General features: G+C 36.3%; 1 protein-coding gene and 1 long non-coding RNA gene across 2 annotated transcripts; both read right to left on the bottom strand.

Annotated features, from left to right (window-relative positions):
* Positions 1-26644: 26644 nt before the first annotated feature.
* LOC117317015 (MAM and LDL-receptor class A domain-containing protein 2-like) lies at positions 26645-67003 on the bottom strand. The gene is made up of 26 exons (XM_033871793.1): positions 66922-67003; positions 66125-66187; positions 62966-63071; positions 60859-60985; positions 58925-59003; positions 58422-58613; positions 55111-55246; positions 54324-54441; positions 53633-53676; positions 51767-51867; positions 50053-50156; positions 46170-46315; positions 44460-44579; positions 43911-44008; positions 43456-43546; positions 43046-43221; positions 41243-41321; positions 39574-39696; positions 36279-36367; positions 33814-33934; positions 30684-30844; positions 30191-30269; positions 29622-29698; positions 29392-29497; positions 28087-28259; positions 26645-27424 (listed from the first exon to the last, which is right to left on the bottom strand). Exons 1-26 carry the CDS (start codon positions 66922-66924, stop codon positions 27341-27343), a joined length of 2796 nt encoding a protein of 931 aa, XP_033727684.1. The 5' UTR covers positions 66925-67003; the 3' UTR covers positions 26645-27340.
* A 1322-nt stretch (positions 67004-68325) lies between these two features.
* Positions 68326-87490, bottom strand: LOC117316868. Its single transcript, XR_004530018.1, has 3 exons — positions 87389-87490; positions 68673-68752; positions 68326-68394 (listed from the first exon to the last, which is right to left on the bottom strand). It is a non-coding gene; the product is annotated as an uncharacterized LOC117316868 (long non-coding RNA).
* Between the last annotated feature and the right edge of the window lie 47235 nt (positions 87491-134725).

The raw sequence follows: 134725 nt of genomic DNA, 5'->3' as shown, positions 1-134725 counted from the left end.
GTGTCATGATATCCTCTGTGTACGGTATAATACCGCCGGGTATATAACCTATGTGTCATGGTATCCTCAGTATTCGGTATAATACCGCCGAGTATATAACTTATGTGTCATGATATCCTCTGTGTACGGTATAATACCGCCGGGTATATAACTTATGTGTCATGGTATCCTCAGTGTACGGTATAATACCGCCCAGTATATAACTTATGTGTCATGATATCCTCAGCGTACGGTATAATATCGCCGGGTATATAACTTATGTGTCATGGTATCCTCTGTGTACGGTATAATATCGCCGGGTATATAACTTATGTGTCATGATATCCTCAGCGTACGGTATAATATCGCCCGGTATATAACTTATGTGTCATGATATCCACTGTGTACGGTATAATACCGCCCGGTATATAACTTACAGTACGCGTCAGGTGTTATGGTTCTCTTTCACCCTCAGGGTTACGAGTGTCACTCGAGTGTAGGGGATTAAGTACGCCCCGTGTTTCAACTCGGGTGTTTCCACCGGCCACCACCGGCCGGGACCTGGCGAGTGTAGGGGATTAAGATCGTAGGAAAAGGTGTGAAGACTCACAGCTGGAGACGTGGTCGTGGTCAGAGTTTTGCGACCTTTCACCTTTACCTGTACTGATTGTTTTACCATGTAACAATTCATTTACATGCTCCTTCGGATTTTGAGAAAACGTAAAATACAGTATAGCCGTAGATTGGCTGAATGATCATGAATAGTCATACGTAATTTTTATTAATTGGCAACGAACTCGTGTCCTAGCTGCTATTACTCTCACGGACGTCAATTATCACAAGTATACCTAGTAAGGCATCAGTACGTGGGATGATTATCAATTTAGACAAAATATTTCTGGTGTTTTTAAAACAAGCACTAACCAGAGACCTATATACTAGTATATAGGTCTCTGCACTAACTCATAGAGTTTTCGTACCCGTCTCCATCGCATCACGCCACACAAAACGCCCGAACCTCGTCTTGCAGTACAAACTCTAATGCTTTATACACATGTACATGTAAATGTAATAAAGAATTTGTATATCGATTCAAGGGTGAGCAAATGGTATTGATTTGAATTGTGTAACCATAATTATGTTTTAAACATTGCCAACGCTACGAACCAATCACAATCCATGATTCTAAAACCACGCCCACAAATGGTGCAGTGAGTGTCAATCAACGCATCAGAGCGAAACGTGTCACATATCTTCACATTGTATTACATCCGCAAACATAATTCAAAAATAAATAAAATACTCTTTTTACTTATATCTTATAGAAACATCAGCACCCGTAACCAGAAAATTATTATCAGCTAAGCCATTTTTTTTTATTTACATTTACTTTCATCGCACGTTCATTTTAATACTTGTTTAGGTTCATAGTCTCGTGAACCGAATCAGACTTTAGTTGGTTCATATAGCGACAATGCAGCGCAAATGTAAATATTTAAATTCGTATTCCGTATTGTATCAAAACGATATTCAACTAGTTATTGATGCATGCCGCGCTAACAAAAATGTATCGTTTGTGTTAATTATTTTTAATTGCACACATTTCCCTTAACTTGTGAACAAATCAAAAATTTTAATGAAAAGGTGCTACAATTTGTAATACCAGAAACATATATAACAGAGATAAGTAGCTCTCTATTTGCCCCGAAGTGATACCCTCATGAGCAAAGACCGATTTACCTGTGCTCGCTTGTGTGATGGGGGACAAGGCCTTCTCGATAAGGGATATGTTTGACTGGTCACGAATAAAAGGAGCCATGCACCAGTTGTACGGGTAAATAGCGATTTTATTTATCCCTAATACGCGTTTCTGGTAATACGTCCAAATATTTTTTTTTAGTTTACCAGAAATTAATATGAATCTATGTAAATATACAATATACGTACATTGTATCTGCCTGTACATTGAACTAACCGAGGCGTGTGATAGAGCCGCGGTCGTGTCTGGATTCATGGGTTAATATATACTAATTATATAATTAGCGTCCGGTAGTAAAAAGGCGGTCATGAGCATATATGGCTTCATCAAGTTTTCATAATGATACCATGACAACTCTTTGTTTATTTAACATTCGGAAAAAAAATTACTTTAAAACTCTACTCATACTCAAACTGTCAAATTGTAATAATTATATCGTGGCTCTTATACATATTATAAGTGTACATGTACGTTAAGTCAGCACACTCGATACACTAGTACCGATAACATATTTTCTGTTCAATATGCCACCTCGGAATATTACGAAAGGATGTTCAAACTGTTTAGTTAATTTCATCAGAGACTTGTGTATATCAGGATATATACGTATCAGATTTCATGATACTAGTTTAGTTGTTCTGAGATCCAGGATTCTTTGTGATGGTAGTGTTACGATAGACCAGATGTATAGTGTTCAATGGGGACATAAACAGACAGAAGTGTCATATGCTTTTGTTTTTGTTTTAGTTAAGTTATTATTATATTAATCATTCAAGACTTACTTCAAAGTCAATCGAAAGCCGAGCGGGATTTACTCGCTCGCGCTCCAATCACAATATTGCTATAAATAACACAAACACCAAGGCGGCAAAATATCCTTAAATGTTACAGTGTTTTGTTTTCTCGATTTCCCGGTAAACATTTGTGGTACTCATCTAGCTAGGATTTAAAAACTAAAAACGTACATAATTTGGAGTGTATATGTACCGTACATTTACAACACAATACATCTGTAGTATCGCTAGTATAGATCGTGATTTCATTACATAAAAAAATATCTCCGTTTTCTCAACACCGGGCTGGGATACTGCAGAGACTTGTATATCAGATATATCACGTTTCTGGATACTGTAAGTACAAAATGTAAGTCCAGCTACAGAGTACCTGTACTGTACGACAAGGTATGTTCCAACAAACACATCACGGTATCAGGCAGTGTACCTGTCAATCATGAATCAGGACCTTTGTTTCACTAATCCCCAACACTCTTCCACACCGTGTCGCGCGGTGTCAGTAAACAGGTGACCACTCGGGTTTTGAGCCGGTGTCAGCCGGTGTTTCAACCGACATGCAACCGACTGAATGAGTGGAAGGGATTAGACCTCGCCACTGTGGCGGTGATTGGGGACCATACCACCTGACGCGTACTGTATGTGTCATGATATCCTCAGCGTACGGTATAATATCGCCGGGTATATAACTTATGTGTCATGATATCCTCTGTGTACGGTATAATACCGCCGGGTATATAACTTATGTGTCATGGTATCCTCTGTGTACGGTATAATACCGCCGAGTATATAACTTATGTGTCATGATATCCTCTGTGTACGGTATAATACCGCCGGGTATATAACTTATGTGTCATGGTATCCTCAGTGTACGGTATAATACCGCCGAGTATATAACTTATGTGTCATGATATCCTCTGTGTACGGTATAATACCGCCGGGTATATAACTTATGTGTCATGATATCCTCTGTGTACGGTATAATACCGCCGGGTATATAACTTATGTGTCATGATATCCTCTGTGTACGGTATGATACCGCTCGGTATATATCTTATGTGTCATGATATCCTCAGTGTACGGTATAATACCGCCGAGTATATAACTTATGTGTCATGGTATCCTCTGTGTACGGTATAATACCGCCGGGTATATAACTTATGTGTCATGATATCCTCTGTGTACGGTATAATACCGCCGGGTATATAACTTATGTGTCATGATATCCTCTGTGTACGGTATAATACCGCCGGGTATATAACTTATGTGTCATGATATCCTCTGTGTACGGTATAATACCGCCGGGTATATAACTTATGTGTCATGGTATCCTCTGTATACGGTATAATACCGCCGGGTATATAACTTATGTGTCATGATATCCTCTGTGTACGGTATAATACCGCCGGGTATATAACTTATGTGTCATGGTATCCTCTGTGTACCGTATAATACCGCCCGGTATATAACTTATGTGTCATGGTATCCTCTGTGTACCGTATAATACCGCCGGGTATATAACTTATGTGGCATGGTATCCTCAGTGTACGGTATAATACCGCCGAGTATATAACTTATGTGTCATGATATCCTCTGTGTACGGTATAATACCACCGGGTATATAACTTATATGTCATGGTATCATCAGTGTACGGTATAATACCGCCGGGTATATAACTTATGTGTCATGATATCCTCTGTGTACGGTATAATACCGCCGGGTATATAACTTATGTGTCATGATAGCCTCTGTGTACGGTATTACTTTGTAGATCTACTGTGTTTGTTACTTACCGTTAGTCATGTATGCCGTCGTATAAGGAATCTCTTTTTCTGGCCAGATATCCCAGTTTCCCTCTGCAAAAGCTGCGCGCTTTTTTCTGCTGTATGTAGTCTGGAAATTAAATGGAACTGAGTCATGACAAAAAATCGATGGGGAAAAACAATCGGGTATTTGTTCTAATGTAAAATTAACTAAACCTGATTGAAAAATCCTACGAAGAAGTCAAATTAAGGTGTACAAATGACCAATAAGATAGATCGACACAAAAGAAACACTATACATGTATAGTATTGGTAGACAAATGGCTTTTCGGTAATTTCAGGTAATAAGATCAATAATTAAAAAAACCATTTATTTCGCCATATTCGCGATGATTGCATACAGTGCAAAGATAAACATTTGAACTTTAAAATTAAATACGCTGATGTTCACCTTTGCTTTAACGTTCTGTATGTATGAGTAAATTGATGTTCATCTTTGCTTTGACGTTCTGTATGTATGAGTAAACTGATGTTATAAGTAAATAGCATATGTAACGATCAACCTACCATTGGCTCGCCATTTTCAGGAATGAAAGCAGGAAGTTCCTGTAGGAAATACAAACGATGTTGTAATGGCAGAGGATGAGGATTACATTAACTAAAATATCAGCACGATTAAATACTGAAATTAAATCATACATTAATTTTCATAATTCGAGGGCTTATCGATTTACCTGATGATTAGATAAACAGACATGATCAATCTGTTTATTGTAATAACGATTGGGAAAAAATACTGATGGCAAACACAGGTAAAATTCTTTATTGTTACCCAAAGGAAGGATTGATACAGTAACAATGAAATTAAAAATAGGAATCGGTATAGTGAAAATGAAATCGATGGAAAGGATTGGTACAGTGACAATGAAATCTATTTTAAAAAGTGAAAATGAAATCCATAGTAAGGATTGGTAAAGTGAAAATGAAATCCATAGTAAGGATTGGTAAAGTGAAAATGAAATCCATAGTAAGGATCGGTTTAGTGAAAATGAAATCCTTAGTAAGGATCGATATAGTGAAAATGAAATCCATAGTAAGGATCGGTATAGTGAAAATGAAATCCATATCAAGGATCGGTTTAGTGAAAATGAAATCCTTAGTAGGATCGATATAGTGAAAATGAAATCCATAGTAAGGATCGGTATAGTGAAAATGAAATCCATATCAAGGATTGGTAAAGTGAAAATGAAATCCATATCAAGGATTGGTAAAGTGAAAATGAAATCCATAGTAAGGTTCGGTATAGTGAAATGAAATCCATATTAAGGATCGGTATAGTGAAATGAAATCCATAGTAAGGATTGGTAAAGTGAAAATGAAATCCTTAGTAAGGATCGATATAGTGAAAATGAAATCCTTAGTAAGGTTCGGTATAGTGAAAATGAAATCCTTAGTAAGGATCGATATAGTGAAAATGAAATCCATAGTAAGGATCGGTATAGTGAAAATGAAATCCATATCAAGGATTGGTAAAGTGAAAATGAAATCCATAGTAAGGTTCGGTATAGTGAAATGAAATCCATATTAAGGATCGGTATAGTGAAATGAAATCCATAGTAAGGATTGGTAAAGTGAAAATGAAATCCTTAGTAAGGATCGATATAGTGAAAATGAAATCCTTAGTAAGGATCGATATAGTGAAAATGAAATCGATAGCAAGGATTGGTAAAGTGAAAATGAAATCATTAGTAAGGTTCGGTTTAGTGAAATGAAATCCATATTAAGGTTCGGTATAGTGAAATGAAATCCATATTAAGGATCGATATAGTGAAAATGAAATCCTTAGTAAGGATCGATATAGTGAAAATGAAATCAATAGTAAGGATCGGTATAGTGAAAACGAAATCCATATCAAGGATTGGTAAAGTGAAAATGAAATCCATAGTAAGGATCGGTTTAGTGAAAATGAAATCAATAGTAAGGATTGGTAAAGTGAAAATGAAATCCTTAGTAAGGATCGATATAGTGAAAATGAAATCGATAGTAAGGATTGGTAAAGTGAAAATGAAATCCTTAGTAAGGTTCGGTATAGTTACATTGAAACAATAACATAATTACCAGGCATTTGATATATCAATCATATCACTGTCTTTTTCCTATGGGTTAAAAAGTCACAACATTACATTGATATGCATATGATTCAAATTGTATTTGACTTGTTGTCAGTGGGTGTAATATACTTACTGGCAATGTGCCTAAAATGGCATCTGTACCCAAATGTTTGTCATTTAAAAGTTGGCTGTCTAACATGAAGTTTGGATCAACTTTAAACTACAAAGAAAATACAAATCACATTATAAATTACACGTATCAAGAATTTGCATACCTATGTAATTGTAACCAAATTATATACTGTTTCCTTGCAGTTGCAGCAGTGTTTGAGGAGCATAGATATGCTCGTCGTTTTGCTCGTTCCGTAGGGCGCGTCGTCATTTCTTCCTCGGCTAAGAATCATTTCTTTATCAATTAACTATAGTTACATTGCCCTTATGCTGATGTATCCATATAAATTAAAAACACGACCAAAAAAAAATGTCGGCCAATATTGAAAAAGTCACTAATTATTGAAAAAGTCGGCATATATTGAAAAATTCAATAAATATTTGAAAAGTCACCAGATATTGGAAAAGTCACTCAATATTGGAAAAGTCACTCAATATTGGAAAAAGTCATCCAATATTGGAAAACTCACTCAATATTGAAAACGTTGGCCAATATTGAAAAAAGTCACCAAATATTGAAAAAAATCATTGAATATTAAAAAGGTCGGCCAATATTGAAAACAGTCACCTAATATTGAAAAAGTCAATCAATATTAAAAGAGTCCGACAATATTGAATAACGTGACATATTTAGAATTTGAAGCGAGGAAAACAAGTTGCCGGATCCCCAAAGGAACACGTTTAATAATGTTCACTATACTGCTTACGATTTTTGATGTTTCCATTGTACAGTTCTTTGAAACTGACTATAACAGTGGATACTATAAGAATCGCAAGTTAGATTTGTGTATGCGACGACCTGCATCGCTAGACGGCATAGCTCGATAAGTGGACATTGACGAACGCAAAAGGTTGTCGGTTAAAACATGTTGAATCGGATACAGAAATGTTATAAGTACTGATGTAAAGATATAGATTGTTGTCACAAATTTTCGATGACGTATTAAAGCCAATCGTAGGGAATGTGGCACAAGACGTCAGACGGTACTAGCAGCTACTGGGTAAAGGTCAAACGACGGTCGCCGACCATATCAACAGGAACAAACTAACATCACGAACAATCTTAGCTTAGTAACTAAATGTGATATTTTAATGATTCAAAATAAAGAAATGGAATTTTATTACATTTTTACGAGTGTAATATCAAAAATTATTCATTCTATGAAAGTGATATTTTCCCGTGAAAAATATCACTTTTGCTGATTTGACCAATGAAATTAATGATTAGAAAATACCAAAATAATTGACCAATCAGAAAGCCCGACATATATGTCAGCACCTGGACAGGGGGGACTACTTTTTTGTATGCAAACTTTCGTTGTAGGCCTAGTTAGCATACGGGGTAGGTTTTTCGTTGATAAAAAATGTAATAAACAAAATATCTAACAGTGTCTGCAGTAATATCAAATATATTTCACTCGTGTGGCTAATATTTTGATATTTTTCACTCGTGCTGCGCACTCGTGAAAAATATCAAAATATTAGCCCCACTCGTGAAATATATTTGGTATTACTGAAGACACTGTTAGATATCCTCTATATATTTTTTTCAATATGTGACTGAACATTACAGCCTATATGAGCGAATGAATGATTAACAATCCTAGTCTGTTGACATGATTATATTTACCATTGTATGGCACTGCCACTATATAACACTACCAATTCAGTTGCGAGTTCACCAGCCTATGAACTGCCAACAGGAAGTGATCTCTGCTACTGGTAAGCGCGGGAAATTTGAATTTGAAAATTTTAAAACAAAAATCGCATGACAAATAAAAAATCGCAGATGGTAAATATAAGAATTGAACGGCTTTTAGTTGGCATTCATAGTCAATATGAATTCCAACTGGACAGAGGCAAATTCAACATGAAGCGCTAGCGCGCTTCATGGAATTTGCCTCTGTCCAGTTGGAATTCATATTGACTATGAATGCCAACTGAAAGCCGTTCAATGCTTAAATATACCACTGTTTTCATTATGTCTTAGTATATATGCCAATGGTCGCTGTAATGACACCAATAAAACTTGGAGCGACTTATTTTCACATAAATGGTTAGTTAATTGATAATATGGTTATTATCTAGTGTTTTCAATATTTGCCAAATAATTACGCATCGGCCAGTTGCATTGACCTTCAGCTAAATACCGCATACATCAGCTTGTAGGTTTTTCAATTCGATGATTATAATCTGACATCTTACTTATATTCATAATACAAGTGTATATTTCAAGTTTAATCTAAACATACACCTCTCGATATGTACAACAATCTCATTTGCATACGAACCATGTGGGAACCGTCCTTATCTTCGATAATCTGGGCGATTAAATCATCGTATGTACCAGGACTCATATTCTGTAATGTGAGAATCATTTATGTTATTGAAGCAACGAAAAGAATATCATGCAAACTATCATCAGTATGAACATAAAAATTTATGTATATTATCTGTTTATGTTCTTTAATTGTGTCTTCACCGCCGCTAAGGCAATAAGAACACTATAAAACTAAAGAAAGATGAAATTATAATTAGCAAAAAATTGTTGTTTATACATATACTGAATTCTTCTTGTTTGTTAAAGTCAACTACAGATGGAACTACCTTACATTATGGTGGTCACCTCTTAAGATCAGGAAAACTAAAATTTTCAAACATACATAGCTTAAAGGACTCGCACAACTAAATTATTTACTATATGTTATTACTAGTGACCCCATCCTTTCATTCGCTCGTTTGAAGTTCAAATGATGTAAAATTTATATCAAATGAAAGTTTGAAGTTTTTTCTATCGGATGAATGTTGTTATTGTATAGGTTTAATGGCATATAGGAGCACATGGATACTCGAAAGACAGTAACCCTGACATTTACAGTACACTGGGGAACCCCCACCTGGGGAAATCCCCGCCTTTTTACACCTCGAATCCTACGTCATTCTATTTTATATATTTTTGATTTTCAAAACCTCAAGACTCTACTCTTTATTCTTGTATATAGAAATGACCCATTTCACATGTTTTTTACTCAGGAAAACAGCTGCAAACCTAAGAAACACATTTTTCTCAGGGACTTGGTTCAGGTGAAACACCAGCTGATTGACTGATTTAGTTGTGCAAGTCCTTAAGGTCAAAATGTTCATTTCTCCATCCACTGATTTAACTAGACAGTATATTGTCGTGTCGGAAGTGAAAATTTAGATTTTTATCGACGAATCAAAATGCTTCTTATTTAACACTTCTTCGCCTCGAACGTAGAAACGGCCTATATGGGCTCGCACATGTGTCGGCATTGTCTGCCTTTCTGTTAACTAGCTAAACAAACCACAGAATACATTGATTGTAAGATTTTAAGCGAAAGCAATCAGATTAATGGATTTGGTTCATTTGAAAGGCAGACAGACTTTGCGTGTACCAACGAAGAAAATATCACGATCTGCAAGTATTAGAATTGACATGTATATCGCTATCGAAGTTTGGCTTGGATTAATTTGTTTAACGTCCTATCAACAGCTAAGGCAAGCAAGTTGACAACACGAAATCGTAGAGTGCCGGCAAGTTCGAGATCATCAACAACTGTCCCGGCTCTTCTTCTTTGAGTCGTTTCTATCTTCTGATGTTGTCTATTCCATCAATGTCGTCCTTTTTCATATTATTATTCTATTTTTTGCTTGGCCTGAATGACCAATAGCTACCGTGTTTCGTCATACGCCGTCAATAAAGGTTTCACATTTCAAACTGAGATGACCGCCATCTTTAAAAAAAACAATTAAAACTTCGACCTGTTTACGCACTGACTGTAACATGGGAGCTAAATATAATGGCAGCCTCATTTGCATATTAAGTCGCCAGCCTGACGAGTTCGGTCGAAGTACTTCCCTAAATATTTGTGTAATCACACATTTATTCAAAACGTGGCATCTGGTTAGGAAAAGAGACAATCTAACAGTTGTTCTTTGTTTATTCCTCTCAGAAAAAAATGCCATTAGCTTCAGCGGTGACCACCTTTAATGACTTTTATGAACAGAATCTAACATCGTGTCTAATCCCATAAAGTCTCTAATTTTTCCATTGATATATCAAAATATTGCTAACAAAATGTTCACAATTTCACTAAATTACCCACTTTTATCGCCTCTGCACTTAAGATTCTTTTCTTTTGATCAACAAAATCGTTCGCATTAAGTAGGCCATTATCACGTGTAGTGGTGCGATCGGTCGTTAACGGACCTGAAATAAAGACATCATTTGATGCAATTCTATATTAGTAACAGTCAAGTGCATTAGGTTTGTAATTCAATATATGACTGAAAAAACTTTATATCATTTATACTTTAACATTAAGTTCATAACAACATATTGTTGTGCCAGGATGGTGCGTTAAGTGTTATTAAATAACAACACAAGTCGCAGAGCTTGGCTCACGTTTAATCGCGGCAAACTCTACAACAACAACGGAAGTAACATATCACACGGCAAATACAAGACACGGAGAGCCGGGTCAAAATATCCGGAATGTCACTAACATTAGACCGAGTAGAAAATATCCGGAAATGTCTGTACAACAATATAGTACATACTGTAAACGTCGAAATTTACGCGAGGGGGGAATTTACGCTAATTACACGGAGTCCTTTTGATCGCGTATTATTTTGATATCAATTTGCGAAATCTCGAACTACAAACGAATGTGAATCGATCGCGAAAATTACCCCAACGCGTATAGTTTACGTATCGAAAATGCAAAAATTACCCCCTGCGAAAATAACCACGTTTACAGTAGTACAGGATGCGGCAACAAGTTGTGGTAACTTATATAAATGAATATATGAATTAATGCGAGCCTTCATGGTATAGTTAACACACATGGAAGATAAAAAATATATGATTTCCATAAAACATAAATTCATGTAAAACTGCAATATGACTGCAATACGTAATTCCACAAGGGAACAACCTCATGCCATATCTTAAGCACATACAAGAAAAAAAAAAAAAAAAAAAAAAATAATAATAATAAAAAAAAAACCCAAGCCAACTCGCATTAAACAGTTCCTATTCACAGCAGCAGAACTGAATTATGTGGCTTGATTAACATTTTAGATTATTGACGTGTTTTTTTCTAATCACACATTAAGATCTAGGGGAGTTGTGAAAATATCGGAGATTAAATAACTTACCGAGCCCGCCCAAACCATCTAACAATTCACCTCCCTCGAATTGTCCAGCTGAACCGATGAACTGTATCCACAGTAAGAACACCTCGAACAGATATGTTGGAATCGCCATCACTACGTTTCCTCTGTAGAGAGAAAAGTAAAGAACATGTGTTCATTATTCTCCCTTCCACCGTAGTTTAATGTAGGTGTTGTGTGGTATTTTTACCCCTTTGGTAAAGTGAGCCCGGGATCAGAATAATATGTAAAAGGTTTCTTCTTTATATTTGACGATTTGAGAATAAACAGAGTATATAGGGGGGGGGGGGGGGGGTATACCATGATCATAATGTAATTACACCCCCCCCCCTCCCCCCTCCCAAAAAGAAACTCTTGTCTTTAAACATTAAGTTACCATTTTTTTTTTATACTTGAAGATGACTGAAGAAACATATTTTGAGTATGGGTCAATAAAAGAGAGAATAGCAGAATGGTGGTTGAAGGAGGGTGTCAATATACCATGACCATGGTCAAATTACTCCCTGCCAACACAAAAAGAAAAACAATTTTAAAAATTCTAGCCCGAGTTTCCTCTGGTCCTTACACCGTGAATATACTTACTGATAGGTAGATGTCTGGTGTAGGACCACAGCGCACTACTATATCAAAGCGTGGAATTCTCCGACAACGTTTGGTGTCGCAAAATTTTATCTTCCTAACATTTTTGGATGAATGAGATATTAATTATCCAAAAGCACTTATTAAAAATCAAAATTTCAAACGTGTCTCACCTTTTTGTAGGCCACAGTACAACCGACCACCTGAATTGGGACACAATGGACCGAAAAGACCCACTTTCATTTTTTGTAATTTTCTTCTTACAAATCAACAAAAAAAACCGAAAGGTCAGGATGACCTATAGTCATCATGTTTCGTCCGTCGTCGTGCGCCGTCCGCCGTGCGTAAACTTTTCACATTTCAAACTTCTTCTCAAGTTCCACCAGTGGGATTGAGCTGAAACTTGCCTGAAATGATGCTGGGATGGTCCTGACTAAGTGTTGTTATTTTTCGGGTATGTCTGAAATCCAAGATGGCCACCACAGCCGCCATTTTGAAAACACATTTGAAACTTCTTCTCAAGTTTTACTTGTGAGATTGAGCTGAAACTTGCCTGAAATGATCCTGGAATGGTCCTGAGGAAGTGTTGTTATTTTTCAGGTCGGTCAGAAATCCAAGATGGCCGCCATGGCAACCATCTTGAAAAACACATTTTAAACTTCTTTTCCAGTTCCACTCATGCCATTGAGCTGGAAATTGGTGAGGATGTTAAGAAAGAAGAGCCAACAAAGTGTTGTTATTTTTCGGCTTCGTAAAAACTTTGACATGGCAGCCATGGCGGCCTTTTTGTAACATAATTGCGCAATCATGGTTTTGCTGAACAACATCTATTTCAAACTTCTTCTCAAATTCCACGAGTGGGATTCAGCTGTAACTTACCAGAAATGATCCTGAGATGGTCCTGGCCAAGTGTTGTTATTTATTGGGTCGGTCAGAAATCAAAGATGGTCGCCATGGCAGCCATCTTGAAAACACATTTAAAACTTCTCCAGTTCCACTGGTGCCATTGAGCTGGAAATTGGTGAGGATGTTAAGAAAGAAGAGCCAACAAAGTGTTGTTATTTTTCGGCTTCTTAAAATCTTTGACATGGCAGCCATGGCGGCCATTTTGTAACATGATTGCGCAATCATGGTTTTCCTGAACAACACCTATTTCAAACTTCTTCTCAAATTCCACGAGTGGGATTCAGTTGTAACTTACCAGAAATGATTCTGAGATGGTCCTGGCCAAGTGTTGTTATTTATTGGGTCGGTCAGAAATCCAAGATGGTCGCCATGGCAGCCATCTTGAAAACACATTTTAAACTTCTTTTCCAGTTCCACTGGTACCATTGAGCTGGATATTGGTGAGGATGTTAAGAAAGAAGAGCCAACAAAGTGTTGTTATTTTTCGGCTTCGTAAAAACTTTGACATGGCAGCCATGGCGGCCATTTTGTAACATGATTGCGCAATCATGGTTTTCCTGCACAACACCTATTTCAAACTTCTTCTCAAGTGGGATTCAGCTGTAACTTACCAGAAATGATCCTGAGATGGTCCTGGCCAAGTGTTGTTGTTTATCGGGTCAATCAGAAATCCAAGATGGCCACCATGGCAGCCATCTTGAAAAACAAATTTTTAAATTCTCCAGTTCCACTAGTGCCAATGAGCTGGAAATTGGTTAGGATGTTTTGGAAAGAGTCAACAAAATGTTGTTTTTTTCCGGCTTCTTAAAAACTTTGACATGGCAGCCATGGCGGCCATTTTATAACATGATTGCGCAATCATGGTTTTCAAACTTCTTCTCAAATTCCACCAGTGGGATTGAGCTGAAACTTGCCTGAAATGATGCTGGGATGGTCCTGACCAAGTGTTGTTATTTTTCGGGTCTGTCTGAAATCCAAGATGGCCGCTATGACTGCCATCTTGAAAAACATATTTCAAACTTCTTCCCCAGTTCCGCTCGTTTCATTGAACAGGAAATTGGTGAGGATGTTAAGGAAGGGGAACCAACAAAGTGTTGTTACTTTTCAGCCTCGTAAAAACTTTGACATAGCAGCCACGCGGCCATTTTGTAATATGATTGTGCAATCATGGTTTTCCTAAACAACACCTATTTCAAACTTCTCAAGTTCCAGCTCTAACTTACCTGAAATGATCCTGAGATGATCCTTACCATGGGTCACGGAAGTGATCTTCTAGGTCTCGAGGTATTCCCCTCATGGACTCGAATCTTGGGTCAGCTGTTTCTCTGATAATGTCATACATGTCCAAGGGTTGCGATCTCTTGAAGAGCTGTAGTATACGTATACGTGTACGCTTCCCCAGTAATATTTATTCAACAAGATCTTGCCATGTGGGTCCAGAATTCGCCACAATGAACGAGTATTGAAACGCATGTTCTGTGGCGAAAAACGCGCCGTTCGTCGGTTGATACTGGCGTTCCGAATGTTCAGTTGTACGTGGCTTTGAAGTACATCTTTTATCGAAAACAAAATCAGTTTGCATTGTCTTATCTCTGACATATTTCTGCGTCCTTTCAGTCCAGAAGCTTGGACGCTAATGACCCTTTTCAGTTTTTTTCGGAGTTTAACATCGTCGTAGATCCGAAATGGGTGTTTTTGATGGTGTTTATGGATTGTGGTGGTTGTGGATAGTGGGAGTTAGGCGGTCATGGTGGATTGTGGTTGTGGTTGTATTGGTTACAGTGTATATGGATTGTGATAGTGGTTGGTAGCGGGGATTAAATGAGGTTATGGTGGATTGTGGGGATAATGTTGGCGGTGGTGGTGGTGACGGTGATTTACTTGCATTAGGATATGTACTAATGTTGACAGGTTCTTTTCTATTCGATCGATTTCAATGTGCTTTCTGATGATCTCCTCTTCCTGTTTGCCGTGCCACCAGTACCGGTTTGAAAATTGTCATTTTTCTTCCGTTTTGAGCTCCTTTCGTGCCCCATTTTCTTGTTGTTCACCTTTCCTTGATTTCCCGACAGGTATAGATACATAGTGGTATGATAAACGGATTACTCCTCCTGTCAGTAGTGTCTCCAACCTTTTAGTTCATCTTATAAAGGTACGGATCGAATTGGCCTTCCATCATGTTCTTGTACAATCCTCTCCACCTTTCAAGGTCCAACACGAATGGAGAACTTATCATAATTGCAACAGAAGTCTTTTCTATCGTAGCTTCACCGTATCTTCTTCTGCAAAGAATTACGCGGGTTCGTTGTTAACGCCATTGATATACATCTGAAGGAGCGTACAAAAGCAGTTGGATAGATGATGTTTGTTGACGATGCGATGTGAATGGCGTGGGGGTATGACGTTCTGGATGTGACGTAGGGGACTCGACGCAATTACCGTAGATGACGTTACGGGACAGGAAATTATATATTAAGAATAACGTTTGGCAACCAATTGTTACCATTGTGAAATATTTTTATTTGCTCCGCATTTTCCTACTGACACAATGCTAAGCCACCATACGCCTATACCTAACATACCGCAGCCTCCCAAAACACACATATCCACTCACCACACGCATGCATGTCGCACGCACGGGAGGCCGTCCTTAAATGACCTTAGCTGTTAATAGGACGTTAAACAAAATAAACCAAACCAAACCATACGCCTATAACACCCAGTGTCTCAGGCTATAACACCCAGTAGGTGAAGGAATACAGACAGCTGCTACAATATGAGCCCTAGCAGCGAGGCTTTGCTTGATGGAGATTAACACAAGCACTAATCTGTATGTGTTGAAAATTGCCATTAAATATGTTTATTGTCTCATAGTTGAATTTCATTATACTGCAAATGTACTTTCATGCCGTATGAATAAGTAAGTCGTCAACAAATGCATTCTGTTGTCTGTTAGACTGGACTCGGTCTCCGAGTATGAAAGTGAAAAATGTTTAAAACGGCTTGTTTCTCGCGTTCCACAGATTGTCTAGTCAACTAAAGCCATTTCTTAGGTGAAAGAAATCGCCAAATAGCAATGCCGAGCAGTGCATCCACTTCCAATCAAGTGACACTTCAAAATGCCCCATGTTTCTTCGCGAGTTCCACTTTCGATTCGTGCGTATACAATTTCCACAGCTAAACATGGCGGCTGACCGCATCACTTATGCTTTCCGCGAATATGGCGTTATGCGATTTCGCTGTTCACAGGAAAATAATTTTGCTACGGTTTATCAATTTAAAAATGTATTTTATATAAGTCAAATATACGATATCAAACGTTGAAAGAAACAAAAAGTGTTGGTTATCTTTTTCATACTCAGCGCACTATTTTTTCAGCTGTTTTTTTGTCATGTGACATTAAAAAACAGGCGATAATTTGCTTGTTGGTTCATTTTTCAAAATGGCGAGTACATCTCGTGGAATGAAGGAAATGACAGATATTGACGAACGGAACGTGACGTGACCTTACATTTTTCAAGCTTTGTGAGAAATATTAAAGCCCCCCCCCCAACATAAGTATATTTACTGTAAATATCAATTAATTTCGATGACAAATAATTCGAGGCCAATACACGTTCTCCCTTTTTTTTTTTTATTATATCTTTAACGCACAGTTTATCGGTCTCTTATCAGGAGGTAGCGTCCGGTACCCGAACGTATGTATACTTATTCGTCTCCACGTACATTTTCGAACTCTCTCCTGTTAGGGTATCATCGCCGTCAATCTTGACCAAATCTTTATGCCTGTCTGCTTCGCAGGAACGGATACCTCTGCTCCTCTGGTGCACATCTTGTATTTCGGATGTACCACCATCTTGAACAGGATGTGACGAAACCGGATGTACCGCCATCTTGAACCGGATGCACCGCATCTTGAACAGGATGTGACGAAACCGGATGTACCAGCATCTTGAACCCGATGTGTTGTCACCGGATGAACCTTTATCTTGAACATGATATTACGTAAGCAGATGCACCGCCATTTTGAATGTATAATGAGGGCACTGGGGCACAGGCACATGGTTCCCGTGTCGAAACACACATACTATACTACTTAGGTCTATCGCGACCTAAATATTTTGTAATATAGCGTCGATTAATGTCGGAAATTTTCAACATGGAACTAAATGAGAGCTTTCGGATAAATATCTCATTTATCCGTAATACAAGGTAGATGTTCTGTCGAGCCTGATTTATTTGGTCACCAACCAAAATCTTAGCGACACTAAACACTACATCGGAGAATTCCACGTTTTCATATAGTATTGTCCTCTGACCCTCTATCTGACATCTGTTTTAGGCTGGTGTGATAGCCAAAGGACATTCGGGCTAAACTGGCCCTAGTTTCATCAACGTTCGATTAAAGCTTAATGAAGGCAATTCTTTAAAATTGAATATTCTATAAGGACTCATTACACAATACAAAAACACCTCAACTAAAAAAAAAAAAAAAAAAAAAAAAAAGATTCCCCAAAACCCAATAATGTTTTTCTACGGAAAGCTATAAGTTCAGGAATAATCTCCAATGACTGACATAAGTTAAGTGTGTTGATAAAACTAGTAGAACAATTAAAGCCAGAAAAATCCTTGAATGTAGCGACACATTAGCACATTGTTCAAGGACAATCAGAAGTAATTAGTGAAGTTACTCAATAAAAAAACTTCACAAAAGGAAACTCATTTGTGTATATTGTGTTAGTATAATAAAAAAAATAAACAAATAGAAAAGAAGGATATATTAACACATCATAGAAAAAAAAACTTACGTGATAACTGTGTAGGTTTTTCTGTGTGCATACCACGCCTATCGCCAGCTGGGGAGTTGTGAGTCGCCGGGCCTTACAGAGTATATATATACACATACAAAAAAAGATGTGACATCATGGTCCTATTTCTTTACTTAATGCATAATGTTCTGCATTTACAGAAACATCTGACACTGGTGTATCACGTTTTGATAACTATTTGCAAAACTTGATATACTGGTAAGCTTTAAGTCCGCTCTTCATTCCTAAATGAACAAAAAATAGATAAAAAAAAACAAGAAAATAAATGACTTATATATTTTGTGCAACTGAATTGAATAATCTATTGCTTAAATCCGAGAGAACGTTATTTACTTTGTTTTCCTTTCTACATAAACTATCTATAATGAAATACATTCAACCTTTTTACTTACGTGTAGACAATGATGAATTTTGTTAATAGTCCGTGTCCCAATTGGTCACAAGGTTATTAGCTTAATCACTTAATAAGCGAGTCTCATTTCTTCTTCACTTTTACACCTGTGTATGTAAGAATAGGCATGTAGGAAGAGACGGACGACTGCTATACAGTTTTGTAAAGAAAGAAAAATGCCAAGTTCGTTTTACCAGAAAGTATTTTATCAGGATTTTGAATTGTTTTGAAACTGCGATTTCCCTTATCGCCTTTGGAACAACTGGGCCCTGATTATGTCAAATTAGGGGCCGCGGTGGCCGAGTGATTAAAGTGTCCTGATCCACCTCTGGGTCGCGAATTCGAAACCCACTTGGGGCAGTTGCCAGGGTACTGACCGAAGGCCGATGGGTTTTCCCTGGGTACTCCGGCTTTCCTCCACCTCCAAAGCCAGGTACGTCCTTAAAGTGACACTGGCTTTTAATAGGGCGTTTAACAAAAATAAACCAATTATATTAAATTGATTTTTAAATGTCTCTATTTTAGATATTAGTTTTAAATGAATAACTATATTATCGAGGTACATTTTATAGAGCATATGCAGCTGCAGTTATAATTTTAAAAAATATCTGTCCTCTTTTTTTTAGATTTCAGAGTAAGACATTATAATTTACACTCATTTTTTAGGTTCTTAATGCTACCTTCAAGTTAGAAAATCGGTATAAAGTTTTAAAGTCCGCCTTAGAATTGCGATGGTAGAGGGATCAGTTTACATTGTTTGCCGCAACTTTTTTTTCTATATTTAGATATCACAAAATCCTATTAACCTAAAAGAACATCTCCATCGAGTTTCGATAATGCAGACAAGAGACTAAGGACTACCGATCTGTTTCATCATTCAATGTCATCTTTGCTTTAGCATGGTATCCCTTTTAATCTTTTTTATTGTGACTTTCTCGGAGGACAAAGCGAGTGTCTTAACTAAACATCTGTCACAATGCTGCTTTATTATTAAAAAATCTTGCAGCAAGGAATGCTTTTTCAATTATGTCTGCTCAAGAGGTTGACGTGTACGCGGAATTTATTTCATCTGACTTTGTGTTACATTACTTTTGTTACTGATAAAGTGTCAATGTCTTTGTTAAAGGTTTTTATCGAAGGTTATAGTTCAGTAATATCAATACAGCATTTAAGCAACCTTACATGTAGGTTACACGTGTATTCGTTGACGTTATCTGGAACGGCGAAAAAAGACGTTATCACATATACTTGTCTGAACTGATATGTCTTAAAGTCTAATTTGAACACTCGATTTCTCGATGTTTTGTAACTTAAGCGAGAAAGACAGAAGTTTGTCAGAAAAACATATGCTCAAAAAACAATATTCAAACAAAAACAAAAAAAAACAAAAAAAATCATTCCGAAAATCCGTGATTCAAGCACAATTGTCTACATATTTGGACTTACTTGTAATCGCCGGGCTACAAAAGGTTGCTACGTGTAGCAGATGCAAAAGCACATAAATCGATGATGTCAGCACAGATAATTCTGAGGAATCCCTTCTACACGTTCATAAGGTTGCTTAACCTCTCTAATAATAAAAGTCTTACATGAAATATTTATCGATTTGAAAAAAAAGTTTTGTTTAATTTTCATGTATACCATCAACACTTTTGTTACGTTTGCTCTTTAGTTTGACCGAATTAACAAAATGTAATAATCAATTGATAAGAATCGTTAGTATCTGTAGCCGCTACATCGTGTCATAAATGTTCGTGAGTTAATAATTAAACAAAAGACATCCTACTGAAATGTTATATTTTCATTTTGATTACGGAAGAATATTAACTGAAATCCAAAAGAGGATATCCATATACCAGTAATGAAGGTATACCTTGCATATTTATCAAAATACCCCAGCAATATCCGTAAATCTTTGTTTTGGTTTAGAAAACATGTAATGAATTACCATTGCTGGAAAATGTCATTCATTGTAGGGACCAAAAGATTGGGAGGTACTAAAAATAATCCACAATGAGCTGCAAAAAAACATACAGGAGAGAAGATGTTTTGATACCAAAGCCCAGCAGGTACTCGTAAGGCCTAAGAGTTATACCTGCTGCACCAAATTACATGATCGTAATAGGCGTCTCTTTTTGGGATCTTATCTTTTCTCCTCTTTTCTAAACAACTTTCTTCTTCCTGTGTTTCCTTTGACACTGCCTTATTTTGCCCTTGAAGGAATCTTCGGATTTTATTCCCTGGCCGATTTTGGTTTGGTTTGGTTTGGTTTTATTTGTTTAACGCCCTATTAACAGCCAAGGTCATTCAATGACGGCCTCCCGTGCGTGCGATATGCATGCGTGTGGTGAGTGCGTATGCGTCGCCTCCTACGCCAATGCAATTAGGGAAGCCATCAATACAGGAAATCGAGTCCAAAAAAGTAATGGATAAAGAATATTGGATCTAGCCTAACCCACAGGGGGAAGGTGCGGACCTACGTCACAAACAATGATTGTCTGATAAACAAAAATTAGTCTCTCCCGAGTATGATCCGGCCAACGACTACAAATCCTTGACAAGGAAATGAACTCGACGGAACTTGAAAACCGACCTATTTTCTGTCTGAGTTAATTTTCTTCACTAAATACCATATTATGTCTTGTTTCAAAGATGAAACATTTATCTATCCGTAGATACCAAATACATGGTACCGAAAGTCTACAATTTTGTATTAGAATGCCTAGAATGTCAAATTTTGCCTGAAAAATGCTAAGTAGACATTTACTGGTCCATACGGTTATCTGCCACTGCTCTACTGGACACACCTTTATTCGGATGGCTATTAGTAAAAACGGCCTCACAGATACGTCACAAATAGAAAAACCTGTTATCCTACCTGAAAGTGAGACGTTCACAGTTATTGTCATGCAAATAATCTGAGGTTAAAGTCGGTTCACAGGAAATGGTCTTCTCGGCGCCATTTTTTTTTCATAATCTACTAATCTAATAACGCAGAATTTCGAAAATTTGTAAAAACAATTTCAAAAAGACTGATGTACATGTATATTGGATAACAAAAATATCAAACTAACTTTTCCATCATAATCGTACGTGTTAATTCTTTATGAATAATCTGCTTTAAAAAATGATTTTTTTTCTTTTCTAAATTAATTTACAAGGGAGCTTCAATAGATATTTTGTTTAGTTTGAATATATTTTGTGCATTAACCATGGAGATTGAATTTTTGTTATGTTTAACGTATCCGAACGTGCGTGTAAATATATTTATTTTAAGGAACTTATTAAGCAGATAGATGTAATTATAATAAAGCGACTTTAGCATTGTTGTCTGTTATCAGATACTATGCATAGATAAAATGACGAACATTTTTTTATTTTCTTGCCTTTGTCATCAGTCACGTCTACGTGTATATTGTAAGCATAACAATGTGTAACAGATAGGACAAGTTGAACTAGGTTGAAAAGGAGTTCATTGCCCTGAGATTCGCTTAAATCTGTATCTTGGAAATCTATATCTACATAAAAACATCTCTATGCATCATTGAAAAAATATGTTCGATTTGTTTTGCCTCCCTCCAATGTACGTTTTCTCATTTTCTCGTTATCTCACTAGATTTCAATTCAGAAACGAATGTCACTTTAAATCGTTTTGTTATCTGTTAAGGATTAAATGCCAGCGAAAAAAGGAATACATTACAAACTAATTGAATGTGTGTTTACATCAGGAACATATTTATCCTTTCAATATCACGTGGCGTACCATCGATATGGAAAGCTCGTGAACAGATAAAGCCCAAGCGTCAGAGCGTTAACGAACAATAGAATGTCAGCGAAGATCTGCAACACACACGTCTTTCTAATAATTAATATCGACGGGGAGGATAACTTCACTTTCAACATATGAATCCAGTCGGTATTTTACTTAGCTTACACACCAGCTTTATAGCGTAAATGGTGGCTAAAAAGATCCCGAAATTTCTTATTTCTAAGACATATCCCTGCAATTGGTATTACCATGCAAATCAGCAGCTAAAGATACTTGGTATTTCATTCTGTGTAGTACTCAGTAATGGCATTAAGCTCACCATCCTACAAAATTGCTCTTAAAATGTTTGTCAACAGCTGTGTAGCTTTGATGAGGCCGGGTTACTGTGTCACCACGCATGTCAGTACATTCACACTAGTCATCCGAGATAGGAGACAAACAGACTGGAGCAATGCTTTCTTTTGTTCGTGTCACCTTGGAAATCCGTTTACGTATGCTCCTTCTTACCTTTATATAAAACTACGTTTTAAGCATAAATTGTTTTATTTCTATTCAAAACGTAGAATAGCATGGCAGTAAGTGATACGTATATTTGACATTTGAACTACGTGTACGAAGTAGTTGATTTATATTATTATAGATGAGTGTTATGATATATGTGACAAAACAACGACAGCATTTTTATTTACTTTGTATATGATTCAAGTGACTTTAACGGCAATTTTGCCTCTTGTTATTTATATAACTCGTGTGACTGTCAAGTTAATTCGGCCTCTTGTTATTTATAAAACTCATGTGACTATTAAGACTCTTTAGTCGCTTGTTATTTATAAAACTCATGTGACTTTTAAAGCCCTCTGGCCTCTTGTTATTTATTTAACTCGTGTGACTTTTAAAGCCCTCTGGCCTCTTGTTATTTATTTAACTCGTCTGACTTTTAAAGCCCTCTGGCCTCTTGTTATTTATTTAACTCGTGTGACTTTTAAAGCCCTCTAGCCTCTTGTTATTTATATAACTCATGTGACTGTTAAAGCCCTTTATGCCTTTTGTTATTTATATAACCCTTGTGACTGTTGAAGCCCTCAGACCTCTTGTTATTTATATAACTCATGTGACTGTTAAAGCCCTTTATGCCTTTTGTTATTTATATAACCCTTGTGACAGTTGAAGCCCTCAGACCTCTTGTTATTTATATAACTCATGTGACTGTTAAAGCCCTTTATGCCTTTTGTTATTTATATAACCCTTGTGACTGTTGAAGCCCTCAGACCTCTTGTTATTTATATAACTCATGTGACTGTTAAAGCCCTTTATGCCTTTTGTTATTTATATAACCCTTGTGACTGTTGAAGCTCTCAGACCTCTTGTTATTTATATAACTCATGTGACTGTTAAAGCCCTTTATGCCTTTTGTTATTTATATAACCCTTGTGACTGTTGAAGCCCTCAGACCTCTTGTTATTTATATAACTCATGTGACTGTTAAAGCCCTTTATGCCTTTTGTTATTTATATAACCCTTGTGACTGTTGAAGCCCTCAGACCTCTTGTTATTTATATAACTCATGTGACTGTTAAAGTCCTTTATGCCTTTTGTTATTTATATAACATGTGACTTTTAAAGCCCTTTATGCCTCTTGTTATTTATATTACTCATGTGATTGTCAAGGCAATTCAGCTTCTTGTTACTAGTATTTATGTAACTCGTGTAATTATCAAGTTAATTCGGCCGCTTGTTATTAATTTGTCAGGGCAATTCAGCCTCTTATTAATTATATAACTGATGTAACTGTAAAGGCAATTCAGCCTCCTGTTATTTATATAACTCGTGTAATTGTCAAGTTAATTCGGCCACTTGTTATTTATAATACTCATGTAACTGTTAAGACAATTCAGCCTCTTGTTATTTATATATCTCATGTTATTCTCAGTCTCTTGTTAATTTTATCACAATCTGAAAAGTAGCTGTATACAATTTATGAATAATTTACGCAGGAACACTGAGAAGTGTTACCGATTTTACTGCAGTCACTATGAGAGTATGCATAACTGTCCAGTTGCAACATATATACCTAGAAGTTCGCGTTACAGATCTCTAAGACCAAGGTCATAGCCACTGTTTATAAAGAAAAAAATGTCAAAGGTTGCAGAGGTCAAGGAGGTTTACTTCGCCATCTATATCTGATTTACCTAGCTTCCAATGGAAATATTTAAAAATAAATTTGACGTCGCTGTAACCTTCCTGTAACAAAGACCTCGTCGTCTTTATCTGTTTCCAGTATTTACGGTCAAGATAAACGATTAAGTAGACATAGCTGTAAACCTTCCTGTAACAAAGACCGCGTCATCTTTGTCTTTCCTGTATAAACGGTAAAAGTAAATGATAAGTAGACATAGCTGTAACCTTCCTGTAACAAAGACCGCGTCATCTTTGTCTGTTTTCTGTGTTTACGGTCAAGGTAAATGTTAAAGTATACGTCGTTGTAACCTCACTGTAACAAAGACCGCGTCATCTTTGTCTACTTTTTAAGCAGTTTCCTGTTTCCTGTATTTACGGTCAAGGTAAATGTTAAAGTATACGTCGTTGTAACCTCACTGTAACAAAGACCGCGTCATCTTTGTCTACTTTTTAAGCAGTTTCCTGTTTCCTGTATTTACGGTCAAGGTAAATGTTAAAGTAGACGTCGTTGTAACCTTACTATAACAAGGGCTACGTCATCTTAGTCTGTTTCCTGTAGTTTGATGTTCTTAAACAATAGTGATCGGGACATGCTCCGAAAATGTCACACACTCCAGACGGAAAAACAGCCAAAGTCAACTTGTTGAGTGACGACTCACGGAGTGCAAGTCGATCCGAACTTCAACATCTGTTTTTTTTTTAATTTTCGTTCAATCCGTCGCTAAAACTCACATGCGCAGTTAGATTTATTGCTGAATTATGTGTTGGTATGTACACGGTATATCATATATAACATGCGTTGGTGTGTACAAGGTATATTAGATATAACATGTGTTTATATGTACAAGGTATATCATATATAACATGTGTTTATATGTACACGGTATATCATATATAACATGTGTTTGTATGTACACGGTATATCATATATAACATAGGTTTGTATGTACACGGTATATCATATATAACATGTGTTTATATGTACACGGTATATTATATATAACATGTGTTTATATGTACAAGGTATATCATATATAACATGCGTTGGTGTGTACAAGGTATATTATATATAACATGTGTTTATATGTACAAGGTATATCATATATAACATGTGTTTTTATGTACACGGTATATCATATATAACATGCGTTTGTATATATAAAACATATTGGATATAACATGTGTTTATATGTACAAGGTATATCATATATAACATGTGTTTATATGTACACGGTATATTATATATAACATGTGTTTATATGTACAAGGTATATCATATATAACATGTGTTTGTATGTACACGGTATATCATATATAACGTGTTTATATGTACAAGGTATATCATAATTATATAACATGTGTTTATATGTACAAGGTCTATCATATATAACATGTGTTTGTATGTACACGGTATATCATATTAAACATGTGTTTATATGTACACGGTATATCATATATAACATGCGTTGGTGTGTACAAGGTATATTATATATAACATGTGTTTATATGTACAAGGTATATTATATATAACATGTGTTTATATGTACAAGGTATATCATATATAACATGTGTTTGTATGTACAAGGTATATCATATATAACGTGTTTATATGTACACGGTATATTATATATAACATGTGTTTGTATGTACAAGGTATATCATATATAACATGTGTTTATATGTACACGGTATATTGGATATAACATGTGTTTATATGTACAAGGTATATCATATATAACATGTGTTTATATGTACAAGGTATATTATATATAACGTGTTTGTATGTACACGGTATATCATATTAAACATGTGTTTATATGTACACGGTATATTGGATATAACATGTGTTTATATGTACACGGTATATCATATATAACATGTGTTTGTATGTACAAGGTATATCATATATAACATGTGTTTATATGTACAAGGTATATCATATATAACATGTGTTTGTATGTACACGGTATATCATATATAACATGTGTTTATATGTACAAGGTATATCATAATTTATATAACATATATTTGTATGTACACGGTATATTGGATAAAGCATTTGCTTCCATGTACAAGGTATAAAATGGTTGTACATGTTAATTTTGTAATTGAAAGAGTATGCATCCGTTTTCCTTTGGAAACTAACTCTTCAAATGTAAATGCTCTGTATACCTGCCAAAATATATGGTATAAACCCAAACAGTCTACCACTCTAACAGCATTTCATTACATAAGTATTTATTGTTTGGAGTGATACAGTCAACTACATGTAATACAAAGCAAAATAAGTAATTCAATGTAAAGTCTCTAAAACGTATATAAATGATTGATGTATTCCTAATTAGCAAATTTGGGTATTCCGGTTACACACGATATAGGTTCGTTATAATTTTGGGTATGTAATGTTCTCGGTTATTGGGGCCACCCACGGGTGGAGACAGGGATGCTGCCGTGGAACGACTGAAGATGACCAGAACTTCTTCCAGCTTGTTCAGATGCAGACGTCAACTTAGGGTCAGGCGGTCAGCTATTTAACTCATCACTGTTGACCTTTAGGACGTTCCAAATAAGGAGTTGAAACACTTCTTGAGAGAGAATCTGACTGATGACGTCCATGAAGCAGCTGGTCAGAGATGTATTTTGGAAACTATGTAAAATTGGGCCGAACTCTTACAAAGTATTAACACTTTGAATATAATTTACAATGTATAACATTGTATAAATCTTAATCAAACATAGTAAAATATATGTTTTTGTTATTTTCAGAAATCATGACTTGGTTGGAAATGAAAAACGAAGGTTGTTTGATGAACGGAAGAATACATATAGTTCAGGTACTTGCTAAACTATCTATATAGATCTGAGTAAAATATTAAAAACGATACGTTTTTTAATAAAACCACGTGTTTCTCTAGGACTAAGGACAAGCAGAATTCACCATGGTAACAGTATCGATACCAATGTGTCCAAGACCATCTGACGCTACGGCTTTAATGGACACCTGTGAAAAAAACAACATATTTTAACGTCAAACTAGCCACATGGTAGCGTAATGCACCAATCCCAGAAAAATGTGACACATAAAATCACCAAAGGGAAGTCATCAAAAATGAAAACTGATTATCTAGCGAATAACCATGTTATGTACTGTACATTGGTAACAAATCTTAATCTTAATCTTAAAACAATAATAAATGAAAGAAAACAAGTATACTTCCAACGGACGTAGGGGCTGGCGCATTCAGTTTGTTATATAATCCAAAAGTCCAAGACCCTCCTTTAGAATTTTGGGAGTGGGGTGACTGGTTTGCCCGTTGTCAGTATAATGTAACCGGGGAGTGTGTCCTGCTGGGTGTCTTCGACAGTATGCTTCAGTGAGGTAGCACTATAGATTGACAAAAGCTCCCGACTATCACAAGGAGGCTTTACACGAACATATCGCAGCCTCCCAAAACACATACGTACTCACCACACTCAGGTACATGTTGCACGTATTGGAGGCCGTCCTTGAATGACCTTGGCTATTGATAGAACGTTAAACAAATAAAACCAAACCAACCCTCTTTAGTGAAGATGACTTGATGTCTGGTTTACTGGAAATGTTTCACTCATCAAAATGCAGGCGATATACAAATAATCATAAAACATAATCATAATACTTACTTCAAGACCAGGAGTAATATTTGAGATGTTTATTGACGTAAACAGCCACTGGTCTCCATTCTGTCCTGACCGATTCCATATTCTTTGTTTCTTTTCTCCTGGTAATCGAGTCTGCACAATCAGTTTCCCGAAAGTCTCTCCAAACATGTAGTAGAAGGAGAAGCAGGCATCATCTAGAACATTATTATGAATATTTTCAAAAAGATAAAAAGTAATATGTGTACTGTGTAGGGGATGATCCGGGTATTCGGTGTAGAAGTTGATGCGACTAGGTATCTATTCGCTTACTCTGTGTAGAAGTTAATCAGCTATCTGTAGAAGCAGTCGGATGAACTCCTTCAGAGAAGCCAGATGAACTTCTTCACAGAGCAGCTGAATAAACTTCTACAGAGTACGCTAGATTAACTTCCACATAGAGTGACCGGATGAATATCTAAACAGAGAAGCCAGATGAACTTCTAAACAGAGAAGCCGGATGAACTTCTATACAGAAGAAAAGCCGGATGAACTTCTAAACAGAGAAGCCGAATGAACTTCTACTCAGAGTAGTTGCATTGATTTCTACACAAATTAGTGGAATCAACTTCTACAGAGTATACGGATGAACCTCTACACAGAGAGGCCGGATGAACTTCTACACAGAGTAGCTGGATGAACTTCTACACAGAGTAGCCGCATTAATTTCTACACAACTAAGCGGAATCAACTGCTACAGAGTATCCGGATGAACTTCTACACAGAGTAGCCGCAACTACTTCTACACAGACTTTTTTCACAGAGCAGTCGGATCATCATTAATAACAAAATCAACAACAGTTGTCCATCCGCTTTAGAACTTATTGCTATCTTTGGTAGAAGTAGATTAAATGACCTGATAGACACACCGCATGAATAGTAAGAGTACGGTTATTGAGTGTTTCTTAGGTCAAGCATGCGCCGGGCGCTTACTGGCGTTGCCTGGCGTAATGATGACTGGCATCTGCGGGCGTTACGACGGCATTATTTAAGGTTTTATGGACAGTAATTCATGGAATATGTCCAGACGCCAATGTTCCTGTGAACTCACGAATGTCGAAAAAATAAATTGATATTTAAAAACGAGAAATGTAAAGATAATGGACATAATACAAATAAGTAGATTAATCACAGAATATATATCACAAAACATTACAGTTTATTACCTGATAAAAGATGAAAGAGTCTATAATGTTCCAAAAAAAGTGTAGTCACCGAAACGTCACTTGTTGTCTATTCACTTTGACAATTTCCAGCGTGTTTCATCCTAATGGATAGTTTATGACTTACCTGAGGGGAATCTGTTCGGTACTTTTAAACTCATAACTGATCCGGCTTGACGACGAGATCGGAGGTAGTAGTATCCATCATGGCCACCTTTTGGTCCTGTCCCAGACTGGTTCGGAAGCAATTGAATATAAATTTACATTAGTATTAAAATCCATCTAAATATAAAATGTCTAGATTGTGTGTTATGGCAGTAGTTAGGAAGATATAAATAATGATTTTAGAAAACTTACCTGCACTCTTTTCCAATGCCTTCTCCCCATTTTGCAAGGATTCACTTTTATTTCAAACGTGCATATGACTATCTTCCCTGCAAATAGTGCAAACTGTATTTACTTAACTGAATATATATTTAACCTCTTAGATATTTACAACTGGCTTTCAAAAATATATTTTATAAAATGTATATATTGAGTTATTATGAAATAATATAATAATGATACTAGCTAAGGTATAGGGAGTTATATGTATATGCCTTTTGACATCTTACGCTTTTTAAACATTTATAATTCTTAAAACGTGTACGTAGGTTAACATCAATTTCATGTGTTTTTTTGTAATATAGATGTATTATAAGTAGCATAGAAGGTGTGCTAGGAGTGGGAAGACCGAGTGAAATACTATTCAAGTATATCATGGTTGTCTGTGCACAGACACCCATGATGTACTTTGTTTTTGTTTTTGTTTTTTTTGAGTGACTTGGACGTTTGAAAGGGTAGGACTAAAGTACTCTCTCTCTCTCTCTCTCTCTCTCTCTCTCTCTCTCTCTCTCTCTCCTACAAATGTCATGTTTAATACTCACTGCACGGAAATGGTAACATTTCTATGTCGTCTATGGCAATATCACCCTTTTCCCCCGAGGAACTTCCCTCAATGCTTAGCTGTTGGCAAATAAGAACGACAACTGATGGTGGCATTATTTCTAGAACATTCAATACAATTATAAAACATGCGGTATTATTGAAGTTTTAGATGCATAGCAAAATAATGAGTTAAAAGTGGAACGTAAGGGTTGAATGCGTTCGTAAAATTGGCTGAAATACGGTTCGCAAAATCAGATCGTGTGTAGAATAGGTCATGAAATCAGAGAAAATGACATGAAATTGGAAAAATTACTTAGTCCGAATTTTTTTTTTACCGATGTGGACCTTTTTGGTCCTGAACTTCACGGTGCTAGGGAAGGGATAATATGATTCACAATTGTAGTGCATTTTCTTCTGAAATCAGAATTCTGTAACCAATTGGAGATGAAGGGAGTTTGCGTAACGTTTCTAAAGTAAAACAGGTTCGTTTACCTCAGAGTCTGGTCCGGTTGTTACATCAATCATTTGAGTATACCAATTGTCTTGTGTATTCCCTGTTACACTGAACAAGACAGAATCGTCCTGTCGTACGATGAGGGATTCAATATGCCGCCCATTCATGTTGTAATTAAGAACAAGGCAACGGTTCTGAACTGGAAAATAAAATAAAATAAACATTAAAACAAACAAACAGTTGCTTCAAATAGTATATAGACAATGCAATGAAATTATAATCATGAAGTTTATTCACAATTAAGGAGAATGTCATTAATTTAGTTAATGACACATCTATTACAAAATGCATCAATCTAATTATTTACATATCTACAACAAAATAAAATAATGTAAACAGTAACATATCTATAACAAAACAATTGTATTGTCTGTTGATCAATAGTTTTTACATTCGTCTGAAATGTATTCAATACCACACAGAGAAACTAATGTCACATTGAATAATCAAAGACTTAAAGGAATTAGTAGGGACACGGCTAATGTCAGTTTGACGTATAGTAAAAGCAATGTTATTAGGGGTACCACTTTTAACTATCTAATTAAAATCTAGATGGTCATTCTCACGACGTTACATGTGACGTAGTGAGAATGACCATCTAGATTTTGATTAGATTGCACTTTGTATAACTTCGTAATAACGTGATGGACAGTAACTGACATCGACAAAGTACCCAGATGTCGAATAACCATTCAACGTTAAATCTAACTTATTGTGAAAACTTAACCGTTATGGATTTTCTAATTCGGCCACAAATCTGCTGTCAAAATAAATAGTGTTCCATACATATGTCTCTAACATCATTAAAAGGACCAATCAAAACATCTTAACACACTTAAACGTATAGGGGAACACTTAAACAGATTAGGCAAATGCGCACATCTGTCATTATATTAATTTCTCTCAGACCTCTAATATGCAATTCGGTATTAAAAACAAACTGAAAATATTCAGGAAAGGGAACTTAAATTCATTTACGACAAATACGATGACACGTGGAAATTTATTAGCTCGTTCAAAAGACCATCACTCAGAATTAGGAGATTTAGAAATATCGCATTAGAGCTATTTAAAATCACCAATAAACATGCATAGTCATACCTTCATGACCTGATCAACATTGCAGTAAAAATCAGACATTTTCAGATACCACAACACAACAGATACCACAACACAACAGATACACCACATGTTATGACCTCTGTGTACAGCAAACACACATTTCAATCTGTAAGACCGAAATCCGAAGGCTGTGTGAAGTTAGCTCAACATACGACATACGACATTCAAAACTTCATATCTTGTGTTTTTACCAGCCAACGAGGGAACTTTTGAATGTTCAGCGGCTGGACATACGACATACGACATTCAGATTTTGAATGTTCAGCCGCTCAACATACGACATACAACATTCAGATTTTGAATGTTCAGCCACTCAACATACGACATACGACATTCATATTTTGAATGTTCAGCCGCTCAACATACGACATACGACATTCAGATTTTGATTTTGAATGTTCAGCGGCTCGACATACGACATACGACATACGACATTCAAATTTTGAATGTTCAGCGGCTCAACATACGAAGAACAACATTCAGATTTTGAATGTTCAGCCGCTCAACATACGACATACGACATTCAAAACTTCATATCTTGTGTTTTTACCAGCCAACGAAGGAACTTTTGAATGTTCAGCGGCTGGACATACGACATACGACATTCAGATTTTGAATGTTCAGCCGCTCAACATACGACATACAACATTCAGATTTTGAATGTTCAGCCACTCAACATACGACATACGACATTCATATTTTGAATGTTCAGCCGCTCAACATACGACATACGACATTAAGATTTTGATTTTGAATGTTCAGCGGCTCGACATACGACATACGACATTCAAATTTTGAATGTTCAGCGGCTCAACATACGAAGAACAACATTCAGATTTTGAATGTTCAGCCGCTCAACATACGACATACGACATTCAAAAATTCATATCTTGTGTTTTTACCAGCCAACGAAGGAACTTTTGAATGTTCAGCGGCTGGACATACGACATACGACATTCAGATTTTGAATGTTCAGCCGCTCAACATACGACATACAACATTCAGATTTTGAATGTTCAGCCACTCAACATACGACATACGACATTCATATTTTGAATGTTCAGCCGCTCAACATACGACATACGACATTCAGATTTTGATTTTGAATGTTCAGCGGCTCGACATACGACATACGACATTCAAATTTTGAATGTTCAGCGGCTCAACATACGAAGAACAACATTCAGATTTTGAATGTTCAGCCGCTCAACATACGACATACGACATTCAAAACTTCATATCTTGTGTTTTTACCAGCCAACGAAGGAACTTTTGAATGTTCGGCGGCTGGACATACGACATACGACATTCAGATTTTGAATGTTCAGCGGCTGAACATTCAAAATCAAAAACTGAATGTCTTATGTCGTATGTTCAGCGACTGAACATTCAAAATCTGAATGTCGTATGTCGTATGTCTAGCCGCTGAACATTCAAAAGTTCCCTCGTTGGCTAAACGATAAATCTCCTTGTGATAGACCGGAATTTTTGCTGATTTATAGTGCTACCTCACTGAGGCATACTACCGTAGACATCTAGCAGGACACCCCATCCGGTCACATTATACAGACAATGGGCGAACCAGTCGTCCCACTCCGTGTATGCTGAGCGCTAAGCAGGAGCAGCAACTACTATTTTTTAAGACTCTGGTATTTCTCGGCAAAGGGACAGAACCCAAAGCCTTATTCACAGTGGCGAACGCTCAACTCAAGGCCAAAAGTGAGAAGAAAATTGTTCATAAAGAAGAGAAAATATAAGATCCCAAATTAGTCGCCTCTTACGATCATGCAATTTGGGCAGCAGGCCCTATTTGCTGATAAGGACATCGCTAATGTATGAGTCGTTAAAGACAAAGCTAATGTAATGACGAACAGGGACATGAATAATAAAGGACAAGTATGTTTTCTTATTTTCGAGGAAATTTAAACACAATAAATACAAATGTGAATAGACATCTAATTTACATCATTTCAAATTTGAACTCACCACTCAGATCTTCTTGTAACGTAAACGCAGATATGATATTTGAAGACTTTCCGTCCGTGGCGTAATACATATCTCCCGAGTAAGCTCTGGTCGGCCCAGATCCCGATTGTTTTGTCGGACCCTGTATCAAAGCAATATAACTTTTAAAATATCAACCGGCAATTTGTAACCTGTACCTTTTCTAACATTCTGAATAGTTTATGAGCTTATGTCCTCTTAACAGTCGGCGTAATATGCGGACGGACGCCAAGGCGACCCCCAAAAACGTAAGGATAAAATATGGAAAGGTGTTTAATTAAGGGTTGTACCTCATTTTGACTGCGTATACGGTAGTATGCCCGCAGTTGCCAAACGAACATTTCTGATGGTTAGCGCGTTAGCGCTCCATATGATATTTTCGTTGCCAACTGCAGGTATACTACCGTATACGCAGTCAAAATGAGGTAAAATCCTTATGTTTACACCAAACAAATAGTTTGAATACAGTAAGAAGAAAATAGAATGCAGGATGTGTTCTGACGTTGGTAACTACGGCGGCCATGGCTGCTTTGATAATATAGTTCCATTTAATCTACGTAGACACCAGTATTGTTAACAAAATAAAAAGGAAAAAACTCAACTTTTTTTTTCATACCTTTTACGTATTTGATTAATTGATATACTCACAATCAACGATTTCCGTCTCATATTAACTAAAGTTGTCAAGCACAGCGTGTATTGATTTAGCACTAACGTGGTCGAATGTTGATACAAACTGTACGCTTCAGCCATTTGTTGTTAGCTTATCTCGTTGAGAAGTTACGTATGCACCCATTTCCGCAATATTCAGTTTAGTTTTTGACAAAATACCCACTTGACGTTAACTTTTTCTGCAGAGATCATCGGGTAACATGTGAAAACGCTGAAATTGCGTTGATCAGTCCAATCAAAAACGTGACGTCTAGTTGACGTTCCGGTAACGTCACAAATAGACGACGTCATGATTATGTTACCAATTCCCGCGCTTATTAATCCGCTGAGACGTTTTCGACTGCATGTACGCGAATGTATTCGCAGTCAGAGTTTACTAAGCCGACGAAGGGATTAATGTAAATATGAGGACATGAAAAGTCAGGGTCATATCAGAGTGATTTCAAAGACATGCCAATGTCCAGGGACATATAACGACGGATGAGGAGGACAAACAATCAGTCAGGGTCATATTAGGACGGAGGTCAAGGTCACATCAACAGTAGGGTATTATAACGACAGATATCAAGGACTCAAAATAGCCAGGGTCATGTCATGACGATGTAAGGGAAACACAAACAGCCAGGGTCATATCATGACGATGTCAGGGACACACAAACAGCCAGGGTCATATCATGACGAAGTCAGGGACACACAAACAGCCAGGGTCATATCATGACGATGTAAGGGAAACATCAACAGCCAGCCAGGGTCATATCATGACGATGTTAAGGACACACAAACAGCCAGGGTCATATCAAGACAATGTCAGGAACACACAAACAGGAAGTGTCATATCATGACAATGTCAGGAACACACAACCAGCCAGGGTCATAGCATGACGATGTCAGGGACACGGGACACACAAACAGCCAGGGTCATATCATGACAATGTCAGGGACACACAAACAGCCAGGGTCATATCATGACAATGTCAGGGACACACAAACAGCCAGGGTCATATCATGACAATGTCAGGGAAACACAAACAGCCAGGGTCATAGCATGACGATGTCAGGGATACACAAACAGCCAAGGTCATATCATAACAATGTCAGGGACACAAAAACAGCCAGGGTCATATCAAGACGATGTCAGGGACATTCAAACAGCCAGAGTCATATCATGGCGATGTCAGGAACACAACAACAGGAAGTGTCATATCATGACAATGTCAGGGACACAAAAACAGGAAGTGTCATATCATAACAATGTCAGGGACACACAAACAGCCAGGGTCATATCATGACGATGTCAAGGACATTCAAACAGCCAGGGTCATATCATGGCGATGTCAGGAACACAAAAACAGGAAGTGTCATATCATGACGATGTCAGGGACACACAAACAGCCAGGGTCATATCATGACAATGTCAAGGATACGCCATAATTCAGGGTTAAATCAGTTTCAGCTTGTATGACACAATATTTCGATATTTTTTTACTCATGAAAATATAGATATTCTGTTATATCGTCCATAAATATATATACTGTACAAGTTAATCACTAAATTTATATTAGTAGTCGATAAATTAAGGGTACTGGTTTTACTTACAACGACCAATTATATTATGAACTGGATTATGATATAATCCTCGTATATGACGGACGAACGGACAGGCCCTTTCTATAGGGTCTCTTTTTAAAGGTTACAAATTATATACCGCCGACAAAAGAGTAATTACGATCGACTTTCGGCGATGTTGTATCTTTAATACTTCTCAAATAAATACCTCTTGCGGTTTCCATGGGTTGACTGATCCAGGTACATTGACAAATGGACATGGGTTTCCTCCGGTTTCGAACGTGCACTTGAATGATTCTGTTGTTAAAGGAAATTATAGCTTTTAGTGAATACAGATTTTAACAAGCATATTTTTGTGGTTCTAATCTTAAAATAAGTTTGTTTTAAAACGTGTTTTCTCCCTAATAATGGTACTATTATTAATCCGTTTAATACAAAGTATATTAGGCGTAATGTTGAAAGTAATTCGCTAAATTGCAAACAATCATTATAAGGGTACCACGGAGGAACTCATTAAATTTACATCTCAATACTATCTCATCTGGATAAAAGGTGACAACAATATGTGAAATGTGAATTGTAGCGAGAGTATGTACAATAGTCAATCATGTCTATCAACTTTTCAATAGATCCAACAAATTATTAAAATAATTTGATTTTATGAAAGAGAACCAATTGAAAATTCGCTAACTCTGAAATCATAATAAAAGAGGTGTATTGGAAATTATTCCGGAATCGGAATTTTCATATCTATATCTCAACCATTTTGTACGGCGGAAAGAAATATAAACATGTATAATTTGAATACAATTTTGAATCGTTGCATCCAAAATACCTTCGTAGAAAAGATGCATAGAAACCGCAATTAGTGCAATTGTTCAAATGAATACTTTCAACGCGAAGACCGCTTTAATAAGCATAACATTAACTACAATATATGTAATAATTTTCATTATTTGTTTTCCTATCGCTGCTGAAAGGCAAGGTTTAATGTACATATGTTGATCTGCTAGGGAGCAAATTATCGTGTATCTTATATAAAAGATATTAACTCTAGTGATTAAACATTGAACAAATATTCAGACTAAATATTTTTCTTAGCATAAATAGTACATTTCAATGTCTGCATCACTAACATATTCAGTACTGCGGCCTTTTATGCTAAGGGTTATAGAATATGTAAAAACAAATATATAATTCTTCTGCTTAACTCACTACATATATTTGTCCTATGGCGAGAATGCTATTAAATTATTGTAAATGTACATATTTTGTGGTAATCCTACTTTAGCGTTTTCCGTGCAGGGACCATTCCGCTAAATCATGATTGCAATATGAAATCAGATGTGTTTGCTGTTTATGGTCTCGTACACAGACTTTGAACTTTATTTTGTTCTATCAAAACAATCGTATTATTGAAAGAGGATCAAATTTTCTATAAAATTCCAATTTCATATTGTTTATCATGCGGTAAAACAAACAGTAACAACGCATTTTGCACAGATTTTCCTCAATGCCCATATATGTACATATTGTTCTTAAAGTAGACTAACTGTTGGCACAGTCTGCGAAAGTATTCGTACAATTAGTTCCATGACAATGCGTATTTTGCCGGCATCGCACCTCGACATTCAAAACCCGTTTTCCACCACGAAACAATCGCTCACAAGGCATACTAGTTCTCTTATGATAATTTGTAAATGAGTACGACATCATTTACTGTTCAAAAGGGCATGCTTGCGCACGATTTTAAATTCTTTTCGTAAGTTACGACAGGGTGGATATGGCGTAAAGTTACGTAAGGTTTTCTCGTAAGTTACGAACGTTCGTAAGTTACGAAGTTTTTGTGAAACGCTTAGTAATTCGTAAATGTGACTTACGCAAATTTCGTAAGGTACGAAGCTTTGTGAAACGATACCATGGCCAGAACAGATCAAAGTATTTAAATTTGGTACTTTTTACTTTTTTTGTTGACCTCAGTTTTGAAATTGACGATTATGACTGGTTCGATCATTGTCAGTTTAATGTAATCTGCTGGGTGTCATCATAACGTATCAAGATATAACATTTTAGTGATGAATCCATATACACTGTCACCAAATCAAGCCACATTCATAAACAAATAAAAGGGATAGAATAATCGCAATTTCACTTTCGCAATTAAAATGTCAATAAGAATCGGTCGCATAATTCTTTGGTAGGAGTTGCACGATTATTACTAAATTGCCTTACGACGTCATTCACTTTGTTATAGAAGAATATTAGGTGGATTTTGAGAGGTTTTTAAAATTACGGTTGACGTTAAGATTTGAGTAAACAATTCGTTATTATGTTTGGAACCGGTTCAAGCAATCTATGTGTGACATTTGACCAGAGATCTATATTAACAAATAAAGCCATGTCGTTGGTATACATTAGCAAGAAAAGATCAAGCATCTGTAATTCAATACTTGGACAGTTGTCATTAATAAAGTGTATTTAGATACAAAGAAAATAACACAGGTGATTATATTTCCCCTTGTAAGAGTCCGGTATAATTAGGGAAGCACTGACTGAAGTCAGTATCACTATCGAAAATATAAGAATCGTCGTCAGTATATTTCTCTATACATACAGATTTAGATCATCGTCTAATGGCAGAAAATCGGACGACATTTTCCATATGTTTCTATATGAATCTTTAACGGAAAAATGGTGCTTTTTTCGGTTAGACACTACTTAAATATCGTTGCTCACATTTGCCGATATACATTACAGTGCATAGGTATAACTATCGCCAGTGTGAAGTTATCTCGGCCAAACGCGGTGACACATGTGCACAGACAGTCGTCGCCATCTCTTGGCACGGCACATGTCACTAATATAAACAACTCCGATATCCACCTATTGCGCAGCCGCAGCGCTTGGTCTCGCTAGATCTCGTGCTAAATATATCTCCGGTTATGAGAACAATAGGTGAGGTCGTGACTCTGCGAGAAAAGCGGTTGTTGCGAATCCCTAGTATATAGGTCTCTGATTTGACATAAGGTTCCGGTAGGCAACAAATTACATACTTTGTATTGGACAGAAAAATCCGATGTACAAACATATACCTAGGCGTTATAAAATATGAATGCATCTTATTTTCTGCTAACAAACAGTTTCTGATACTTAATTGGGCGAATTTATTCCACTGCCGAATTTATTTCTTTTTCTGGTTGAAACCGGAAAGAGATTACAGGCAAGGGATACCAATCGGAACTCCTCGGCTGTGCTGCACAGTAGTTATCCGAGGAGTTCCGAGTGAAGGGATACAGACAAGGGAGATAACTCAGTAATGTTTCCTGTGTTTTATATTAAAGCGTCATGCTCCAAACTTTTTACGTTAATACATGTACGTATCAGATTTTTATCTAAACAGAAAAAAAAACCAGTATCTGCACCCAATTTTATAACGTGAATTGCGAGTTATTCCGGAATACGTAGTATTTAACATTCGTTTTGATATACAAACATTTACTTACCTGGTATATGACAGTATTCGCCAATAAAACTGGTGTTAGTGCAGTCACATGTTGGAGTATTAGGCGAGTCAACACACGTTCCACCGTTGGCACAGAATGGGAATTGCAAAGATGCACAAGTTGCTTAAAGTAGAACGGAATAAAATTGTAACTTAAGAAACCGACACAGAAAGGGAGAGGACATACGAGGCACTATATCAAAACCACATATCGAACCAAGTCTTACATTGTACATCTTAATGTCTGTCATACGTATGTGATACATATGTCTTGATGACACTGACTCATTTAAGTGTTTTCTTGAATGGGAGAAGTAAGTATTTTAAAGATAAGAGAAAAAGACAATACCCAAACATCTCGAAAATATAAGCAAATACATTGTTTTTTAGGAAATGCTTATTTTCAAATAAGGCTAACTTTTGATACAGTTTATGTGGTAAATAATCTCCCATCGCTTATTTTGTACAATATCATGAAATATGACAAATCCAGAGTTCATACGGCCGATTATAATATAACATAATTTCGTTAGAACGGGGTACAGAAAAATGTCTGGATAGAAAAATGGACACACGTTCTCTTTTCAAACCAGACCTTCTTCACACTACCGAACATTATATATTCTATTCATTTTTAAGAAAGATTTATTTTTCAAACAAAGCGTATTTTTTAAATAAGTTTTTCTCGCATGAAACTTTAGTCTTATTTTTTAGGATAGGGTTATTTTTGAGGTCAGTTTATTTTCGAGGTTTTAAATTACATTTTGTTGCCAGTTAGGATCACACTCAGGAAGACTCCTTTAAAATTCGTATACCCTAAGTGTAGGGCAGGAAATGGCGTACATTGGCAACTAGCGCGACCCTTTAAACGGCCCTATTGAATTATATGACCTCCTTCTCACCAACTATTCTACATGCATATCGAAAAGTCCCTACCTTTTAAGTTACATTCATCTATCCCATAGTAGGTAAGGACATTTTTGTGAGCCTACAAAGTTCTCTGTCAAATATAAGTATTTAGGTCGAACGTGACGTCATTCGAATGTGATTCTTCTGAATCAGGCGGACGAACAATAGACAAAGAATCCCGTGTGAATCACTGACGTAAGCTTTATCCTGTTACATGACTTACATGTACATAGTACACATACAACAGGTGCAATGGGCCTGTGTAAGTCTGTCAGGTCTCAGTTACATAGTACACATACAACAGGTGTAATGGGCCTGTATAAGTCTGTGAGGCCTCAGCTACATAGTACACATACAACAGGTGTAATGGGCCTATATAAGTCTGCCAGGACCCAGTTACATAGGACTCGGTTACAAAGTACACATACAACAGGTGTAATGGGCCTGTGTAAGTCTGTCAGGAACTCAGTTACATAGTACACATGCAACAGGTAACTGTGTAAGTCTGCCATCAGCCCTTCTTCTCAAATAAGGCACTCGATATGACCAAAATGTACATAGCTACTACGTACATATAGCTAATGAAGTTGATGAAGCAGAAAACGGTCTATCTTCCATGACACAAGGTCGCATATTAATTGTAATTTTAATGAAAGTGAAATATAGATATCATTCATAATTTAATTTCATTGATCGATTTTAGTATGAATTACGGTTTTGTTTGATATCGGTAATTCTGATGACGTAGTAAATCTACTTACTTCCGGCGCAAACTCCTGGAATGATTATTATATTGGATATTCCAGCTGCTCCTCCATAATAAGTCGATGCAATCTTTATCTACAATATATAGTTAATATAAGCCAACAGATGAAAATACAACATGGTACGTAGGCAGCTGTTACGCAGAATTAAATACTAAAGATGGCTTTGAAATTACCTAAAGTTTCTGATGTTTAATTGACCTTTAAAAATCTGACGAGGGCCGACTAAAACATTACTTACTTACTTAAGGGCCGACTAAGACATTACTTACTTACTTAAGGGCCGACTGAAGAAATAGAAAAAAATAGGTAAAAAAATAACAGTTTCCAAATTTTAAAGAGGAGATACAATATCCCTTTGATTTCAACGAATTTCATCATTTTTGTTGTAAACGCCATTTCCCGTTGACCAAAGATTACTCCGAGCGCGTGAAATGCTGTGTTTTAAACTATTTTTACATAGTTCTCTAACAAACTCGACAAAGTTCTATCAACAACATTTTGAAAACTCAATTAGGGACTGAGCTTTGCAATCTATTATATAATCTAAATCTTAATTCCACATATTTGATCAGTTTAGAGAATACACCGACATTTTTTTATTGTTCAATCGCTTTTTATAAAATGCTACGTCACTAAATGACGTCACGATTATCATTGCAATTCTATTTATAGTTCAAGGATACTGAAACTGAAGCATTTGTGGTAATTTTGTCAGTTATTTTGGCAAATTTATGCATGAAACAGCAACCAGGGAATCGATACCAGTCTTTCTGATCTGTTTGAGACATGGGGTTATACTTGTAGAGTTAAAATACAACCACAGCTTTGAAAATACTAATAATAGTCACCCAGTCATTATCGATAAAAATGATTTCTTCATTCTGACTGAAAACCCGTTAGGCTTTGAAGAAAACAAACTATTCTCAAACATTATATAGGATATATATATATATATAGTCGTCGAGTTTTTTTTATTATTATATCCTTATTCTTACTTTCACATGGAAACAAACTATTTTTTCACTTTATATATATAGAGAGAGAGAGAGAGAGAGAGAGAGAGAGAGAGAGAGAGAGAGAGAGGGGGGGAGGGGAGGGGAGAAGGGAATAGGAGGGGAAGAAGAGAATAGGAGGGGGGAGCGGATAGAAAGAAATCTTATAAGATGATACAATTTGAGATGGGCGTCATTATTTACCAAATGTTTGTTTATCTAACACACTAGAACGTCTAAAAATATGCTTAAGGTACACACTAACATAGGTAAAATTACACCTAAAGATCTCTGTCACAAATTCTCAGGTTCTAACGCTGACGGAACCATTAATAGGTGTTTGGTGTTTGACATCATGTTACAAAACATTTGTTTATGTCGTTTATTCAATGATTTATCTTTTAAAGAAAAATATTGTTTCCTGCCGCTTACTGTGTGTAAACTGCATTTTTAAAAAAAGGAAAAAGAAATAAAGTTAGACACATCAGCCTATTATAAGTACGGTATTTCCCCCGAAGACCTATTTTATTTGTTGTCCATTTTTTTTTTTACATCTCACACCGACAATTATAGCTGATAGATGTGACCACTTGCCGACAATATTTTAATAATTGTCCCCCTTGAAGACATTTTACTCTACGCGCATGAAATGCTGTGTGAGATAGAATTTTTCTACCTAGATGTCTTACATAGTCAATCTCTACCAGACATGGTCACCTTCGCAAAATGTGGCTATCAGATTTTGTGACTCTCGGGAATATCCCTATCCTAAGCATGTACATGACACATATAACCGTTTTATTACCTTATCTAGATTCCATGGTAGAGTTGCTTGCCTCGAAACGAAATATCCATTGGTATCCTCTGTTTCATACAACAGCTGCTCATTCCCGTTTCTGTCGAGGTACGAACTTGTTACTGTAGCGTTCGAGTCTGCACCACGGTAAACAGCATCATCAAACGATAGACAGCGCACTCCATCTACAAGGTATGATTATGTAAGGCTAGTGCCCACAATCGTGACATTTTCTTTTGCGATGAAAAGCAAGCCATTTCGGGGCATAAGGAAATAACGGTATTAAGTTGAAATGTTATTTCAAAATCTAAATTGCCGTTATGAATTAGTGTTCGCTAACAGTTATAACTAATGTCTGCTTGTGAACCTATGTTTTCTATAACTTACTTGAAGAAAAAAAAGGCAAAAAACACATGTACCTTCAAATTCCACATTGCTTTCGAGCCTCGCCTCGTCTGTCATGTCTATTCCTACAGTGAAGGCCAGCAGATAAGGGCTAGTTATGTCTTCCTAGAGGGGAATAGAGAACGCGACGCATGAACGAGGAAAATAATGATAAAACAAACAGATACAGCCGTGGGGAGTAACTGGCATCACGGGTTACGTGATATTGTAAGCTTGAAAACAAGACATTTGAAATAGATCACCCAGAATAATTCAAGCCTGCTATTACCTGGTATGCTATAATGTCAGAAAGTTTAACAAAATATCGACCTATTCCCATTTCGTCAATGCGATATTACCAATACATGGTCAATACAGAGTGTAATATATTCTATTCGCCATATACGATTCTTCGTCGTAAAGTCATGACGTATTTTTGTGATAATTTCTCAAAACATTTAAAAATGTAACAGTTTGAGTACAAGCAAACCTGTGGTCGGACTTCGAAGTATTCGACGGTGCCATTGGACACTTCAGTGAAGCAACACACTCCCTCGACATCCGTTTGTAGGTCACATCCAACGGTAGCTAAAATTATGGAATCCCACATAATTTTTCTTTTTAATTTAAGTGCTTTTAAATGTATTGTTTTTTTATTGTACAGATATAGTTTTGTAAACCAGAGTATACACATTTTTATAACTAGTAGTGTGGTTGTCAGCAATCACAGCAATATAAGATTTTGTTCTTAAGATTCTACTGTATTGAGCAAAAGTCGGAGACATCAAAATAGGATACCAATGATATTTCAACCAATCAGAAGCCACAGTTTGATTGCAGTCTTAGATGACGTCATAATATTAAACATATCTTATTTCCTTTATCAACTCCTTATATATTGATCCTTATGTGGTATATCGATCGAATGATAAGTTTGAAAAAGACAAATTAATCAGTAACATCCATTGATCTTTCGATTTTGAAGATGAAAGTCTAGCACACATTTTAACATTATTTAATAAGAGTGAAGAGGTTTTACCTGCAGCAGAAACTATATTACATGTGTCCCCGCTGTAGTTTGGTGGGCAATTACAGAAAAAATATCCGGTTGCGTCATCTTCACAAATACCACCATTACGGCAGGGGTTATCCAAACAGTCTGCAATGGTAATACAAAATAAGAACACAATGTCCAATCACGTACTTGTATTTAGATGTATAAGGAGGATCTAACAAACGATAGACATCACATTTAAAAATGCCAAAAAAACTATCTCTATCTCACTGTATCATACAAAACATGTCCAATGGCCTGTCAGTTACCTAAGGGGCATGTAAAACGTGTCCTAAGACCTGTCTGTCACCAAAGGGTTAAATAAATTGACCAATGAGCAGTCATATACATATGAGGCAAGTAAAACAACTCACAGGCCCGTCATTTACCCAAGGGGAAGTAAAACATGTCCTAGGACTGTCAGTTACCCAAGGGGGGGAGTAAAACATGTCCTAGGACTGTCAGTTACCCAAGGGGGAAGTAAAACATGGCCTAGGACTGTCAGTTACCTAAGGGGGAAGTGAAACATGTCCTAGGACTGTCAGTTACCCAAGGGGGAAGTGAAACATGTCCTAGGACTGTCAGTTACCTAAGGGAGGAGTGAAACATGGCCTAGGACTGTCAGTTACCCAAGGGGGCAGTAAAACATGGCCTTGGACTGTCAGTTACCCAAGGAAGAAGTAAAACATGACCTAGGACTGTCAGTTACCTAAGGGGGAAGTAAAACATGCCCTAGGACTGTCAGTTACCTAAGGGGGAAGTAAAACATGACCTAGGACTGTCAGTTACCCAAGGGGAAGTAAAACATGTCCTAGGACTGTCAGTTACCCAAGGGGGAAGTAAGACATGGCCTTGGACTGTCAGTTACCAAAGGGGAAGTAAAACATGTCCTTGGACTGTCATTTACCCAAGGGGGGAGTAAAACATGGCCTTGGACTGTCAGTTACCCAAGGGAGAGGTAAAACATGTCCTAGGACTGTCAGTTACCAAAGGCGGAAGTAAAACATGACCTAGAACTGTCAGTTTCGCAAGGAATATGTAAAACATGAACAGATCAGAGATAGAAAAACGTCTATGTAAGCATAAATAATCTACTGACATTGTTTGAAATTGGTACACCAAAGCAACAAGATTGACAACAAATAAAACTTTAGTCATGTTGATCATTAATATAACAGTAAATTAGAGAATTGAGTTAGAAGTCTGTCTGTAGCCTCTCTATACGAAAATGAAAATGGCGGCTAGTCAGTTTACTCTTCTTAGTAACCAATATTTGGGTAACGTCATACTCATTTCAGAAACTTCCGTGGAAAGGCAACCTAAAAATTACAATAAGCATGAATATAGCAGTACATTAAATAATAAGTTTAGTAGTCTGATTGTCATGCTGTCTGCATCACTTCTGCTCGGCAGCCTCTCAGAGCAAGACTGAAAACGATGGATAGTCTGTTACCTGTGCTAAGCCATGCGTATTTCAGAAACTGCAATGGACAGGCAAAATTAAAACTACCCCAAATATGATTACAATTATTATATTAAACAGCAAGTGTGTTATGATCTAATATGGGGAATGACCTTGAAAGTCGTGAAGAGCATTACATGGTTACCTTTGTTACACTATTGTATTATACGAACATACGAGTTATGATGAAGTTTTCTTGTATGAAGGAATAATTTGAATGGTATAGTTCTTACATGACATGAAGGACTCAAATTCTAGGCTAACACCACTTCCAGGGGTAATAGTATTATCTTGAGCATGGAGAATCACCATTGCTGTATTTGATTCGCTGTTTGGTAATGTTACAAAAGTCCTCTCAGATGTCGATGAACCACATTCCCTAAACAAAAATAGTAATAATAACTAAAAATAGACAAATATGAGCTTATATGACTTTTTTTGCATTAATATATTTCCAAACATGTAAACATTTAACATGTAAATATATATGTGCATGTACATGGTGGTCCTTTGAACCAAACATACATGTACCTTAATATATGCATTGGAAACGAGTCCATAAGAACAAGGTGATTCTTAAACCCTGATCAAGCTTGCTGTAAATTAATCCTATGATCGCCTAATTTAGCCCACCATTATCAGATTGCTACTTTCAGAATGGCGTGCCGTGGTGGCCGAGTGGTTAAGGTGTCCCGACACTTTATTACTAGCCTTGCACCTCTGGGTTGCGAATTCGGAGCAGTTGCCTGGCACTGACTGTAGACCACTAGTTTTTTCTCCGGGTACTCCGGCTTTCCTCCACCTCAAAAACCTGGCTCGTCCTTAAATGACCCTGGCTGTTAATAGGATGTTAAACAAAACAAACAAAACAAACCAAATATTAGAAAGGTCCTCGTCGATCTTTCTAAACTGTCATTTGTATGTATGTTTCCCTTGGCCTGTAATTGTGCATTTTGCTCGGAAAACAATATGGTTTACAGGTGGCAAGTTTGAAATTTGTCACTGTGATTGTTATCCTTATATCTAAATTCAGGTCACAGCGATAATAAGTTCATGTGGGACAATAACTTGTTCATCCAGATATGAAAATCATTTATCAATTTTCCTTCCGTTAAAATGGAAGAGAGATTTATGCAACGCACAGCCTGAATTGCATATGCTCAAAGTGTGTGCATGCTTCGTCGTTATTGGAAATGAAATGTCTCACATTTTAGCCCCCTTTTAACCAGAACAGACACTCAGTCACCACGTCTATCGTGCCTAACATTGTGGAGAATGTAATAGCCTGTTGGTAAAAGTTCAGCTAGTATTTCGTCATCGATGTATGACCCCAGCCAAATCTCCGTTATTGCTAGAATATCAATGTTCCAAGATGTTATGAAATCGTTGGCAGATAATTAATTGTTCCTTAACGAGCGGCAATTCAAAAATACTAATTTCAAGCGTTCCGGTGACTGATACCTCTGTTGTTGCAGCATGACCATACAAAGATGGCTGATGATAAAAAACCAATTGTGGTGATTATTTGGACAAGATTGCCATAATTCATACTACTAAGGCTTTGTGGGTGGTACACATTATGCCGATCACACTACGAATTCGTCTGACAGCACCCCTGCATGTACGTATCGTCCGAACGGGAATGGCGCTGTTCGGCGTTTGTTTTACCACTCAGATATCCCTTGGTGGATCTTTCAGCTTGATTAAGAGCACAGACAGGAAAGCAGAGAAAAGATAAGTTTGACATAGATCGAAAGAAAGTTATCCGATGATGGGCACCAAGATCCCTCTGATGTGTATTTATGGAACATTCTATTATAACCATGTATTCTATTCATGGACATTTATTCCTATCATCACGTGGTTTTTTTTATCAGTCATGTAATCAAACACTTCACTAAAAATTCTAAAAAAATCATATTTTAATGTTGGTGGGTGGAGATAGGGTTGCTCTCATGACGTTGTCGTAAGTTTCTTTCTTTTGCTATACCCCTTTAAAAACGTTGCTATGTTATGAACCCATACACCATTTGGTGCATCAACAACTTCAAACCATAACCTAAGCAACATATAAACGGGCAAAGTGTGGTTAGCAACCAATAGTAATTCTGCTCAAATCAAGTATTATGAAAGTATTGAAACAAATTGTTCTTCAGTGGAAATAAATTGGAAATGTTATTTTACCAATTGTATGACACGGATGCATTATCTTGCATATATTATTATTCCAAATACAAGCAATTCCTTATCAAATTTTCAAATATCTGATGAAAAAAATATCACCTATCTTAAATGATGTATCCCAAATTACAACAGTTTATATCACTTATTAGCATATGCATCGCTGAAATTAAAGCAATCTTCAATCTTATATGTGGATTAATCATTCCTCAATCTCACATGTGGATTAATCATTCCTTTATCTCACATGTGGATTAATCATTCCTCAATCTTACATGTGGATTAATCATTCCTCAATCTTACATGTGGATTAATAATTCCTCTATCTTACATGTGGATTAATCGATCCTCTATCTTACATGTGGATTAATCATTCCTCTATCTTACATGTGGATTAATCATTCCTCAATCTTACATGTGGATTAATCATTCCTCTATCTTACATGTGGATTAATCATTCCTCAATCTTACATGTGGATTAATCATTCCTATATCTTACATGTAGATTAATCATCCCTCCATCTTACATGTGGATTAATCATTCCTCTATCTTACATGTGGATGAATCATTCCTCAATCTTACATGTGGATTAATCATTCCTCAATCTTACATGTGGATTAATCATTCCTCTATCTTACATGTGGATTAATCATTCCTCTATCTTACATGTGGATTAATCATTCCTCTATCACACATGTGGATTAATCATTCCTCTATCTTACATGTGGATTAATCATTCCTCAATCTTACATGTGGATTAATCATTCCTCTATCTCACATGTGGATGAATCATTCCTCAATCTTACATGTGGATTAATCATTCCTCTATCTTACATGTGGATTAATCATTCCTCTATCTTACATGTGGATTAATCATTACTCTATCTCACATGTGGATGAATCATTCCTCAATCTTACATGTGGATTAATCATTCCTCTATCTCACATGTGGATTAATCATTCCTCAATCTTACATGTGGATTAATCATTCCTCTATCTTACATGTGGATTAATCATTCCTCAATCTTATATGTGGATTAATCATTACTCTATCTCACATGTGGATGAATCATTCCTCAATCTTACATGTGGATGAATCATTCCTCAATCTTACATGTGGATTAATCATTCCTCTATCTTACATGTGGATTAATCATTCCTCAATCTTACATGTGGATTAATCATTCCTCAATCTTACATGTGGATTAATCAGTCCTCAATCTTACATGTGGATTAATCATCCCTCCATCTTACATGTGGATTAATCATTCCTCTATCTTACATGTGGATTAATCATTCCTCAATCTTATATGTGGATTAATCATTCCTCTATCTTACATGTGGATTAATCATTCCTCAATCTTACATATGGATTAATCATTCCTCAATCTTACATGTGGATTAATCATTCCTCTATCTTACATGTGGATTAATCATTCCTCTATCTTACATGTGGATTAATCATTCCTCTATCTCACATGTAAATGTTGAAATGCCAACCGTTGTAAAATGTTCCCATATAAAAACGGTAATGCACCTAATTGTCATTTTATTGCTTCTTACGAAAATGAATTGAGGTAGCATTTAGAATGGCTAAACAATAATAGCACCAATCTGTGCAGTAAATAACTTACATCAGTCACAACTGTCAAACTTGTCAAAGACTTACACAAGTCCTAACTGGCCAATAAGATTAACACTTAGTAAACGACTTACACTTTTCCCGTGTGGCCAATGAGATTAACTTGTAATAAACGACATTTACTTTTCCAAACTGACCAATAAGATTAACTCTTTGTAAACGACCTGGCCAATGAAATCATTTTCCTGTAGACGACTTACATTATTCCTAAATGGCTAATAAGATTAACACTTAGTAAACGACTTTCTCTAATCTCTAAAGTGGAAACATCAACTTTTAGTACGCGACTTACAGCAGTCCCAACTGGTCAATGAGATTCACTCTGTATTCCACAAAATGGGTGCATGGGACATCTATACTTTTCCTAGTGATGGTTATTCTGTTGTTGACAGGAGCCTGGAAAAGAAATGGATTACAATGTGAGATAAACTCTGCCATGCAGTCTGTGTAATATGCACTCGTGTGGTTGTTTAGTGTGACGATGTCTTAGAGAACCACGTATCTAATATTTTGAAGAGGAAATTCAATGTCAAAAATGACCAACAGGTGCGCGCGCGATATCGATAGGGAATATGTGTAATGACATGTTTGCACTAAATGCTTGTATTGAGATAATGTAATTTTATCATTCGACGATTGTTATGCTTAGGATATACTTTTATGGGGTTTATTATCCTCATGCCAAAATCTACGCCCGTGTCCACTTATAATGGACATGTAGAACTACACAGCCGACATTACTCTCAAACGATCATCTGTAAATGTCTGTTTAGGGCTTTCATAGCTCGCAAATTGCTCATAGTACTATGAGCAATTTGCGAGCTATGAAAGCCCTAAATGGTACTATGATCAATTTGCGAGCTATGAAAGCCCTAAACAGACATATACAGATGATCGTTTGAGAGTAATGTCGGCTGTGTAGTTCTGAAGTCTTTGCGGAAGAACTGTACACTATACATGTACATTGTGAACACTATGGAGGCCCAGGTGTGTGTTGCGGCGGTGCTATGTAGTGCTTGGTTACTCAGTCATTGGTACGGCTTGACACGACCATATACTTGAGAGAGCTGTCAGAAACTATTATAATTATATACATACTGTTGTCCATTCGCATGACAATTTTTTTGTTGCTGTACAGCGCCTGAATATCAGACAGGTACAACTGGTTACGTCATCGCATACGTATGGAACGGCAGCGGGAACACTGGGGGACCCAGCATTATACTGGCATTTATATGTGGGCTTGTTAGTGACAGTCACCAATGAGGAGCTCTTTGTGTTTTATGTGTAGGATAGTAGGATTAAGTAGACATTGTACAATAAATATTGTGAAGTAATATTGTGATTCTAGTTTGACACATAGTTATTAAGGAGTAATGGATTTCAGAGATTAGCGTGTCTATGTGGGTGTGCGTGTGTGAATGTGTTTCATATGGTATATTTTGTATAGTTGTAAACTGTAATAATTGTAATTATTATACCTTATGTAAGATTCTCGCCTTATTATTGGTCAATTCCTAATCACATGACCTGAAACAATATGCAGTGTCAGAAACAGCGGTCAACATTGCCGAGGGATATTGCAATGTTCCCCGCTACGCCCGAAAACGCACGATTGTTTCTTACGGAAAATCCCGAACATTGAGAAGGGAGACAATTCTTACAAACGCAACAGTGACACAGACAACTTGTAAACATGGAGCAGACGTCTAAGAGGTTTGCCTCAATATTTGAGGAGGATATCGATAAATTGATATCTATTCGGTATAATGAAATAAATAGTGCCTTTGTCTGAGGGGAATATGGAGGATTGTTTCCCCTCGAGAACATTATCTTCCCTCGCCTATCGGCTCGGGAAGATAATGTTCCCTCGGGGAAACAATCCTCCATATTCCTCTCAGACAAGGGCACTATTTATATAATATTGTATTCTGTTGTTGATTTAATTTGTTAGATATGTGACAAACTGTCTCGGTTATGTTACGAGAGGGAAATTCTTATCCTACCTTGATTAGATATACACATGTTCCCCCGACAGGATGAGGATCACTTGTTGAAACTTGTTTTTTCTCTCCCTCTGCGAGCTCAATGATCTCGCCACAGGGACCTGTAGCAAACAGAATGTAAACATATGTATAGCCCATCAATGATGCATTTCCATGTTCTAAACGATTGCTTTTCAAACTGTTCGTGGTCAGGGTGCATTGACAAAGAAATGTATTTATATATAATAGCATTATTTATATTTCTCTCGGTACAACTACGACAGGAAATTCAAATCTATATCTTCGGATCACCAACACATTGTGTATATGATACATTGTGCTAATAAATAGATATATAACTAAGCAACACAAATGACGAAGGAAGACAACTTTTTGACTCGTGCCCTGACCGGGCCTCGAACTCACGATCTACGGCACCAAATCGCCTAGCCAGAAATACCCGCAGCTTATACCGCTGCGCCACATCGGCGTTCTTAAAAAATAACGTTTCAATGGCGCAGTGATGGTCGGCCCGATACCCTGACATGATCATTGTGGAAGTCGTCTATAAGATGATATGAATACCTGGATCGCAATGTTTTTACATAATAGCATTATTTATATATAATAGCATTACGTATATGAAATAACACTTAGTGGAGTTTTGCTTGGTAGTAGTAGCCCATTGTTTTAATTGTGACATCGACAAAGAAAAAAGATTACAGTGATGATAACGAGAAAAACGCAATAGTTTTAGGTTAGAAAACAATCTGTATATCAAGGCTAACGTATGTTTCGAAATAAAATTTATTGGAAGCTCTTAAGATGCTCAGTTAAATGAACAAATAAATGGGCTGGATGGAGATCAATTGAAGATCTTTTTGATACAAAATTCATATTTTTTAAGTAATTAACAAGCAGACCTGCAAAGGTATGACTCTTATTTGATGACCCGGTGAAATAGTGTAAAGTCATTAAATTTTCATGGAGCAAATATTTTCGGTTGTCCAAATCGGACCTACTTTGCTGGTATTAGATTTTGCGCAATTACTTCCTGTAAACATTCTGTAGTCAAACATTTAAAATAAACATTGGTTTGTAGACGTATTTATTTTCATGTTATATTCAATGACCATAAGTACAACGAAAGTTAAATCTCCCACAAATATTTTCTTACTATACAGTGGGAAATGCACGAATTCCGCTGAAGAATACTGTCATATTTGTTCTTCCTGCAGACTTCTACTAATGTACTCTCTCTTTTTATTTTACAATAATTGCCAAACGTTTGTTTGTTTCTTTGGATCATTAACAGCCAGGATCATTTAAGGACGTGCCAGGTTTTGGAGGTGGAGGAAAGCCGGATAACCCGGAGAAAAACCACCGGCCTACGTTCAGTACCAGGCAACTGCCCTACGTAGGTTTCGAACTCGCAACCCAGAGGTGGAGGGCTAGTGATAAAGTGTCGGGACACCTTAATCACTCGGCCACCGAGGCCCCCTCAATTGCTAAACAATTATGCTAAATTAGATTGAAATGATTGTAGATTTATGATTTATGGGAAGAAATTAAAACTGTAGATTTTTTATACTTGGATTATTGTTCCACTATACTTGAAATTTGGAAAGGTGAACAAAATATTATTGAACCAATTGTGGGGATTCGTCTGCATACCTTTTCGTCAGCGCTCTAGCAGCTTCATACCTGGATGAATTTTGATCAAACTTCACACACAATCGCAAATACCATACTATCTCGAATAAGTATAAGTTTTTCGAAAGTTGTGTCAAGGTCAAGGTGACCTTTACTTTTTTTTTTAGAAAATCATTATTAACGCTGTATAAGCATAATTCCTTTGAGAGATTTAAATAAAATTATCACAATTACAGATAACCATATTATCTCCGACAATTTCCCAGTCAATAAGAAGACTGAAAAGTGACATTACAATGTTTTGTATTATTACATAAAAATCAGTCCACTGTATTCTTTTTATTTTGCGAAAAAAACCCACCAAAGAGCATCATTTTTTTAAGATCAGTACCGTGTTATAGCTGGCAGGGACCAGTAGGGCATGTCTATTGCCTTATCTATACTCAAAATGATTTTTGAATTTAAATGGCTTTGAGAACTACTTAACTAAATTGAATTGCATAATGTCTTGTAAATTTTGTAAGTCAAACTTCCCTCTAACTTTGAAAACTGGACTGGATAAAAAAATAAATTAAAAAAAACAAGTTCCTTGTGCAATGAAGGTGAAATATGACTTGACTATAAAAAATACAGCAAAAAACAAAACTTCAATAGGTCAGATTAGGGGAAAATATGTGCCATGATTGCATTACAGTCCACTTAATTTCTCCATGTGTCCATCTACTCTCTTTGTCATGTTATTCAATTGTTATGTTTTCTTCGAGGTCTTGTTACACAGGACACCAGTTACCTCATACATCTTTAGGGCCGATCGGGTATTCGAACTCGGAAAGAAAAGTTCGTTATCACGTTGCCACCCGACAACCCGTACAGGTTTTATCGACACATCAATTAATTCATTATAATTAAGTAAGAAATATTAGACTTACTATTGATATCAGCGCAGGTAGGGCCAGTCAGGTATTCCGGACAACGACAATGGCACTGATTGTTGTTAACTGTCCTACGGATAAATCCACCGTTTGTACAAGTATTTGTACAACCTAAAACACACAATAACGGGATTATTCCATTTTCATTGTTAAGCTGGGTAATATTTTCAAGACAAGACAATTGCACGGGCAAGAATCGGTGATGCTGGACTGATTAGTGCACAGGCGAGAACCAATATCATTGGACTGATTGGTGGACGGACGAGAATCATTGATACTAACCTGATTGGTGCACGGGCGAGAATCATTGATACTAGACTGATTGGTGCACAGGCGAGAATCATTTGATATTTGACTGATTGGTGCACGGGCGAGAATCATTGATACTAGACTGATTGGTGCACGGGCGAGAATCATTGATATTGGACTGATTGGTGGACGGGCGAGAATCATTGATACTAGTATAGACTGATTGTTGGACGGGCGAGAATCATTGATACTAGACTGATTGGTGCACGGGCGAGAATCATTGATACTAGGCTGATTGGTGCACGGGCGAGAATCATTGATACTAGACTGATTGGCGAACGAGAGAGAATCATTGATACTAGACTGATTGGTGCACGAGCGAGAATCACTGATACTAGACTGATTGGTGCACGGGCGAGAATCATTGATGCTAGACTGATTGGTGCACGGGCGAGAATCATTGATACTAGACTGATTGGTGCACGGGCGAGAATCACTGATACTAGACTGACTCTTCAGCATTGTACCTACCTTCGTTACATCTATACGCCTCGACTAGAGCTCGGCTGTCATAGTGGGTTAAATAGTTCAGGTTTATGTACAAGAGTCGATCAAACGCGGGATAGCTCGTCTGCATAGTTCCTTTATTGTTACAGTTATTAAATATCTGTTAACAGAAGAACTTATTCATGATACAAGTTTTGTCAAATATATAGAGGATATCGAATGGTTTCCCGTTTAATGTAACATACATTTCACGAGTATGACAGATTATCGATATTTTCACGAGGGCGAAGCACTCGTGAACAATATCGAAATATTCTTTCATACGAGTGAAATATACAGTTATGTGATCGCACAACGTTCCACGCTGTGCGCACGCACGATGTGCGATGTGCGCACGATGTGCGATCTGTGCGATACGGATCGTGTCGGAAAATGTGCGCACGATGGGCGATTGGAACGGTACATGTGCGATATGTATCGTGGTCGATATAAAATGAGGAACGCGGTATCTAATTATTCAAACGTGTGGAACGATTGTAAAAGATATACAACGATTAACATTTTACGAGGCAGCTAATTACCATATTTTTGGTGAAATATATGCAATAATTATTAGAAATGAAACTAAACACCGATGTATAGTTAAATAGGTTATCTAAATGATTATTAAGAAGATTATATAATTTGCTCGGACGTCGTCGAGGACACCACTAGGCCTTGGCGAGGCGAAGAAATGTGTATTCAGCGAGATTATATACAGGCTATGTAATACATGTAGAACTAATCAACAGATAAAACAACTTGTTATGAATAGAAACATATCTGTTGTGTTTAAAAATACATAATATATATTTAATTTATGTATTAAGTAAGATAAATATTCGTAGTGATGTCCGTCTACAATTCTGGTTCATGTACATGTAGATGTATCACCAGGCCGTCGAAAACATCACGAATACTTGCGAGACAAAATGACGGTACTTAAATGGCAAACATTAACAGGTTATACATGTTCCATGAATGAAAACAATTGTTATGCAGCACGTATATATAAAAGCGACCATCTTATATCATAATTTTATTTTTTTCGTATATCTTTTCGTATAACCAGTTATTCCGTTATATTTATAACCCTATCGTTAGCTGTGCGGTTTGTATCGCACATCGCACATTTGTGCGCACGATGTTTTTGGAACGTTGTGCGATCACACAACTGTATGCTATTTTTAACGGGATACCATTCAATTTTCTTTTTACTGCATTTCATAAACTTAAAAACAAAATCAAAAACATCAAAAATTAATTGTGTCAAAAAGTGCGGGAATCAGTAATGACGTCATCTCTTTGTGACGTTACTCCACGTCAGCTTGAGGGCGCCATCTTGAAAGGACTGATCAACGCATAATTAAGCGTTTTCTGCTGTTATCGGAGAATCTGTGTACGAATAGCTAACGTCTAGAGAGTATTTTGTCAAAACCTAGTCTGAAAATTTCAGAAATACAACAGAATAACCAATTTATCTATCTCCGCTTCGATTAAAAAAAATCGGCAAGTTTCAACGAGGTGAATACAAAGGTCCGCTCTGATTTGTCAAAAACGAAAAACTTATATTTTCACTGCAAAATGCATACATATATAGCGTTAAATTCACCATTCTATACAATACGTGCGTATGGTTTATTTTAGTAAACCAGCACAATCATCAGATAAAGTCACAATTTATTAACAGAACACTATTTTTTTTATTCTAACTAGATAAATCGGAAGCAGGTATGAATAAATATACATTCACAATGAGATTTATGAACCTGTACTCGAAAAGCAAGACAGGGTGATCCGATGTGGTAAATGCGTGTTTTGTTTCAACGACTACACCCGTCATGTATATCTATATATAAGCCAGGTAATTGCGCGCTCTCAAACACTCATGCCCATATGTCATAGAAGATATACAAAATGTCAGTGAATCAGTATTAAAACTATCCCATTGTATCTGTTTCTAACGAACTAGAATAATATATTTGTTTACATTCTGGTACATTATTTTTCAGATACACTTACATCATGATAATACAGATCAAATCAAATATTTACCATATAATTATTGTAAACCAAGTAATGTAAGTCACTTAAAAAGTATAAACAAATTATCAAATAAAAATCTATGTGAATGCGAATCAGATGTACACTTAATTACGATATCAGATCAGCATGCAATGGTAGAGCATATGCTATTTGGACCAATCTCCATAAACATGATATATCCTAATATTTTGAAGCTCATAAAGTGCTAATTCAAAGATATATTAATTAGACCACAATTAGTTATACTTAGAGTTAATGCTAAACACCAATTCGTATGTTTTAGTACATTTTGAAGCAGTAACTCTACTCATGATAATAACCATGAAGGTTAAGCTAGGCAACTCAACCATCCATCAGCAAGATTAACATGTGACATGCAGGTAAACTTATGTAACTTAAACTATCTACCTGATGATAAAGATGTGACATGCAGGTAAACGTAGGCAACTTAAAACATCAGTAACCAGGATTAACATGTGAAATGCACGTAAACTTAGACAACTAAAACCATTCATCAGCAAGATAAACATGTGACATGCATGTAACCCTTGGCAACTTCAACCATTCATCGGCAAAATTAAGATGTGACATGTACATTGTAGGTACAACCTGGGCAACCAAAACCATCCACCTTCAGGATTAACATGTGACATGCAGGTAAACCTAGGCAATTACATGTATAATCATTCATCAGCAGAATTAAGATGTGATATGTAGGTAAACCTAGGCAACTATAATCATCAGCAGGATTTAGATGTCACATGTAGGTAAATCTTGGTAACTTAAAAATCAGTAACCAGGATTTAGATGTGACATGCAGGTAAAACTAGGTAGCTTATAATCATCTACCAGCAGGATTAAAACATAATATGCAGGTAAGCCTTGACAACTAAAACCATCCACAAAATGATTAAGATAGGATATGCAAGTAAATCTAGGCAAATAAAATCATCCACAAGAGGATAAATATGCGACATGCTGGTAATCCTTGCAAAATTCAGATATATCATGAGGGTTTTTACAAAGACAAAAACCAAATTATATACAGTTATAGAACTAGGAAGCTGTACGACCCCTATATAGAATTGTATTATTAAAACTACGATCGGCAACCAATCATATTCCTCATACAATTCAAAACGAGGTAACGTTAAAAATGAAATAAACCTAGCGTTAGAAAAAAACGAACGATCTAAAACTAAGTTTACTCATAAACACTACGACCAAACACTTATAAAAAGTATTCTTACTCCTGGATTGTACTGCATAATAGATGTCCAATCCAATTCAACGCTTGTAGATAATGGTCCCTTTACGTAGTTATTGATGGCAAAGGACATAATGCACTCCCAATTCATTATCAGCCAGTTAAACCTATCTGGGCGTCCTTGTTCATGATCGAAACCAATCGCGTGCATCATCTCGTGAATAACGACGTAAAGCTAAGAACAAGCAAAGGCATGAATTATTGAAATAAATATAATTTAACGATATATTTAAACAAACATTATATCTATATATATATTATTATATGTCATAATATCGAAGTTATCTATTTATTTATTTATTTATTTATTTATTTATTTATTCATTTTTTGTATTTTTGAAATAAATATATATTTCCGAATAGACTACTTATTAAAAAACGAAATTATAAATATATATATTGGCTTCAAGAATGTAACGTAACTTACTTATAACACAAGGTTATCAATGCGTATTTAATGACGTAATTGTCTGTGAAATCACTTACCGCCTTGCAGTTATTGGTCAATTGGTCAAGAAAAATTGGCGAAGACTGGTTATGCAATCGGCCGATATATGCTGCACAGCTATTGAGGAAAGGTAAATTAAATTAAATATAGATATACACAAATACATTTTTAGTAAGATTCTATAATAACAGGCTCAACATTCAGTGGGTATGTTGTTCAAAGACGCCGAAATCATTCGAGAAATGTATTTTGCGTCTTATATCAAGATGATTCTTATTTAGTACATAACATTTAAAGACAGGGAGATGTATGCATAAAAGTCCCGGCCAAACCAATTTTTATCTTCTGATTTATCAATACGACCCTTATCGAAATTCGCATATGCCTATAACGTATAGTTATATATCGCATTCGATAATAGAATATTAAACGTCTTGTTGAATCCTACCGTTTTAAAGATTTTGAATAAGTAAGATAAACATTTCTCCAAATACGTCAGCGATGACCATCTGTTTTCGGTATTGAACAGAGCTATTTCTCATATCCTTCACAGGGCTATCCTGCGGTTGCTACGGAAAAATTAAATCGATCTCGCATAGAGGGGAAAGACAGCTAGCACGTTTTTTATGATGCTGTTCATATCAACGTTACGTCATCATTTGACGTCGAGTAACCATGTCATAAATGATGACGCAATTATGACGCAATCAATTTTGATGCACATTCCAAAGAGCTTTGTAGGCGCGATGAAGATGGCGCGATGAATTTTCATAAAGACTTTCATTTGCTGGCAAGTATGTGAAAAAAAGAATCAAAGGATGTCTGTTCGACAAACACGGATATCTAAACCATCGTGTAATTGCTTGGCTTGCCAGCACTCGGCAAACCTCATGCTGACTGGTCAAACTCTAACACATTGGTTGAGATATCCCTGTCCACGGAACAGACCCATGTTAGATTCTTTTAGTCTTTTACTGGGGTAAGAGAAAGACAACTCAATATGACGCAACTCACAAAAGCGTAACATCAACATTTTATGAAGCGTAACAAGGTTGCAGTTTGATCAAGTCATCAATTTTGATGCATATATCAAGGACATTGATGATAGTGCCCTGAATAGGTTTCACAACACTTTCCGATTTGTTATTTTTGTTTTAAATGTATGTGAGAAAAATGATCACTCTTACACTCGGGTTGAGATATCCCTGTCCACGAACAGGCACATGCAAGATTCTATTAGTCCAGTGCGAAATCGATTGATGACAACTTCCTCTCTGCGACTATTTCTATTTGAAGGGCATGCAATAATGTTGAGCTTGATTAGGAATAGATTATTGTTCGTTTTAATAGACCACCGCTGCTGCAGAAGACTGTGTATGGTAGATTGAAATGGCGGATAAATGTCTGTATGTGGCAGTGTCATTGTTGTGGGATGCTTGGCTAGAGCACTCTTGGCTGTCATGTCGGCTCGTTCATTTCCTAAGATACCGACATGTCCCGGGATCCAGATTAGAGTTGATATTTCTCTAAGATTTCTTGAAACTGGTAGATAATGATTCTGGTAAGCCAATGTTTTAGTACACATGATTTGAAACTTTTTCAAGAACAGATAGTGAATTTGAGGATATGCTGTTCTTTAACTTGAGAATTCTATTTTCCTCTTCCAGTAACTGAAAGGGTGATAAAAACGTGAGGATGAATGCATTCCTGTTATCATAATAGCGCCGCGAGTTCGGGAAAGGCTACGTGCGATTGGTCCGAGATGTTACGATCATGGTAAATTACTTTTGTTCATAGGCCTAATATCCTCTCACTTTATAGATTTGGAGTAAGAATTACGGCTTTTTTTGCGTGTCGTTTTAATCTGTTTTATATATAATGCTCTTATTTCCGCGGCTTTTAAATATGACGTGTACTCATGCATATGTTGTTTGATTTTCCTTAAGTTATTATTATTTGCATTAATACTTACAAACCATTCTGATCGCCGCCCAAAAAATCAACATATTCTGTTTCTTCTGCTCTTTCCTTCCATTGTAAGCATGCCTCATCATGGAAATGAGAAATACTTTCATCTATCCAGGGGAGGAATTCGTCACCTTAAAGCAAAGTATATAAATAAAATAATAAAACAGACATGATTGATTAAAATGTGGATTGAAATTAAAGCACCTAAGTTCATACTCTAAATGTCCTGGCTCATGATTAGATAAATGAATTACAATACAATTATATAACTGCACAAATCCAAATGAATTACATATGGGTATCGTTACACAAAGCTTCGTAACCCACGAAATTTGCGTAAATCACATTCACGAATTACTAAGCCTTCACAAAAACTTCGTAACTTAAGTTTTGCGTTACTTTTTCGTAAATATTACGAACGTTTGTAAGTTACGAAGCTTTGTGAAACGATACCATGGTGTTCGACTGAAAAGGACAGCCTGCAAGCGACCAAGCCCGCCTTAGATGTCGCGACAATGTCCGTTCCAGCGAGCTACCCAGCCTAGAGAATATACCTATCTGGCAGGGTACGAGAGTGGTCTGACGGGGATACAAGTACCGGTGGCCTCGGCTGTCGGCCTCCTCATGTCGCCTGAACACAGCTACCGAAATAGCAGACGACAAAACCCCATGACTAAACTAACGAAATATTAATGGAAACACACATTTTAATTGATTGTGACTATTACTTTGATCTAAGGTAAAACCATAGTAACTGTTTGGAGACCAGTGCTTTACTAGCAAAAATTAATCAATTTTTATATAATAAACAAGTTTTTTTGGCTTTTTGATATGTTCAAGCTTAATGAAATATGCACTCATGGTATTTGTTTTCTATTACAAAGAACTGTCTTCTAGGATTTTAACAACAATTACAGGTTAATCTTAATTGACGAGTACACTCATTAAGCATTTACTTTTAAAATCGTTTAAAGTTTACGTTGCTTTCGATATGGTTCTTTATATTACAATACGTGATAGTAGACGTGTCTCGCAGTTCATGTATGGCCAGACGATTTTTACATTTTCACTGGCTTTTCTTAATTTTGAGTAAAGCGACACATTAATGGCAAGAACAATCGAAGTGGGCCTATTCCAAATAAAACACATGACATCAATAGACCATATATATGTTATGTCGCTTAAAATCGGTTCACAAGATGGCGGACTCCAGGTTATTGTGTTCCATGTCAACATTGAAGTCTTTAATGTCAACTTGTCCGTAAAATTCCACACTATTTCTATCATACTTAACGACAATTGGATTTATTTCATTTTCCTACTTTAAAAGAGTTAAGTTTCCCCCGAATTATATATTTTTAAACTTGCTTTAAAGGGCCACTGTTTGAAAAAGAAAGCAACCATTAATTTAATTGGTTATTATAAATATAGTACATAATATGTATAGATATTTGCTATTTTTGCCGTGCCGATCAATAATGATGTTCCTATTATTAAACGAGTTTAGATAATGCAGATATCGATATTGGCTGCCATTCTAGCCAGTTTATCGTGAGAGATAATAATGTGTTACGTTTTTACTAGTGAAATGTATTCATTCTATAAAAGTGATATTTGTCACTAGTGAAAAATATCCTTTTCTCTGAAAAGATTTTGCTATCGCATGAAATAAGCAGAATATGTAACAGTATCTTCAGTATGACTTGATATATTTCAATTGAAATATATTTAGTATGACTGAAGACATTGTTAGGTATCCTTTATATAAAACCGCCATTTCGAAAGTGATTTCAACATCCTATAATAAACTATTATGTCATACGCTCTACACCAAAAGTCCCAAGGGGCCTCCGCGCCATTTGTCCAACCCTTTCTACTCTGTGCTGATCCTCAAGTATATTCCAGCTAATTAAGTCCTTTTCTAATGCAGATGAGAACATTTACAGTGCATTTTTTATTAATCTCAATATCGACATAACGTAAGCCAAATATGAACAAAATATGAATAAATGGAAATTAATGGAAAATTAAGTGTTGTGAAAGGATAAGCGACTTGTGACGTCATATGACGCCATTATGATAGTTGTGTGATATTGTTAATACATCCAAACCTGGCCACATGTTTGTCGTGATGTAAGGAACCGATCCGTTTTCCCAGGACACATAATCACGATATTTTTCTTTCATAAAAGCACGTTTCCGTCTAGTTAGCGCCATCTGGAATGAACAACACGATGACATTTAATTTATGACAATCAAAACAACAATTTTTGTATGTTTTATCCCTATTTTTAACCCGCACAGCAATGTTCAGGAGCACATAGTTTTATTTTGTCTGAAAACTATACTGCTAGCTATTTATGTTTCCTTTGTAATAAGGACAAGGCGATGTTTTCCTGTGTAATAAGGACAAAGCTATGTTTCCCTGTGTAATAAGGACAAGGCTATGTTTCCCTGTGTAATAAGGACCAGGCTATGTTTCCCTGTGTAATAAGGACAAGGCTATGTTTCCCTGTGTAATAAGGACCAGGCTATGTTTCCGTGTGTAATAAGGACCAGGCTATGTTTCCATGTGTAATAAGGACCAGGCTATGTTTCCCTGTGTAATTAGGACCAGGCTATGTTTCCCTGTGTAATAAGGACCAGGCTATGTTTCCATGTGTAATAAGGACTAAGCTATGTTTCCCTGTGTAATTAAGACAAGGCTATGTTTCCATGTGTAATAAGGACAAAGCTATGTTTCCCTGTGTAATAAAGACTAAGCTATGTTTCCCTGTGTAATAAGGACCAGGCTATGTTTCCATGTGTAATAAGGACCAGGCTATGTTTCCCTGTGTAATAAGGACAAGGCTATGTTTTCCTGTGTAATAAGGACTAAGCTAGCTAGGCGATGTTTCCCTGTGTAATAAGGACCAGGCTATGTTTCCGTGTGTAATAAGGACAAAGCTATGTTTCCCTGTGTAATTAGGACATGGCTATGTTTCCCTGTGTAATTAGGACTAAGCTATGTTTCCCTGTGTAATTAAGACAAGGCTATGTTTCCATGTGTAATAAGGACAAAGCTATGTTTCCCTGTGTAATTAGGACATGGCTATGTTTCCCTGTGTAATTAGGACTAAGCTATGTTTCCCTGTGTAATTAAGACAAGGCTATGTTTCCGTGTGTAATAAAGACAAGGCTATGTTTCCCTGTGTAATAAGGACTAAGCTATGTTTCCCTGTGTAATTAAGACAAGGCTATGTTTCCATGTGTAATAAGGACAAAGCTATGTTTCCCTGTGTAATAAAGACTAAGCTATGTTTCCCTGTGTAATAAGGACCAGGCTATGTTTCCATGTGTAATAAGGACCAGGCTATGTTTCCCTGTGTAATAAAGACAAGGCTATGTTTCCCTGTGTAATAAGGACCAGGCTATGTTTCCCTGTGTAATTAGGATCAGGCTATGTTCCCTGTGTAATAAGGACTAAGCTATGTTTCCCTGTGTAATTAGGACAAGGCTATGTTTCCCTGTGTAATAAGGACAAGGCTATGTTTCCCTGTGTAATTAGGACCAGGCTATGTTCCCTGTGTAATAAGGACTAAGCTATATTTCCCTGTGTAATTAGGACCAGGCTATGTTTCCCTGTGTAATAAGGACAAGGCTATGTTTTCCTGTGTAATAAGGACTAAGCTAGCTAGGCGATGTTTCCCTGTGTAATAAGGACCAGGCTATGTTTCCCTGTGTAATAAGGACCAGGCTATGTTTCCCTGTGTAATTAAGACAAGGCTACGTTTCCCTGTGTAATAAGGACCAGGCTATGTTTCCCTGTGTAATAAGGACCAGGCTATGTTTCCATGTGTGATAAGGACTAAGTTATGTTTGCCTGTGTAATTAAGATAAGGCTATGTTTCCCTGTGTAATAAGGACTAGGCTAGATAAGCTAGACTAGAAACCCTATCCATACATTTCCATCATACTTATCACACAACCACACATATTTTGGATTGATGCTGTTAAATTTCGAAACTTCATGGGAATCCTTATAAAAACTGCTTTCGATGGCGCCCGAGTTGTTGCTCAACTACTCACTTGTTATTTTATCTTTTTATCTGTATTAATGTCTAAATTAGATTTGAAGTCGTATGGTGACGAGATTCGTCAGTTAGGTATATCGACTCTTTTGGACTCTTTGATTGACAAAGGAAACAAACATTTTTAAATGCTCGTAAGGACGATTTCAAATAGTTTTTTGGTTTAAGATAAACATAACTTTAGATATTGACAGTATATACGTAAGATTTTGGATTTTAAATTATCAAATGTCGGTTCAATTTCGATCATCCATTTTCCAGAAATTACTTTTTCTAATACATGTAGGCAGTTGTTTATCGCCAACACAAATAGATTTTTCTTGTTTGACTGTCCTGCTACATATTTAAACACTCTGTTATTCTCATCAAACTTGTGATAATGTTTGTCAAAATATAATACATCTACATGTTGTGTTAGTTGATTTAAATATATTCAGAATCATAACATAAAAAATATTAAAAATTCATTTCCATTGATCAATTTGTTCAACAATAGATTAGACATATTCAACGCGATGTGTTTTACTTTACATAAGCCTACCTTAACAAACATTTGAGTGGAAAAGTTCTCGATTGTTGTCTCCCCTCTACCACTTTTATGTTTCTATATTGTCTTTGGATATGTTTTACTTTCTAAAAATAGTTTCTTCCATCTATTGCCGTCAATCAATTGACATATAGTGTCTTTTCTAAACCAACTGAAAAAATACGTAAGAAAACAAGTGGGAGAAAGAAAGCAAATACGATTGGTTTGTTTTGTTTTACGTCAACAGCTGTGGTCATGTAAGGAGGACAGGGGTTAGAAAACTGAACTAAAGGGATCACAGAACCAAATCAAAAATAGATTGTGGGTTTTCCCATGTAGATGTAAAATATATAGAACAAAATTTAGCCTGTTTTTGTCAGTGAGAGTTCATTAAGTGTGGAATTTGTTGTTAATTTAGGTGAATTTTTGGTGCTGATTTCAATACAAGATGGTGGCCTCCAAATTTTTTAAAAAAAGTCAAATTGGTAGGATGTTTAGATAATCAATTCAAATGTTTTCGAAATGACATTTCTCAAAATTAGGGTTAGTGGACCAATGTTGAAGACTCCATTTAAACAGGGCCAATGGTAAACGTTAACATTATCGTCTATGGGAAATCATTTGGTTCCGCGGTTCCTATAAAGTATACAGTGTTCCATATGATGATTACTTACCGGCTTCATGGAAGTGTTCTTGTCAGGTACGGTTAGCTTTTCTTTCTTTCGCTTTAACGTCGGCTTTAATAATAAGACACAAACAAAATTAGATTGATACTATGACTAACTTTTCAATTCACATCTTGGAAAACGAATATTTGTCCTGTTCCGTAGATAATTAAAATTTAGATATTTTCCCTACATATCCACGAAATATGGAATTTGCATTGTGACCTTTTTGATGTTTAAGCTTGTTTTCACCTTTGTTTTAACTTATTGATATTTCTGCGCAACCTAATCGACCCCCAATCGTTTTTGTGAAGGATTGTATGTTGCATTAATGATGCAATAATCTTTTTTTTTCTAAATAATTCTGCGTCCATAAGGCAGAACGTCCCGTTTTTATGAGGATTGTGTTGTGTCTATGATGCAGGGATCTTTGTTTGGTGAATGATTGTGTGCCCATGAGGCAGCGTGTTACATTAACTGTTGGATTGCAGGAGAAAAGTTACGTGAATTGTTGTACTGTAGAATAGTTACGTAAATTGTAGAACTGCATGATAATAATTACGTGTAATGTTGGACTGCATTAGAATAATTATGTGAATTGTTGGACTGCAGGAGAAGGAATACATAAATTGTTGGACTACAGGAATATAATTTCATGAATTGTTGGACTACAGAAGAATAATAACATGAATGGTTGGCCTGCAGGAGAATAATTATGTGAATTGTTGGACTGCAGGAGAATAATTACGTGAATTGTTGGACTACAGGAGAATAATAGGAGAGAAGAGACATGAAAGCCACTTTACCATGTTATTGACCTCGCCATTTTTTCCTATGCGGTAATGTCGGTCTGAAGACAGCTTCTTCTTGAAAGGTTCAAGATCTTCTAAGTCAATCTTAACACACAAAAAATATATATTATTTTATCTTATATAAAGAAATCTGATATAACATTCTTTAGACCATAGGTCAGTTACATCAAAGGTCACAAGTTGGATTTGGTTTGTTGGATTGGTGAAATAGAAGCATTATGTATTAATGAATTATCATGAAAATGAAAAGAATATCTGAAGACTCGGGGAGAAGTCTTAGACAGAAAGCAAATAATCTCCCAAGTGAATGAGAATAAAGGACTTTATCTGTTATTCTTTTTTCCCCTCAAAATATTACTTTAATTAACCGTGAGGGTTGAATAAAATAACTCAATAAAGTGAAAGCATGCAACCACTTGTTTAATGATCAATAATCTATTCCTGCAGCATGCATTTTTATTTGTTTAAGATTAGTGTTATCATTCTACCACGAAAAAATTAAGTCGGCGCTTGGAACAAAGAAAGATTGAACAGCAAATTGAGCAAAACGATTAAGTTCCAAATTGTTTAAGGGGAAAGGGCGCACAATTTGTCATTCCGTTACAGTATGAAGCGAGATACAACAAGCATATGTTTTGGTTAAAATAGATATAACGACACAAAACATTATTTAAAGTAAAATTCCCGATGCGTTAAACTAGTCATGGTAAAATGCTAAGAATAGTTTAAATTTGGCTATTAAGGTTTTCTCTCTGTATGGGCGTTAAATATGCGATTTTCTGATTGAATAAAACGTGAGAAACGGCCAAGAAAACGATTAGTCTCTATCGTAGCCCAGGGACAGTTAACAATTAATTAAAAAAAATGCATGTTTATATTCTCAAGAATTTTGTAATTCTGATGCAGTCTCCTTCTGGCGCTCGGTTTAAACGCCTGTTTTGTGTTAATCGACGTAAATTAGCGACGTATGTTTAAAAATTTAAAAACAAATTAAGATGATATTAAGCTTAAGTTATTACAGTGCTAAATCTCTTCACGACGTGACTTTAAAAAATGTTTGGGTATCGTTATGTGCCACTGTCGATAAAGCTTAGATCTATAAAATATCTTTTGCAGGTATAACGTGACCGCGTGACGCGTATTTTTCTTTCTAAAGGTATGGCATTATATAAAAACGGCTGTCAGCGGGCACCGTCTTCATTTCACATTAGGTGTCGAATTTAAATCCACATAAAAAACAAACCAAATCAAAATTCACGATATTTTTAATTGATATGATAACAACAAAACGTCAGTGCATTTGTGTAGGTATATTTATCACGTTAATACTCAAGAATGTTTCATGATACTGATCACCGCGGTTAACGCGACAGTGTCAACGACATAATCTGTACTTACCAAATGAGATCCGTTAGAATCCTCAACTATCTCTCTCACCAATATGTTGTAATCTGCCAACGTCATGCTCTACAAACATAAAACGGGCATTAGTGTAGACTGGCTTAGACATTTTAGGTACAAAATAAAAACAATAAGAATATATTGCTCAATTCTGAAATGGAAGGGAAAAAAGAAACAAATCTTTAGTGTGATAATCTGAGTCTGAATATTTCAAGGTATTTAGTGATTAAACCGTTTGCAAGTTTGTTATTATTACATGATAACGTTAACACGTGGAGATACCAATTTGGCATCATTTGATCTTTTAGAGATTTTAGAGATAGGGATTAAGAGAAATATTTTACCTTCTTTTGTTCTTCCGTGAGTTTGATTGGTGCTCCCATTTTCCATTGTTTAGCTATACGATTTTGGAGAGTTTCTCTTGCTGAAATCAATAGGATATCGTACTTTATTATTAAATTGAATGGATATTATCAAAATACATTTGTAAACTTAAAAGAAATTGACTAAAATAGACTAGAAAGACATCGACTTTAATAGGCTATAAAGAAATTGACTAAAATAAGATTTAAGGGTATTACAAATATCTGAAATAGACAATATATAAATTTTCTTATATAGACTATAACGAAATTTACTACCTTAGGCTTCAAACAAAACTAAACAGGTGATGATGAAATTGAAAAAAAAATCGCCTACTAGTATTAAGACACCTTTTCAAAGGTAGGAACAACTGATTCAGGCAAAGATAATCAACAAGCTTCGAATCTATTGTTTGTCATAGATACATGCTAATTTTTCCAACATGCTTTCCTTGGCAACATGTGATGCATAACTAAAGAAGATATGTATTTTATAACAATTGCGACCTCGTGATCTCAAAGTCGGGCCAAGAAAAACCTTCGAAATATCCTTATTCGAGGTACTGTTTTCAACGGAACTTTTATGTCGAGTAAGGCAGGGTCTTTGAATTTTTTAGGCCTGGATGAAAGTGTGCAAGTGTCAGGAAAAAACACATGGAGGTGCGCGAGTATCCGGAGGAATAGTTAAAAGATGTGCCAGTGTCCAGAGAAAATGTATGGAGGTGCGCGGGTGTCAAGAGAAAATGTATGGAGGTGCGTTGATATCTAGAGAACACGTATGGAGGTCTGCGAGTGTCCAGTAAAAAGGATGGAGGTGCGACAGTGCACAGAGAAAAAGTAAAGAGGTGCGCGAGTGACCAGAGAAAAAAAGTATGGAGGTCCGTCAGTAGGCATGGAGGTGGGCAAATGTTCGAAGAAAACGTATGGTCCACGAGTGTCAGGAGATAATATATGGAGGTTCGAGTGTGTCTGGAGTAAATATACGTTGATTACCCCTGATGCGTCCAATATTTTTATTGGTAACCTAGGTGAATGGTGCGTATTGGGAGAAATGACCGACGCTCTAATTAATTGTCTTTTAATATACGATTTCACAACGGCAATATATATGTATTATTCTTAAACCGACGTCAAGTATCTATTATAGCCTATATCATCCGTACACAAACTAAGTATAACATTGATGTTACACACTTTCCGTTCTCTGTTTACTAATGCTAGGGTCAACTATCTCTATTTGACCCTTGATATTAAAGCAGTAATGTAATAACGTTAAACATATTTAACTAAAACAATTTTATTGGTTTTTCAGGTATACTTCAAATGTTCTTCACGTGTCTTTAAGATTAGATGTAACATTTCATCTTAATGGAATGTAACCAGAAAGGTTGCTGTGCTTCAGATTTTTTTAATTAACATATGAATATGTTGTGCTTTTAGAGTATGATTATCAACTGACGAGTAAATGCATGTATTTTATTTCATTTAGATAATTTTGTCGTGAAGGACTGAGTCATTAGACACTGAAGATATTTTGTTGATAGTCTATAGGTCGGTTAAAGTCAAAAGTATCAGAGTTAATTCCATCATATTAATTACCAATTCATGACAGTCTTGTATTCCGCTTTAAAATAGTTTCGTGAACTGTCTAGATTGTTTAAGCTAACTGCTGTAAAAGAGGATCTACAGGCCTTTTCATAAAATCCACTATAAACGATGATAAGCATATGTCGTATATTCGACTATTATTTCGCCCAATATTGGCACACCTGAAATTGTATGCAAGCCATTTCAGGACAACAAACCGGTCGGAAATACTAAGCGAGAGACACCCTTCCCTTCCACACTACTGATAAGACAAATACTTTCGATATGCATATGATATATCACATAAAATGAATATACCACTACCTCAGGATGGTTGGGTGGCGGGGTAGTGACACAATTGCCTTTCACCTAGGCGGCCAGGGTCGATTCCCCGATCGTACGTGAAAAGGTTAGGGGTCACCTGCCCGTCTGTGTGAGTTTCATCCGGGTACACCGGTTTCTCTCACGGTAAAATCCCTCGCGCTCTTCTATCCGGCCAATAAGTGTGATTATTATAAGTTGACTTTTCACAATTGTTGTAAAATATACGATATTCATTTTTTCCCTTTTTACATCAGACAGTCGTTTTGTCCTGTTGAACGCAATAATAAGGTTTGGTGTCAGTTTGAAAGTCTAGAAGGGAAGTCAGACCAAACAATGGTCCATAACAAATGCTGGAATAGATTATTTAACTTTTTTTTGTAATTCATTACCGATCGAAGGGATCATAACACAACCATAACGATAATGTTTGTTGTTCATCTTATATCTAACTGTCCCAGGTTCTTTGTCTGAATGTGATCGTTTGTCACTTGTGTCATGTTAAAGAGACAGATTTCCTCGAAAATTCGACAAAATACTTGTGTGTACTTTGTTATTGATACATGGCCATTTTTGTATGAATATATTAATAAACTGATTGATACTCTACTTGAGCTAAATAGGAATAACCTAAGCTGACAGAGAGTGGTTTTGATAGGCTTTACAGAGTTTAAAGTTTCACAGCAACCAGCGTGATATAAGGACGAGAGACTTATGCCTATCATCCATACTTTAACCAAGTATAACATTGATGTTTCACAAATTCCTTCTTCTGTTTAAAGATATTGGTGTCAACTATCTCCATATGACCCCTGTCATTAACACAGTAATATAATAGGAATAAACATCTGACGTCATCACATGAGGAGACATCACAATACATATATTAAAAGGTAATTAAGAAGAAATATGAAAAAAAAATGTTTTAATGTAAATTGAACCCACCCCTTTGTTGGTTTTTTAATTTCATGTTAATGGAATAGATTATCCAATCTTAACTTGTACTTCAAATGTTTTTACGTGTCTTCAAAATTAGATATAATATCTTATCTTAATGGAATTGTTCTGCTTCAGAGTTTTTTAATTAGTTTTATGAATACGTTTTGCTTTTAAAGCATAATTATTAACCGACGGATAAGTACATGTATTTTAATTGATGTAGGTCATCTCATCGGGATGGGCTGAATGATCAGACACTAAAGGTGTTTTCGTTTTAGTCTATAGTTCGGTTAAAGTCAAAAGTAACGGAGTTAACTCAAATGTATCAATTATCAGTTCAGGACAGGCTTGTAGTCAGATTTATTTTTTAAACCTTAAGATAAATTTGTGAATTCTCCGGAATGTTTAAGCGTATTATATATATAGCGGTTACACAACGAGTGATTGCTGGATATGAAATGTATATCACACGAGTAAGTTATTTTTTTAAAGCTCGTATCTTTTATAACTTTTAGAAAAATAACTAACGAGTGTGAAGTAAATTCAATATCCAAAAATAACAAGTCGTGTGAACTGTTTTACCACAATGATATTGGCTTGAATCAAAAGGAAACATGGCCAAGTCTAAGTTCGCGTATGCAAATAAGGTATACAGGTGGCGGCCGGGACCCGGTGATGTGACGTCATTCGATTATTGATGACGTCAATAACTATTGCAGATCGGGTCAAAGTTCGAAATCTTGACCAATCAAAAGACCAGAAGGTCATATTCCACTAGTGGAATAGAGGAATATAACATATGTATATATCCAACATTCGGCACATTTATATAATGGCTTGAGAGTGGAATAACACAGCGTATTTTGGTAGAAATATTTGAAGATTTGAAGATTTGAAGATTTTTTTAGAGAACATTATACATTTACAAAATTCAATTTTCCCATATATACACAGAATCATTCCGTTCCTTATCATTAGTTAAACATTATATAAAAGATAATTGTATATTAATAATCTATAGTAAAACTGCTAATTAACTGTGATATGTATTGCTTTTAAGAAAGAAGAAATGAGAGAGTAAAAGAAATTAAAGGAAATTGAATAGGATCAGCGCAGAGAATTAGTAGTTGAATAAGGAGGAGGAGATTTTAAGAGGATATGACAAGAGATTATGAGTTTATGGGAAATATCCCTCATTAATCGTTTGTAATTGTGTTGTGATAAAAGGCGATTTGCCTTGAAAATTCGACATTTTACTTGTCTGCACTGTCATCATAACTACGTGACCATTTATATATTTATTTGATGTGTTGATTTATACTATACTGGATTAAAAAAAGGAGATATTCAGCTGGCAGAGTGTGGTTTTAACAGCATTTGCCTATTTTAATGTCTGTGCAGCAAGCAGCGTGATATGAGGACGAAGATCACGTAGATGAGAAGAAAAAACCCACAGAATTGAAGAGCTGATGGTAATGAAATAAACAGGAAAAAATGCAACTCGGGTAACAGATATCTCTATGATATTCTAGGAACGACATTGAGGTAATTTATCAAACAACTAGATGGAGTTGGTCAAATAATTAAATGTTCGCAAGGGAAACCCACATGTAACTTGTGGTCAATTTACATTTTGCAGACCAATGCACTTCCTTGGTCATTGGAAGATCTTTTGAAACCTTGCCTTCGATCCGAAAAATTCTGAAATTGATGCCACTATTCAGAATGATTTTTAATTGAGGAATCGTTTACATCACATGAGTAGGTGTAGTGAAATATTGGCCAACAATTATGAAGTATCCACATCAGATAGGTTTACAGTGTTGTATGGGCCAATAATATGGTAGTTTTTCCAACAGATATCTTTTATGTTCGCCCAACAGATATTTTACAGTGTAATATTGGCTCACAATGTAGACTCTCCCGAACCGATGTTTTACAGGGTAATATCGAACCACAATATAGATGTCTACACAACATATATTTTAGTGTAATATTGGCTTACAATGTCGAAATCTCCAGAACAGATGTTATACAGTGTAATATTGGCTTACATTGTCGAAATCTCCCGAACAGATGTTATACAGTGTAATATTGCCTCATTATGGAGATGTCACCCAAAAAGGTATTTTAAAGTGAAATATATGCTCACAATATATATGTCTCTACAAAAGATATTTTATAGTGTAATATCGGCTCACAATTTACTGTGTAATATTGGCGCACAACTGTAGTAATCTAGCCCCGATAACCACCACCACCTCCTCCCTTCCCGCTCCCCCTCCCCTACCCCGATCGGATATTTTGCAGTGAGGTTTTTTGTTCACACAGAAGTTTTCTCTGAACACTGTTTATCTTAGACCATAAAAACACATTAAATGTAATTATAAGTAATACTTTAGGCAATATACATATTTATGGTATCTTTTTATGTATTTATCCGATGGTTGTGTTGCACAGGTTTCTTGAGTAGTGCCGCAATGTTGAAGTTGATGGGATTTATAAAAGAAATTGTTGAGATGTACTTCACCTAAATGTATTTTTGCCCAGCGTCTCAAAAAAAGGTAGGCGATTATGTCTGTTTAAAAATATCGAGCTTTATAAGGGTCTTTCCGAGATCGCAGATATTGATTCTTCGTAATCATTTAAAAACACTATTTCTACACATAGGAAGAAGGGCAAGCGTGATTGAAGTATAATGATTACGGACTTCACAAGTTGTAAAGTAAGTGCAAAAAGGCTTAATTCATCTAGAATACTATGTGGTAGTGTTTGCGTAAATATCTTTTTTTTCTAATTTAATCTTGCTGGCAAAATCGCTTTTGATTGGCTCATACAGCTAAAACTGCGTAATAATTTCTAAAGAAAAATATTTGTAGATTCCCACAGAAATCGTGTTAAGTCAATTATAAAATTTTGGTTATTCAGATAACACCCTGGTTTTCTGTGATATCCCAATAACATAAAAAAAAACTGTTCAAGTTAAATAAATATAAGAAATAATGTAACCAGATGAACTTTAAGTCAGATTCCAGAGAGTGGAATAGAAACTATATCTAAGCTCTCGTTAACGAATTCGACCTTCATAACTGACCGATCCGCAGGACGCCCGTGACTACTGGGGTAAATAATCACAATAATTATCAGTGTAACATGTAGATCCAATGATATATATGTAAGCATTGACGTTCTATGGCGTTCTGGGGACATCCGCCCCATAAAAAAAGATTTTTGAACTTCAAATGGCGCTGTTTGGTATCCAAATACCAAATACTACAGAATTATCCGGATAATTCAATGTTAATGCATATATGTAAATGTGGAAACTGACCGAGCGGTAAAGTAGACAACTCAAAAAAAGTTAAACTTCAGAACAAATGTCGAATGTTAACATGTCTTTACTTAAATGGGGGCACAGATTTATGTGCTCAAAGGGCAGCTACTTTTGAAAAAGTTTAACGAGAATAAAATAAGAAACCAATCAGGGCCAATATACAATATACAATGTGATATATGTAAGCATTGACGTTCTATGGCGTTCTGGGGACATCCCATAAAAAAAGATTTTTGAACTATCACATGGCGCTGTTTGGCTGTATCGATTAATCTTAAGGTAATGTTTTAAACTTGTAAAAACAAGATGATGGTATCTCAATGGCCTGAATCGCAAGGTGAGTAATTAGAGCTAGTACACATAATGTATCCATTACTCTGAACACATAAATATAGCGGCGATATCTCGATGTGACCAGTTCTCTATGGTGACAGGCGACCATCAACAATTTAAATGGTTTCATCAGGCGGTTTTTATTTAATGTTTTATGCGGTTAATGATCTTAGTCCCTCATTCGTATAATGTTTTAAATGATTGACGTGTGGGTTGTAACATAAGTAATAAAAATTATATTACACTTATCGCTGAGTCATTCAGCAGTGTTTAATTTATGGAGGTTAATACGGTTTGTACGATATTGAATACACACTTTTATTGCATTTTTGCCAGTGAAATATAGAAAATTATCAAACTAATAAAACTTATATTTTCACTGCAGCAATGAGCAGTGAAAATATAAGATTTTGCAGTGAAAATATAAGTTTTGCAGTGAAATATAAGGTTTTCCGTTTTTGACCAATCAGAGCGGACCTTTGTATTCACCTCGTTGAAACTTGCCGATTAATGGGTTATTTTGCTGTATTTCCGAAATATTCTGACTAGTTTTTGACAAAATACTCACTTAACGTTAGCTATTCATGCACAGATTCGCCGATAACAGCAGAAAACGCTTAAATTGCGCTGATCAGTCCTTTCCAAAACTTTTTGACAATATAAATTTTCGATGTTTTCATTTTGTTTTTAAGTATATGAAATGCAATAAAAACAAAATTGAATGGTTCCCCGTTAAATTTAACATATATTTATATATATATATAGCGATATTCTGTCATACTCGTGAAATATGTGTTATATTAAACGGGAAACCATTCAATATCCTCTATATTTTGATATCTTTATTTTAAACATTTTAACATGTACATGTAGTTATACAGGGTAACCACTATGTCTATGCCTATATGGTACCATCTTCGCTAGCCAAGGCTTCTGGTGGAGTGTAACGTAATCAGAAGCCTTGGCTAGCGAAGATGATATGGTACTGGCCAACTTCAACAATTAAAAAAATCTATGTATATTCAGATAAAAGCTTGAAAAATCATTTGGCTATGCTTTGTGGTGGTATATTGACGGTAGATGACTTATTTAAATGAGTCGGCGGTGGGACAGGAGACGATTTCTGGTGGTAATGTTTTCCACTCACATATAGTTTTTTTGAAAATGGGAATTTATAGCAAGGGATTTGGAATTGTGTAATTGAAATGAGAGCTGATGGCTATGCCTGTAATACCTAGTAAGGGGAGTAAGCCTATCAGATTTCATTAAAGCAACTTTGTTCTTGATAATGTTATATCACATGGTCTGATGAGCATCTCTTCGTCTGCCTGCTAGGGGACACAATTCCAGGTGGTCTAGCATTTCAGGCACGCTGGATGTTCGGTGATCGTGCAGATGTTTGTTTAGAATATTCAATTCTTGTATTACCTTAGGCCTTTCGGCACATCGGTTTTTAACAAACATATATACATATACATGATACATTTACACAAAATCTCACACTCTACAGTGTACATGTTACATAATACTAAGGCGGTACACATTTCCACCTAGAGTAATGATATGAAATTTCATACATATAATCATTAGATAATACTTTGAATTAATATGTAGTTATATGTACTAAGGTATATCGAAATTGAACGGTTAATCCTTACACCTGTACAGGTATCAAAATAATGGAACAGGCGGACGAACGGACAGATTGAAGAACATACAAATATCGGACAGAGAGCAGCACTTTGAAAAATACATTGCAATAATAATATAGTTACACAATTCTACGTTTTAGGCTTCTGAAATAAATCTTCCTAACAAATTCAATTCTTTCTGACTTCTTGAGTTTAATAATTCGATAACTTTGAGAACTGATGGCTTGTGCCAAAAATATTTCTTTACATATTTCTTCCTAATATCAGTATAACAATGACAGACAAGTAGAAAATGATATTCATCTTCAACATCTAATGAATTACAATATGGACAATATCTGTAACACCTTTCTATATTCCTGTATCTTCCGGATTCTACAGCTAAATTATGGGCAGATAGACGAAATTTAGTAATCATGATTCTTCGTTGTTTTGGTAATGATTTAGTCAGATAGAATTGTAAGGCCATCTTATCAACTATATGCCTATAGAGTTCACATTTACTCGAGGTTTGTATTGAATTAAATACATTTTGATTGGCCTGATCTTCAATTCTCTGTTTAATTAGAGGCAAAAGATAAATGTCGGTGGGTGTCTGTCTTGCCCAGACATAACCAAAACCTAGCTCAAATAATTTTCGTTTTAGAAAAACTATCCAATTTTGCTTAGGACGTTCCTTCTCCGTTTCCCTGTAAAGAAAGTCATACGCCTCAGTTAAGATACAATTATCCGAATTTAATAATTCAAACCAATATTTTAACATCCTAAACATTGTGTATTAGCTAGCGGTTGGCGACCAAGTTCAATGTATACCATAGCGTTACATGTAGATTTCTTTACACCAAGTAAATTTGTTGCAAAATTCCAAATGAATTTTTTCTACTTCAAGCGCTTTATTAATTCCCCATATTTCACAGGCATAAAAAAGAATACTTCCGACATATGTATCAAAAAGGTGCAACATAGTTTTGATATTCAAACTCATATTATTACATTTGGTGCGAAGAGCAAAAAGAGCTTTTCGTCCTTGTTCAGCCACATGTTTAGACATAAAACTAAATTTATTGTTGAATCGGAAGAGGGCGCCTAAATAACAAAACTGATCAACTACTGAAAGCAATTCCCCATTGAAAGTCCAAGTTTCGTTTACTTAAACTATGCCGCCATTACGAAAAATAACAATCTTAGATTTTCTGTATTTACTGTTAACTTCCATTTATCTGTATAGGTATTTAAACTGTTTAAAAGCCCTTACAACCCTTCAACTGATTCAGAAAACAACACCAGATCATCAGCGTACAGAAGAAGGAATAGACTCAATTCTCCAAAATCATAACTAGGAGCACCATTTTCAATAAAACTATTCTCAAAATCGTTTATAAACAAAGAAAAAAAGTAAAGGAGACAAAATTTCCACTTGCATCAATCCGACGTTATTAGAGAAAAAAATTGAACAATTTCCATTTATTAAAACACAAGATTTAACTGAAGTATAAAGAGATTTGACCGTTGCCAGAAATTTTCCCCGAATACCTATTTTGGACAGCTTGTACCAGAGACTTACTCTATCTACATAGTCAAACGCTTTACGAAAATCTACGAAACAACAATAAAGACGTTTTTTCTTAGACAAAGTTTTCGAAATTATAGTTTGCAAAGCGAATATAGCATCAATTGTACTAACACCAGGTCTGAATCCGAATTGAGCGTCCGTTAAAATGTCATGTCTGGTACAGACATCTAATAATCTTTTGTTGAGAATTGAGGTAAACAATTTACATAAACAGCTAATTAGGCTAATGCCCCGATAATTGTTAGGATCAGTTCGATTCCCTTTCTTGTGAACAGGTACAATAACAGCAGTAGACCATTCAGACGGAAAACATCCAGAGTTTAAAATATTATTAAATAATGTATGCAACATGGGCAATAAGAACGCTTTACCTTCAATAAAACATTCATTTAACAAACAGTCCAAACCGTGTGATTTACCACGTTTAAGGTTTGTTTGTTTATGTTTTACGGCCCATCGACAACTAGGGTCATTTAGGGCCAAACAATATACTAACATGTTTTATTTTGTAAGTTAAAATCAGATAAAATTTGTCATTTTTAAAAGCATCCGTATTGTATATTTAGATCATTATGATAAAAAAGTTGGTTAAAAATGGTAAAATATGTATATGTACGAATAGATTATGTGAACTTTGTTATATAAATAGAACGTCAAAGACAGTAACGTAAAAGACATCAAAGTCTATAAAATAGATTGATTTCTTTCAAGTAGCTAAATATTGTTTTCGAATCCACGGAACTGAAAAGGGTTTTCATATCCGGGACTCGAAAGTATTTATCACGAATGTGCTTGAAATCGGAACATTCTATTAAAAAATGCTCCACTGTGAATTGAGCATCACATGCATAACACACCGGTGGATCCTCTCGTTTGAAAAGGAACGAATGAGTAGGATATGTGTGCCCGGTACGGAGCCGAGAGAGGACTATTTCCTCTCTACGATCCTTCCGACTTGGTTTTGATGTTTTAAGTTTTGGTTGTACTTTAAAAAGTTTGTTGCTCGTCTCGAGAGACCAGCGTTGCTGCCATTTACTCTGAATGGCAGAACTAATTACAGGTTTGAAATCTGTATATGGTATTTTAATATTTGTTTGTTGCAGATTTAGAGCAAGTTTTGCTTGGCGGTCAACAAGTTCGTTGCCTTTAATTCCGACATGGCTCGGAATCCAAAGTAGTGTTATTTTGCATTTTTTAAGATACGAGATATTCGTAAAACAAGGTTTTGTATGAGTTTATTCTTTGGATCTCGTGATTGTAAATTCTGAAGGACAGATAGAGAGTCGGAACAAATGATTGCCTTTCTAATGCGTTTTTCTTCGATATGGTCGAGGACCAAATCGATGGCATATGCTTCCGCAGAGAAGATAGAGGCACCATCTGGTAAGCGGATTGAAGAGCAATGGTGATCGGAATAGCATGCTGCGGAGACCTTTACTCCATCTTTTGAGCCATCAGTGTAGATCTGAACGTGATCGGGAAAATCTTTAATGCATTCCCGAAAGGAGGATTTGTGTTCTTCGGGTAATGCACTCGATTTTGCCCTCACGTGTAGAATAGGTTAATATCAGGTGTTTCGACAAGCCATGGCGGTACATCCGATACGGTGTATTCGCCTATGTTGTCTAAGCTTATGTTAAGTTCATGAAGAAAATTCGAAATTCTAATGCCAAATGTTGGTAAGAGTTTTTGGTTTTGAGTAAATATGTTTTGGTATTGCGGATTGACGACAAGGTCAAAAGCCGGATTTTTCGGGTTGGATTTCAATTGGGCAGCATATTGAAGAGAAAGTTTTTTCCTTCTGTCATTTAAAGATGGTTCATTTGCCTCTACATAAAGGCTCTGCACTGGTGTTGTTCGGAAAGCACCAAGTGCTAGACGTAATCCTTGATTATGGATAGGATCCAACATTTGCAGGTAAGAATTCCGTGCCGATCCATAAACGATGGACCCATAGTCGAGTTTTGATCGAATAAGTGCCTTATAAAGGCGCAGAAGCATTTCACGGTCTGCGCCCCAGTCAGTATGGGATAGTACTCGTAAAATATTCATTGCCTTTGAGCACTTATCCTTCAAGTATTTTATATGTGGAACAAAGGAAAGTTTCGAATCGAACAATAGTCCGAGGAATTTAGTCTGCTCGACAACTGGAATTTTGATGCCATTTAATGTTAGATCTGGATCATTATGTGGTTTTCGTTTTTGGCAGAAGTGCATGCAGACAGTTTTTGATTTGGAGAATTTGAAGCCGTTTTCATCTGCCCATGTTTGTAGTTTGCCTAAACATTGTTGAAGTTGTCGTTCTATCGTGTGCATGTTCTTTGACCTATAGTAGATCAAGAAGTCATCAACGAAGAGAGACCCTTCAGTTGACTTACCGAGACATTTAGTTATACTGTTGATTTTCAGACCGAAAAGTGTTACGGAAAGGATCCCACCCTGAGGGACTCCCATTTCCTGTTTGGCTGTTTCAGAATAAGTTGAACCTACGCGAACTTTAAAATGTCTGTCAGATATGTAGTTTGCGATGAATTTTGGGAGATTCCCACGTACACCAATTTCATGCAGGTCTTTCACAATACCATATTGCCATGTAGTATCGTATGCCTTTTCCAGATCAAAGAACACAGCGACAAGATGCTCCGTCTTCGCGAAAGCTTCTCGAATGAAAGTTTCTAATCTTACCAGATGGTCTACCGTTCCTCTGCGGTTTCTGAATCCACTTTGGAGTGGACTCAAAATATCATTAGATTCAAGGAACCAAACTAGTCTAGTGTTTATCATCCGTTCAAGTGTTTTACATATGCAGCTCGTTAGAGAGATTGGACGATAATTATTTGGTTCAGTGGTGTCCTTACCAGGTTTTGGAATTGGAATAATTGTAGATTTCTTCCAAGAATCTGGGATCTTTCCAGATTCGTAGACTTGATTAAAAATATAAAGGAGACAACGTAAGGATGATTCCGGTAGATGTTTCGGAATTGGTACGGAATTTCATCTGGCCCAGCTGCTGAATCTTGTGATTTGTTTAAGGATTCAAGCAACTCTGGGAGATCGAATGGTTTATTGTAACTTTCTGTGTTGGAGGATTTAAAATTAAGGCGTTTCTTTTCTTTCTCTTTTTTAAATCTTTGAAATTTTTGGGGGTGGTTTTTGGCTGATGAGTTTTGGGCTATATATTTTTGGCGAATGCATTTGCAATTTCTGATTTAGAAGAGAAAATTTGTTTTTTATTGATAAGATGGGATGATGGTGCCGTTTTTCTTTTTCCACTTATTTTTCGTATCTGATCCCATACCTTTTTAGATGATGTGTTTGAAGATATTTTAGAAATGTATTCCTTCCAGCTATTCTTTTTGTCGGATTTAATAGATCGCCGAGCCTCCGCCCTCCAAATTTTAAAATTATTGTAATTTTCAGTTGTAGGGGAAGTCAGGAATCGTTTTAGAGCTGCCTTTCGGCCGGATCTATTGATAAAAGATTCTTCAGATAAAAGGAACTTTGTAGGTTTTGGGACGGACTTTGGTATCGTTTTTGTGGCAATAGAAGTAATCGTTTCAGTGAATGTTTTAATTGGGTCATCGAGGTTAGTGAATTTTTCTACAGTAAGCTCCTCGTTGCACAGGTGTTGGAATTGGCCCCAATCTGCTTTGTGCACATTCCATCGAGGAAGTGGTTTATCAAGAGGGTTCCCAATATTCTTAAGAAAAATAGGGAAGTGGTCACTCCCACATAGATCATCATTTACCCTCCAGTCATAATCGAGTAAAATGGATGGATGACATAATGATAGGTCTATGTGGGTACGGGAGCCTGTAGCAGGGTGTAGATATGTTGGGGTATTATTGTTAAAAAGACACAGGTTGTTCCTCACAGAATTATCACGTTAAACACAAATTTACAGGCTGTTGCTGTCTGTGCAACTTTACACAGACAAGTAACTGTCTGTTCAATTTATCTTCCTCCGAGTATTGCTTTCACTAGTGAGCAACTTAATAACCTCGTCTCGCAACTCCCAGCACCATACATAATTCTCGGAGATTTTAATGGGCATAACAGTCTGTGGGGCTCCCCGAACACAGATGAGAGAGGAAGACGTATTGAGGAATTTATAGTTAAAAACGTTTAAGGTTATTAATTGCACATTGTATTTCATTAATAGAAAAATCAATATCTAACTCTTCAAAAATTACAGCCTCACCGACTTCAGCCTCGTTCTCGATTGTAGAAACGGAGTTAACACCATTGTTAGCTACATTATTGAAATGGTCAAACAACTGATTTATTGAAATCTGGGGTGAATTAGAGTTTCTGTTTTTACTCAATTTTTTGTAAAAATATTTCGGGTTATGCTTACGCAGATATTCTAACCTATCACCCTCGTGCAACATGTATTGTCTTTTGTTCTTTTTTTTCAAGAATTTTATAACGTCTTTTCTTTGTAATCAGCTCAGCGTGCGTCACTGAATTTTTATTTTTGTTAAAGGGACTAAGAACACTTAAATACTGCCTACGTAAAAATTTAATTTCGTCGTTAAACCATGGCTGGTCTTCAGTAGTTTGACCATTTGGATACTGAGCTCTTCAAGTCCTAGCTTTATTAAAACAATCGGCAGGTACATGTTTCTTAAAGAAAGGCTCCATAATATTTTGTAATTCAGCGGTGAATCGATTGACACTTACATCAATAGATTCCTGGTTCAGATTACCCCTAATCAGGACATGTTCTTTAAGATGATCAGAGTTGATGTTTAAAAATTCTAAAAACTGATACTTGAAATTATCATTCCACCTAAAATTAGATTTCATTTTTCGATTCGACTCATCTTCTTTGGTCGAGTTATTTACCATGCTGAAATTTTCAGTAAAAAGTTGAACATGTAGAGGAGCATGATCTGAATACTCTGTAAAGTTACAAACAATAAATGTTTTTACAATTGGAAATAGGGAAAAGGGCATCAGTAAATAATCAATCACACTCAAACCATTATGACCACAAAATGTGAAATCATTGGAAGCACCATCATTATCTCTGCCGTTTCTAATTCGCAGACCAGTAGACTTACACAACTTGATTAATCTCTTGAACCATAATCATTGATACCGGTATCAGGGTTATGTCTAAAGGGGAGATTTTTGTCAACATCATCGCATATGTAATTAAATATAGATTCAAGGTGATTTCGGACACTTTCATGGATAAAATCATAATTAATAAAATCATCCATATTACGAGTTCGACTATTTAGGTCTCCTAACAACATTACTTGTTTCGAAGCAGAGGCCTCCAGGATAAGCGTTTCTAACTCCATAAATACATCACAATTATAGTACGTATAATATTGTGATGAACTTGGGGGTATATATGTAAAAATAAGCATAATATCTTCCTCTGTGTAAACTAAACTCTTACTAATATTCACGGGTACGATAGTATCAAAAATCGAGTTAACAACCGATATATAATTGGATATGTTCTCACGAATAAGAAGTACAATTCCACCTCCTTGAGTACAACGAGTTAATCGTCTTGGGATAACAATGGATATGAATTCGTCAATATCTAACATGTAATCATTTGGTATCCAACACTCTGACAAAAATATGATATCATAGGTTAGTATAAAGTTTTTAAATTCTGGTATTTTCAATTTATTGTCCAGGCCACCATTAACATTCCAAGAAATAATTTTCACATCGCTAACCGAGTGTTCGCTTCGGTTGGGTACATATGTACACTTGGCCCTCCCCGACACCCCTAACTGGGAGTGTTAGTGTTCCTCCGTTTCGCGTCTTGTCGGGTCGAATTCGGCATCACGATAGGAACGTTCGGCAGTTGCCGACTCCGGCCCACGAGAGCCCCGTCCGTCATTGACAGATCGTGAATCGCGAAATGAACGCCTGTCGGAATTGGTATCCGAGTGGTCAAGAGACCGACTGCCAGCAGCTGCAACTGCTTCGTCCGCGCTGTACAGCTGCCTATCAACATACAGTCTATCTCTCACTAACTTAGTTCTATGACCATTTCTCTTCATCTCCTTCAAAACCGGATAGAGCTTTCTCCGCCTTGCCTCGACGTCGGCCGGGAATTGTTCGTTAATTCCGTAATCCGTATTTGGTATCCTCGCCAGGGAATTCTCCACGTAGGCCGTGAAATACCAAATTGTATTTCATGGACCGACATTGGATATCGGAAATATACCGGGAATATAGCACGTAGTCCTGCGTTGGACCATTTCTATTTTGTCTATGGTGGATTGGGTGTGTGGGTCCTGTACTGTGCGGGTATACTCTAATGATGGTTGTACTAGTTATTTGTATGTCTGCAGTTTTGAGATTTCGCCTCAGAAAGCAAAAGTTGAATTTGCTTTTGGGCAGATAATATTGATATGGGAGTCCGATTTTAGGACAGATTAGATGGTAACACCTAAATACTTTGCCCGATCAACATGCTCTAATATATACCCACGTAATTTGTAGCTGTAGACTGTGGGATTTTTTGTTTTAATCACAGATAGCACATAGCTTTTACTTGGGTGGGAGCTTGTTAGATGTTTTACAAGTATATCTATAGTAACAATAGTAAACATTCTATTAAACAAAACTGCTTCAGAGAATACATTTATCGATGACAATTTATCTCCTAAAAGTATTGGGAGTCGAAGCCCGCCAAATAAATGTTGCTTAATTGTACGCAGTATCGCACAGTTTTCATTCGTCGTTGCACCATACTTATAACAAGGGTATATATTACAATGGCGTCTTCTATAGTGGTGCTTGGAAAAATAGAAAGACAGAAAGAAAGAAAATAATATGAAAAAGTAATCATTTCAGTAAAGTGTTTATACTATATAGCCTTTACATACTTGTACTTAATTGGCGCCGCAGTTGCCATGGGTGGTTCACGTGCAAGATAAACACGGCAAACACATATCGTAAATTAATGTGTTTTTTACAAGGAAAGGTGCCGATTACCCAGTGCCCGTACTACCCCCCCCCCCCCCCCCCCCCCCCCCCCCCCCCAACCCCAACCCCAACCCCAACCCCCACCCACCACCCCAACCCCAAACCCCCTCATCCCCATACCCCCGGATCATTGATTTGTCATGAACGCGGCACGCATATCAATTTGGATTCCGCTTTTCCTTCGAAGCAAAAACAAACCATTTTAGGGATTTATACTTCACTGCTAAAATATTTACTTACATTTGCGGCAACATGTGCTCGTTTATGTATAATACCTGTGATACCTATGTTTGTGGAGAGTGTGTGTTAATCTCTCTGGCTCGCCCTAATGTGAAGTACATTGCTGACGTGCTTATCTGAGAGCAAATTACTTGGAAAGGTTTCACAAAATCAAGTAAATAGCGCATAAATAACAAAAAATAGAAGTAGATGCCGAAAGATAGAACATACAAATGCATCATGCAGCTGCTTCGTCCTTCTAGGGCTTGTCAGTGATGCTAAGTGCTGCCAAAAGTGTGGAAAGCCAGAGGGGGCGACTGAAAAATTTAAAATTTGCCTAAACAAATTTTTAGATGTAAAGGGGATGTATTGACTTCGTAAACGAATATATCCTTAATGTCTTTTGTCGCTGTTCCTCTTTTTTCATTTAGTTTTTTTGCAATTGTGGGGTTTTTCATCAATGTTTTGATTTTCATTTCGCCTCGAGGAGTCAAAAAAAAACACAATTACCGTACAGCGTGTTATAACTCCTTGGTTCTGATACCTTGATAACGGTTTTAATCATTTGAAGACTTCTTTCGCGCTTTCGCTAATTCATACATTAAGTAATTCTACTCGCACTTTCATCTGTCAACAGGGGAGCCTCCACACACCAACAACAAGAAATCAATGCCCAGCGCAATTAGCATGTGATTCCAACGTAATAGATTAAGTGAGTATTTTAATAAATAGCCCTGAAACTTAATACCTGAATATTCACCTATTTATATTGGAAACAATGCATTCCAGCCACTATAAAATTATATAAATCATCAGTGTGTGTCCATTTTTAATTGTAATAAGTTCGTTTGTGCTGCTCCACATTGTAATGTGCAATATAATGAAAACATAATGTAATAATATGGAAAATTATACATTTTTGATATCTTTTTGTCTTACATATCTGGTGTAACTTACGCACTTTGGATTTATAACCCGGAAATGGTACAAAATAACACAAATAATAATGGGACAAAAAGCACACGGACCTCCCATTTGTATGGCTGTTTTAGAAAAAAACTTGTTTTCCTTTGATCTGCTAGATATATTTAAGATCAATTTTAATAACAAAACTTTTAAAAGTACTTAAACATTGGTGAAAACATGGATTTTTACTATTGCAAAGGAAGAGGTAGGGGTAATTTGAATTGCTATTCTGAGTTAAATGAACAGGTTATAGAAAATAAACTTCCATAATTTAAAAGAAAATACTATTTTCGTCAGTTCTGTTCTGCAAGCAAACATACATATCTGACAGCACATCTTGACAACATGATCTTGTTGTCGTCTGTCCTTTAAAAGTTCAAAAGTCTACTTAAAAGTCCATATTATGTCAAATAAGTATGTTTTATCGATCATACCACACAAACGAGCACGCGAACATATACCTTTTCTTGTATTTTCTGATATTCCATTAACACCCATTTCCAAAAATGTATATGAGAAAAAAAAATACAGGTTTTTTTTTTTTTTTTTACATTACACATGTGTACATCCTTAAAAGCGGGAGGGGGTACTTTTGTAATAAAACTTACTGATTCCACAATATCTAGGTTACTTACTTTGTTATTGTTATTGTTTAGGTGTGGAAACATGGTGGCTGTCCTTCAACGATTTAAACCCTTGAGTAGCTTACGAAAACATAATCTAGTTTATATATTACCGTTACTAATGTGTTCTGATTTAAAATAAGTAAATATTTCTGTTGTAATTTAACTATGGTGCTTGTACTCACATCCTTTGGTCTCATCATCGACAGGGATACTCTGAATGGTGCCATATTGTATTGATAGAGCCACCAACGCCAGCACCATCGGGGTGTTCTTCGCCATGGTCAACTGGAATTAACAATCGTCACGCGCTTTAATAGACTTAGGTCACCTTATTTCTCCCACCCCTAATAAAGGTTGAACCAATCATTTCATTTAATAAAATCATTTTAATGTAAAATATATATGTCATTAATATAAATACATAGAGACGCCCTTGATGGCTGAAAGGCCTTGCGGCAAAATTGTACTGTAAAAATGTTCACTCAACGATTCAGTAATAACAATCATGTCATGATGGACGTTAATTCCCAGTTTAACCCTGTACCTTGATTTTAAAACATTTCCATATTGATTTGATGAGAATCTTGATATGGTTCATGGCTGACTAGATTATTGTCTGGTTCTCCATACATAATGGCTCGTCTGTGAGTGCAATCCTTCAAAAATATTAACTAAAAACCTAGACGATTGAGTTAATTAATCATAATAAACATCTTAAAAATATTTTTAAATTGCTAAAGTGGTTTAAATGAAATAAATTTTATTAAAGGAACATCACGAGAATTCCTTTTGTCTTCGGTTGGTAATGTATAAACTCCTACAAGAAGTTTTTTTTATAGTTTTAATTCGACCTGATATTTGTGAGTCATATATTGACAAATGGTTATAACGTTGTGATCAATCGGTGTGATATCTAAGAATTGAACTGTTATCTGTCACTAAAATTGTATTCATATCGACTGTATATTAACATCATTTTTTTTCTCAAAAATGTAGCTTCATTACATATTTCACATACTTGAGGAGCTATCGCAAAATTGTCAATAATTGAATAATTTCTTATTTTTATTTTAAGTCTAAGTTTTTTTTTTTTTTTTTTTTTTTTTTGTTGGTCATTGATATATCGTTGTCATGTAATAACAGTGATGCGTCGTTGAACGTTTTTTTGCACTGGATTCAATTCAATTCATTTATTACTTTAAACCATACGGTTTATCAGTACAGTTATATACAGTACATACTTGACAGATAATTACATACAATACAAGATAGTAGCGATTGTTTTTTCCGAAAACACTTAAGTTTCTATCGACTATATGTACGATATTTTAAAATCAAATAAACTTTTATTTCTGAACGGACGTCGTCCTGACAGTAGCAGACGACCATTCCGAAGATTTTTCGTTTGAAACAGATTCCATGTCTAAACGGTCAAATTAGTATCGCTAGGAGATGACACTCACAGGAGCTCGGAAGGTTTCGGAAGGTTTTGGAAGTTGGAGTTGTATAGCTATATAGGCCTTCGACATCAGTGATTTTTTTTTTGTTTTTTTTTTGTTTAACGTCCTATTAACAGCCAGGGTCATTTAAGGACGTGCCAGGTTTTGGAGGTGGAGGAAAGCCGGAGTACCCGGAGAAAAACCACCGGCCTACGGCAACTACCCCACGTAGGTTTCGAACTCGCAACCCAGAGGTGGAGGGCTAGTGTTAAAGTGTCGGGACACCTTAACCACTCGGCCATCGCGGCTCCTACATCAGTGAATAGCCACGACACTAAAAATAAAGTATGCACACACACCCGAAAACCATAGCGCTACCTCAATTGTCACAATGTTTATACATTATACATATGGTAACGAATGTGCAAAAAGGTTTGTGTTGAGTGCAATGAGGGCGATCAGCTGTTGTTTCAAAAGCTATGTTAGCAAAACCTCCTGTGTAAATTGTGAACTAGAAGCGGCATACTTGTATCTAAAGGAATGTTTTTACTCGTTAAACTGTTATACAATTCAAGTTTAAGTTCTTTATTCAGCCTTGCGGGGAATGCGGTTGCAGAGCGGATAAGGTGTCCCGACACTTTATCACTAGCCCTCCACCTTTTGGTTGCGAGTTCGAAACTCATGTGGGACAGTTGTCTGGTACTGACCGTAGGCTTTTTCTCTGAGTAATCCGGCTTTCCTCCACCTCCGAATCCTGGTACATTATACATATGGTAACGAATGTGCAAAAAGGTTTGTGTTGAGTGCGAATGAGGGCGATCAGCTGTTGTTTCAAAAGCTATGTTAGCAAAACCTCCTGTGTAAATTGTGAACTAGAAGCGGCATACTTGTATCTAAAGGAATGTTTTTACTCGTTAAACTGTTATAAAATTCAAGTTTAAGTTCTTTATTCAGCCTTGCGGGGAATGCGGTTGCAGAGCTGATAAGGTGTCCCGACACTTTATCACTAGCCCTCCACCTTTTGGTTGCGAGTTCGAAACCCATGTGGGACAGTTGCCTGGTACTGACCGTAGGCTTTTTCTCTGAGTAATCCGGCTTTCCTCCACCTCCGAATCCTGGTACGGCCTTAAATGACTCTGCATGGCTGTTGGTAGGACGTTAAGAAAATAACCCTAACCAAATTATTCAGTGTTGAGCTTATCAGCTTATCAACAAAAAGAAATTACGTTCATTTACAAGTCATGGTACAACATTATTAAAATCCTTCAATATGAGGCTCACAACTTATCAATCAGCCCTTCTATATGTATGTGTATCATTGCTTGGGTGTGCTTGATTTTGAATTATATTATGTACCTGTATCGTTAAGTAATAAGTATCTTTCGTATATTTTAGGGACTTAAATTCACTTCATCTCGAATCGATTCAAGCCGATTCGCCTTGTATCCACCAATACGGCTCAACAGATATATATCTGGAATGACTTTACCTAGTTAGTCGTTTGTCTGCTGGTCGTCGAGAGAATCCTAACCTTACCTAATTCTAATTTCTGATATAATGACGTGATATAATGATCAAAGTTTCTAGTATACAGTTATCAAATGGGTATGAGGGCGATAGTAATTTTGTCAGCCCCGAAGCAACAACTGTTGCACGAGGGCTTTAGCCCGAGGGCAACCGTTGTTGATGAGGGGCTGACAAAATTACTATTGTCCGAATTGCCCCAATTTGATATCTGTTTTATTATACCTTTACGTTTTTTTCTCTATATAGATGTTTGTGCTGGTATGAGAATCTGCTATATAGGTCCTCCATTAACTTGACAAACGTTTGTATGACCCTTTTAGTGTTTTGGCTATCTCTGTCCGTTAATAATGACTCGATCTCTACGTCTGTGGCGTTTTGAAAACGCGTGTACATGTGTTGATCCATGTTTGACAGTTTCGTGCTTGCATGTCGTTGTGTCTTTCAAACGTTCTAACGACGTTACAGCAGGGGTGTGACAGTTCCCCGTGTGACAGTTTGCTGTGTGACAGTTTTTTCGAACTGTCACACGGTGTGATAGTCCTGGAAACACATGAGCAATCCTCTCGAGGCTGACAGTTAAATTATCACATTACTTTTATATAGAGAAAAAAATGTAAATGTATAATACAGCGTTGTTTCTTTAAAGGGGCATCCCTTCGTTCGGACATCAGAAACGTGCAAAATGTCTGTTGATAAAATCTTTGCCCGAATGAGAATTATATGAATTTTTGTGCCTACCAGTAATGAAAGTAACGCCGAAATGTACGGGAAACTGACGTTTCGTGCACAAATACCGTCTGCCTTTGCGGTAATAAGTGATACTTCGGGTCGAATTGAGATTTTTTTTATGTTATAATACTTGAAGCACTTTCGTTTCCCTTGAGACTAAAACTGTCGTATAAGTTTAAAGATTATAACTTTTACTACTTCGGGAAAATACACATTTTCCCATTAAGTTTCATTTTGTCGACATACACTTTATTCAAACGAAGTAATGTTCCTATAAAGTCGTGCTTTCAAATATATTAAAAAGTCGAAGCAAAATAGCCATATCCACGCATACAAAATAAAAAGCTTGATTTCAAATGGATATCTGATAATCTAAAATTACGAGCTCATCAAAGATATTTTTAAAATATATTGCTGGGTTGTTCAGGATGAAGTAAACACACAAATTATATAAAACAAAATTCTATGTGCTCATTGAGGCCTTTAAACTCATTAAGGCCACACAATTTTACAGGTAGCATATAAAATGACGTCGTAAGCTGGATGTAAAACGGACTAGTAATTTAAAATTAAGAGCTCATCCCAGATGTTTAAATATCATGCTGGGTTGTGAAAAGCCAGCAATGATACTGTTTTCGAAATAGGAACATTGCAGCTGAAAACAAGCATTGCTATATTCGTTTATAGCAGAACTGGATTAGGCAGAAAGAGGGTGGACAGCTAGCTCGAATGGTTAGAGCTTCCGGCTAGAGTTCAGATGTCCCAGTCTGGTCGCTGCATTTTTCCTTTCTTGTAACCTTTGCGCCCAGCGTGTTTATGTATTTTGAGGAGAATGTTTAATGAAGATGGAGTAAAGAGGCAAACCACATTTTAAAAATCTCTTAATTTATGATAGCATACAAGCTCTATATATGTAGATGTATGACTACACACTTTATGTATGTTTTATCAAAAGACTTGTAAGAAGACGTGTTTGGTTATGATTTATTTTGTTTAACATCCTATTAACAGCAAGGGTCATTTAAGGACGTGCCTGGTTTGGAGGTGGAAGAAAGCCGGAGTACCCGGAGAAAAACCACCGGCCTACGGTCAGTACCAGGCAACTGTCCCACGTGGGTTTCGAACTCGCAACCCAGAGGTGGAGGGCTAGTGATAAAGTGTCGGGACACCTTAACCAATCGGCCACCGCGGCAAGACGTGTAGGGCCTATTAAAGGCACAAAAAACTAATTTACATTTTTAAAATTTTACCCGATCTTTTTGGTCTCGTCAGTAATGCAAAACTGTACCATACTGCTGTCTCGAGCTTTTAGAATACGTCAGTAACGTAAAACTGTACCATACCGCTGTCTCGAGCTTTTAGAATACGTCTGTAATGTAAAACTGAACCAAACTGCTGTCTCGAGCTTTTAGAATACGTCAGTAATGTAAAACTGTACCATACTGCTGTCTCGAGCTTTTAGAATATGTCAGTAATGTAAAACTGTACCATACCGCTGTCTCGACCTTTTAGAATACGTCTGTAATGTAAAACTGTACCATACCGCTGTCTCGAGCTTTTAGAATACGTCTGTAATGTAAAACTGAACCAAACTGCTGTCTCGAGCTTTTAGAATACGTCAGTAATGTAAAACTGTACCATACTGCTGTCTCGATCTTTTAGGATAGGTCAGTAATGTTATACTGTACCATACTGCTGTCTCGAGCTTTTAGGATACGTCAGTAAAGTAAAACTGTACCATACTGCTGTCTCGATCTTTTAGAACACATCAGTAAAGTAAAACTGTACCATACTGCTGTCTCGATCTTTTAGGATAGGTCAGTAATGTTATACTGTACCATACTGCTGTCTCGAGCTTTTAGGATACGTCTGTAATGTAAAACTGTACCATACTGATGTCTCGAGCTTTTAGGATATGTCAGTAATGTTATACTGTACCATACTGCTATCTCGAGCTTTTAGGATACGTCTGTAATGTAAAACTGTACCATACCGCTGTCTCGACCTTTTAGGATATGTCAGTAATGTTATACTGTACCATACTGCTGTCTCGAGCTTTTAGGATACGTCTGTAATGTAAAACTGTACCATACTGATGTCTCGTCCTTTTAGGATAGGTCAGTAATGTAAAACTGTACCATACTGATGTCTCGACCTTTTAGAATAAGTCAGTAATGTAAAACTGTACCATACTGCTGTCTTGACCTTTTAGGATATGTCAGTAATGTAAAACTGTACCATACTGCTGTCTCGACCTTTTAAAATACGTCAGTAATGAAAATTGTTTCCAAACTGCGGTATAGACCTTTTAGGATAGGTCAGTAATGTAAAACTGTACCATACCGCTGTCTCGAGCTTTTAGGATACGTCTGTAATGTAAAACTGTACCATACTGATGTCTCGTCCTTTTAGGATAGGTCAGTAATGTAAAACTGTACCATACTGATGTCTCGACCTTTTAGAATAAGTCAGTAATGTAAAACTCTACCATACTGCTATCTCGACCTTTTAGGATATGTCAGTAATGTAAAACTGTACCATACCGCTGTCTCGACCTTTTAGGATATGTCAGTAATGTAAAACTGTACCATACTGCTGTTTCGACCTTTTAGGATATGTCAGTAATGTAAAACTGTACCATACCGCTGTCTCGACCTTTTAGAATATGTCAGTAAGGTAAAACTGTACCATACTGCTGTTTCGACCTTTTAGGATATGTCAGTAATGTAAAACTGTACCATACCGCTGTCTCGACCTTTTAGAATATGTCAGTAAAGTAAAACTGTACCATACTGCTGTTTCGACCTTTTAGGATATGTCAGTAATGTAAAACTGTACCATACCGCTGTCTCGACCTTTTAGGATATGTCAGTAATGTAAAACTGTACCATACTGCTGTTTCGACCTTTTAGGATATGTCAGAAATGTAAAACTGTACCATACCGCTGTCTCGACCTTTTAGGATATGTCAGTAATGTAAAACTGTACCATACTGCTGTTTCGACCTTTTAGGATATGTCAGTAATGTAAAACTGTACCATACCGCTGTCTCGACCTTTTAGAATATGTCAGTAAGGTAAAACTGTACCATACTGCTGTTTCGACCTTTTAGGATATGTCAGTAATGTAAAACTGTACCATACCGCTGTCTCGACCTTTTAGAATATGTCAGTAAGGTAAAACTGTACCATACTGCTGTTTCGACCTTTTAGGATATGTCAGTAATGTAAAACTGTACCATACCGCTGTCTCGACCTTTTAGGATATGTCAGTAATGTAAAACTGTACCATACTGCTGTTTCGACCTTTTAGGATATGTCAGAAATGTAAAACTGTACCATACCGCTGTCTCGACCTTTTAAAATATGTCAGTAATGTAAAACTGTACCATACTGCTGTCTTGACCTTTTAAAATACGTCAGTAATGAAATTTGTTTCCAAACTGCTGTATAGACCTTTTAGGATACGTCAGTAATGATAATTGTTTCAAAACTGCTGTCTCGACCTTTTAGGATATGTCAGTAATGTAAAACTGTACAATACTGTTGTCTCGACCTTTTAGGATACGTCAGTAATGTAAAACTGTACCATACTGCTGTCTTGATCTTTTAAGACCTGTCATAATCCTGAAATGTTTAATATTTAATTAGTGATACCAACTCAGAGGACAAATTGTATTGTTTTATGTTATGAGAAGCATTGTTTACCAATGTATGTCCGTATAGGTGTACAATGTACGTATATCATTGATACTGATATTAACAAAACAACTTACCTACCTGTCTGTACAGCTCCTGTTTCCAACGATGGTTGTATCTTAACCATTTAAACAGATTTCAGGTCGGATATTCCCTGTAAAACCAAACGTATTATACACCTTGTTGGTTATGAATTCGTTTAAAAGAAATATGTTGTCAAAATATGTTTTTCTGCCAAAAGAGTGACATGTGTTTATCTTTCACTTTCTTGTGTAAATTGCAAAGAAATGAAAATCTGCATTTTTTTTTTATAAAATAAACAGCTATCTATGTGCTGATGTATCTAGACAGAACGCATTTAAAATTCACAGTTATATTCTACGAAAAGCTCACTAAAAGGTTTAAAACACAACATAGATTTAAAATATATCAACACGTATTTTTTGAATACATGAATATGAATCGGTTATCGGTAATATATTTTCTTCGTACTGTTAGTAAACACACTCTTACGAGCCCTTATTGGGTTTGATTACCGATATGATTTGTCTACTATTCCAAAACTTACAACACCTAGCGTCACCTGGTATGTTGATTTCTAGTTTTTAAAGGAAGCTTTTGACATTTTTAAAATTATCAATTATGTACATTACCTATTCGGAATAACGAATAATTTTCTTACTTTTTTTCCCCATGGGCATTCGTTATTCAATAGTAACATGTTTTGACGGATACTGCAATAGCACTAGTGAATTTATCTAATTAATTCACTTATTCACAAATAAGGTTGTTGCACAATAGCAAAGGTCACAAATATCTGTATTTTATGAGAACAATGAGGTCAATAAATCCAATAATTTGTTGAAGAAAGAAGTCATGACTTAGGTTTACGAAAACTAACTAGTTTCTTAACTATACATTTGACAGATTTTTGGTTAATACATATCCATTAATTTTTAGTCAGAGAGACTGTGTTTTTGAAGTAAATGCTGATAAAACGATATAGCTCTGATATACATTCAGTAATTGCTTTTCCACGTACCATGTATGTGAATTTTATCAATGGCTACAACTTCATTTACGATGAAAGGAATATATATCAGCTTACTTAGGAAGTCTTACTGATGCGTCCTAGCTTCCTGTAACTATTTGAAGTTCATGACAGCCTACCACACTAATATTGATCATTGAATTTGATATAGGCGTTGGCGTGTTGTATAACTGTTCTCGTTTACGTTTATGATTGGAGTATTCAGTTTCGAGTTTATAAAGGGAAGTGTGCTTCTGTACTTTCTGTTGATTTAATCACTTATTCGCCATTTTAACGTGACCCGGCGGTCATAACAGTCCCATTTCAGACCAACGCTGACAAAACGGTATGAACGCGAGACATCACGATGGACCGATATGGGAAAGTGTGACAGGTCTTAGGAGAAAGAGGGCCGAACAGTAGTGCGCCTTTTAGCAGAACTTTGTCCCCCTTTCAACCTCATGAACCTTCGCAAATACAGCTATAGATAGACTGTGGGAAGCTAAGCAAGACCTAACAAAACGTGAATATGATGGGAATGTTGTTTTTTTTTTTTTTTTATTTTTTTTTTTTTTTTTTTTTGTATTTTTCAAAATTTTTCATAACATGTAAAAATAAGATGTCAAACACAGCGGTAATTGACCAACATCCGACCTGGCACTACCTTTTGGGCAAACGGGACTACCGTGGCCGCCGGGGACAAGACAGAACATCTTAGTTTGTACTGGAACAATGAAGAAAACAATGTAATAAAATAAAATAAAGTATACAAGTAAGTGTGTAACAGGATGTCAATCATCAGTGACATAACTACAATTACACGTAATACACATTCATATTTAACCTACCTACCTAACCTACCTACCTAATTTTGCAAATCGTGAACATGTAATAATATTCAGGTATTTATTTTTGACGTATTTCTTTCACCGAGTCATTTTCGCATTTATAAAGATAACGAAACTCGTCGCCAATTTGTATGTTACATTTCCTTTCACGTCAGGGAACACCTGCCCATCGACCATTTTCAACTGGTAATCTAAAGTAAGATGTTCTAAATCTGCATAAAGTTTTTCTTTCCTCTGAATTGAGTTTTTAAGTTTAATACTCTTCTGAAGGGATATATATCGTTCTACTGTTACTGTCAATGATTTGTTGTGAGATACGTCATCATTTTCGGTGCTCTAACTTCACAACCGCCATTTTTGTAGTTTAGCAGAATAATTAGATATTAAGTAAAAAGGAAATACTAGTATGGTAGAACAAATGAAGACCCCTCGTACTGCCCTATAAACGGGATTTTTTGATTGGTGCCTCACATGACATAACATTAAAATGTCGGCTAATCCATGGTAAATATGAGAATCTTTTTGAAATCAATATCTCTAGTGATTATACTTATGAAACAGGAAATTGTGTGATCCAGACAATGAAGCCGTTGGATCAGGTGTAATGTATCCACGTGATCCCCGGCAAATCATTGGTGCGAAACTTGAACATTTATCAAAATATATGGCTATCAAGTTAAAAACCGTCAGTAAGATACATTAAGATAAATAGCCATTCAAAGTCTGTCAAACTCTGAAGAGAACATCGCCCATCTTTATAAATACTACCATTTGGATCTGAAATTAGAAAAGCTTACCCGAATTTCAAATGAATTTGAAGTATGGTTTTCATATTGTCGAAATCTAATGATTCTAGATCCACTCGACATATAGAAAATTAATATCAAGAATCATATCAGATTAAATAATCAAAGTGTTGCTTTTTGTTGAAATGAACAGGACATGAACTGATGGATTTATTCAGTAAACATCCGTTACACTTTTAAATGCAAAAATTTTAATGTCTCGGCAAATGTGTGTTGAGAAGTACATCACTTACACAGCTCTAGCTGACAATTGTCCTATTAGGCTGTTTAGCAGATTGGTCGATCATTGTATTGAACAAAATAGAAACAAAATATATCGGAATGCGAACACTCTGATTAGTAAAGGTAAAGGATATAAGAGTTTTCTTATCAAATCTTCAGACTGTTTACAATTAGTTTCACTAATGCTTTACCTAGCTTAACTTTGTTCAATTTTGTACTGAACACTTTCAATTCTAACATATTTTTTTTATCTAACCGGGTCCGTTACAAGTCGTCCAGTTACACCATAGTCACTCATAAAGCTAATAGAACCCACAGTAATGTTTCGTACGGTTTATAACGCCTACACACTCAGTTTTAAAAAAATGCGGACAAAATATTAATTTAACTAATCAGATGCCTCCATTCCTTACCATGGCAACCTAGCTTTTTGAATTTGCTGCCATTGTGTTTGACAAAATCCCAATGTACAAATTTTCAGCTTGATCAGACTAAATCTGACTTTTGACAAATAGGATGTTACCGTTTTGTAAAATGGCAACATAAAACGTTAATGTTTAACTCTGCTTTAATAGGTAGTGATTCACTGATTGCTGTAAAATATGTTTGATCAAGTTGTTCACTAAAGCAGCAATTATAGTCCAAAGATTCAGAACCGGAAATGAGGCTATGGCAGGCATTTTGTGTCCGACTAAGATAAAAATAGCTCGTTCATGATTTTGGGATTACATGATGATCCCCCCAGTAGTCTCTCTGTCAAAGTAATCTTATAACATGACAGTGTGGTATAGACACTGACACCTTGGATCAGGCGATGTTAATATTGCATCAAATATCAGGGTGTTACAAATACAAAGCGAACGTGTATCTGGTTACTCACGTTTCCTGTTATATCATATTCTCAAGTAAGTCGAGTGTCAAAGTTAAATTTTGACGCTATGTTAATCATGCTGGCATATCCTATAGGAATTTTTTATTATGGCCATTTTTCAAAAACCTCAGAAATTAAATTCCCTATTCACCAAATAAAAATGTTCGAACAAATAACCACGGATACAATTACAAACTGGATCTATTGCATTCGACTTGTAGATGTCTAAATAACAACAATATGTGTGTGTAAAATCAATAGATGTTTATTCATAGAACTTAACAACCATGACAAACAATGATTATTTAAGCACGAGACCACATGTATGTAATTCCATTAATGAAGACTGACACATATTTTCTACAGTACGCAGCCTATACTGTGCGCAGCCTTTAGATATGAAACATATGCAACAGAGCATTTCATATTTTACATAAGATATACTAACATCTGCAATACAAATATAGCCTTCATCAAAGGCAACTGTACATATCCACATTTCTACCAAAAAAGGTAAGTATTGGACTTCGGGATGAGCATGTATAAGATTGATTGACACAGGTAATAGTTTCATTTACATTAATTTCGTTGAACAGAGTAACATTAATTTTACAATATCTTATATATATTATTCGGAAGGCCACAACTTCAATTCTGCTAATCTACAAGAATATAAGATATAAGCTTACGTATGCTATATTGTCTGTACAGGAATGTAAACATCTGTAATTTACATCTGACTTAATTATTCGGTGATTAATATCATGTTTTTATATTCTTAATACGGTTTAGGATTAAAATATATGTAAGATGTATTTTCAGAATTTTCAGTTTTTATATGAACACAGCCATTTTGGGTTGAGTTAAACGTTGATCGCTGAGTTAGAAACTCTCAATGCCGCCCACAACTATCCCAATCTAATTAAAATGTAGATGGTCATTCTCACTACGTTACATGAACATCTAACAACATCCCATAAGGGGTCACGTTCTGATGACCTCTCAGATGTGTGTATTTCACTTTCAGGGCGAATTGGCAATTTTTCGATGTCATCGAAGCAAAACATTTCGTCACAGCAGGCATCTGAAGCAAACCATTTCGGCACAGTATATAGCTATATGCTTTATAGGACGAAATGACTTGAAACAAATTGACAGATTATACAAGCTATGCACTCTAGTTATGCTAATTCGGACATATAAAATTCACTTCCAAGATTCTGGAAGTAGTGTGTGTCATTCGATTGGCTAATCCAAAAGGTCATACTGACGTGGCCCCTTATAGAATGTTGTCAGATGTTCATGTAACGTAGTGAGAATGACCATCTAGATTTTAATTAGATTGCAACTATCCCAAACTAGTAGGCAATTTGTATTGTTCTGCTAAGGAGTACATACCTGTTAGTGGTATAAGACTATTGTAATACATTGTCGGCAATCTTGATACTTTTCATGAGATCAGTTACATATTTTTAAAAATCATATTGTAATTTTTCTGCCAAAAAAACAAACAATACCAATGGTATATCACTGACGACAATAGCAATCAGATATGCTGACTTTTGTTCAAATCCGGAGAGGTAGAAAGATGTTATTTTTTAAAAAGATGATTAAATGATCGCCTGAGACCAATGTTTTAGCACTAACTAGTATCGGTATCATTACATTAAGAGCATGCTACAGTAATGACAAAGGTAAGTTTTCGATGTATTTCATTTTTAACAAATATATATTATAATTGGATATAAATGAGTCGTTGTCGATAAAAAGTCTGTAAGAATACAAAATGTATGATTGTATGAACACATATCAGCGAAAAATAATAGTATTTGTCAACATCCATTTTTATCTTGTATTCAGATATTAAAATCTTCAAAAAACGTCCTTCGTTGATTCATATGCAGTAAAAACTAAACATAATATCATTAAATTCAAGTATTTCCTCAATGTAATATCTCCTTTACATAACAGTTAAACTTCGATGAGTTCTCTTTTGTTAATATACATTTAAACCTCGATGTACAGAGCTGTGATTTCCCCCGTTACCGTACAGTAAAACCTCCATGTCATGTCCCCGTTACCGTACAGTAAAACCTCGATGTTATGTCCCCTTATCGTACAGTAAAACATCCATTTTATGTCCCCCGTTACCGTACAGTAAAACCTCCATGTTATGTCCCCCATAACCGCACAGTAAAACCTCGATGTTATGTCCCCCGTTACCGTACAGTAAAACCTCCATGTTATGTCCTCCGTTACCGTACAGTAAAACCTCCATGTTATGTCCCCCATAACCGTACAGTAAAACCTCCATGTTATGTCCCCCGTTACTGTACAGTAAAACCTCCATGTTATGTCCCCCATTACCGTACAGTAAAACCTCGATGTTATGTCCCCGTTACCGTACAGTAAAACCTCGATGTTATGTCCCCCGTTACCGTACAGTAAAACCTCCATGTTATGCCCCCCGTTACCGTACAGTAAAACCTCCATGTTATGTCCCCCGTTACCGTACAGTAAAGCCTCCATGTTATGTGCCCCGTTACCGTACAGTAAAGCCTCAATGTTATATCCCCTGTTACCGTACAGTAAAACCTCCATATTATGTGCCCCGTTACCGTACAGTAAAACCTCGATGTTATGTCCCCTGTTACCGTACAGTAAAACCTCGATGTTATGTCCCCTGTTACCGTACAGTAAAACCTCCATGTTATGCCCCCCGTTACCGTACAGTAAAACCTCGATGTTATGTCCCCTGTTACCGTACAGTAAAACCTCCATGTGATTTCCCCCGTTACTATACAGTAAAACCTCGATGTTATGTCCCCCGTTACTATACAGTAAAACCTCCATGTTATGTCCCCCGTTACCGTACAGTAAAACCTCGATGTTATGTCCCCTGTTACCGTACAGTAAAACCTCCATGTTATGTCCCCCGTTACCGTACAGTAAAACCTCCATGTTATGCCCCCCGTTACTGTACAGTAAAACCTCCATGTTATGTCCCCCGTTACCGTACAGTAAAACCTCCATGTGATTTCCCCCGTTACCGTACAGTAAAACCTCCATGTTATGCCCCCCGTTACCGTACAGTAAAACCTCCATGTTATGTCCCCGTTACCGTACAGTAAAACCTCGATGTTATGTCCCCCGTTACCGTACAGTAAAACCTTCATGTTATGTCCCCCATAACCGTACAGTAAAACCTCCATGTTATGTCCCCCGTTACCGTACAGTAAAACCTCCATGTTATGTCCCCCATTACCGTACAGTAAAACCTCGATGTTATGTCACCGTTACCGTACAGTAAAACCTCCATGTTATGCCCCCCGTTACCGTACAGTAAAACCTAGATGCAATATTTCCGTTACGTTGTTTTTTCATGTCAGAAAATGTTTTATGTTGTACGGTAGTGAAACAAAAAAGTGTCTATTGGGGTCGAACACCTTACCTCAGCTTGCCAGTCCGCCGTTCGATTGATCGAGCAACAAGCATGGCACAAGTTAAGATAACAGTTAGCTAATGTAGTAAATATAGTATCATCACAGTCAATGACTTAAAGTAAGCAATTCTAAAAAAATAATATGAAGTAGTGAACACTTGTGTATCACACATGTGTTACTGAATGACATGGTTAAAGCACTAATACAGTCAATTAATAATACAATGCTATTACAACACGGTATACTGCCTGTCCACGGGGCTATACACCAAGTAAACAAACAATTAAACAAATTTTTGAACAAAATGTTGAATTCGAAGGAAAAAATTCTTTCGAAGAAGGATTATTCCAACAAAAGCAACAATAACAATAGTTTTTGATAATTAATAATGCACTTGATCATGTGATATTAAAATAATCAGTATCAATTAATAGCTTCGTATTTAAACAATAATAAACATATTTATTGAATGATAATGAAAAATGATACGAACTTTGTCGATTAATCCTTGCAACAAAAATAGCCTTTTGTTAGAGAAGGATACCAATAAAGCACGTGCAGAACAAACTTTGTATGGTAACTGGTCATGCTACTTTTAAATCCTGTATATTTTCTGAAATATTTGTTTTTGTATTTATTTTATTTTTCAAGTTTTTTTCAGCATAGTAAAATACAAAAATATAACACATACACTTACACTCGCACATAAGATCATAATCACATCACATATATGATATCATCATTATCATCGATATCATCATCATAATTCACTATATCATCCTTTTCATGCTACACATTCAATTCCCTTACACACATTAATTCATAAATATTTAACATACAGTGTATTGACCACACCTATACCTACATCATCATGATCATCATCATAATCATCATGATCATGACCATCACCATCATCATCATCGTCGTCGTCGTCGTCGTCGTCGTCATCACCATCATCATCATCATCGTCGTCGTCGTCGTCGTCATCATCATCATCATCATTCACTCAATATATCACAATCAACATATATATACTATACAATAAGTTACATGCAATAATTATCTCACATAGTGATCATCATCATCATCATCATCATCATCATCATCATTTTCTGAAATATTGCAATTCAAACTAGAATTTAAAATACCAAACAATAAACAAGAAACACGATCATTGGTCCCTCCCATCGACATCGTCACCCCAATAGAGTTCTAATTATAAGTCTCTTTTATCGACGTCGTCACTACAGAGGCATTCTTGCAAAACATTATCTCAGTATCTTTAATTTTACAAACTTTGAATCTATTTCGAATTAATGAGCTTTTTTTGTCAGCTGTTTTAAAAAGTTTCCCTATACACGGTATCGACTTCGTGAAGGCTTTCTTGAATATCGCATTGGTCAGCAAATATATGATTGGATTCCAGATGATAGACGATTTAGCGAACAGGGAGGGAACTGTTGCTAGCACGGGATGGATAGCCTGGTAGGGGTAAAACATGGTGACGCAGATAAGGCACGAGTACGGCAACCAGGAGACAAAGAAAACGGCTGTAAACAAAAGAAAACACAAACGTTTGAAAATCAAATAAGAGATTATCATTTCACGAGAACATACAAAATGCACATCAATGTGATTAAAATTTTGAATTTCGTATAAAAAATGAATCAGTTCTGTCTCAGAAATACAGTAAGTATGTCATCATTATAGAAAACATAAAGCGGCGATTTGAAAACAAAACAACAACGCATCTTCCCTCGTTTTGTTGTTTCCTTGTTGTTTTAGAATAACGTGTAATCAATTTTGGTGTAACCATTATATTGTTAATCTATTTTCGATCACGTGAACATTTTTATGTCAACCTCGCTGTTTTTTTATGATTCCTGCGGCGTAGTTTCGGAACCAATTGATATGCTCTGTCATAAATTAATGTAGAATCGTTTACTTGAATACGAACATACACATGTGTACTTTTCATCGAAAAACCTATTTAAACCAAGAACAATCATACTAATTGAACCCTTTGTTGACAATTCATACTTGCACACGCATGCGCATTGTATTACGTTCCAAAACTCTATGATTATCACCCAATGAAAAGTATCCTTATAGTATCATGACAGGATTTTATTAAGCTCTATTGTATGGGGTTTCGAAAAAATTACAATGAACTATCTGTGAAAATATATAATTATGCATGGCTTGAATACTCACCGGAAACGAAAACCTCGTTGTAAGCACATGATTTATCGAAGCCAACTTACGTACTAAGATATTGCTGTTTTAAGATATATCGATGTACTTCACATGGTAAAATTGTGTTCGTATAAAAAGTCGAAAATCTTATTGTAGACTGTCGTATATTCTGTGTGATTGAACTGGATCGAGCCTCATTAGCTGTATCAGTTGTGTTAACCTACGGACATTTCTTGTCTTAATTGTGTTCTATAGAACTGAATATTTCTTCTTAAACAAAAGTAATGTTTCCTAATGAAATCATTATTTATCTAAGGTAATTCCTTGCTTTAAGGATCGTTGATGATGAAACTGATGTTATTATAACTACAATGTTTTGGCAATATTGGTAATATGGTACCAGAACTTACTTATGAAAAGGAAGACCGTTTTGACGACCTGCATTTCCCTCGCCTTATGTTTACCATCACCTGCTTTCTTCAACGCCTTTTTTCCTTGACTTCGAACCTAGAAAGGTAAAACACATTGGTATAAGCAATTACGTTTGGTTAGTAAAAACACATTGGTATAAGCAATTACGTTTTATTAGTACTGGGGAAATAAAATGGTCTTTTTAACTATCCCCTCCCTATGCAATAAACAAAATAGAGACGGCTTTGTTAACGGACAATGGGGGAATACGTGGGTGACACTATTCTGCCTTCCAACAATGATGTACATCTCTATTGTTTATAACAATGGTTTCTCCTATTTGTTTATTGTTTTTTTTATCACTTTAGAGGCAAAGTTGATCATTCGAAACAATTTTAAAGTAAGAAAATAATAAATTGTTATTTACACCGACGTGGATTTGAGACATTAACAATTAAGAGAGTTTTGTTTTCGCTTAGTTGAATTTGTAATCTCGTAGTTTTTACAGGAAATAAAATGTGCAAGATTGAAAAACATTCCTGTTTATCTGAGTGATCAATTACCTGAAATAATAATTTTGATCGCTTTTATCTGAAGTTATTTATCTGTGGATATTATATATCTGAGGTTATTATTCATCCGAGGAGATTATTTATCTGAGGAGTTTATTTACCTGAGGTGGTTATTCTTCCGATGAGATTATTTATCAAAAGTTATTATTTATCTGAGGATATTATTTACAAGAGAATATCATTTATCTGAGAAGATTATTCATCCGAGGAGATTATTTAACGGAAGTAATTATTTATCTGAGGAGAGTATGTATCTGAGGAGTTTATTTACCTGAGGAGAATATGTATCCGAGGAGATTATTTACCTGAGGAGAATATGTATCCGAGGAGTTTATTTACCTGAGGTGGTTATTCATCCGAGGAGATTATTTATCGAAAGTAATTATTTATCTGAGGAGATTATTTATCTAAGGAGATTATTTATCTAAAGTGGTTATTCATCTGAAGTGATTTTATATCTGAGGTGATAATTGATCTGTGGTGATTATTGTGAAACCTTTGGCATGTTATATTGAAACACAATTCTTTATGCACATATATATTTATTATTCAGATAAAGTTGTAAATACTTCTATCACAAACTCCATAAACTAACGAAAGTTGTTTTAAATAACATTTGTGTCATTTTAGATTTCACGTGCTTGCAATGCTTAGATATAAAACCGGGACGATGAAAATTGCATATCAATAATCACATGCCAAAACGTATCGTGTATTGCATAAAACGACTATTCATTCATTTCAAAGCTAGGTCAAGTTACAGAATGAGATAACAGATTACGGATTACAGATTAAGTCAGATTACGTGGATCAATCATCAATGTTTGTAATTCGACCATTGTTTTGATATGTTCTTGAAAACATTTTGTATCCAAATATATGTTAGTAAGTACCTCAACTGGTTGGAAACGTGGCAATATGGAGACACTCTAATATTTCAATGTGTCTATGTCATAAATAGAATCAAATACTTACACTTTATTATATATTCATTCTACAAATTCTGATATTTTTTCACTTTTTTATTTGACCAATCAAAGCACTGTTTACAGACGACAATGGGAGAATTTAATATTGCCCCGGTAGATTTTGCTATAAAATAAATGTAGAAACCACCTTAAACGTCGAAAAAACTTATAAATTGAATTCATATTTTATATTATGTTGTGGTTATCGAATGAAAACTTTAATGGAACTAGTGTAATAACAGGTTTTATTTACCCAGGTTAAATTGTACTTATTACTTATAACGAGTTTATCCTCAATATTTCGTGTAAGAAACATACTGTATCTACCTGCGCTTTAGCCCTGCCAGTCGCTTACTTTAAATGAATACATACTGTTATACACTTCAAGAAAGTGTTTTTAAGGTAAGCTAGATTTATGCAAAATTTCGGGTCCTAACTTACTGGTAGAGCAATTAGTACATGTTTTTCATTCCTGCATGTACATGCACATAAAGATGCTTCATCGCCGACATAGAGTAATATTAGTCGATTCAAAATGTCGCAAAAGACCGTTGAATATTTTATAAAGTAATAATTAAATCTTATTACCATCCTGGAATCTTTTGAGCTTCTTTCTCTTTTTTAATTTTTTTCCCAAGTGTAATTGAATAAATTATTAATTGCATCCCAAAAACATTCTATCGTACTCGGCCTCTATATTTGACACATACTGTATTTAACTTTTGATCTGATTATCGATAAGGATTAGGATATTTGTCATTTGTTAATACTGATTATATATTACCATGGGTAACATTTTACACATTTGTGAGACAAGTGGTGTAAACGCTGCCGGGAGGGGAAGCATCTTCAAATATAACACAATCAATTTGTTAATTTGTTCGACCTTCCTTATATACATACAAAAATGCACATGTATATATAATGTCTCGTAATGTTCATATGAACATGTAAACGTTTTATTATGTTTTTAATCATCACCACCCTGGTTCTCATTTAGAAGATGTGAATCATGTGATTTTGACATAGACTTTCATGACAAGTGTCGTCGGTGAAGAGACGGGCGCTTACCCCACCGAAAAACATGGTCTTGAATCCATTTTCGTTTTAAAGGGTCTGCATGCAAATTTATATTTCATTCATGTTCCCCCCACGTTTTATAAAGTTTGAGGAGAAATTAACATTTCATTTGTACCGCTTCTCAGCTTTTGTCAATTTTCCCTTCTTTTTTTTACCTGTTTAATGCATTTACATTTTATTTAAGCATTGATGTCAATTTGTTTTAGTTTCATCGGGGTATGAAACAAATTTTGTTTGCAAACTACACGGATTCTTACAGAAGTTTGCAAACAAACTTTGTTTCATACCCCGATGAAACTAAAAAATAATTGACATCAACGCTTATAATTAATGTTTGGAAATGATTTTCTAATTTAAAACATGTTTTATGTACAATTTTACTGGTTTTAAATGGGATTCTTTTACTCAAATCAATACGCAACGTCAATTGTCGTATTTTGACGTCACATTTTTCGCGCCATTCTCGGAATTTCTTTCACAGAAGAATGAAAAGAATTTTTCGACCAATCACATTTGAGTATTTACAATGAAAACAAAGAAAAATTAATTATTATTATATGATAAAAAATCACTTACCAATATCAGAATATTGATGTAAGAGAACAGAATGATTGCCAATGGAACCACCAGTCCTAGAATAAGTAGACAAATTTTAAAGGAATGGTAGCTCGCAGAATTGTTCGATAAGTTGATTTCACATGAAATAACCAAGGATCCCAATGAGTATTGGTTCCATCCAAATAGTGGATAGGAAGCTAGCATCCCGCTATACACTATACAGGCCGACACTAGTGTTAGAGTAGCAGGATAGGTTAAAAAGTCATCGCGAATTCTTCTCACAATCTTCAAATATTTTTCAATCGAAATGGCACTCAAAATACAAATCTGGATCAAACCTAGCCAGGTTACAATGAATCCATGAAAAACACATCCATTTCTTCCAAAAAGCCAGTGATGAGAGACGGCCGAGGCTCCAACGAACGGAATCGCCAGTACACCTATGAGAATATTGGTCACACACAACACTACGATGTATATGTTGCTTCGAGTGCGGAGTTTATTGTGGAAAAGTAGAATGTAAAGAAAACTTCCATTGAATAAAAGTCCTGTGATGAAAATAGCGAACATGAATAACGCCAGGATTAGATAAACGTAGTCACTGACGACTACACATCCTGATTTCGCTCTAAATAGGATCCCTAGAACGGTTCCGTTACAAATCTCTGTCATTGCCAAATCTGAACTGTCCGAAGTCGTAAAGTGTTTCTAGTCCTTATTAATGTATAATTTTACTAGGAGAGTTATGTTTTAGAACTGTTGCCAACGACATACGTTCACACCAATTTTCTGTAACAATACAATGTTGGATTAGTCTTATATACAGTATATATATATAAACTAAAATAGTTATGACTGATGTCGTGTCGAGTTAAAAATCAACTAAATAGCTTACTTCAATGTCAGTGTATTTCTATGTAGCTAGGAACACAGTGAAAACATTATATAATGGTATACAGCACAAGATACTGTGGGAGTGGCTAGGCATTGAACTTGAGACTGTCGTTCACTTTGAACTAGATCCCGATAGAACTGCAGCACGTGGTGACACAGCACATGCCATGGAATTCAGATTCCTGCCTGACGCGTCTCTTTCACGTGTATGGCGACATCTCTCAAAGGATTTGTTTTATTGGTGTAGCGATTAACAGACACTTCGAGATTTATGACCAGTGTAGCCACTGTTCCCGAAGTGCATTTAAAAGACTGGAATTATTATGTAATGATATGGTTTGGCTCTGGCAACTAAAAAAGTCTGACGTGTTCTAGCCTAAACCACAGTTATTTGTATTTTTATTTGCACAGAATCATTTGAGGATAGCCAGGACTAGGGACATTGGGTTCAAGAATATCATCAAAACAGGAATAGCATGGACAAATGATACCGGCAATTCAAGAAAAGAAGGGAAAACAGGATGAAAACCCTGTTAAAAAAAAGATCAACAAAATCAAAAACAATTTTTTAGAAAATAAAAATACACAAAACAATACGTGTTAAAACAGAATGAAAGGGGGATCAACACTGAAGGACGTTAAGTGTCGTCCTGTAGGACTGGACACTCATTGAAAATTATCCCTATGTCAATTTTCAACATTGAATATGGACCCTAAATGGTTGCATATACAACGGCATTCAGGGTCAATATTCATTGTTGAAAACTTACCCCGGGTCAAATTTAAACGAGATTCCATTTTCAACGTTACCGGTATCACCTCGGCCATCCAGACTGCACGTGGCAATGACAATGACAATCGTTTACTAGAATTCTAGTAAACAATACAGTGAAGAGAATATGGATATTAACAAACAGATAACAATAATGCATGATATGGACATCAGCGATGTGAATTAATTACCTCATTTGTATCGATAACAAGTTAAGCCAATGAAATCAGTTCATTTTGAGTTACGTAATTGAATAATGTACGGAATTTGAATTATTTGGTAGTTGTGTTTGACCAGTGGTTACATTATTGACATAAAGGGGATCTGCTGAGAGGAGGAAATCACAGCCCTATACCAAAGGTCTGTTACCTTTCGCCATTTGTGGGTTTGGTTTTTTTTTACTTCAAGACATTGCGTGTAACAATTTCATTTTATTTTGTATGGTCACAGATGAGATGTCTAGAACCTAACAGAGCTTTTTAATTGTCCTGATTTGTCAATAAACTTTGAAATCTTGATAATTTTTTATTTATTTTTTTTTATTTTCGAAGACATTTTTATTCTATAAAAGCATTGTATAAACATCACAACACTTCCATCTTCATCGTATACGATCATTATTCTATGGTTTCAATTTTTTTTTTTAAACATACATACACATTCAAAACAATCTCATCATCATCATCATCATCATATATCTTACTTTTTCCCACTCATGCAACATTATATATAAACATCATATAATTTTTTTTAGGAAATACCTTAATTCAGTTCTTCACTGAAATTTCATATTCAAAAGACAATTTGATAAAACCATTTTTTTTAATATCTAATTTTGCCCTGTAAATGTTTTAAGGTATGCATACAGCTGGTGTATATATATATCATTTTTATCAGTATCACAGGCAATCTAATTTAAATCTAGATGGTCATTCTCACTACGTAACATGAACATCTAACAACATCCCATAAGGGGTCACGTTTTGATGACCTCTGAGATATGTGTATTTCACTTTCAGGGCGAATTGGCATTTTGTCGATGTCATCGAAGCAAAACATTTCGTCACAGCATGCATCTCAAGGAAACCATTTCGGCACAGTATATAGCTTTATGGTTTATGGGACGAAATGACTTGAAACAAATTGACAAATTATACAAGCTATGCACTCTAGTCATGCTAATTCGGACATATAAAATTCACTTCTACGATTCTGGAAGTAGTCATTTGATTGGCTAATCCAAAAGGTCACCCTGACGTGACCCCTTATGGGATGTTGTTAGATGTTCATGTAACGTGGTGATAATGACCATCTAGATTTTAATTAGATTGTATCACAGGCGTCTGCATCTGGTTGGTATTTATAGAAAATACATATATTCGTCCCTACTCGTACTATATCAACAAGGCGGGGCACTTTGAGTTCGCACGATACATCGACCGTGGAACGGAAGTAGGTTATATATCTTAGAACTGTTTTAAAACGGACTTTCTGATTTATCGACAATTATAGTAAATATTGTTTACAGAGCTATCGACGATTAAGATATATTGTTGCAAAACCGCTCTAAAATGATGTATAGCCGACTTCCGTTCCACAGTCGATGTATAGTCGGCTATCACGAACGCTTTTGTTCCATTTTCTCATCTTAAAATCATTGTCACACGACAAAAGAATAACATGCATTGGTTCTATAAATACTATATAACTACCACGTGCAGACACCTGTGGTTATTTACATGCATAAACAGTTGTATTCACATACTACCCGAATTGGTTCAGTAAATCAAATTCGGGGCTCCAGATACTTTTTTAGATAATTTTTGGTCTTCTTGATATCATTAAATGCTATTTTATTGTTCTAGTATAAACATGATTTAGATCATACACAATTTTTTTCGAAACCCAACCCTTAGAAATATTGGCTTTTACTTCGTTTGCAAACTATTTTTATTATTTTGCATACCATTTCAATGCAAGAAATTAGTTAAGTATGGGAACAACGATGGGAATCTAATAATAAGTGAAGATAATTGGAAATTACAATAAAAGATAAAATAAAGATGATCAGATTCGTGTAGCAAAGGGAACAGACATTTCCAATCACCTATTTTATCTAGCGTCAACATGACGTCATGATGTCACACATCAAAGTTACGGCACTGTCTTCTTTATTTCAAAATTATTGATATCGTAAATTGAGACAGTTAATTGAGTCACTGATTAATCAAGTGAACATATCAAATAAGAAATTATAATGATCAATTAAAAGCAATTAACACGCCTTAATGGGCACAGTTTCGAAGTAATGGACACTTGCTTTGTCCATCATTAGAACTTACGGACATTGGTTCCGTCCATCGTCAGAACTTATGGACACTGATTCCGTCCATCATTAGAACTTACGGACATTGGTTCCGTCCATCGTCAGAACTTACGGACACTGGTTCCGTCCATCGTCAGAACTTACGGACACTGGTTCCGTCCATCGTCAGAACTTACGGACACTGGTTCCGTCCATCGTCAGAACTTACGGACACTGGTTCCGTCCATCGTCAGAACTTACGGACACTGGTTCTGTCCATCATCATAACTTACGGACATTGGTTCCATCCATCGTCAGAACTTACGGACACTGGTTCCGTCCATCATAAGAACTTACGGACACTGGTTCCGTCCATCGTCAGAACTTACAGACACTGGTTCCGTCCATCGTCAGAACTTATGGACACTGATTCCGTCCATCGTCAGAACTTACGGACACTGATTCCGTCCATCGTCAGAACTTACGGACACTGATTCCGTCCATCGTCAGAACTTACGGACACTGGTTCCGTCCATCGTCAGAACTTACAGACACTGGTTCCGTCCATCGTCAGAACTTATGGACACTGATTCCGTCCATCGTCAGAACTTACGGACACTGATTCCGTCTATCGTCAGAACTTACGGACACTGGTTCCGTCCATCGTCAGAACTTACGGATACTGGTTCTGTCCATCATCAGAACTTACGAACACTGGCCCGGTCCATCGTCAGAACTTACGGACACTGCTTCCGTCCATTATCAGAACTTACGGACACTGGTTCCGTCCATTATCAGAACTTACGAACACTGGCCCGGTCCATCATCAGAACTTACGGATACTGGTTCCGTCCATCGTCAGAACTTACGGACACTGGTTCCGTCCATCGTCAGAACTTACGGACACTGGTTCCGTCCATTATCAGAACTTACGGACACTGGTTCCGTCCATCATAAGAACTTACGGACACTGGTTCCGTCCATCATTAGAACTTACGGACACTGGTTCCGTCCATCATTAGAACTTACGGACACTGGTTCCGTCCATCATTAGAACTTACGGACACTGGTTCCGTCCATCAATAGAACTTACAGACACTGGTTCCGTCCATCAGTAGAACTTACAGGCTTCCGTTTTTTTGCCATCACGAATCTCACCACTGTTCGTCCACATCAAACGTACAAATCACTGTTTTCCAAGTAATTTATCATGTTTTTTTTAAGCAGATGCTGTAAACTTTTCGAAGGTGTAGTCACATGAAATCTTGTGTTGTGTGTTTTAACAAAAGATGCGTAAAACGTAGTTTTCCCTGTCCTTTATTAGAGTTGTCACCGTGATAGCACAGCGCCGTTCATTGCTTTTTCTTCGTATCGTGCTTGTCAATTTCATTACATATATGTCACCCCGGAGAAGGTTAGCGGACTTGGAGGGCGCAGGACTTGCGTCCCCTTGTATTAGGTGGCGCGGCGACGCACTCGGAGGGAGCGCGAAGCCTGAATATGGCGAGAGATACGTATACGAGTATGAACTTTTTCGATCCGATCTCGGAGAGAGATATCGATAGCTAATATAATTTCAATCAATTTTCGCATGTTCAGCAATAACTAATCTGTCGTTTTGCGGTGTTGATTTCAGGGAAAGGTTCGCGATTTGCTCAAGCGAAGGCACATTATCGACGCGAGTGGAGACGAAGAATCGTTATTTACGTCCCTCATACACTCCGCAGTTCCGCTAGGTTTTTCCAAACCGCATATAGGACCTGCCATACTGGGTTTTTTTTCTTTCTTGTTTAGTACTGAGATAAGAATATTTCATTCCAGTGCTTTTGCGCTGTCCAGTTCCACGTCCAGTTCCACTACTCTTACACGAACTTTGCCATTCAGGTAATCCATCATTATTTGAAGGGCCGATCAAAACACGACGGTTCCCGATACGGGTGCAGTGAAGTGTACGGATGGTCAGTTTTCGTCGATTCTTGTAAGTCGTTCGTTATACTATGGGAGAACGTGAGCGACCGAGGCTTCAGTGACCTCACCATATCCTGTGTCTGAGTTACTGATTCGATTAAAGGAGATTATCAACAGATTAAAGAAAGATCCATTCAGAACTTTCTCAGAAATAGCCGAAATGTTTATGGACGGACCACAGACGAAAGATTTAAATAGTTCACCATCCATTGGTGGGTTAAAATGATTTGAATTCGGGAAATAAAAATGACTCGAAAGTTACAAATAGCCCAATATTGCATCTTTAAGGTCATATAATAAAATATTAATTGCAATATTAACAAACACGTTTTTGAAAAATTAAAGTTTGTTTGTAAAAACACAGTTTTTGACATATATTTCCTGGTTTTGAAAACGGTCACCATTAGGTCGAAAAATTCCAATACTTTTATGAAGGAACATCTTACTCGTAACACATGCCAGTAATTGTATTAAGTTATTTCGTGCAACTGAACTTGACAAGGCTGTTTGTTGTCATAGAAACATCATTGCCGTTGTGTTAGTGTCTGATATACAAAATGTATATATAACGAACAATCTATAAGTATCCGGCAGTAAATCTTTGTGTGTCTGGGAATTTTACGACAGCAGGATATAGAATGTCATAATCGAGGGAAAAACAGCTGTACTTTGGTACGTATATAACATTTCTCAACCTTAGACCTTTGCAGATATGACCTTTGGGAGCTGTAAGTTGCCGCCATAGCTTTATACGAAGATAAATAAATGTCTATGGTTTCAAGTTTCATTTCGTTGTACTGTATATGACACATGATATGCGACACTTCCAGTTTGATATCAGAAACAAGTCGATTCTTAACAACAATCCTTGATTGTAGTTAAGCCATATTATAAATTGATGCAAGATACTCGTAATTCATATAAAGGATGTATACCTAACTCCTACTTTGGTGAAGGGTACACAATACAGCACAAAAAAAGAAATTTAAAAAACACTATATCCGGTTTACGACAGCTGATGTCGTAAACCGGACAATGTCGTAACATTGTCGTAATCGTGTGACTACAGTTTTCCTATGCAATCCAACTATTTTTGCATGTAACTTTAACTTAAAGTTGCATTAGTATAAAGACTTACAATTTACAGATTTTTAATTGCTACTTGTACAGAATATCGGTTCCCTAAAGGTAAGGTGTGATTGATCAAAATCATCAACGGAGATATCTTTTGGCATTTAAATACTATTTAACTGACTGACAATGCCTGATTACAAAACGCTACATTATGATTTGCCAATGCATCAGTAAACCAGATTTCGTCTTCTAGAGATATTGCATACTATTTCCTGTTCTCACCGTTTGACCCATTAGCTAATCGCTATATTAACTCGGGGAGCCGTGTAAGCCATTTTCGTTTCTGTTCGTGAACATGTCTGCGCATGCTCGTATTGATAGTGGTTGGAGGCGATACATTTTCGAACTTCGGGTCGAAGTGATATTTTCAAAAAAATTAATTTTAATGACCTTAGGTTATCTTCGGGCTTGTAGTATTGTATTATGGTAAAGGCTATAACTTTTACTAGTTGAGAAAAAACATGATTTCCGTTTTCTTTTGTTTTATAGAATAAATTCTTTTCAAGGACGGAATGTCTCCTTAAAACTGGTAATAATAATGCCGCCATTGTTCCTTTTGTTATGCAATCCATGTGATAATTCGTATATTCAATTAAATTAAATTCAATATTAATAGTGATGATATAACTTTTGTTGATAACCAACAGCGCTCTCTAGTCACTCCATTGGACTAGATTTCTCGGTTAGAATCCAATTTGAACAAAGGTAGAATAAGTGGTTATTTTTGCTGCACTTGTACAATATACGTTGCAATTTTTTTTCATGAATTATTCATTTGAAAAATCGCTCGTAATCAAACTGAATCAGGTAACAACAGAAAACGCTGAAATGTCACTGAAAAGCCAAATTCATAATGGCGCCGTCTTGTTGCCAACGCTTATGCTATTGATTCACGCGCTTTTTCAAAGCATACAATTTTTTCTCCTTTTTCCGCTTTTAAAGATTGAAATTAAGATGATATACCGTTATCTTTCACGAATTTGAACGAGTTTTATATTTTGTCATACGCGTGATTATTGATCGGGAAACCATCTAATATCCTCTAGATATAATATATCGAGACCCACCCTTGAAAGCTACGTAGAACTCCAGGATCGCCTGCTGAAATATTGATTGTAGAGTGTTTCCTTAGCATGTCGGTTTTTGACACCATCACGGCACCATCAATTCTGTCAGAAATACCTCCTCTATTTCCGGTGTTCCAGCGAAGTATTGTTTTTGCTTCTGTCGCTGCTGTTTCATGATCAATGTCATACACGGTGAAATAGTGATGTTTTATTTTGATCTTTCGACATTGGATAGTGTTTATTACAAGATTTGTTTTGGTATTGTTTTTTTAAGGATTTAAATCGATAGCTCGGTTTTATATAAATTCGCAAAATATAAATTGAAATATATTAATACTTTTTTTCATATAATTCAACAGCCGCCTGCGAGTCATAGGAATCACTTTATCGGACGTCACGTGTCGACGGTCACACTTTAGATTTACGGATTTCATCTCGGTACTGTTTGCCTGTTTATGAACCTTACCCTTGCGGTCCATAAGTACACTTGTAGTACATTCATACTATATATATATACAACACACACTAATGTGCAACTGATTACAGCAATGGAAAATCAACTAATTTAAATATGTTAATTATCAAGCTTGTACATTATCAATTAATTAACGGCAGTTAATTGCTTCTAAACTGAAAAACGGCAAAATTTGCCAGAATTGTAAAGAAAAAAGACATGGACATGTAGTTAATTATGATAACTAATAAGGCTGAAAAAAAAGAATAGTCACGTGACAAAGAGTAGCCGGTTTTCAATCTAAGAGGAAGTGACTAACTTTATACTATTGGTAATTACGTTAACCATGATGCGTGGAACGTAATGTCAAACTAAGTTTTAGAAATTTGCTTATTTGTTTATAAGATGATGACTTCTCTTTTCTACTGATATTTCTTAATATCTTTTGTGTAAATCATTATAAAGAGGACAAATAAACACGAAGTGAACTTCATCTTCTGAAAAATTAGGATTTAAGAGAATGCAAAATCTGGGATCTTTTGGAATATTACGGAATCTGCCTTCTTCAATACGTATTGATGAGACGATAATCGAAATTTTGAAATTCACCGGAGATAAACATCTGGAGTAGATTTTGTTAAATAATGTTGAAGAGTAAAAGAGTCTATTAAAACGTGCATGAAAAACACTTTGACGAGCCTTCCATCAACTAGTTCGTCGTTTAAATATCCATGTCCGTTACACGCTGTTTAAACAAGTGCAAACAAACTAATTTCTCATTATCTACGTTATGACTCAACCAAACATTAGATAAAAAATAAGAAAATGAAAGGTTTCTACACTGTCAACGCCAATAGCCTCTATGATAACATTAAATGATGTCTACATAAACCGACTTAAGTACACAATTATCAGACTTAATTAATTTATGCCAGTACTTGATAATGCGACAGTTTCGTGTTTTATGCATAGGGAAACGACCCAATTCTGAATTGGTGGCCGAGTGGTTAAGGTGTACCGACACTTTATCACTAGCCCTCCACCTCTGGGTTGCGAGTTCGAAACCTACGTGGGGCAGTTGCCAGGTACTGACTGTAGGCCGGTGGTTTTTCTCCGGGTACTCCGGCTTTCCTCCACCTCCAAAACCTGGCACGTCCTTAAATGACCCTGGCTGTTAATAGGACGTTAAACAAAAACAAACAAACCAATTCTGAATAATGATAGTGTGTTTTTTTAATATTTAAAGTCCTTTTCAATAAGTCAAGATGTGTTTTTTTCTACAATGTATTGCTTTGCGGGGATACAGCCCCAGACTTCCCAGATATAATAAAGGCTAGACGAAAGATAAACATCAAAAACATTTAACTGGATTCAATATTAAGGGACGGTGGGCTGCAAATCTTTAAACCATTAAACGAATAAGCTGAGTTTTATCAAATTTAACGTTAAATTACAATGTGACCTCAAGGTTATAGTTCATAGGTCATTCTCATCCTTACTATTTTTCGTTCCATCTTGCTACACTCATTTTTAACCATGTTTGTGGTTTTGTCATAATGCATTGCAGTTCGATTTTGAATCCTGTGTAAATATATTCCGCATTTTGCTAGAGTTATGATAGGACTTTTCTTCACTACCGCTTGTCATATCGATCTTTATTAATATGAAACTTTGTATGGTACTTTTAAACGTCATAATGAGTTACATTTTGACCTTTGCATCTCTGTCTAATTCCATTTTATTAGTTAAAGTCCTTATCACATAGAAGTTCTCAAAAATTAACAAATGCTTGTTAATTAAATTAAAAGTTTACGCAGGCGACACATCAACTCCTGTTTCATTCTAATGTGTGTATAAAATATCTATGATGTATATAATTCGGGGGACTACTTTTTTATTTTTGGATTTATTTTGCTTATAATAACTTAATTTTCTGTTGATGAATTATTCATTTAAACTATCTGGGTTAAAATAATCTTTTGTGGAGGAGGTGTAACCTTTATAACTGTGGTATCTGCAGTAAACCTAAAGATATATTGTTCGTTTTTTCACTGCGTCAAAATATCTTCGTCGCGAAACAAAACACTACACCCCACAAGACGACCTTGACGGTCCGTCCGTCCATCCGTCTGTACGTTGAAGATCTATAAACAATTCTAGTTATCGTTATTTAGGCGTGAAGGACATTTCTCAAAATAGATGTATACACTATAGGTCCCCTGGTCTCCGATGGTATAGTGGACAGTAGGTAGACTCACATTAATTGTCTTTATTTCCAACACCAGTAACTTATATCTTGCAATTAGTCAAAAGCAGGTATTTAAATTTTTTTTTTTCAACTTTGACCTCTGTGACCTCGATATGGGTTAAAGCCATTTCGTTCTGCAAACGTTATCGGGTGTCACCATAGAAACACATCAGCCAATCATATTGATTCTAGGACAATACTGATAATTAGGAGAAATCACGTGATTTTATTTCTAAACAATTTTGACCGCTGTGACCTTAGGATTAGAATGTGGACAAATGGAACCATTTAGCCAAAAATAAGAAAAAAAAGTCAGTGACAATTTAACTTACGGTTAAGTAGTGATGTTAACTTTGGTACAGAAACTTCAAATGATAATGACGATTCGGGGTGTTATCTTACTAAATTCTAGCTACTTCACATGAAAAGTCAATTGATGTACACATTATTGATATATTTCTATTTCATTGCAATACAATGTATATATATATGTATATTTCTTTATCAGTTCATAGCATTTAAATAATGCTGTTTCAAATACTCCAATGTACCACTAAAACTGTGTTGTGAAACCCACTAGAATATCGAAGCACTTGACATGCTATCAGGTCCATATCGAGCATGCAAAATCCAAGGTACTAACGACCAGGTTTATCTGTGGTCATCAGATTAAATGAACGTCGAAATTCGTAGTTTATTATTGGTCAAACTGGAAAACTATGAGTGCACTACAAATCAGTGTACAATTACGTTTACACACCGTAATGTTTACCCTTTCACAACGACAAAATATCTTGTCAACAACGACGTACACCGCGTACCACATGGGGACCATAACCTATTATTAGCACGTTACTGATCACGCGCTTCAGGGCACTGGAAGGCTGGTTATGAGGCCCAACAGACTTAACGACGTCTAATTAAACTGTAAAAAAGACAATATGTTGTTATATTAAATTTAATTTCAACGATCTAGTACCGTCGTTGTCCATCGTTATATTAATCTATTACCTCGTTTTATTTGACTTAAGCTTTAAATGGTGTTCTCGACAGCCATAAGTGGAAACTGTTACTAAGTATAGGGCGTTACTTCCCGGAGGGTTTCTAATTTCATTAACGCACTACTTGTTTTGATGATTGTTAACATGTTAATACCAGGAATCTTCCTCAGAGCTCCACGTGATCTACGAACACGTTAGGTAGAAGATATCCTCCTATAGTGTTTTGAAAAAGAAAACAAAACTTTTATGGTTCATATCGTGATCTTTTTGTGGAATATTTGTTTCCCTTGTGCGAAATGAAGCCACCTGCATATTATGAAGTAACAAACTTGTAAATTTCCATGCTTACATCCTTGCTATTGGTCTTGAGGATATTATAGAGTCAGAAAATGAAATAAATTTACACGGCGGGTAATGTCGATAACGCGTGAGGACGCGTAACCTTCCGGACCATTCTTATAAGCCCTCACTTTATCGTTTTTATTTAGAATCATGGTTTTTTTTAATATGTCAATATTCCGTATTTATTCTTTGTATTTTCAACTTTTTCTTCCGTGTTCATATTTATGTATTTACATTCTGTGTGACAGTCTCCCATTACTCCTGTGTTAAACCAGATATGATATTGATTATCGTATAAATGCAGACCAGATCGCATGACGTCACTTCCGTCAGCGTCAAAAAAAAATGTTTGGAAATGCGTTGCGGGTGAATCAAACCTAGCAAGGATTTCGACTTCGAACAGTCGCGTAAATATGACTTCATTTTGGTGCTTTGTTGATCATAGCCATGCCGAGGCTTTGTATTACACATCAATTTGAATGCAAACCAAGCACTACAATGAAATCGATTTCACATGTGCCGTTCTTTCAATTGAACAAACAGGGGAATAGCTGAACTTTAACCCCAGATTTAGCAAAGAGAAAGTGAAGTTTAACGTATCTTATGTAAATATAACAATTAAACGCTTGTTAGATTGTATTCATCGTCAATATCAATGCAATCTGGGTGACAGATAAATATTCATGACGCCCTAACTGGCGTCTATGTATCTGTCACCCATATTGCATTGATCTTGCAAATAAATACAATCTACCAAGCGTTCAATTGTTAAGTAAAATGTAATACCTCACTTTGAGCAATAATCATAGAGAATGCCAATCACTTCATGGCTGTGGTATTTCCGTATGATTTAATACCTATATCATTATATCTAAATTCATCAGGAACAGTACGAAATCAAACAGCAGATATACGTCAAAATATTATCATCTCCGTGGCTAATATCGTCAGAGGCTATTTCAAAATAGCATAACCTACTAACTGCAGCAGCACAATATCATCAATGAAAAGCAATTGCGTATGAATGGTATGGTTTCGATTTCAGTGGCGTCATCGCCCACTGACTTCAGATATTACATATTAGGGCGTCGCTGTAAAATTACCGAGGAAGTTTTATATTTCTACTAATATCTATAACACGTTTATGAACGGGGAAGGAATATAGAGTGTGACAGCTATAGCCCACCATATGTTGTACATTGTACATATTAAATAAAAGACGTGTACTCTAATAATACACACAAGACCAATATATCTATCAGTCTGGTATAGCACATCCAACTGCCTCATCACGTGATCTCGTCTGTTTGGGTGATGTGATGATGATGATGATGATGATGATGATCGAGAACTGGTCCGAGTCTGAGATTGTCAGTGAACGAAGGACACTACTGGTTTGTCCCAACACGATCATACTTCAGCAGAACAGGAATCATTTATTTTATGTATCTTTTGTTTGAAATTCTGTTATTATACCTGTAAACACACAATAACAGTATGTTTTTGTTATCACTCCATTTCACAGCTCTGACAGCAAGAACTGTTTACTCAGGGAAAATGACACACTGTTAAAAAAACCCTTTGACTGCATTTATCAACCAATGTACGGCTACAAAGGTAATATTTTTTTCTGGTGAAATTCATGTGATTTTTTTCATGTGAAATGCACGTTAATTTCATGAGAAAACATTCATGTAAATTTCACTTCTTTGTCCTTTTAACGTTAAATTCACGTGCAAACTTTCACATGAATTTCGTTTGACTTTCACAAGAAGGAATATTGCCTGTGGATTAGTACTATTGATATATCAATATAACACACACTAACATTAGAGTCACCTTAATATAACATCCGGATTGTAGGGTGTGGTATGTTGGTAAACAACTGTTTTCGTTAGTCGTTGAAAGGATCATTTTCCTCTTTTTTTTTGCCGGAAAAATCAGAGATAGCGTGTGGCTTACTTTTTTCTGTACCCCGTGAGGGTTCACATGCAGAAACAGGAGTCAGTTATCACGTGGCTTAACCCTGACAAATGAATCTGTGTTCCAAAAAAATAAATGTCGGGAAATTCAAATAATATACAGCACAAAAATATCTATTTGTGAAAAATGTCTCTTGCTAGACTTTGATTTGTAAGACTATTTTGGGCGCGTCCCTCAGGCCCTATGAAGCGGCTATGATAACTTGTCCGTAGGCATCAAATCGTCATTTCATCGACATTTAATCACAATCCAGCTGAATCATTTCAAACTCAAAGGAACAATATGCCCGGAAGTGTAATTTTCTTATATAAGCTGTCGATAAACTTCAACCTTTCCTTCAAAGGAAAGTAAAGTATGGGGTAATGAAATTTAGAGAAAGCTCCTTCAGGCTATTCCCTCTATGGAAAATATTTTATTCTTTGTCGAGTTAAAAGATTGTTTCATTATCGGCAATTGAAGCCAGACAGAGGACAAGTCACTTTTCGAAAGTTAATATCGTATCATTCAATAATAGCTGTAGTTAACCATGGTATAGTTACAGGCAACAGTATTAAAGTGTTACAAATGGTAGCGCAGTCTACACAGGATGGAGTTGGAGCCGGTAAGAGAGCAAGGTGGCGTGCTCCGTCGATGATAATGTCCAGACTGCCAAGTTATGGGCGGCGGAAAGGGCAAAAAACGATTAAAACCGCCATAACGCGTCAGTTTGGGAGTCCAGTGGTTAAGATTTCCTGACTGTACTGCAACCCTGTTCATTGATTTCCGTTTGTCAATTAATTCGGTTATGTATCTATTGGTTTGGTTTTCGTGCCTATTGGTTTGGTTTTTAACATTAATTATTCCACAACATATGTTGATTTTGAAAATATGTCTATTGATTTTAATTTTTACATTGATATGGTTTTAATCGTTTTTTTCCCCTTTCCGCCGCCCATACCCAGTGCAGTCCTGCTGTCCGTGATATACCTTAAACTGCTACAATGGCACTTCATTGGCTCTACATATGCCAGGTGCTAGTCTACTACGGTTACACTTGATACTTCCTGTATATACGTAAAAATTAACCATGTCAGTACAGGTCAATTATTTCAAACAGTCACCTTTCAAAATGATTACTGCTAACAATAATTTACCACCATCATAGCATCACACAATTCTTTCTGTTGTTTTCGTTCACTGTGTGTTAGAGAAAGGGGTTGAGATCAAGTAGGCAAGTATCATATTTTTTGTCCTCCGCTTTCACGGAAACGGAGTCCGCCCGTCCGTCTGTAACGCTTTCTTTTCGTGCAATAACAGATGTTAACGAATTTTCTTTTGAAACTTTGTAACAAGGGGGGGGGGGGGGGGGGGGGGCAAACATATCTTGCCCCCCCCCCCCCCCCCGCTCTTTTTAATATCCAAAATCTAAAAAAGGGGAAAAAACACGAATTTATATATTCATTTCGATAAATATCTGTATATTTTCGAACCGATAATGTTTTCTTGAAGGCAACGATAAAAACTTTATCTTGTACATCCGGAACATTCCGACTTTTATACTAGTATATCAATCCTCAGACCTGTGTGTCAGTCGTCTGCAATAGCCTGGTAAGTCAATATTTATATCTTAATACGAAATTTTGCTTAACTTCATCACATAGATTCAATAAGTTGATGATAATTTGTGAAGTTAATTGAGTTCATAATGAGAACAAGACAGAAACACAACATGAATAAGAATGCGCGGTTTTAACGTGAATAGAGTGATACTAATACCGACAGGTACGAGGAAACACAAAAAAAATTCGGCTCGCGCCCACGGCGCTCGCTTTATCAATAGATTACTGCCCCCCTTTTCGATTGCAGATTCACAGGGGGGCTTCGCCACCCTGGGACCCGCTGGGCGGCCCCCAGACCTCTCGCAAAAAGGGAAAAAAAATCGACTCGCGCCTACGGCGCTCGTATGATCACTTAATTACTGGACCCCCCCTTTCGAAAACTCCTGGTTCCGCGCCTGATCCCGAATTATTGGAAATGTCCTATATTCATTTTTCGCGGAGGTCTTAGACCCTTGAACCCCCTATCAGGGCGCTGCCCTGGACCCGCTGGGCGGCCCCTCAGACCCCCTCGTAAAAAAAAAAAAAGCAAAAAAATCAGCTCACGCCTACGGCACGAGCATTATTACTAAATTACTGGACCCCCCGCCCTTTCGAAAATCCTGGCCGGGCCTGGTGATTCATGTTTTGCCATAAATAATACTGTTTGTTAAAGCTGAGGCGATGCGCAGGAATGTGCGTTTAACAGCTTGAAAGAGAGATTGGCTTCCCTATCGGTATTGGCTTACCCTGACTACTCCAAGCCATTTGAGGTTCTCTTCGATGAACGTCACAAAGGTCTCGGGGCGGTTCTGTATCAGGAAAAAGACAAGAAGTGTCATGTCAATGCTTACACCAGTCGAGGATTGTCGAGAGCTGAGCGAAACTATCCAGCTCATAAGTTGGAGTTTCTTGCAATGAAGTGGGCCATCACAGAGAAGTTTAAAGACTACATATTCGACCACCACTTCACTGTAGTGACGGACAATAATCCACTCACTTATGTTCAGACAAGTGCCAAGCTCGATGCCACGGGTAATCGCTGGCTAGCTGCTCTTTCTACCTATGACTTTAACATACGTTATCGACCAGGGAAGTTTCATGTTGATGCTGACACGCCGTCTCGGCTACCCACAAAGGAGAGCTTTGAGCATGAGAGGACGGAGGACATCATTTCTGAGGACTCTATCTCAGCAGTGTGTCAGATGCTATATGCACAGCCTCACTTTGAGAGTATTTGCTTGGCGATACTATTGTAGTTGGAATGGATGCCACATACATGCATAAACTTGAGCTGGATCATTTGAGCTTCGAGGATACGAAGACAGCACAAAGGAAGGATGCACGTCTTGGGACATACATCAACAATGTCCAAAGTGGTGTTAGGCCCAGGAGAGAGGAGTTCCCAACCTGTTAATATAACTGATCAGGTATCCTTTGGAAGCAGTAATATCATGATAATGTGTATCAAAGAAAAATAGAAAAAGAATAAAATAAAATAAACTACAACAAAACAGAGACAAAGCAAAAACAAAAAAACAAGGTAAACACCTTGTTTAGTAAACTATAAACCAACCAGAATGACCTGCCGTGTTGAACTTTGATTAGGATATTGATAACAGACGAGTCTATAGTCATTTAGGGGAAATAGGTGCTTTGTATATAGACATGCACATGTATACTGTTAGTTGTTTATAATGTAACAAACCTTATCATCAGCTGCATCATTTGTATTTATACTGGTCTTGATTAAGCGACAAAACTGTTAACATGTGAACAATTCATCACATAGTTACTTGAATATGTGTAAACCATACGTCAAAAATAAATGATACAAACCCTGTTGTCAATATTAAATTGTAACAAAAACAAATGGTCCAAAACAGCACCCTGCTGGACACATTAGTATTTCTAATCAATCTGTTTTGCTAACACACCTGTGCACAAATGGAACTACCCACTTGAATATTCCACGAAAAGGTCAACGAGATTGATAGTACAGACGGCACACTATTATAAATATTATAAAAAGCATATTTTATGATATGCATTGTGCTGCTGTTTTTTTCTCTTTTTTTTGTTTGTTGGGTTTTTTTAAGGGGGGGGGGGGGGGGTGGTGCAAGGACCTATATAAGCATAACAGGAACAAAAATCGCCCACTTAATAATTTGAGATATCAACATGCAGAATTAAAAAAAATCGTTTTAGAAATTTGAAGTGAGAGTATCTTTGATGAGCAAGTTAGAAGTCGTTGGGGAAAGTCTCGCGCCCCAAGTAGAGGCAGCCATGTTTGAAATCTCGGTTTCCTACATCTGACTGATTTATTTCTCCTCAAGATAAATAACTGAAAGTCACTTCAAATGACAAATTTCTTGATATATGACACAACATGCAATATACATGATTCACTTAAAAGGTGCAATTTCTATTTTCATTTTAACTGACGAGGTAAATAAATTTTGCGAATTTGGTTGGCTTAAGATATTTCGTGGTTACCTCAATCGGAACCCGCCTGATTTTTGTTCAGATCAAAATAAAGCGAGAGCAGAATAAGGAGTGATTTTGCTGCACCTTTCCAGTATAGATTAGTTTTAATTGTATCGTCGTTAGATAACAGCCTTCTAAGCGCAATTTTCCAGGTAAAAACAAAACCCTGAAATACCATTGCGTTGAGCAGTAATGGCACTGTATTGTTGTTAAGCGTGACGTCACAAGAAATCGATGCCAAAAAGTATGCCATTGATTCCCGCGCTTTCTCCTCGAATATAAGTGTTGTTCGTCATACAGATGAATTAAATGATAGACGAAAATTGAATGGTTTTCCATAACATATATTTCATAACATCTATGTGGTTGAAGAGAATCCATTCTGATTGTATATGGGGCCTACATACCATCTATGATGTGTTCTATTACAAACTCTGCATTAGTTCTCACGGTGTAAGTAGAGAGTGATGACATTAAGTGATTTTTTTTAAATCCTAAGAGAAAACAGAAAGTTTGTCCTTATTTGGAAAATTAAGCCCGTTTTTATAACAGGTCTAATATGCACTCACTTCAGATAAAAAAACTTTTCTTCATAATATATACCAAATAATAGTCGTGCTAAATTTTGCTTACTGTTACATCAACCACGGACTTAGATATAAAATCTAAAATATGTCCTTGATTCAACTAAAAAACAGAACAATGCATATAAAAAGAGATGCTTATCTATTTATTTAAATGTGGGGGTTTTTTTCTTTCTTTTTTTCTCTCATTCCATAACTGTTTCGTTTTTCCGTTTGTAATCAATCATTTTGACGGGTAGTGTGTGTTATTTTGCATATTTTATTTGAATAAACTGTATACATACAGAATATGCCTATCCCGAAAGTAACAGTTATGGCACATAATCCATAAAATGTTGAAACAAATATCCCATCATAACACTAGGACGTTAAGATAAAACCATGAAACAAACAACGGCGTGACGTCGGGGGCGACAAATAAGTCTCGTCAATATCCCTTACAAAACAAGAGACGACAACGAACAAATCTTGCAAATAGCGTTATTTTCATCAGCTTCCTTTTATGGTGTTTATATGTAGAAATTTGAGATATTTCGTTAGACGTCAATAAAGGTGTTAATAAACCCCCCTCTGCCGATCACCAGTACATTACAACGTAATGTGTCTAATAATAGGACGTTAAAACAAAACAAACAAACCTTTGGAGACGATAGAGCAAAATACAGCAAAATGACACACAGACGTAAAACATATTTCTGGTTATGTTTTACAAAAGTTTGTTTTTTTTATCTTAGGGAATGAAAAAAAAACCCAATATTTTCTCAAATATCACATCAAAGACGTATCCCCTTCATCATTTTACAATTATCACATTTACAGTTGCGCCAGAACAGCGATGGTAGCAAACCGTTATATGTACATGCATGAGTAAACAATGTACTTATCTTACAGGCTTACACAACAACGAATGCGCTGATATGTCAACGCTCTCCGGCGCTTTCTAATGATCTGAACTCCCACAGTTATTTTTCCTCAGCTAAAAGTATCTTCCGCAAACTGCCATGTGATCAATACACACGTTTTCCGCTAACGAGCAAAAAGGATTTGTCTTGTGTCAAAAGTCTTGACATTTTCATGCCACCTTTTATTTGACAGTGGCATTGAAAGACGATCCAATCAACTTTCTGTTTAAGCATCTTTCAAGTCATCGGAATTGGTCAGGGACGATCACAATATTCCAAACACGTATAACGTATACTTTATGTAATGAATACGGAATTACCCCTTTATCAATACTATTAGTCTAGTTGATGTTCTGTTTTAAATGTCTTGCCAATTAGTTATTAGTCATGCTTGATATCGGATAATGTGTGCTATTTACATTAACTGGTTAAATGCGACTGTTGCAAACGGACATCTTTAAATGGTATTTGGATTGAGCAAAATATCTTCAGGTCAAATTCATGTCGATTTTATGTAAAACTTTTCAGGTGTAATTGATCTGAAAAGAGCAAAATATTCAATTCATGACAAGAATTTGGCCCAAGTTTGACCTTAAATTGACATATATTTGACATAAAAAATCAATTCCATGTCAACTTCAGGTTAAACCTCAAGACAATTTGCCTGTATAACCCGTATAAAGGCAAATACAGTTGTGAATTGTCTTGAAGCAAAACCAGAATTATTATAGATATATCTCGCCCAAATAGATACACAGGGTGCATGATGTACTTCTCCAGTAAGTGTTTCAAGTCGTTTTCTCGTCATTAATTGTTTGAAAAAATGTAGCTTTTAGTTAAAACCCTTTCTTATTTTCTTACCTCGTAGTACACCTGTACTATACTTATATTGTACAAGAATCACAACAAGAGTACCGTCATCGGTATAAAGCTCGTCTCACATTGTGTGTCACTTAACATCACCAACTGGACTTTAGAGCCCTAGTAAAATTATAAAGGAGTGTTCTTATTCCTTTTAACACTTGCAACAAAAACTCGCATAAGCTTTAATTATTTTAGAAAATACCGTTCTACTGATTGCTTCCTTTAGCAATTGACCTTGAACATCACAAAAAATGAATTACGGAATGCCCAATGATTCTGAGGCAGATTACGCCTTCGTTATTTTCCCGAAGCAACTACAAATGTTTACGACATTTGTAAATTTCTAGATGATAAATCATTTGGTAGACAGACGGTGACAAAGCTCATGAATCATCTTGTTATTATGTTTGGGTTGATTTTATCCTCTGAAGGATTCCCACGCACTGTCAGATCTGGTTACTGGCTCTTTTTCTCTTTTACATTTATCACCACAATTTCACATCGATTATCGTTGGAATATTATGGTATTGGTTCATACGGTGCAATCTGTTTGATAGTTTAATACATACAATTAAGTGGGGTTTCAAAATGGCATAGGAAACTAATACGATACTTGTATGTGTTATAGGCAGCCTCTGTAGTCGTACGTTTACAGATTTTAAGTTGAAACAATGTACATACACAAGAATATAGGGATCTTTGAGTGTTAATAATGAAAAATGTAGGTGGAGTTGGGGTTTTTTGTGGGAGGGGGGGGGGGGGGGGGGCTGTGTGTGCTACAACACCATTTCTTCCTTTTGTTGAGTGAAACTTAACATAAACAGGCTGATGACATGTTATATGTCCTATATTTGTTTGTTTGTTTGTTTATGTTTTACGGCCCATCGACAACTAGGGTCATTTAGGGCCAAACAATATACTAACATGTTTTATTTTTAAAGTTAAAATCAGATAAAAGTTGTCATTTTTAAAAGCATCCGTATTGTATATTTAGATCATTATGATAAAAAAGTTGGTTAAAAATGGTAAAATATGTATATGTACGAATAGATTATGTGAATTTTGTTATATAAATAGAACGTCAAAGACATCAAAGTCTATCAAATAGATCGATTTCTTTTAAGTAGCTAAATATTGTTTTCGAATCCACGGAACTGAAAAGGGTTTTCATATCCGGGACTCGAAAGTATTTATCACGAATGTGCTTGAAATCGGAACATTCTATTAAAAAATGCTCCACTGTGAATTGAGCGTCACATGCATAACACACCGGTGGATCCTCTCGTTTGAAAAGGAACAAATGAGTAGGATATGTGTGCCCGGTACGGAGCCGAGAGAGGACTATTTCCTCTCTACGATCCTTCCGACTTGGTTTTGATGTTTTAAGTTTTGGTTGTACTTTAAAAAGTTTGTTGCTCGTCTCGAGAGACCAGCGTTGCTGCCATTTACTCTGAATGGCAGAACTAATTACAGGTTTGAAATCTGTATATGGTATTTTAATATTTGTTTGTTGCAGATTTAGTTTCAGTTGTAGGGGAAGTCAGGAATCGTCTAAGAGCTGCCTTTCGGCTGGATCTATTGATAAAAGATTCTTCAGATAAAAGGAACTTTGTAGGTTTTGGGACGGACTTTGGTATCGTTTTTGTGGCAATAGAAGTTATCGTTTCAGTGAATGTTTTAATTGGGTCATCGAGGTTAGTGAATTTATCTACAGTAAGCTCCTCGTTGCACAGGTGTTTAAATTGGCCCCAATCTGCTTTGTGCACATTCCATCGAGGAAGTGGTTTATCAAGAGGGGTCCCAATATTCCTAAGACAAATAGGGAAGTGGTCACTCCCACATAGATCATCATTTACCCTCCAGTCATAATCGAGTAAAATGGATGGATGGCATAATGATAGGTCTATGTGGGTACGAGAGCCTGTAGCAGGGTGTAGATATGTTGGGGTATTATTGTTAAAAAGACACAGGTTGTTTTTATCTATAAATTCCTCAATACGTCTTCCTCTCTCATCTGTGTTCGGGGAGCCCCACAGACTGTTATGCCCATTAAAATCTCCGAGAATTATGTATGGTGCTGGGAGTTGCGAGACGAGGTTATTAAGTTGCTCACAAGTGAAAGCAATACTCGGAGGAAGATAAATTGAACAGACAGTTACTTGTCTGTGTAAAGTTGCACAGACAGCAACAGCCTGTAAATTTGTGTTTAACGTGATAATTCTGTGAGGAATAGTTTTATGAATAGCTACAGCTGCGCCACCCCTGTTTCCTACCGTTGCGATGCTATTGTAGAGCGAGAAATTCCTGAAAGTAATTGGGTTTTTTAACATGAACTCCTGCAGGCAGAATAAGGCAGGTCTAAATTCTTTTGATAAATTTTGAAACTCTTCTAAATTTGCCCTAGGTCCGCGTATGTTCCATTGTATGATAAAATTGTTCGTATTGCTGACCACTATCCAGGTTCGTGATGGACGCTCTTTGGACTGACAGGACTACTTGGTGTAGGTTGTCTGGTGACAGCATTGCTGCTGTCACCAAACTCACTATCGTCCGCAAGAACGTCGTACCTGTTATGACCATGGATAGGGTCATTTGAGCCTTTGCTGGGCTTTGTGTTGTTTAAGGAAGGTAATCTGTGTAGCTTTACCTTCGGTTTTCGTTGGTCTTGAGGTGGTGTGGTTGCTGGTCGTTTATTGGTGTTACCAGCAATCTTATTAAGGTCTGACGGCTGTGATACAGTCCGTCTGTGGTGGGTGACCCTCGGCTTCGATGTTTGTGTTATATGGCGTGCAGGTGTATGTGCTGGAGGTGCTGCCATATTGGTCTTGATAACTGCCGTTTCGTCAGGCTGGGAAGGTCTAACTGATGTTGAGGTGGTCTTAGACGCTACCCTTCCTGACTTGAAACGGGATTCCAAACCGAAAAGAATCTTGTCATTCCTTTCGTCCATCAAAGGTGGTACCTCCGCACCGAAAGCTGGCTTATCAAAGTAAGCTTGTACTTTTGCATCGCTGACTGTAATTGTGTTTTGTTGTGTTTTTGATTTTGTTACTGATGCATAGGACAACGCAGCGGGGTCATTACTCTCGACCACCCTCCTGGCGTCAGGGAAGGAAATGTTAAGGGTATACTTTACCCGCAGAACTTCCCTTTCCTTCTTCCAGGAAAGACAGTCTCGAGATGACGCCGCGTGGTTGCCCTTGCAATTTGGACATCGTTTGCCGGTGATATCACAGCTATCTGTGTCGTTATGGCCCTCTCGTCCGCAGTGTTCGCAAACCTCCCTTCGCCTGCATCTGTCCTCATGATGACCGTATCTCTGGCAGTTACGGCATCGTAGAGGATTCGGTATGTAGGGCGAGACGTTACATCTCATGTAACCTACCATTACCGATGAAGGAAGGTTTGGAACCGCGAACGTGAGGACGAACGTATTTGTCTGTACTGTTTGGCGTTTTATTTTGATCGGGATATTCTCCGACTTGAAATATTGCAGAATCTCTGCGTCAGTGTCGTTCTGCAAGGCAGGGCATCTGATTACCCCCTTGCTAAGTTAAGGGACTGATGGGCCCTAACATGGACACTGATCCCAGAGAACTCTGAAAATTTCAGGAGATTATCCGCCTGCTGCTTGCGGAAAACCTCAACAAGGAGGTCTCCCGATCTCAAGGGCTTGACGGATTTGGCAGTACCAAGGCATCCTTTGATAGTTTTCTGGATGATGATTGGCGATAGCGATGATATTTTCTTCCCAGTCTCCTTCGCTGATATAAGGAGATACTGGGGGAAAGTCGTAACGGACGTTGTGTTGTTTAGGTTATTATTCTGGTTTGGTTTGGTTTGGTTTTGGGGTTTTGGGTTTATTTTAGACATGTTAAGTAGTTATGCGATTCGTTACACGTGCCCCCACCCTCCTCGGAGCCCAACAAGGGGACACTGCTTGAGGCACGGCTCTCCAGCGCCGAAGTGTCAGGGTTACACAGAGTAATATACTCGAGAAAGAAAACGATTTTATCTGTGCGAAAATTGTTATTCTCTCGCGATTGACCCTAAGCCACCGCCCTCTAGATATTAAATATCCCGGGCTCGGCGTGACCAGCCGATTGATATTACAGGGCCCGTACTATCTCTCGTCTCACTGGAGTCCAAAGCCAAAGTGGTGTGTTTCAACCACCAGGATCATCTTTCCTCAGACTACGAGGTGCAACCCACGGCAAACAGGTTGGCTCAAATTGGAGCTGCTGTGAAAGCCTTCTGCTACACTAATACCCAACGCACATCGATCATACCCCCGAAATAATCGATGTTGGCAGAGCACCAGTGTACCCAGTCTCGGGACGTGGACCCATGTGAAACTCTTGGAGACCATATCATATATGCTAAGCAAAACGTTACAGTTTTAATACTTTAGGAACAGGGAAAAAAATTATGGATTTTGATTGAGAACAATCTCTTTTTACGATAAACGAAATTCTCTGAAGGTCAAAAATATAAATTCCTATTACATTATTTTTATGATTACTGTATGTGCTAAAAACACCTCTTCAAACACTATGAAATATATTGCCTAAAGAGAGTAACTAGGAGTTTTGTGCAAAGTAATTAAAACTAATTGACAACATTGCTTTGTATTTTAAAACAAAATTGAGCATAGGGAAATATTTGTTTTGCAATTAAATGTTGTAAAAATAAACTGAAATAGAATGTTTATACTTGGTTCATGAGTACACAGAGACTGACATCTACACTAACAAGAGGCCAAGAGGCCTTGCATCGTTCACCCGGATCATGGCAAAATGCTCTTATTTAAGTCATGTTTCAGGTATTATAGTTTCAGTAATTTTCCTACTCTGCCTCTCACAATGGTTAAAACTACAGGAGGACTAAATCCTGTCATTCTTAAAAAAATATTCCAAAATTTCTTTTTTCTTTTCTTTTTTTTTCTATACTTTTCCTGTTGGGCCCCCATTTCTCCCGCCCCAGGAGTGATGCATTCCTCATTTATTAAACATTACATATAACTTGCCAAATAAACATATTATAAAATTATTACACAAATATGACAAATATGGCATAAAGGGAGGTATTTCAATTCATACGAATGCTCGTTTTGGATATTAAGACGATATCTAATCATAGTAAAAAAAATGATTCAAAACGGTAGAGTTTTGGGGATCTTTTTTTTCCCGCCGTTCAACATTTCTTCCTGAAAAGAGCCTTTCCGCTATGTTCAGAGTTCATGGTTATTTTGTGCAATATTTGTGAATGGTGTTCCGCTGGCATATGCATTTTCCGCATGCAGCTTAACAAAATAAATTTCAACAGCAAGACCCATGATAAATACTAACAATTGATCACGTTAATTCTGTTTTATTGTGCCATAGTAGCGATTTATTGACTTGTTTGTTTTGTTTAACGTCCTATTAACAGCCAGGGTCATTTAAGGACGTGTCAGGTTTTGGAGGTGGAGGAAAGCCGGAGTACCCGGAGAAAAACCACCGGCCTACGGTCAGTACCAGGCAACTGCCCCACGTAGGTTTCTAACTCGCAACCCAGAGGTGGAGGGCTAGAGATAAAGTGTCGGGACACCTTAACCACTCGGCAACTGCGACCCCGCCTTTCTGAAAATTATTGACTTATTAATAACACAAGGTTTCCTGTTTATATGACAAGTTATTCATTTGGGAGCCTAATTAGTCGACGTAAAAAGTGAAGTTTGCGATCGTAGAAATTTCGAAAATCAATAATACCAGGAATGTGACAGTGTTTTATCACTATATAGTAAAACATAACTTCATTAACATCAAAGTATGTCCCGTTTAAGAGTCATGACACTACCGCGGGTGCAGTGGACTCCATGTAACAAACATATTATATATAAGGTTAACACAATGGAATACAAAAGACAATTATCATATAAATGTACATATTTATTTCACAAGTGAAAAGCGTTGAATAATCATTCATAGCGAAGTGGTTGACCAATCACACTTACAATACCTAGTCACTTATGATACAGTCATTTACAATACCTAGTCACTTATGATACATAGCCATTTACAATACCTAGTCACTTATGATACATAGTCATTTACAATACCTAGTCACTTATGATACATAGTCATTTACAATACCTAGTCACTTACAATACCTAGTCACTTACAATACCTAGTCACTTACAATACAAAGTCACTTACAATACCTAGTCACTTACAATACCTAGTCACTTACAATACCTAGTCACTTACAATACATAGTCACTTATGATACATAGTCACTTACAATACCTAGTCACTTACAATACATAGTCACTTACAATACAAAGTCATTTACAATACCTAGTCACTTACAATACCTAGTCACTTACAATACCTAGTCACTTACAATACCTAGTCACTTATGATACATAGCCATTTACAATACCTAGTCACTTATGATACATAGCCATTTACAACACCTAGTCACTTATGATACAGTCATTTACAATACCTAGTCACTTACAATACCAAGTCACTTATGATACATAGTCATTTACAATACCT

The sequence above is a fragment of the Pecten maximus genome, chromosome 18 (assembly GCF_902652985.1).
Source record: "Pecten maximus chromosome 18, xPecMax1.1, whole genome shotgun sequence".
NCBI classification, from domain to species: domain Eukaryota; kingdom Metazoa; phylum Mollusca; class Bivalvia; order Pectinida; family Pectinidae; genus Pecten; species Pecten maximus.
Note: the sequence above shows the minus strand (reverse complement) of the source record. Positions and strands in the feature narration are given on the sequence as shown.

What these genes read in the sequence shown, in the direction of transcription:
- LOC117317015 (XM_033871793.1), bottom strand. An exon ending in TACCATGGAATCTAGATAAG is followed by an intron (nt 41,322 to 43,045) that starts GTAATAAAACGG and finishes TATATATTGTAG; the next exon opens with ATAAAGATTGCATCGACTTA. An exon ending in CGAATACTGTCATATACCAG is followed by an intron (nt 36,368 to 39,573) that starts GTAAGTAAATGT and finishes CTTTAACAACAG; the next exon opens with AATCATTCAAGTGCACGTTC.